We start from the raw sequence: 144179 nt of genomic DNA on the forward strand, positions 1-144179 counted from the left end.
ATTCCGGCCATTATCATGAGCCATCCTACCCTTGGCAGCCTCCTGTGCTCTCAAGATGCATTCAAGTTGCTAGAGCCATAGAGGGAAAAGTATTCTGACAAGTCAATGCACAAAAGTTCTATATGTAATCGCAGGAAAACACTTTTGGCCTTTGTTGCTAAAACATGTTTAATTCATACAAACTTACTCAAAGTTTCAGTACTGATTATTTTAAATGCAAGAACATGTTAATTTGCTTTCATGAGTTTATTCTCTCACTGCCCTAAATTTAAGACAAGGGTTTTGCTATCTTGGAATTAAGAATATTTCCAATAACCTTATTTTCAAGAATTTAATTTAACTTTTTGCTTAGTGCAATACATTTTTCAACAACTTTTTTGAGGAATACCAACTTTGCTAACTTTTCTTAAGTCTATAGTTAAGAAAAAAATGATAGTTAAGAAGAAATGTCTTATGAATGCTTTGTGAATCTGGGTCCCTTGACGTTTTCCACATTTTGCCTTATTCTACAATTGATGGAGAATTTTAAAAAATCCATCTCCACATAATACCCCCATAATGACAAAGCAAAACAGTTTTTTTTGTGCAAATTTATAACAAACTGAAATTTCACAATTACATCAGTATTCAAACCCTTTGCTATGAGATTTGAAATTGAGCTCGGGTGCATCCTGTTTCCATTGATCATCCTTGAGCTGTTTCTACAGTTGACAGTGCATGTCAGAGCAAAAACCAAGCCATGCTGTTCCTAGGCTGTCATTGTTAATAGGAATGTGTTCTTAACTGACTTGCCTAGTTAAAATAATGGTTAGATACAAAATAAATGGATGTCGAAGGAATTGTCCATAGGCCTCCGAGACAGGATTCGGCACAGATCTGGGGGAAGGGTACCAAAAAATGGCAATGGAGTAGAATGTCCTTTTTACAAGTAATCAGAACTGAGATTGCCAGTTCATCTACATAAAAATGATCCCGGGGAGGACCCGTACCATCTAAGCAAGGGGACTGGAATTGATAAAACTCGCAGTTTAACACACAAAATGAACCTCTTTCCCTAAAGTATGAAAGGGGAGGTTAACTTGGCCACAGACAATCGATATAAAATCGACTAAGTTTCAGTCATGAGATTTTTTTGTTGCTTTAACCAGAGTTAGGTACCGTCAATAAATTACACAATGTAAATGGGACAATATTTTCATGTTGCACACCTTTTAGTTGTCTAATTTTAATGCGTTCAATATTTATATATGCATTTTTACAATTTATAGTTGGTTTGAAGTTGTCATTGAAATTTAGAGCTACTGACATTTTACAATATTGTCCCATGTAATTGTGTAATTTTCTGATGGTTCTTAACCTAGCCCCATTGGGGAATATCGAATGCCACAACAAATTGACAATGGGCATTATGCGTCTATCATCGTCCTAAACGTGTATGCGTACACGCACTGCAGTGTTGTAGAATAATGGACCGTTGACTTTCATACTTTTTAAATTCTCAGCTCAAACAGTTTCTCTAACTTTCAACACATTCAAATTAGTAGAGGACGCATACCGGAATTGTGGGGAGGTGGCGTACAGTGTTTCAGAGCAGATGGGACATGGGATGCCGGACTATCGCGTTTCAGCGTCTGGACAAGGATTTGGGATCGGGTCGCGTACAGCAGCACTCAGAATTTATGATTTACTTGGATGCTGCCAGCTGTGGGCAGGTTTGAAATAAACCCAAGCCAATGGAAATTTATGGTATTCTTTATTCTGTGACGTTTTTTCTCTCTCCTAATCTCGCAAATCTCCGTTTTGGACAAGACTTTATGACCGAAATGATCCTATTTACACATTGTAGTCAATTTTGACACTAGAATACATGTTTGACTCATATCGAGGTTTATGTGTGGTGTTGTCCAAAACGGAGATTTGCGAAATTAGGAGGAAAAAAACTTTAATTTGGCCCCAGACAAACGATATAAGATCGACTAAGTTTCAGACATGAAATTTAGTGGTATTCGAAATAGTTGATGAATATTGAGGTTACAGTCGAGGAACATTGAGATAGAAATAGAATTTAAAACATAATTTGAGAGACATTTGTAGCACATTAAGTAAACATAATATTTTGACTAGTGACATCACAGTTGCTTGTTGTATAGTTGAATTGATGGCCATTACATTTGAAATCAATCTCAAATTAAACGAATTCAATTCGAAATGAATTTTGTATTCGCACAACACGATACTTATTGCGTGACCTCGTGATAAATCTCGTCAATAGCTCCGCCCCAAATAGGAAGTCGTGCACAACCATTGTTCAACCATTTGTTTTGCCAGGGAAAAGGTAAACGTGGAGGATACGAGTCGATTTAGATCAAGTCTAAATATTCACGTTTTCTCAACAAAGTTAAAGATTTACTAGCAAATGACAATGGAGAATGCTGCCCACCTCCAAAGTCAGCTAACCTCTCTCATGAACGCGGTAATGAGGGCAGCGGTCGTGGAAATAGTCAGACTTGTAGAGGGCAGTGCTGTGGCCCTTCGCGACGAGTTGTCCAAGAGTAAACGGGAGAACGAAGCACTGAAAGCCGAGAACGAGTCGAATAAAAATAAGATGCAAAATTTGGAAGCAAAACTAGCTGCGGAGCAGCGTTCTCTTGGTTGTCATGTAGCCGAAGCTGGTGGCGGTAAGGTAGTGTGTGTGGATAGTTGAAAGCTTTTTATTGTATTGATTTTGTTAACGTTACACGATTTCTTTCTGGGCAAATAAAAATGTCATGGTTTCTGTTTATGGTAATTATATAGATCAATTTGTCCAAACAAAGGAAGATGTTAAGGCTTGTGCAGAGAAGACTCGTGCAAGGCTGCAATCTCTGGAGCCAGCAGGCCAATCCCAGGTTAGTATATTGTATAAACACAGATGGAACAATAAACCAGATATTTCACCGGATATATATTCAATGCCAAATATGGTAAAGAGGAGTTACTGCATATGCGCTTCAGAATAGGCGTTCCCAAACGGAAACATGCTAGAACACGCCAATAGGATCCGGCTAGATTTTGTTCTGCCAACTATGAATAATTTGTTCCCATTGGATATGACAGGCTGTGGTCCGTCTTGTGTTAGTTATAAAACATCTTTGGTATAAACTCAGTTCCATGGTAACGGACTGATCCTTGGGAAGGCCCTATACCATTAAAGTTCACATTTTTAAATGGTAAGGTTAGGGTCTTGGTATATGCGTTCTGGCCAACAGCTTGCAGATACACTGCAGGTTGAGAGATTGAAGTTCCTTGGTGTCCACATCACCAACAAACTATCATGGTCCAAACACACCAAGACCGTCATGAAGAGGACATGACAAAGCCTTTTCCCCCTCGGGAAACCAACATTTTTTGGCATGGGTCCTCAGATCCTCAAAAAGTTCTACAGCTACACCATTGAGAGCATACTGAATGGTTGCATCACTGTCTGGTATGGCAACTGCTCAGCCTCCAACCGCAAGGCACTACAGAGGGTAGTGCGTACGGCCTAGTACATCATTGGGGCCAAGCTTCCTGCCATCCAGGACCTCTATACAAGGCGGTGTCAGAGGAAAGCCCTAAACATAAAAAAAAAAAAGATTCCAGCCACCCTAGTCAGACTGTTCTCTCTGCTACTGCACGGCAAACGGTACCGGGGCGCCAAGTCTAGGTCCAAAAGGCTTCTTAACAGCTTCTACCCCCTAGCCATAAGGCTAGGTTATATCAATATTTGGGCATAAAGGCATTTCAACCACCATTTCTCACGTAATTAATTTTACAGACATAAAAAGATCGTCAAGGTCGTCATGCGAGCCAGTTTCATCATAGCGCTTGATGGTTTTTGCGACTGCACTTTAAGAAACGTTCCAAGTTCTGAACTCTGTATTAACTGACCTTCATGTCTAAAAGTAATGATGGACTGTCGTTTCTCTTTGTTTGTCTGAGCTGTTCTTGCCATAATATGGACTTAGCCTTATTTGGTAAAATACCATCTTCTGTTATCATCAGAGTTGTATGCTTTATTTAACTCTGCAATCATTTCTTTTTAGTTTGACATATTTTAAAGTGAAATATCTCAGTCAATTATTGTGGAATTGCCTATAATTATATACTAACCTGTATATTCAGATGAGGTGTTCAATGCATGTACTATGTGTTATGTGCAGTTGTTTCCTAGTGGAAATCATGTGGGACGTCATTGTGTTTGATGCAGGCTACAGCTTTCAATAAAGGGGAAGGCCTAAAAGTTGTTGCCATGGAGAAGGATGGAATACAAGTACTTCGCATCAAGAAGGAAATGAATGAAGGCACAGAACATGACACACCATGTCCAATGACCGGTGAGTGCGACAGTAAATCATCATTGCCCAATAGGTATTGGAAATATGGATACATCACGACTCTGTTTGAGAATAGTGGATAATTATTTTTTCCTCCCCTAGACACACAATAAGTTCATTTGAAGATTAAGTTGTTTTTTACTGTAATGGCAACTGTAATTGCAGGTGAGCAGCCGTGTCCCAAAGTGGACATGGTGTATGGCAAGGAGTGGAGCCAAAGCCTGTGGCGAGATGGAAAAGAAATAGGAGACCGCAGCGACGGAACAGAGGAGAAAGAAACTCCAGGACCATCAATGACCCAGCATCAGGTCAGTCCCCTTCCCCCCTCAGAGGTTTTTTATCTGAATGAAGGCTTATGTAATACAAACGCACGTGATGTTGACATGGTTGCGATTATCAGGTTGATTGTGACCTATACACACACACACACACCAAGATGGAACTCGCACAGTGCTTCATTCCATGATTTGATTCTATTGAGCCATGTTGTGGTCATAAAATAGAAACGAATCAGACATTACGAAGGATGGGAAAGCGAACTAAAACACTGCATTCCAACAGTCAAACCAAACGATGCAAACGTTCTTCAAGAAGGAATCTTGTACCAGCTTTTCAAGTGCTTTGCGTCTCCCAAGGTCCTGCAGTAATAGGAAATGAACAAACTCAAATCCCCTCAAAAGACAATGGAGAACAATAAAATATAAACTCGAAGTTTATTAAATGTACAGAAATAGCCCTTTGTATCAACATGGGCCTCAGACTACCAGGCAGGCTACCAAGTCCCTTTAAGTGTTTATTTACATACAATTCGTCGTCTTCTTACAGAACGGAGGTTCCACTTCAGTGCAGTAAGCTGAGTCCATCCACTCCTATCTTCAAAGTCTTCTGTGATCCTGAACGAGACACGTATCCCGACTAATGACTTAAGAGGGAATTTCTGAATTCTGTTCTCCATGTCACTGACTGGTCATGACAGATAGATGGCAACGTTAAAGATCCTTGTCTTTATTTACTGGTTGGTCCACGGGACCTCCTATAAAACTGTCTCAAGGGGGGTGGACAGTAGTCGTGTGCCACGTCAAGATCCCCAGTGCACCGAACCCCCAACAATGTCCAGGTGAACATCCCCTTCCCACCATCAACTTCCAAGGGGTCTGCGACCACATGCCGCTTCATCAATATCTTCGCGGGGCTGCCTAGGTCTATGAGCGACTTGAAGGTGCTCAGGCATAGTCCCCTGTAGAAAAGTGCCCTGTACCCTCCCCCCAGATGTTTCCTCCTGGGCAACGGCGTGTACCCCTGTCTACAGGCGCCTGTGTGCCTCATCACACCATATCCAAAGTCTGATTAGAACCCGGAGCAAGATCAGTTTAACCAGAACCACGCCAAGGCTCTCTTCCCCCATCGAGAGGACCTTCGACATCATGAGAAAGTGCTGGCACATCTTCCGCCCCTCAAGCTCCACCCATTCTTCATCCCGAAAGTGCTTGCAATGTGCACTGTGCTGCATAACATCTGCCTCCGGTCCGGGGACGTGCTGGTGCCAGTAAAGATTGAGGACAGAAACGAGGTGACTCTGAAGGAGTGGCTAGTGTCAAATGAGACCAGCAGAAAGGCTGTTTGGCTTAACAGATTAAATGAATGGCCTCAGTGAATGATGGGCAAGGGACATCTGCACCGGCAAACATGGTGGCAGTGCAACAAAAATTGTCTTACAACATAGTGGTGATGGAAATTGATTACTTCAGGAGCCAATAAGCGGTGGTGGAACTGTCGCTGCCAACCGTTTCGTGAAACAATTTAGCAAAGTCACCTCTCCTATTCTAATGCTTGTATACAGTACCATGTATAAGATCCTCCACTTTATTTCAAATTATATATATAGTTTTTTATACTGTACATGTTTTTTTGGTGTGATTGTGGGACTGGTATTCTAACTATTAACTTGTTTTTTAATTTTTATTATTGTTATTACTGTATGGATAATAAAAGCATCCCCTGTGGTCTGCAGTGCAGCCCTGCATGTGGTATGCATTCAAGTCTTTGATAAAAGCCCTTTTCATTGTGTCACCTAAAGAGACATTTTACCATAGCGGAAAATACATGAAAAGTTCATTATGCCAGGCGTATTTCAACCACTAATGCATTGTATACCAGTGATGAAACGGACCAAACCATCCTTGTATTCTTATGTCTTTACTGAATGCTTTAACCTTGTGTGGTGTTCGGGTCTGTGGGACCCACTTTCAATGTTTACTCAAATGAAAAACCTGAGACTCATTTGCCTTGGCTCATTTTCTGTGAACAACTTGTAAAATAACATATTTTCATTGAGTGCACACTGTGCACTCCCCTACACATCTATATTAAATATGTGGTGTTTGGGTTCACGGGACCAGAGGGTAATAAAAGTGTGTTTGTAGGTGAGAGAAAAAAAAAGGTTTGCGATGTGCCTTCCTCCTCTCTGCGGGTGCTGTTTCAACAGCACGAAGAACCTGTTTGTCTTCCTTCCTGTCTCCCGCTTTTCTCGCACACTCTTTACCCTTTGTGGTGTGTGAAAGTACACAATGTCTTGCCTGGAACCTGCACAATGTTATTACAATACATTATTTCAATACGTTGTAAAAAATAAAAAAAATCCGTATTTTCCCACGCTCTTCCCCAGCCAGGTGCAAATTGGGGGAGGGACACAAATAAATAGCTTTCTGTGTGTGGCTTCTTACCACAATAATTAAGTATAGCAAAAATAATCTCTGCTCAGGGGGCCTTTTAGAAATACTTTTTTCAGAGAGAAGCTAGTCTTGAAGGCGTGTCTTCCTTCCACTTTGGAAGATTAAGAATTTTTCAAATATGAGGATCATGTCTCTGTCAATTTGGAGTCTGGCAGTGAGTTGGAAGAGGAGGGTGAGATTGACCCTCAACCAGCCTTAGGACCAGCCTGTCACCAACCAGCTCATCAGCGGTCTGCAGGAGGAGAAGTATAGATGACAAAATTCAAATTGAATGGTCTTCTTGACCAAGGAATGAGCCACCCCGCATGCCAATGTGGTAAGGATGCAACCAGAGCCGACGCAGATACTCATGTGCAGGACATAAAGTCTTCTAATGAACTGTTCATCCCAGACACCATCCAGATAATCATTCTGGACTGCGCTAATTTGGATGGAATGTGTGTTTTTGAAGAGGGATGGAAGGAGATGGACCAAACTCATTTACATGCATACTTTTGGGTTATTATCCTTACTGGTGTTTTCAGATTGAATGGTGAGTCCACAGAATCCCTATGGGAGGCAGAAACTGGCATATAACTTTTCTGTGCAACAATGTCTCTGGAAAACTTCCACATTATTTCCAGGATTATCCGCTTCTATAACCGAGACACCAGACCAGCTCTGCGGCAGAGAGACAAGCTAGCTGCAATCAGGTCAGTGTGGGACAAGTGGGTGGACAGCCTTCCACTGTTTTACAACCCTGTGCTCAACGTTACTGCTGATGAGCAGGTTACGCCATTTAGGGACCGTTGCCCCTTCGGGCAGTACATACAGTCTAAACTCGCAAAATATGTAATCAAGGTCTGGGCTGCCTGTGATGCTGCTTCATCATATGCATGGAACATCTAAGTGTATAAGGGGAAGCCAGATGGAGCCTGGCTTCCCAGAGGGACCAAGGGATGCAGGTTGTCCTGGACGTGACGCAGGGACTCCGTGGCCACATCACCTGCGATTAACTTTATTTTTTATTTTTTACTTCGCAAGCTGGGACAGGAGCTCCTCAAGAGGAAGCTGACAATGGTAGGAGGGATACGGAAAAACAAGCCAGAGCTCCCGCCTCAGCTGTTGAATACACAACAGGTCTATCAATTCTTGAGTACGCTGCATAGGGATGGGAGAATTTGTGCCCAGGAATATCAAACAGAAATCATAATGGATTATACAATGGCACAAAAGGAGGGGTGGACAATTTAAACAAGCTGGTGACTGGCTACCACATGCCGCTGCAAAAAGAAGCACCCTATGCTGGCCACTTGTGATATTCTTGGACATCTCAGCATACAACACTTATGTCATGTGGATGGCGTTGAACCCAGATTGGAACAGAGGGAAGCGCCAGAGAAGACGGCTCTTTCTCGAGGAGCTGGGCAAGACATTGGTCAGACCTCAGATCCAGAGGAGGCAACATCTCAAGGACCCCAGCTTCTGCAGCCATCGTGAGGAGGATTCAGGAGGATGATGCTGGTGCTGCATCCGCCTGACCCACGGAATCAACTACTCCAATACCGGAAGTAAGTTTGAGTGATGTTGGTGTGTGTGTGTGACTCTCCTACCTTGGCCTGCTGTAGCTATAATATGTGAGTGAGTGTGATGTTTAGTCAAATTCCTGAACTAAGTGTTTTCATCATTCTAGATTGCAACTGGTAGCAACAAGAAGAAGCGCTGCGACGTGTGTGGACCCAAGAAGGACAGGAAGACACAGTACACATGCGTCAAGTGCAAGAAATACATTTGCAGCACACACACAGTAAAACTCTGTCCCTCATGTGGTGTGTAGACCGGCCTTAATTTGTGTACCAATGAGGCTCATTTATCATTTCCATAAAATACTGTAAGTAAAATTTGTCCTTCCAATTTGTTCAGTTCAAAGCATTAAACATCGATAGTGATGAAAACCTTGTTTCGTTTATTTGTACAATATAACCTTTGATTTATTACACCCATATCTTGATTATAATAGATTTTTCTAATAGATTTTTTTTTCTTTTTTCGAGTAGAGCTTTTATTGATAAATGTGATCTAGCAGAGGTAAATGGCAAATACTAACCATGTATGCTCTCTATATTGCTTGTAATTAATATAAGTCAACGTTTTAAGTATTTGTATGGAAATTAAGGCTGTATTGTTTTAACCCAATAATGTTGTGGGTCCATCAGACCCAAGAACATTGGGTGAATAACAAAAAAAACATGAAACACCACACAACGTTTAATATGCTACTTGACTTTTTCCACATTTTGTTGTTACAGCCTGAATTTAAACTGGATTAAAGATGCAATATGCAAAAATCGCTACACCATTTCCTGGTTGCTAAAATTCTAATAGTTCGCCTTATTTCAGTTTGTGACAAAACAAGCAATACAGTGTTTTCAGACCTCTTGACTTTTTCCACAGTTTTGGGGTATTGCTTGATGAGGAAAAAACAATTTAATACATTTTAGAATAAGGCTGTAACGTAACAAACATTTTTGTTACGTTACAGCCTTATTCTAAAATGTATTAAATTGTTTTTTCCTCATCAAGCAATACCCCATAATGACAAAGAAAAAAGGTTTTTACATAAATATTCTGACCCATTCTCAGTACTTTGTTGAAGCACCTTTGGCAGCGATTAAGGTCAGGAGTCTTCTTGGGTATGACACTACAAGCTTGGCACATCTGTATTTGGGGAGTTTCTCCCATTCTTCTATGCAGATCCTCTCAAGATCTGTGAGGTTGGATGGGGAGCGTCACTGCACCGCTATTTTCAAGTCTCTCCAGAGATGTTCGATCAGATTCAAGTCCAGGCTCTGGATGGGCCACTCAAGGACATTGAGACTTGTCCCAAAGTCACTCCTGCATTGTCTTGGCTGTATGCTTAGGGTCATTGTCCTGTTGGAAGGTGAACTTTCGCCCCAGTCTACAGTTCTGAGCACTATGAAGCAGGTTTTCATCAAGAATCTCTCAGTACTCTGCTCCGTTCACCTTTCCCTCGATCCTGACTAGTCTTCCAGTCCCTGCTGCTGAAAAACATCCCCGCAGCATGATGCTGCCACCATCATCCTTCGTTGTAGGGATGTTGACAGGCTTCCTCCAGACGTGATGCTTATCATTCAGGCCAAAGAGTTCAATCTTCATTTCATCAGACCAGAGAATCTTGTTTCTCATGGTCTGAGAGTCCTATAGGTGCCTTTTGGCAAACTCCAAGTGGGCTGTCGTGCCTTTTACTGAGTGGTGTGCTGCAGAGATGGTTGTCCTTCTGGAAGGTTCTCCCATTTCTGCAGAGGAACTCTGGAGCACTGTCAGAGTGACCATCGGGTTCTTGGTCACCTCCCTTCTCCCCCGATTGCTCAGTTTGGCTGGGCAGCCAGCTCTAGAAAGTGTCTTGGTGGTTTCAAACTTCTTCCATTTAAGAATGATGGAGAGCACTGTTCTTGGGGACATTTAATGCTGCAGAACGTTTTTGGTACCTTTCCCCAGATCTGTGCCTCGACACAATCCTGTCTCGGATCTCTACGGACAATTTCTTAGACCTCATGGCTTGGTTTTTGCTCTGACATGCACCGTCAACTGTGGGACCTTTTGTAGACAGGGGTGTGCCTTTCTGAATCAGGTCCAATGAATTGAATTTACCACCGGTGGACTCCAAGTTGTAGAAACATCTCAAGGATGATCAATGGAAACCGGATGCACCGGAGCTCAATTTCGAGTCTCATAGCAAAGGTCTGAATACTTATGTAAGTAAGGTATCTCTTTTTTATTTGTAATAAATGTGCAAAAATGTCTAAACCTGTTTTCACTTTGTCATTATGGGGTATTGTGTGTAGATGGATGAGAAAAAAATAATATTTATTCCATTTTAGAATAAGGCTGTCACGTAACCAAATGTGGGGAAAAAAAGTCAAGGGTTCTGAATACTTTCCAAATGCACTGTATATAGTGTACAGAATCATTGCACCATCTAAACCGCTGTGATATTTTCAATAACCAAAAATATTGTATTTTCAGCTGTTTGAAGCTGGTGTACAAAACTGAAAAGTAAAAGACTCAAAAAGGAGATGGGAAGCATAGAAATATAACACACAACCCATATCTACTGCTTCTTAGACTTGCTTTCAATGAGAGACAGATCTTTAACTCACATTTCAATTTGATTGAGTCGCCTAAAATATTATATTGCAGCTTTAAATAGAGCTTGTTGGTCACTGGCCAACACAATAGCCCATAATGTCAAAGTGGAATTGTGTTTTTAGAACATTTTTGCAAATTATAAAAAAATTCCTTGTCATTCAACCCATTTGTTATGGCAATCCTAAATAAAATCAGTAGTTAACGTTTGCTTAAGTCACATAAGCTGCATGGATTCTGTGTGCAATAATAGTGTTTAACCTGATTTTTGAATTACTAGCCTCATCTCTTTACCCCACACACAATTATCTGTAAGGTCCCTCAGTTGAGCAGTGAATTTCAGACACTGATTCTAGCACAAAGACAAGGTAGGTTTTCCAATGCCTCGAAAGACGGGCACCTATTGGTAGATGGGATAAAATAATAAAGCAGACATTGAATATCCCTTTGAGCCTGGTGAAGTTATTAATTACACTTTGGATGGTGTATCAATACACCCAGTCACTACAAAGATACAGGCATCTTTCCTAACTCAGTTACTGAACCGGAAGGAAACCACTCAGGAATTTCACCATGAGGCCAATGGTGACTTAAACTGTTTTAATGGCTGTAATAGGAGAAAACTGAGGATGGATAAACAACATTGTAGTTACTCCACAATACTAACCTAAATGACAGTGAAAAGGAAGCCTATACAGAGTAAAAAATATTCCAAAACATGCATCCTGTTTGCAACAAGGCACTAAAGTAATACTGGAAAAAAGGTGGCAAAGCAATTAACTTTTTGTCCCGAGTGCAAAGTGTTATGTTGGGGGCAAATCCAATACAACACATTTCTAAGTACCACTCTCCATATTTTAAAGCATAGTGGTGGCTGCATCATGTTATAGGTATGCTTATAATCCGTTAAGGACTGGGGAGTTTTTCAGGATAAAAAATTATCAAAATGGAGCAAAAAATCTTAGAGGAAAACATTGTTTTTTTCTGCTTTCTACCAGCATTAGGAGATTAATTCACCTTTCAGCAGGACAATAACCTAAAACAAATTGCCAAATCTCTACACTGGAGTTGCTTACTAAGAAGACAGTGAATATTCCTGAGTGGCCGAGTTACAGTTTTGCCTGAAATCTACTTGAACATTTATGGCATGACCTGGAAATGGTTGTCTAGCAATGATCAACAACCAAATTGACTGCTTGAAGAATTTGTATTTTTTTGTGTCTACATTTTACACATTTTTCTCCACAATTACATGATGTCCAATTAATAGTTAAAGTCTTCTCCCATTGCTGCAACTCCCGTACGGATTCGGGAGAGGTGAAGGTCGAGAGCCATGAGCCCTCCAAAACACGACCCTGCCAAGCCGCATTGCTTCTTGACACACTGCTCGCTTAACCCGGAAGCCAGCCACGCCAATGTGTCGGAGAAAACACTGTACAGCTGGCGACCGAAGTCAGTCTGCAGGCGCTCAGCCCACCACAAGGAGTCACTAGAGAGCGATGGGACAAGGACATCCCAGCCGGCCAAACCCTCCCCTAACCCGGACGACGTTGGGCCAATTGTGCGCCGCCTCGTGGGTCTCCCGGTCGCGGCCGGCTGTGACAGCCCGTGATCGAACCCAAATCTGTAGTGACACCTCTAGCACTGCGATGCAGTGCCTTAGACTGCTGCGCGATTTGGGAAAGCTTCAATCAGTTTTTTTAAAGAATAATGGGCAAATGTTGCACAATCCAGGTGTGGAAAACTCTTAGAGACTTACCCAGAAAGACTCACAGCTGTAAATGCTGCCAAAGGTGCTTCTACAAAGTATTGAGTGTGTGAATACTTATGTAAATTTGTTATGGGATATTGTGTGTAGAGGGGTGAGAAAAACATTATTTAATCCATTTTGAAATAAGGCTGTGACACAACAAACATGTGGAATAAGTCTATGGGTATGAATACATTCCGACGGCACTGTATATTATTTTGACAACTGATCATTTTGATAATTAATTAAATATTCATTATTTGGACTTTTCACAGAAAAGGAGGATTGTCCATTATGCAGATGATTGGATTGAAGAGGACTGGATTAAAGAGGAGGGCGTACCAGTGGAAACAAATGAAAGTGTAAGTGTTTGGCGAGTAAACCATATTTAGTGTTGGTGAAATGGATGTTAAGTGGTCAATTAGTAGCACAACATTTACAGTCAAAAATAATATTATTTTACAATTGAAACATTGTTTATAATAAACAAATCATTGTTTATAATAAACAACCCGTTGTTTATAATAAACACATTGTTTTCCATGTTTTTGCAGATTGATAATTCAGTCATCCCATTCATGGCGGACAGTGATTTGTCAGAGTATGGAGACGGACTATCCACACTTTGCAGCCAAGCGAATTACATGGATGCCATGACAGAGAGCTTGAAAGGCAGATTAGGCTCTGTTAGGGATAAACAAACCACACGATTAAAAACGGGATTGTTGGGGAATACCAATGCCAAGAAGAAACAGAGAATAATTGAACTAGGCTGGATGGACTTCAATGAAAAGGGGAAAGAGTTCAAGCAAGTCAGGACAGTAAACGGTGGCGGTACAAGACACCTCTATGTTGACAAAAAGAAATCTGTTGAGGAAATCAAAGTAATGGCAGAGGAAATGTTTTTCCCAAATGGACTTTCAAAGAAAAACACACAACTGGAGGACTATCATCGAGAAATCAGATGGAGGTACTCTCAAGTAAACAATTCAAGCACTGTGGAAGAACTTTATGAGGAAACCAAAGTGGGATGTCTACGACTCTATCTTTGCACAAAGGCACACAGTGTCTGCGATTTTGGGGTTGTAGTCAGTGCCGCCTCTGCCTATACACAGAGTACGCGCTGCGCGTAGGGCCCCGCCTATACACAGTAAACGTTGCGCTTAGAACACCACCGATTGGTCTGACAATCAGGGCTCTGCCGCGTTCCACCCCAGATATCTATAGTTTAATCTGACGGATTTTGATGGGGGTATCTTTATCACGTTAGTTAGATTGCATCAAATAGACTCAACTGCCTAATTCTTGAGGACACAATTACCATATATTTTTGATTCATTAGATCATAATGTATATACAATAATTTAGCGTGGAAATGTTTACTCAATGTATTAAAACTGGGACTTGTTTTGTTTGTACCAATGGTCTCCAATGTAATTTTTTGCTGATGTGGAATTTGTTTATGATCCTTTCTTTAGTTAGGCGTCAGGTAGCCTAGTGGTTACAGCGTTGCGCCAGTAACCGAAGGTTTGCTGGATCGAAACCCAGAGCGGACAAGGTAAACATCTGTCGTTCTACCCCCGAGCAAGGCAGTTAACCCACTGTTCCCCTGGCGCAGAAGATGTGGAATGTCGATTAAGGCAGCCCCCCGCACCTCTGATTGGGCGATTGTGCTTGTGCTTTGCTGAAAAAAATACTACGCCCATTGTGAGATGGGTCAGATTGACCCGCACAGTTCAAACACTCCAGACAGTCAAAGAATCAAGTAAAAACAAGACAACTTTATTTTGTCTTCTCAGACCTTTCAGGAAGAAGAAATACAATACCAAAACTCTATATTTAATAACTATTTGTCAAACATATCTCACGAACAAGCATTTGTTTCCCCAAGTAGGTATTTGTTTTTGTATTTCCCAGTAACGATAACACTTAGGTGTCATTTGACCCTATTGTTCAAAAGTATCCCTTCACAGTCTTTCTCTCCGTGTGTTGAACACAATGTACCTGTGTGCTTGACAGTCTGCCTTGACTTCGTTGTGGTGACGGTGACCATTCTATAGCCCCATCTTTAGACTTTCATGTCCTCTCTTCTCTGGGTGATGGTTGTTGTATGCTCTCTCTCCTCATCTGATGTAGGTGATGGTATGGCGGACTCCTCCTCTGAATCCTCTTCACCAAAGAAAAAATGCACTATCTGGATCATCAACAGCGTTGTCCTCCATCTCTGAAACCTCTTCTCCTATTTGACTGTTACAGTCCAGAATTTGTGATAAGGCTTCATTGACTGAAAATCTTTCGGGGCTCATTTTTGACTGTCTGTGTCAGAGATCTGCTGCTCTCGCACTGAGAAGGAGAAGCTTTGGAAACTCATTTTCACCCAAACATAATCATACAAGTGCAACCAGAACCAGTTAAAGCAAAATACAGAGACACTTGTTTATTTTGGACACGTGCCAATATCGATACACATGAAAGCCTCCGGATCAAAATGACCCACAACATCATGTTTGTATACAGAATATGCATAGACATTCCACAACATACCAGTGTCCACGTTTTGAAGTTAGGCTCATGACCCTAAATGAGGAAAAGGTATTTCATTTCATGGAGAAAACAAACAGGTTAACTAGTATTTTAGACAACTCAAAAGTGGAAATGGGTCAAAATGACCCGCAACATCAAGACACATTTCAGTTGAATGCATATACAACTGACTAGGTATCCTCCTTTCCCTTGCCTCCTGTGTGAGAAGTTGAACACAACAGTTCATTGCAGCCCCCCCCGTTATCACTTCCTATTGCCGAAAAAAATTTGTAGTCCACGATCTACATTATGGGGAGGAGCATCTCAGCAATATGCGATGCTGTGTTTGATTCTGCCCGGATCGTGGCAAATGAAGGTTACGCTCTACGTGAGCCTCTTACTTCAGCGTAGCCGTTCTTAACGATTTGGCGCTCGGGCCACGTGGAGTGATAGATTTACCGTGTAACAATATTTAATTATGACCTTCATGTCGTCGCTTTGGTATTCACAACGACATCAGCTTTGCTTACCGTCGCGACAGTGAAAACATTGAGCTGACTACCACGTTTCTCGTCACTACAAGGTGAGTGGGCGCAATGTGAGTCTGGCCTCTTCCGCGGTTTGATACGGAAAGCGGGAATGAATTACCACAATTGTTTCAGGTTAATCGTAGCGATCAATTGTTTGGGAGTATAATCGTGTGAATTGGTTTTCGTCATTGTCTGTTAGGTGATGCGACAGACAAAGCCGCTCTTGTTCACCGGGCTTCTGGGATTTATAAAGGGGCCCCTTTTTGTAGTGTTGCTAGAATGTCACCTGCTACAACTGTCAAATGGGTTGTTTAGTGAAATTAGATTATTGGTATTTAATATGCTGAAGGGAAATATACATCACATTCCCCGACATATTTAGGCTGAGTACAAGTAACGTTACTCAAGTTTGCTCGTAATGCATATGCCCATGGAGGCATGCTGTAATTCACCGAAGTCTACGTCAAATTCTAAACCGTATTTTCAATTGAACTAGATGTATTTAATTCTATTGAAATTGCATATCTGTTGAAGAATGGCGCGACAGGTGCATTGCGGCGTGCTCTCAACAGTCAGCCAGTCAGCCTTTACAAACGGACTCTTTCACATCATACGCCATGACGGAGCGCTTGTTCAGGGCTTGGAAATCGTCACCAAAGGACACGCAGTTTTGAATATTCAATATTCATCATGGGCTTTTTGGACACCACATGGCCAAGACTGACGCAGTCGAGATTTACTCGTAATCCCCGATAAGAGATTCAGTAATAAACTGCGCGGCCTCTTCTGGAAATTCTGGGTGATCGATCAGACGGGTTTATTTTCTGTACTGGTGTCTGCCATATGATTTGGAAGTGAAAATCAACAGTTCTACTGAGAAGGGCTCTTTAATTATTTGTTACTTTTTTTTCTTATATCTTTTTTAAGGTATTTTTCTTAACTGCATTGTTGCTTAAGGGCTTGTAAGTAAGCATTTCACTGTAAGGTCTACCTACACCTGTTGTATTTGGCGCATGTGACAAATAACATTTGATTTGATAGGCTATATCTACATCTAGGATCTTAAAATGTTTCCCTGTATAGCCTAAGTAAATAATCAAATTAGCTTATTTGAGTAATAAAAAAATCACAATGGAAAGGATTTGAGAAAATTCCACATTTTGTTATCATGTTAGATATGAAAACAATGACAGAATAGATAAATCCTAATCTTTCTGTTTTGGTTATGACAGTAACAACTAGACCAGTTGGTGCTCAGAGACACTGATAAATCAGGGAGCTGCTCCACTTCCAATCTGGTCTACATGCTTGTGTGTGTGTGTGTGTGTGTGTGTGAGAGATGGAGAGAAGAAAGAGCAAGAGAGTATGTGTGTTGCCCATGAAAGTAATTTCACAATTACACAGTGCTATGACACATCTATGGCTTGGGAAAACCGGTAAAGATCTCTTTGTAGTCCTGCTGTTCAAGCGAGCCCATGTCCCCCAATAAATGCCGCTTTAATCTGATGGACAGCTATTCTGTATGCAAGACGGCCCATTCGGAGTCATGGAATTAAAAACCTAAAATGAATGTCATTTATCCTACTCTACCGTTAATAGGCTACTGTCTGTGTGGACTAGTCTGCTAGTGTGACTTCTAGTCTAGAGGAACAGCAAGGTGCTGAATTGGTGTCTGTGGCTGTGTGTAGGGCAGTGACCGAGCGTTCCCAGAAACAGCCCAGAGTCACCGCTACAAACACATTACTTACTTATTCAGGAGACAAAGGGTGTCCTGTTCATGAGGATCCTGAGTGCTGTGCTTCCCTCATCACAGAGCAGCAGCATACTTACAACCCCACTCTGGTGGCTCTGGGCCCTGTTTCTCAAAAGCTTCTTAAAGGAAAACTCGACCCCAAAAACTATATTTTGGTATTTGTTTAATTAGTCCATTGTTGATATAGTCCCAAAATATTTAGCATGTTAGCAATCAGGTTTTCAAGATGTGTAGATTCACAAATACAGAAATACAGCTGGTGTTATGCAAAACGCAGCATCATATGATGCAAAAAATGCATCATGCTGGCAGAGCAATGGGGACAAGGACATCCTGCCGGGCTGCGAGACAGACTGGGATCGAACCCAGGTCTGTAGTGACCCCTTAGACCGCTGCGCCACTCGAGTGGCCCAATGAATCGAAGTTTAATGCTAGTATTATTTTCTCCTTCATGGCATGAGGAGTGGTGGCTTGTGAAGCCAGATCTGTTTCTAAAATCAATATGGACAGCGGCCAGTGCTGAAAGTTGAGTAGGCACATTTTTACTAACGAGGGCTTTGTTGAAGCAATAAGACGGAATGCTTACCTGTTTGACAGACGCAATTATGTTTATCCATATATTTGTCGGTATAGCTATGTCCTCCAATACTGTCACCATGCACCCCTTAAATAGGCCACCTACCTCCTTTCTGCGTCAGACTCAGGCCTCATGTCTGGGGTGGGAAATGTACTTCTGAAAGTACCATGATTAGATATATAATTACATCTCAGAATGAATTCCTTGCAAACAGCGAGAGTTTTGTTGCAAACAAGACACACTGGTTTGGCAATGGAGAAATCTGGTAAGATGAATATAGGTAGACCTATTAATAGAGATTTTACCACTGAAATCAGATCTAATTATTATTGTCATTGAATTGATTATCTCACTAACCACGTGTTAAATGTGTAGTGCTATGAATTGGGCAGCGAGGTGATTTGCTAATAGTCTAATTATGTTCTGGCCCGCCGACTAGCTACAAGCTCAGGAACAAATTGGCTGAAGGCTAAACCCAGTTACCAACCCCCCTTGTATATTGAAGCAATAAGGCCCGAGTAGGTGTGGTATTAGGCCAATTTTCCACAGCTAAGGGCTGGTCTTGTGCAAGACGCAATGCGGAGTGTGGACCACAGCCCTTAGCCGTGGTATATTGGCGATCTATCACAAAACCCCGGGGTGCCTTATTGCTATTTTAAGCTAGTTACGAACGTAATTAGAATAATACAAATAACAGTTTTGTCAAACCCGTGGTATGATATCCTCTACGGGATTGGTGTCCCTATACCGGGATGGTTGATGCTAATGTGACTAAAGTGACTAAACTTTCCAGGACATAGACATGTCTTAAATGGGCAGAAATATTAAATTATGTGCAAATTTAAAAAAGGGTACGATTCTTAAGAGGATATATACCACGGCTGTCAGCCAATCAGCATTCAGAGCTCAAACCACCCGGTTTATAATGTAAATTTAATCACCCCCTTCACCATCATTCAAAAATGTGTGGATACACTGCTAAACCAAGAGAACCAGGAGTTCTTCAAGTTAAGTGAATCAGAGCTCAAACCACCCGGTTTATAATGTAAATTTAATCACCCCTTCACCATCATTTGTTAAACCAAGAGAACCAGGAGTTCTTCAAGTTAAGTGAAATTATGTTGTTGCTCGCCAGTTTGCTCTGAAGAAGAAACAATGATACAATGTAGCCTAACATCGCTTGCAAACTGCAAAGATTTGTTTCACTATAGAAGCACTGGTCATCTAAAAAAAATATTCCAGGTTGCTTCGAAGTATGTAAGGGCATATCGGAGGATCTCCTCTTTCCATAACAGTCACGCTTAGGTTTGCTATAAGATTGAAATCAGAAATTAATATACCCATGAAAAAACTACGAAATATCTCCACAATACCGTTTGACGTATATACAGTGCATTCGGAAATGATTCAGACTCCTTGACTTTTTCCCACATTTTGTTACGTTACAGCCGTATTCTAAATATATTAAATGAAGCTGTCCAGTGACGCCACAACTGGCATTTGATTTGCGAGCTCATCACGTGAGCTTAATGCGCTACAGAAACACCGCTAACCAAACATGTGCACTGAATTAAAGGGCAACTAGATTTGGTGTGGTTCAAGCATGGTTGTGAACACAGGAAATCCAATGTTGTTTTTCTATTATAAAGGTGTGAGACAGGGGGGGAAATCCGAAACTTGGGGGAAAAAAACTGAGAAAACTGAATTTTGGAGGGGGGGGGATTTTAAAAGACCTTTAAAATGGATTTTAAAAGACCTTCCAGTGTTTTTTGCTGTACATGACTGTGTCATCCTGCAGCACAGACTTTTGGGGAAAGTTGAGGACCGGTCCAATATTTGTTATGCACCCGAGAGGGAAGAGATTGGGCCACCCTAGAAATGTTTTAAAGGAATATAATATATACAACATAGCTGACACGATCCAAAGCGACTTAGTCATGCGCGCATACATTTGTACGTATGGGTGGTCCCGGGAATAGAACCCACTATCCTGACGTTGCAGTGCTCTACCAAGATGCATGACAAGGTTGTAAATACTTTGTGAAGCCTCAATTTAATATGATTTATAAAGCCTTTATTAAGCGGTGCTTATGTCACCCTTTATAAAACACAGGTTTATGTCATATTTGACATAGTGGGTTTCAACAAAGAAACCACTCATTTGCTCATGGCAAAGTGCTATAAATTGGAAGGGAAACAGAAGAAGGAGTGGAAAAGCAGATGAAAAGCAAGGAATTCAAGACAAAAATCAGCTAAAAACCTACTTGGCTTTGTGAGACGTATTATTTTGACAGTGTGAAAACATTAGTAGACCATTTATTGCTATGTTATAATCTTTTATCGTACTGTTCCAAGTGTTGAACTTGGAAGTGTGATGGGGAGAACTGCCGAGAAGAACATTGTCCAAGCCTTGTCATATATCTAAAAGTCCAGTATTTATTTTTTTATAGAACGCATATCACAAGGTTATCTAACCTTCAAGTACCAGTCCTCCTTACTTACACATTCTTTGCATTAAGTCATAATGCATTTATAATCCCTAACATCACCTGGCATGTGATTGTGTGCTCATAAATCAGCTAGATAGCTGGCTGATTCTGCCTTTTTTTATTTCCCTCCCAAAACCTGTTTGACAGCAGCCAATGCCAAGCTATGTGAATGTGGGAGTAACATTTTGGTGTTCTTTTTTGACAAATTCCATTAAACGTTCCCAAGGCCTGTTATTGCACGACTGCTGGCCACAGTGAAACCTTCGCCAAGTGTGACCTTGCCTGTCTATGACCTTCTGTGATTTGTCTTTAAAAAAAATGACAAGTCGCCTGAAACACTGAAAGGACAACTTTACTGAAATTACTCTTTCCTGCCACAGAATCAGGTTGCCCTGTTCTATTTTTGTTTCCAGAGCCCTCGGTATATAGGTGTTTTCTAGTGTCTTTCAGGCATTGTGGCGGCAGGTAGCCTAGCGGTTAGAGCGTTGGACTAATAACCGGAAGGTTGCAAGTTCAAACCCCTGAGCTGACAAGGTACAAATCTGTCGTTCTGCTCCTGAACAGGCAGTTAACCCCCTGTTCCTAGGCCGTCATTGAAAATAAGAATTTGTTCTTAACTGACTTGCCTGGTTAAATAAAGGTAAAAAAAAAATGTTGTAATATTAGTCTGTAATAAAGTTTTTTTTAAAATTTTTAAATGTTTTTTTAATACATATTCCCCAACCCATCAATTCTTAGCCTCTAGTCTGCGAAAATAAGTACACAAGAATCCTCAGTCTCCCAAGTTTCTGCTTAATCAGCTGATTAAATGGTCATGGGGCAGTGATTGTGTACGTGCTATTCTCTTGATCGTCTAAAGTTCCCCTTCTCGCTGGGTGATGAGGTTGAGCAGGTCTCTCTCACTCCTTCACAAGGTAGCGTTGTCCATGGCTTCACCCAGTTTCAACAGTTCTGCTTGACTGCTTGTTGTGTAGTTAGTTATGCTGAAATGACTTTGACCAGACAGATATAGGCCTACCTCCGGTCTATCACTAGAGGACTGGGTGATCTCGGTCTCCGAGGCTGACATGAGTAAGGTCTTGAATCCGGTCAACACTCACAAGGCTGCAGGGGCCGGACGGTATTCCAGGGCGCTTTCTCAGAACATGCGAAGATCAGTTGGCAGGCATATTCACTGTAATTTCACATCTAATCCCCACATGTCTTAAAATGGCTACCATCATTCCTGTTCCTAAGAACTCTAAGGCTTCATGCCACAATGACTACCTCCCTGTTGTACTCATATCTGTAATCATGAAGTGCTTTGAAAAACTGGTTATGGCACACATCAACTCTATCATCCCAGACACCCTAGACCCACCCACCTAGATAAGAGGAATACCAATGTAAGAGTCCTGTTCGTTGACTACAGCTAAGCGTTCAACAGCATTGTCCTCTCCTAGCTTGTCACCGAGGTTAGAACCCGGTGACTGACCACTTTTTATGTCACTGTACTTGTGCACGTGACATTAAAAACTTGAAACTACTACAGTGCCTAGTGGAAGTCGACACACCCCTTGCATATGGAACGCCGCTTTGGTCTTTACGTGTCAAATAACACCATTTGACGCGTTAAATAAACTTGTTGACCAATCAGGACCTGAATATGACGTCACATAATAATTGAACACGCTCATACATTTTTTTTCATAGTGTAATCAATGTGTAATAACTATCGGTCGTATTTCATATGCACAGCGATTCACCGATACGTATGCTATGATGCTGGTAAAGTTTTGTCTCGTGCACCTGACGCTGCCGCAGAAGCGCAGACATGCGCAGACACACCAAGCTCTGGACAGTGCTGGTCATAAAAAAGCTAGCTAGCTGATGGATACAAAGCAATGTTCTTACCTTATCATAGCAAAACGACCATCTAGTTCAGCAGCTACATCTAAAATACCCCTAATTTATAAGACAGTTCTTATTTGATTGATGGTGGGCGGATCCACCAGTGTGAAGGTAGTTACAATAAGGATTAGCCACAGTAGTGGAATTTGCGGTTTGCCTTCAAAATAAAAGTCTGTCATTGACAGTGACGCAAATGAATACAAATAGTGGAATTATGTCATAATTGAATATATCATGCTAAACGAGGTTGGAATGTCATAGAAATTCAACAAAATACAATTAGTTAATTTGATAAAAATCTGTAATCACTGTAAAATCTATTGTAATGACCTGACTAGCTCATAAATGAACAATTGTCCAGACAGAAGCTTGAGTTTGCGAATTGACGGTTTATTGAACCAACTTTACACAGGCTACTGTTTGGGCCGTAGCACACGCCAAATAGATAACCCACAATCCAACCGTGACCTTCTCTTGTGAAGCCCAGATGTAAGAGAGAGAGAACAAAGGCTGAACCTGGTCTTAACTTCCAATGCCCAACCCCCCCTCCACGCCACTCCGCCAACCACCAGGATGCCCGGCATCAGAACATTCCAGGCATTCCCGTGATTGGCAGATAGCAGGTTGATTGACATGTCGGACCCCGCGAACACGGGGTACTGGTCAGTACAACACAACCACCTCCTAGCCTAGCACATAACACACAGCTGTCTGTGCGGGTCGCTACACAGCCCCCCCACCACAAAGTCCCTCGTCCCCGAGGGAACAAACAAAGTCTCTGAAGCGACCCGGAGGTCTCCTTTGCCTGCGTGGCCGTGATGGTCGCAGAGTGCCCCTCTGGGAACCAGGGGATGAAGGCAGGGATATGGGGGACAAGGAAGCGGGAACGGGTAATACAGTCCGTGGTTCTGGGGAACCACGCGGTGACACAGGGGGAGACAGGGGGAGTGGGCTGTCTGGAGCCTTGTCTGCGGCACCTGAGGGTGGGTGCCTGGAGAATGTCATTGCCAGAGAGGGGAATTGTGGGGGTTCCTGGGGTTTGGGGAGAAGAGGCCCCTCTGTATGGGGCTAACCTGTCCCGGTGCAGTGCCACCTTTCTCCCCCTGGGAGGAAGCTGCACCCGGTACACAACCTCCCCTACCCTCTCCAGGACACTGCAGGGTCCCACCCAGTGACTGTCCAACTTGGGGCATCTGCCTTTTTTCCTTAGGGGCTGTAGACCCAGACCAGCTCCCCAGCCACAAAGTGCCTTCCCGGGTGTGCACGTCATAGTTCCTTTTCTGCCTCACACCTGCATTCACCAGCTGCTCTCTGGCGAAGGTGTGGGCTGTCTCCAGGCGGTCCTGGAGTCTCCGGGCATACTCCGGCCCCGGAGGAACATGAGGGCTATCCAGGGGCCGACCAAACGCCATCTCCGCAGGGGTGCGGATCTCTCCCCAGCATGAGGAGGGCAGGCGTGCAGGAGGTGGAGTCTTGGACAGCGGAGCGGCATGCCATGAGGACCATAGGCAGGTGCTTGTCCCAGTCACGCTGGTGTTTGGAAGAGACGATGGCCAGCTGCTGTCCAAGCGTTTTGTTGAAGCGCTCCACAAGGCCATCACTTTGAGGATGGAGAGGAGTAGTGCGGGTCTTGTGCATACCCAGCCTCTCACACATGGTGGCGAACACACGGGACTCAAAGTTTCTGCCTTGGTCGCTGTGGATGGACTCTGCAGCTCCAAACCTGCTGAACATCCCCGCTGTCAGGGCGTCGACGATGGTCTCTGCCTCCTGGTCAGGCAGAGCATAGGCCTCGGGCCATTTTGTGAAATAGTCCATGGCCGTGAGCACCCAGCGGTTTCCACTGTCTGTGGTGGGGAACGGCCCAACTACATCCACTCCCACCCTCTCCATGGGAGCCCCCACTGGGAACTGTTGGAGCTGAGCATGAGAGCGGCCTGGGGGCCCTTTCTCGCTGTGCAGTTGTCACAGCGGCGACAAAAGTCCTCCACATCCCTCTTGTGCTGCCCCCAGTAGAAGCCCTGACGGAGACGGCGCAGTGTTTTTGTGACCCCAAAGTGTCCAGTCCCCACCCCCCATGAGTACTCTGGAGCACAGCCTCCCGCAATGCTTTTGGGACCACCACCTGCCACCTCTCCTCTCCCGTAGCTGACTCCTTCCATGCCCACTGTAGCACGCCATCAGCCAGCCGCAGTCTCTCAAACTTCGACCACAACCCTTTGGTCGCGAGTGAGAGCGCTGTCACCTCTTCCCATGGTGGCCTCACGTGCGCCTCTACCCACTGTAGCACTGGCTGTAGGTCTGTGTCCCGTCCCTGCTGCTGCCGCCATTCAGCCACGTCGACAGTCTGCAGCTCACAGCAGACAGGCCCGCTCGCCCGACACACTGTGGCACAGACACCCTCCTCTGCCCGCAGCTCTCTCTCCCGTCCCTCTCTCCGTTCACAGTGGCGGCAGCCGTCTGCAGTACAGGGCCGACGGGACATGGCGTCGGCGTTGGAGTGGCGTGCCCCTGCCCTGTGCACCACCGTGAAGTCATACGGCTGAAGCTCCTCCAACCAGCGTGCCACCTGCCCCTCTGGCTCTCTGAAAGACATGAGCCACTGGAGAGCAGAGTGGTCAGTCCTTACAGTAAAGGGCAGACCACCCAGGTAGTACTTGAAGTGTTTGACGGAAGCCACAACAGCCAAGAGCTCCCGCCGGGTGACACAGTAGCGGCGCTCATGTTTGTCAAATGTTTTGCTGAAGTACGCCACCACTCTCTCCCCTCTGGCCCCACCTGGGCCAGCACCCCACCCATGCCCACATTGCTCGCGTCTGTGTCCAGGATAAAGGGCAAGGTGAGGTCAGGGGGCGAGCACGGGGCCTCGATCAGTGCACGTTTGAGGGTGTTGAACGCCTCCTCACACTCCACTGTCCAAGTGAAAGCCTTGTCCTTCGGCAGCAGGCGGTTCAGTGGAGCAGCAACGCTTGAGAAGCCCCGTACAAACCTCCTGTAGTACGAGGCCAGGCCCAGGAAGCTCTTCAGCTGACGCTGGTCGGTGGGGGTGGGCCAGTCTCTGACAGCCCCTACCTTGTCCTCCATGGTGCTGATCCCCCTTCCCCACTCGGTGGCCCAAGAAGGACACCTCTCTCCTCATGAAGTGGCACTTCTCGGGGTGGAGCTTCAGACCTGCGGCAGCCACCCTCTCCAGCACACGCCGTAGCGCCCCCAGGGCTGACTGGAAGGAGCTGCCATGGGCCAGGATGTCATCGAGGTATACCAGACACTGCTGTCGGGGATGCCATCCAGCACCCTGTCCATCAAACGCTCAAAAGTAGCTGGAGCGTTGCACAGGCCAAAGCACAGGACCTTGAACTGCCAGTGTCCTCTGTTAGTGGAGAACGCAGTTTTGGCTCTGGCCTCTGGGGAGAGGGGCACCTGCCAGTAGCCGCTGCGGAGGTCTAGTGAGGAGAACCAGGAGGACCCCCTAACCAGGTCCAGCGACTCATCGATACGTGGTATGGGGTATGAGTCCTTCCTGGTTACCTCATTCAGCCGCCTGTAGTCCGCACAGAACCTCAGCTTGCCCCCTTCTTCGGAACCATGACGACTGGCGCCGCCCAGGGGCTGTCTGAGGGCTCAATGAAGTCTGCCCGCTGCATCTCCAACACAGCCTTGTCTGCCGCCTCCTGGCGTGCCAGCGGGATATGGCGGGGACGCATCTTGATGGGTCGAGCATCACCTGTGTCGATCTCATGCTGCACCAGAAGAGTCTGACCCACCTCTTCCTCACTCAACGCAAAGCTGTCTCTGAATTCAAACAGCAACTGCCACAACCGTTCCTGCTGCTCAGGGTCAAGACCAACACAGTTCCTCCCCCATATCTCCCTCACTGCAGACAGTGTCCTCTCCTCTCCCATCTGGGGTAGCTGGGCTGGGGGGGTGCGGCCCGGGCTCACAGAGGGCTGTGTCATGGAGGTAGCTGGGGAATGTAACACACCGCCGTAGGTGACAGGGGGACTGGGGAAAAGTCACACACAGCTGTGGGGGAGGGGGCGCAGCCATGAGTCTCTGCTGCTTTAACTGTTGGAGTAAAGGGTTTGTTGGGTTGAGTGAATGTGACATTAGGGGGCCATGGTGACTTCCGTCCCTCCCTGGAAGCTCAGTGTGCCCCTATTTAGGTCTAACTGGCAGCCTGTGCTCCTAAGAAAGTCCAACCCCAGGATACAAGGGTCCTGCACAGCCGCCACCCACACAGGATGACGCACAGTCCTGCCCCCTACTGTCAGAGTCATTATTCCCTTCCCTTTCATGGGTGCCAGCTCACCTGTGACTGTGCGGAGCTGCACAGTTGTAGGCTCACACTGAGTCCAACCTGGCACAATATCTGGCCTCACCAGGGTTACTGTGGACCCAGTGTCCACCAGGGCGGAGCAGGGCACCCCCTCCACAGTGACAGGGACATGACAAAAGTCCCCAACACAGGTCCGGCCCACCACAACAACAGGCTCCCTCCGCTTGCCCTCGTCTGCTTCTGGGGGAAGTGGAGCCTTGCTTCCCCGTCTGTGCCGGTGGGCTCCTCCTGAAGATGATGGTGGTTGGGATAGAAAGCCAGGGGTCCGCACTACCCGGTCTATGCGGACCCCGAGCCGTTTCCCTGAGCTCTGGGGGACATGGGGCAATCTCGGCGCAGATGGCCTGGCTGGCCACAACCCCAGCAGACCCTGGGACCAGGGCTTGTGTTTCGTGCCGCCTGTAGCGACACAGCCCGAATGAGTTCTGTCATTTCGGCCACCCAAGCAGGCTTTTCCGGCTACGGGCTGCACAGCTCGCACAGAGGGTGTGTCTCCCTGCACCCCCACCAAAGCCCCAGCTGAAGCCCCAGCCCACACCAGCTCCCTCTCCAAAGCCATCTCCAAGGCTGTCTGCAATGACTCAGGATGAGCCAGCTGGGTCTGTATGCGCAGCTCCGTAGGGGAGAGCGCCTGTATGAACTGGTCCCGTGCTAGCTCGCTCTGCACGGAGGGGGGCATGTGAGCATATGCCCGCCGAGAGAGGCTCTCAATGTCATTAGCTAGCACCCGTAGAGGCTCTCCAGGCTGCCTGCGTCTATTCCTCAGTTCGGAGCGCAGTAGCCCGGGCTGTACACACTGTCCATAGCGCCTCCTCAGTGCTCCCACTAGAGCACCATAATCATGCCTGTCCTCGGGGCTAATCAATATCAAACAGGACAGAGCTTCATCCGTGAGGCATAAAGCCAACTGCAGTGCCCTTTCTTCATCCGACCACCCCTAAAATGAGCTAACAGTTCAAACTGAGCATGAAAAGCTTCCCAATCCGCCTTACCGGAATACTTCGGGGTCTTAACAGATACGGACGCAGCCGGGAACTGGGCGCCGCCATGTTTGTTTACATCCTGAGCCCCAGATTCCTCGTCACGCCGCGTCGACGTCGCCACTTCGGTCCGCCCACCAGAATCCGCGCGAAATACACTCGACGAAGCACTCATGCCCGCTTCAGCCACCATCACTCCAACGTCCTCCCTCAAGCGGCCTCTGCGCTCCGACGCCCTGGCGATCTCCTCAGACAGAACCCCGACGTCCATTCACACGCACCTCCTTGGCCATAATCGTCCCCTACCTCCACCTTCACTTTCGGATTCCTCGAAGCATTTTCAATCCCCGTTCTCACCTACGGTAGCTAGCCACATAAGTCAGCTAGCTAGCTGGCTAACTTGTATCAACGTTTTTACTTCTGACACCAATGTAATGACCTGACTAGCTCATAAATGAACAATTGTCCAGACAGAAGCTTGAGTTTGCGAATTGACGGTTTATTGAACCAACTTTACACAGGCTACTGTTTGGGCCGTAGCACACGCCAAATAGATAACCCACAATCCAACCGTGACCTTCTCTTGTGAAGCCCAGATGTAAGAGAGAGAGAACAAAGGCTGAACCTGGTCTTAACTTCCAATGCCCAACCCCCCCTCCACGCCACTCCGCCAACCACCAGGATGCCCGGCATCAGAACATTCCAGGCATTCCCGTGATTGGCAGATAGCAGGTTGATTGACATGTCGGACCCCGCGAACACCGGGTACTGGTCAGTACAACACAACCACCTCCTAGCCTAGCACATAACACACAGCTGTCTGTGCGGGTCGCTACACTATATTAGATTTTAGAATTGCATTGGGGGTGTACTTGTTTCACTGTACAGCCTTACGTATGGATTGTGGATCAATGACATGGGGTAACAGTCTACTCCGTGACAGCCAGAGAACATTAACGTTGTAGCTGTTATTGCGGGACTCTGAGACCACTGAATTGAGACATATTTATTGTACCAGTCAACCTACTATGTGTATTGAACACTATTCCAGAGGGAAAACAATACTGCGTGGATGTTTTGGAGTCTGAGAGTCTTGATCCCCCAACCGTAGGTAAGGCTGTACAGTGCAATATGATTGTCAGTACGTGCAATAGGCTGACTGGGGAGGTGATTTCCCTCATTCAAAGTCCCTGATAAGAGGATATTTGCATAAACTTTTCACAGTTGTGTTCAGTGGATGTCACCGAGTAGACTGATTCCCCATTTCATTGCTCCACATTACAACACTCCAACCTTGTTTAACATTATCTCGTCTAAATATGGCATGATTCCACCAATTTGTAACCTTCTGTGTCACTTTCAAAGAAGAACCTTTAGCATGAAGGCCAACCACAAATTCCACTATTGTGGCTCATCCTTATTGTGGCTAGAGAAAACACATAACCCGGTCCGGTCAAGCAGCCTCACTAGTCAGAGGAAGCCAACTGGTTGCTTATAACATAAGCTTTGGACAACAAATGCTAGCTAGTTATTTACATGAACTGAAGTTCAACAAAAGTGGCTACCTAGCTAATACTTACTCACATGGATTCCTAAATCATTGCTAAGAATATTGAAAATGACTGCAGTTTCTACTGGTCATTTTTTTCAGGCTGGTTGCATTGGTGCTAGCTAGGTACCAAGCTAAAGTTAGCTAGCTTCCGCAGAAGTTGCTAATAACATCTGTATCGAAGATATTTGCAAATGTTTTTTTAAATGTTTTTAAAAAATATCTTATTTCAAAGGCTCACACAGACCTTTTCCCATTTGGTTGAACAAATGATTAACAACGCGGTATTGTATACACATCGTTCGTGGCCGGTGTGTGCTTGTTTGCAGACAGTGCTACTGAATAGTAGTGGTGGAGCTTGGCTTGAACATGCAAATTCAGCACACACACCACTCCATAATAGAATTATGTTATTTGACGTGTGAAATTAAAAGCTTATTTGATGCGTTAAATAGTGTTATTTGAAGTGTATTGTTTTTGACACGCAAAGACCCAAACAACGTTCCATACTTGCAGTCTTCACATTTTCCTGCCTTTTAAATTAAATTTAAAAAAAAGGATTGGGTAAATTAGATTTTTTTCCCCCCCTACAAAATCTATAAAACGTACTACACATATTCAAAGTGTGTGAAAGTTAGAGAACATTTTCTAAATTAAAAATACATTTAAAAAATGTCTTGATTGTAGATGTTTTTACACCCCAGAGTAAATAGTTAGTGGATTTCCTTTGGCAGACTTTACAGCTGTGAATCATATTCTACCAATTTTGCATAACTCTTACGGCAACATACAGTGCCTTCGGAAAGTATTCATACCCTTTCACTTATTCCACATTTTGTTGTTGTTGCAGCCTGATTTCCAAATGGACGCATTTTTCCTCACTCATTACATACATTTTTCCTACACACAATACCCCCCAAAGCGAAAACATGTTCTTAGAAATTTTTGCTAATTTAATGAAAATGAAATATCTCATTTATATAAATATTAACACCCCTAAGTCAATATGTGTTTGAATCACTTTTGGCAGTGATGACAGCTGTGTCTTTCTGGGTAAGTCTTTAAGAGCTTTGCACACCTGGATTGTATAATATTTGCACATGATTATTTTTTACAATTCTTCAAGCTCTGTCAAGTTGGTTGTTGATCATTGCTAGACAGCCATTTTCAATTATTGACATTGCCACCTTTTTTTGCATTACTTTAGTGCCTTATTTGCAAACAGGATGCATGTTTTGAAACATTTGTATTCTGTACAGGCTTCCTTCTTTTCACTCTGTCTGTAATGGCTTTCCTCCTGGGAAGGAGAGGCGGACCAAAATGCAGCGTGGTTATAATTCATGGTTCTTTAATAAAGAAACTATACATGAATAAATTACAAAAACAAGAACCGTGAAAACCCGAAACAGTTCCGTGTTGTACAAACACTGACACAGGAGACAATCACCCACAAAACCCAACACCAAACAGGCTACCTAAATATGGTTCCAAATCAGAGACAATGACTAACACCTGCCTCTGATTGAGAACCATATCAGGCCCAAACACAGAAACAGACAAACTAGACATCCAACATAGAATGCCCACTCAGATTACACCCTGACCAAACAAAACATACAAAGCAAACTATGGTCAGGGTGTGACACTGTCATTTAGGTTAGTATTGTGGAGTAACTACAATATTGTTCCATCCTCAGTTTTCTCCTATCCCAGCCATTAAACTCTAACTGTTTGAAAGTCACCATTGGCCTTATGGTGAAATCACTGAGCGGTTTTCTTCCTCTCCTGCAACTGAGTTAGGAAGGATCATCTATTAACATTTGAACATCTTGGCCAGGTATTGTTATAATCTCCACCCTGCACAGCCAGAAGAGGACTGGCCACCCCTCATAGCCTGGTTCCTCTCTAGGTTTCTTCCTATGTTCTGGCCTTTCTAGGGAGTTTTTCCTAGCCACGCTGCTTCTACATCTGCATTGCTTGCTGTTTGGGGTTTTGGGCTGGTTTTCTGTACAGCACTTTGTGACATCAGCTGATGTAAGAAGGGATTTATAAGTACATTTGATTGATTGATGCCTGTATCCTTGTAGTGACTGGGTGTATTAATACACCATCCAAAGTGTGATAACGTCACCATGTTCAATGGGATAGTCAATGTCTGCTTTTAAAATTTTTACCCATCTACCAATAGGTGCCCTTTCATGCGGGCATTGGAAAACCTCCCTGATCTTTGTGGTTGAAACTGTGTATGAAATTGAGTGTTCGACTGAGTGACCTTACAGTGCTGTTGAAAAGTATTTGCGCCCTTTCTAATTTTCTCTATTTTTGCGTATGTTTTTATACTGAATGTTATCAGATCTTCAACCAAAACCTAATATTAGTTAAAGGGAACTTGAGTGAACAAATAACACAACAATTACATACTTTTTCCCCTTTATTTCATAAACAAAGCTATGCCACACCCAATGCCCCTGTGTGAAAAAGTAATTTCCCCCTTACACTCAATAACTGGTTGTGCCTCCTTTAGCCAGACGCTTCCTGTAGTTGTTGCTCAGTCTCTCACGTCACTGTGGAGGAATTTTGGCCCACTCATCCAGGCAGAATTGCTTTAACTCAGCAACATTTGTGGGTTTTCAAGCATGAACTGCTCGCTTCAAGTCCTGCCACAACATCTCAATTGGGATTAGGTCTGGACTTTGACTATTGCCATTCCAAAACTTAAAATGTGTTGCTTTTTAACAATTTTTGATTTTTGATTGTATGTTTTTTTTTTTTTCATTGTCTTGCTGCATGACCCAGCTGCGATTCAGCTTCAGCTCACAGACAGATGGCCTGACATTGTCCTGTAGAATTATCTGATACAGAGCAGAATTTATGGGTTCCTTTTATTGAGGCAAGTCATCCGGGACCTGAGGCAGCAAAGCATTCCCAAACCATCACACTGCCTCCACTATGCTTGACCGTTGGTGTGAGGTTCTTACTGTGGGAATGCAGTGTTTGGTTTTCACCAGACATAATGGGACCCATGTCGTCCAAAAAGTGGACTCAAGTTTTTCAAAAAAGCACCTGGATGATCATCAAGACTCTTGGAAGAGTTTCTATGGACACGTGTGTCAAAGGTATAACCATTTTCTGCAAATCTTGGCACTACCCACCCCACCATTTGGGAGAGGAGCGTTGCCTACACTTTCAAATGCTCCAAAATCCATCTGAGGAAAATGAGTACCTAGCCTAGTTGGACACTTCTTTGTGACACTTATCAATTTCAACCCTTTCAATGACTCCCAAAGCCTTATTAGACCAGAACACACAGCACAGTCTTTGTTTGTGAACTCGTTTTTATGGTGCTGTTTTTTTGTTATTGTTGGTTATTTGAAATAAATGTTTTAGGTTTACTTATTTTTGCCCCATTTTTAGTATTTTGCTCATCCTTATTTGTTAATAAATACATGTTTTATAGTGAATGGTTGGTGTTAATGGATGGTGTAAACACTAGATCAAATTAAAATACAATCTTTAAAATGAAAATACAATGTAAAAACTATATAGATATAGTATAGTCTTTTTTTAGCTTTGTCTTTTATATAACCACATGAATGAATTTATATACAATATTCTGCCCATATTAATGAATTTATATACAATAGTCTGCCCATATTAATGAATTTATATAGCCCAGGGGTTCCCAGACCTTTTCACTCAGGCACCCCCCTCTTCCAGCACTGGGGAACATCCCATGCCCCTCCCCTGCGTGCGAGGGCGCCACATCTATTTCTATGAGCACAATTATTCTTCATGACACAAACTGTTCACACCCCTCTTCTTGGTAGAGAATTTTGCAGGTTTTAAAGCTTATTTCCTGCAGTTCTACACATTATGTTATGCAACGATAATGTTGCAGTTTTTTAAAAGCAAACGGTCATGCACTTCTATTCACTTTGCCATGTCTAATGTGTATTCATGTGATATTTGAGTGAGTAATAAATTACAAATCTATAGGCTTAAAAAACCTACATACAAAAAATAAGTTGCTGACATGGGCTAGTTGATCTGGACATCTCTTTTTTTTTTCATTTAAAAAAAATGTTTTCCCTTTTTTCTCCCCAATTTCGTGGTATATAATTCGTAGCAGTCTTGTCTCATCGCTGCAACTCCCGTACGGACTCGGGAGAGGCGAATGTCGAGAGCCGTGCGTCCTCCGAAACACAACCCAACCAAGCCGCACTGCTTCTTGACACAATGCCCGTCCAACCAGGAAGCCAGCCACACCAATGTGTCGGAGGAAACACTGTACACCTGGCGACCTAGTACCCGCAAAACACCAGTCTCAACGTCAACAGTGAAGCGACGACTCCGGGATGCTGGCCTTCTAGGCAGAGTTCCTCTGTCCAGTGTCTGTGTTCTTTTGCCTATCTTAATCTTTTATTTGTATTAGCCAGTCTAGAGATATGAGACATTACTTTTTCTTGGTAACTCTGCCTCGAAGGCCAGCATCCCGGTGTCGCATCTTCACTGTTAACACTGAGACTGGTGTTTTGCGGGTACTATTTAATGAAGCTGCCAGTTGAGGACTTGTGACGCGTCTGTTTCTTAAACTAGACACTAATGGGTGCCAGCGTAGCCTAGTGGTTAGAGCGTTGGACTAGTAACCGAAAGGTTGCAAGATCTAATCCCCGAGCTGACAAGGTGAAGATCTGTCGTTCTGTCCCTGAACAAGGCAGTTAACCCACTGTTCCTAGGCCGCCATTGAAAATAAGAATTTGTTCTTAACTGACTTGCCTAGTAAAATAAAATGTACTTGTCCTCTTGCTCAGTTGTGCCCCGGGGCCTCACACTCCTCTTTCAATTCTGGCTAGAGCCAGTTTGCGCTGTTGTTCTATGAAGGGAGTAGTACACAGCGTTGTACGAGATCTTCAGTTTCTTGGCAATTTCTCACATTAGCCTTCATTTCTCAGAACAAGAATAGACTGACGAGTTTCAGAAGAAAGTTATTTGTTTCTGAACATTTTCAGCCTGTAATCGAACCCACAAATGCTGATGCTCCAGATACTCAACTAATCTATGTGTCTATGTTGGAGATGGGCGATATGGCCAAAAAATCCCTATCGTGATAAATTGTCTGAATTGATGCAATAACGATAAATTGAACGATAAGTTTATAACATTAAAGTGCTTGCAGATTGTTTTGAAATTATCATTTTAAACTACTACTACTAGTGTTATAGTTGAATGGGTGTAACAATCACTCATATTAGCAAACATATTTAATTTCCTACATCACATTTCTCTAGTATAGTATCGATGGCAACACCCACCCGTAGCACGCGCTCCAGCAGGTGTATCTCACTGATCATCCCTAAAGCCAACACCTAATTTGGCCACCTTTCGTTCCAGTTCTCTGCTGCCTGTGACTGGAACGAATTGCAAAAATCGCTGAAGTTGGAGACGTATCTCCCTCACCAACTTCAAACATCTGCTATTTGAGCAGCTAACCGATCGCTGCAGCTGTACATAGTCTATCGGTAAATAGCCCACCCAATTTACCTACCTCATCCCCATACTGTTTATATTTATTTACTTTTCTGCTCTTTTGCACACCAGTATCTCTACCTGTACATGACCATCTGATCATTTATCACTCCAGTGTTAATCGGCAAAATTGTAATTATTTGCCTACCTCCTCATGCCTTTTGCACACAATGTATATAGACTCTCTCTCTTTTTTTTCTACTGTGTTATTGACTTGTTAATTGTTTACTCCACGTGTAACTCGGTGTTGTCTGTTCCCACTGCTATGCTTTATCTTGGCCAGGTCGCAGTTGCAAATGAGAACTTGTTCTCAACTAGCCTACCTGGTTAAATAAAGGTGAAATAAAAATTAAAAATAAATAAAAAAGTAATGAATGATATCAGCAGAATGCTTGAGATAAGTGATCGGTACTGTCGGTTTATCTTCCGATCTCTGGTGTGCTTGTGTGTGCAGGCAGTTTGTGGAGACAGGGTGTTGTTGATGACTGAGGTCAGCTATGTCTAAGAGGGAAACAAAGGAAACCCAAAACATAAGAGCTTTCTGTCAAATGACAGCCCTTTTAAAATGTCAATCTTACCTCAACAACTGGGATATGTATATATAAAAAAAACAAGTCCCCCCCCCCACTTCAATTTATGGATTTCTGCATTGAAAAGCATATCTCTGTTTGAGGCTCACAGATATGGTTTCTCCCAGTCAGCACGGGTAGGGACTTGCCAACCCATTTCCTCACATCCACCCTGCCACTGTTCCACACAGACTAGTCAAAACAAGTTGGGTAGCCATGTTTTGCTCCCACAACAGAGCTCAATGGCAGACTCAGATGATACGTTTCAACTGACGGGATTGTCAATGGGGTACATCTTTCAAATAGAGTTACGTTCTTCGTACGGCGGACGCTGTAGGACCCCAAACAACTTTTGGATAGATTTTTGTAAACTACGCAGCTGTGCTACCTGGGCAATTTCTATTTGTGTTGGGTTGTAGTGTGGAGCCTATCAGTTTGTGTGTGTACAGAACCAAGTGTGTACACAGGGAGTGGACTCTTGCTTAATCTACAGTTATGTAGAACTGTCTGTTCCTATTGAAATCGATAGAGTGTGAAGTTGTTGAACTGGGAGAGGGGTCGGGTCTCTCTCTATCCAGCTAACAGCCTCACAGTACAGGCTACTATCAAGTGGCTCTTGGACGAGGCTTGGGCCGTATACCGGGATATTTGGAAAAAGCCACAGGAAGCTTTTTCAAAAACGTCAGTACCGTCAACTGTTTCTTTGAAGTGTTTCAATAAATGTGAATATTTGTAGCTACTTTAAGTTACCACCTGCAGTCAACTTGTGTAATACGCTAGGAGGTGAAGCAGATTGTGGTCTTCATTTCACGTGTCACATTATTTTACATTATGAAGCTTACCGTAGTTCACCAGAACAGTTGAGCCAGTCACGTGTTTGTAAGTAGTACAACGGGAGAAAGCTAATTGCTAGTTAGCTATTGTGCATTCGTTAAGTATTCAGACTGCTTCACTTTTTCACTTTTTGTTACGTTACAGCCTTATTCTAAAATGGATTAAATTGTCCCCCCCCCCCCCATTAATCGACACACAATACCCAATAATGACAAAGGGAAAAACTGTTTATTTGAAGAAAATAAAAAAATATAACTGAAATATCACATTTACATTAATTTAATCCATTTTAGAATAAGGCTGTAACATAACAAAATGTGGAAAAAGTTAAGGGGTCTGAATACTTTCTGAATGCACTGCAAGTAAGTGGCTGAATATACAAGGAGACATGGCATCGTGTGTATGTGTTTGTGTGTGTTTAGCTTTTTGCCTTGTTTGAGAAGTCAAAGCGTTTTGGATGAGTGATCTGTACAGCTGTTAACTTGATTTCCTGTGTTTTATTTTTCTCCTCCGTTCTCAGCCCGTCTGCTCCTCCCCCCTATTCTTAGAGCAGAGCAGGCAGGCCTGTTGCCCTAGCGATTCCACACACACAGCATATACACATACTGCTCCAGAACCAGCCCCGTTCTTCCTTTAGACAAGCATGCGTCAAAACGTTGTTCATTTGCACAATCTCGCTCGTTCACATTCGCTTGTAATGGTCCAAACTCAGCTACTACCTATACTTGTATTTATTTATTTAACTGGGCAAGTCAGTTAAGAACCAAGTCTTATTTACAATGACGGCCTAGTGGGTTAACTGCCTTGTTCAGGGGCAGAACGACATATTTTTACCTTGTCAGCTCGGGGATTCGATCTAGCAACCTTTCGGGTTATTGGCCCAACACTCTAACCACTAGACTACCTGCCACCCCCTGCCGTATAACTTTATGAGCTGGATTGCCTGATTTTGCGCTTGTTAGCATATTTAGCTAGCATCCTCTATTGAAATTCTCTATTAGTTGGTGACAATTTTGTTAGCATTCTGTTTATAGATGCCCAATGGGCTTTTTTGCGTTTTTAGAGCCCCCTTTATATACTAAGACTGTAATACCATAAATCCCGGGATGAGAGAAGGCCGGTATCACGATATGAAAATCTGAATCCTGCCCAACCCTATCTTGGACATATTGTCGTGTAGTGGGAATGGCTCCTACTCCTTGCCGCAATGTTCTAGAATGTGGAAAATGAACTGTATTTGTATTCTGTAAATAAAGTGCTTAGAGAGGATAGACAAATCTACACTTGGTCTTTATGTTGACTATGTTCCCCTTCCTTTTGCCCCTAGTTTAAACCGAACCCCATAGCACAGGATGAAGGACCGGACAGACGCCCCGCGTGATAGGTGAGTCGCTAGCGCCGCTTTCTCTTGCAAACTATAAGTATCTATTTCTTTCTCGTTTCTGCTCTCACTCTCAACCAGAGTCCTATTTTTACATTTTGAGTTTAAGTGAAATGCGCTCCAAGCAAAGCAGTGGTGCTGAAAAGGAACTTTGTACTGTTTTTAATCGATTTGATTTAATTTCTGAAGTACTTCAATAAAGTTCACTATTGTCGTATTTCAACCTGACTGGTTGCACTTTATTTCACGGTACATAAACTACCTGCTATTTTTAAAGAAATAACATGCTAAATACATACCAAAAACTTAAAAATGACATGCTTGTTTCTGATCTTTTCATATTTTCCTCCCGTTCCCAGGGGCTGGTTGGTGGGGATCACCTTCTTCATTCTGGGCCTCGGGACGCTGCTACCATGGAATTTCTTCATGACCGCCTCCATGGTAAACCCAACCTCACATGTCTTCATAACAACAGGTTCAGGGTCAGATAGTTATTCACCACCCTAAAGGCTACAGTCAGGATTTTGGGCAAGGTAGATCTGATCCTAGATCTGTAGCTTTGGGAAACGTTTGTATTAAAGTTTCCCAAAGCTACAGATCGAAGAGCAGATCTACTTTGGCTCGGGTTCAACAAGTGCAATACTGTATGTGTCATGCCAAAGTAGAGCATTGGCTTTCTTAAGGAATTAACTTGGAAAAGTCGTTTTTAAAAAGCAGCCTCTGAAAGTCAATGTTGTTTGTATTTGTTCTGTATGTGTATTGTACATAGAGGATTAGCTGAGTTGTTGGTATGTTCAAGTCAAGTATTTTGTCCGAGAGGGATTTAATGTGACTGGCCCCCTGTTGTTATGTAGTCTTGGTGTCCACTAAGTATCTGTATGTTGAAGTTAACCCCTTATGGTGTGGTTGGAGACCCCCTTAAGCTATAGAACATCACATGAGTATTCCACTTTGGAGCTGTGTGTGTGTGTGGCCTAGCCTCTAAGGCTAAGCTCGCTCTATGTTCAAATGTCAAACCCCACAACTCGTAGGGTTAGCTCATAGGGTTAGCTTTGATTCTTGGTATACAGTACATGTTTGTAGAATGACTAGACCTATTTGTATAGGAACAAGTGACGTGTGACCACTGATGTACCATTACTGTATGTACTTAGCCGATAGCAACTAACAACCATATCGATTGTTGATGTAAACTGGGTCATCTCTTGAGTCCTGTGTGGCTCAGTTGATCGGGCATCCCTGTAACGTAACAACATGTGGATAAAAGTGTTTGCAAAAAGACAATTTTTATCTCTTCTGTCAACAGTATTTCAATAGACGCCTCAACAAGACAGAATGGAGCAACGGCACGGTGGTGGTCCAGAAAGAGTACTACTTCAACAACTGGATGACTCTGCTGTCCCAGCTCCCCCTGCTGCTCTGCACTCTGCTCAACTCCTTCTTCTATCAGCGGTGAGACAGCACTTCTTCTCTCAGGTCTACATGTCCTCCAAATGCTAAACAAACACTTTTTTTTTTACTGCATACTTGGCTGACAATCTAGTGTGTGTGTGTGTGAACAACCCTTTTGTGTTGGCCATTTTATTCAACTGCAAATAGGTGCGAAAAAGCTAATATGCTTTGTGATAGAGTGGATTTTTAGGTTAGCCTCAGTTTAAAGTAACAAGTAAAAGTGTGTAATATTGCGTGAAGGTGGTGTGTTGCTGTCTAATCCAGTGAGATTGTGAACTAACCTTTTTTAAATTTGTGCGTAGGATATCAGAGATGGTGCGGATAGCGGGCAGCCTGGTCTTCATCCTCATCCTCTTCATCCTCACTGCCATCCTGGTCAAGGTCACTATGGAGGAGGACTGCTTCTTCTCTGTTACCATGGCGACCATCTGGTTCATCAACTGTGAGTAGGACGTGGTTGTCTGTGTGTATGTGGGGGGGGGGGGGGGTCATTGTGGTGTGTGTGTGTGTGGAAGAGAAACCATTTGTCACAAGATGTGTGTGATGGCATTAATATAGTGTGTATGAGTAAGGTTTGTGTGTGTGTGGGCAGGAGGGGATGGTATCATTAACTGTTTGTTGATGTGCGCTATATTATTAACCCTGTCTCTCTCTCTCTCTCTCTCTCTCTTTGTAGCGTTTGGAGCGGTGTTACAGGGCAGTCTGTTTGGCCTGGTGGGCTTGCTGCCTCAGAGGTACAGCGCTGTGTTTATGAGTGGCCAGGGGCTGGCCGGCACCTTCGCTGCTCTCGCCATGCTGGTCTCCATAGCCAGTGAGTCACACACACAAACCAATATATCAAATATACAAAGAAATACTTGGAAATAAACACTCACCGCTCACATCAGATATGCTCAGTGGCTGACTAGCAAATCATTCAAATGCGGCAAGTAGTCAAGTGAGTATGGTGTGGCCTTTGCAACTTCACTTGGAATTGACCTCTCCTTTTTCTTTCCTGTGTGTGTGACAGGTGACACAGACCTTGAGACGGCTGCGTTGGGTTACTTCATCACTCCTTGTGTAGGAACCCTGCTCACTCTCCTCAGCTACCTCCTCCTGCCTCGCCTGGTGAGTGGCTCAGCCCTACGAAGCCCCAGGACTGGAATGTAATAGATAGATATATATCACACGTTGGGCCTCAGAACAGACCCTGTATCCCTCGGGACTACAGCCAAGTTTTATTTTGTAACGTTGACGCAGGGAGACAGGAAACAGGTGCAGTTAGTGAGTTAAATGACAACAAAAATGGACCGATAACAAAAACCAAGAGCAGCGTCTGACATGGAAACACAAACATACTATCCGATGACTGATAACAAAAGAGTGCCATATAAAGGGTGAGTAATCAAGGGAGTAATGAAGTCCAGGTGTGACTGATAATGAGAAGCAGGTGTGCGTAATGACGGTTGCCAGGTGTGCGTAATGACGGTTGCCAGGTGTGCGTAATGGCAGTTGCCAGGACCTGTGGTTAGTAGACCGGCGACATCGAGCACCAGGGAGTGGGAGGGACATATCTAAAGAATCTGTGTCGCAGGTTGGGCTTGTAGCTGACCAGTACAGCATTACTATGTTTCATCGAAGGAATCCGTGTTCATGTTCGGCGAATGTTCTGTCTGTCTCATTTGGCCTCTGCTCCGGTCTCATCTAGGAGTTTGCCCGGTTCTACTTGGACAAGAGCAGGAGCTATGAGGTGGAGACCACAGACGAGCTGCTGAAAGGTGAGGTTGCTGAAAGCTGCTGAGAGGCCTATTCATTTTATGCTCCTATACAGCTCAATAACCATCCAGTACAGTGCGGCCTGTCACTGCTAGTATTCCCCTTTAAACTCAGGGGGGCTGTATGTATCAAGCATTTCAGAGTAGGAGTTTCGATCTAGCATCAGGTCCCCATGTCCATGAGGGTTATTGGCTGCCACCTGCCATCGAGATCCTGCACGACTCCAGGACAAGGAAGTGTGCAGGAAAGAGCTTTGCTGACCCCTTCCACCCCGGTCACCCCCTCCTCCAACAATTCCCCTCTGGCAGGCAGTTCAGATCACTCATGACCAAAACCTACCCACCACCTTAACAATTTCTTCCCGCGGGCTGTGGCCCTCACTAACTGTAGTAGTCTGGTGGGCACATGCCCCAGAAACTAGTGTAATGTATGGCGCTGCATCCCTCCCTCCCTCCCCCCAACACTGTCCATTACTCCCTCACACATTTACCTCTGCCTGTTGATTTATCAATGTGAGGTCAAGTTGACCGTTTTCCCTGGCATTTTCCCTGTTCTTCCTCACCTGGCAGAGAGGGACACGGAGCAGAACGGCAAGCTGAAGGGCAAGGCCAACGGCTCATTGGCCAATGGTGATGCCAGCGGCGAGGAGGTGGAGGTAGAGGAGGGCAGTCCCAAGCATAACTTCCTTCCCCTGGAGCAGGCTGAGGACAGGGATCGGAAGTCCACCGTCATGGAGGTGTTTAAAAAGGTAACGCTGACCTCTGTTATTACTCAGCTGTGTGTGTATATATATATATAAATAAACTCAGCAAAAAATAAATGTCCCCTTTTCAGAATCCTGTCTTTCAAATATAATTCTTAAAATCAAATTAACTTCACAGATCTTCATTGTAAAGGGTTTAAACACTGTTTCCCATGCTTGTTCAATGAACCATGAAAAATGAATGAACAGGCACCTGTGGAACGGTTGTTAAGACACTAACAGCTTACAGACGGTATGCAATTAAGGTCACAGTTATGAAAACTTAGGACACTAAAGGGGCCTTTCTACTGACTCTGGAAAAACACCCAAAAGAAAGATGCCCAGGGTCCCTGCTCATCTGCGTGAACGTGCCTTAGGCATGCTGCAAGTAGGCATGAGGACTGTAGATGTGGCCAGGGCAATAAATTGCAATGTCCGTACTGTGAGACGCCTAAGACAGCGCTACAGGAAGACAGGACGGACAGCTGATCGTCCTCGCAGTGGCAGACCACACATAACAACACCTGCACAGGAACGGTATATCCGAACATCACACCTGCGGGACAGGTACAGGATGGCAACAACAACTACCCGAGTTACATCAGGAACGCACAATCCCTCCATCAGTGCTCAGACTGTCCTCCATAATAGGCTGAGAGAGGCTGGACTGAGGGTTTGTAGGCCTGTTGTAAAGGCAGGTCCTCACCAGACATCACCGGCAAAAAACGTTGCCTATGGGCACAAACCCACCGTCGCTGCACCAGACAGGACTGGCAAAAAGTGCTCTTCACTGACGAGTCGTGGTTTTGTCTCACCAGGGGTGATGGTCGGATTCACGTTTATCGTTGAAGAAATGAGCGTTACACTGAGGCCTGTACTCTGGAGCGGGATCGATTTGGAGGTGGAGGGTCCGTCATGGTCTGGGGCGGTGTGTCACAGCATCATCGGACTGAGCTTGTTGTCATTGCAGGCAATCTCAATGCTATGTGTTACAAAGAAGACATCCTCCTCCCTCATGTGGTACCCTTCCTGCAGGCTCATCCTGACATGACCCTCCAGCATGACAATGCCACCAGCCATACTGCTCGTTCTGTGCGTGATTTCCTTTCAAGACAGGAATGTCAGTGTTCTGCCATGGCCATTGAGCACGTCTGGGACCTCTTGGATTAAAGGAGGGTGAGGGTTAGGGCCATTTCCCCCAGAAATGTCTGTGAACTTGCAGGTGTCTTGGTGGAAGAGTGGGGTAACATCTCACAGCAAGAACTGGCAAATCTGGTGCAGTCCATGAGGAGGAGATGCACTGGAGTACTTAATGCAGCTGGTGGCCACACCATATACTGACTGTTACTTTGATTTTGACCCCCCCTTTGTTCAGGGACACATTATTCCATTTCTGTTAGTCACATGTCTGTGGAACTTGTTCAGTTTGTCTCAGTTGATGAATCTTGTTATGTTCATACAAATGAACACATGTTAAGTTTGCTGAAAATAAACGCAGTTGACAGTGAGAGGACATTTAAACGCAGTTGACAGTGAGAGGACATTTATTTTTTTGCTGAGTTTATATAATTTTTTATATATGGCTCTGGTCTAGTTGCGGTCCAATTCCCTACCCTTTTCCCAAAGTGTACACTTGTTCACTCCCCTACATGCATTTGGAAGTAGTGTAAGCATGGACTAAAAATTTCCACCATATTTTTTACCTTGTCCCTGTCTCTCTTCAGATATGGGTGATGGCGTTCTGTGTGGTTTTTGTCTTCACCGTCACTCTCGCTGTGTTTCCTGCCATCACTGTGGACGTCAAAACCATATACCCTGGGAAATGGGGTATGTATACTCTCTTTGATAAATATGTTTCAAAAGGGTTCTTCGGCTGTCTCCATAAGAGAACCCTTTCTCGTTCGAGGTAGAACCCTTTTAGGTTCTATATTTCGCACCATTTTGTATACTGTATGCATGTCATGAGACTTAAAACCACCTATTAACCACCTCTTTCTCCCCATCAGAGTCCTATTTCATCTCTGTGTGTTGCTTCCTCATCTTCAACGTGTGTGACTGGATCGGTAGAACCGTCACCACCCTGTTCCAATGGGTAGGTTTCTGATTCATTTGATCTGTGTGGATTGTCATTTTATTACACACTTGATAGGATCACGATGGATTAGATTTCTGTAACATTTTTCCAAGCTTCTCAGGGTTTTTATAATCCTCTACAAATTGAAATTCTCTCACTTTCTACCCCTGCACGAAAGCTTCAGTTATTACTCGTATTACATTTCGTTGTTATTAATACTTTGTCTTACCAGTAACATTTCTCTCTGTGTTTGTTCCGCAGCCTCCCAAGGAGAGTCGTCTGTTCCCGGTGCTGGTGGTCTCCAGGGTGGTGTTTGTTCCCCTGCTGATGCTCTGTAACGTCCAGAGCCGCTCCTACCTCCCCGTTCTCTTCTCCCACGACGCTGCCTTCGCCTTCATCATGATACTCTTCTCCCTCTCCAGCGGCTACTGTGTCTGCCTGTCCATGTCCTACGCCCCACAGTGAGTAGAAGTAACACACACACGCACGGCGGCAGCTTACCCGGCAGGTAGCCTAGCGGTTAGGGCCGCTGGTTCAAGTCCCCGCGCAGACAAGGCGAGAGATCATGCCGATGTGCCCTTGAGCTAGGCACTTAACTAATTGCTCCAGGTGTGCCGTTCATAATGGTAAACCCTGGCTGTGACCCTACTCTCTAAGGGTGTCTCAGGGAGAGTGGGATATGCAAAAATAAAACATTTAAATCACACACTTGGTAACGTGTGAAATAGGACAAGCACACGTGACAGTCCACTGTCTTAACAATACGCCAGTTGTGCACATATTAGCTCCTTCAATCACATTTCCATGGCTTGTTTACACACAATCTCTCTCTCTGGAATGCCACTCTGTTGACTTATTCTAATTACTCTAATTAGCATAATAGCAAAGTTCCCGTCAAAATCCGTCTTTTTTTGCGTGGGCTGTGTCTCAATCCGCTGATGTCGGTCTTCCACATCCACGGTTGAAGGTGGCTGAGCTACAGCAGTGTTTGTCAGACTAGGAGTCATAGCGAAAATGGGTCTTCTCACGAAAACGTCTGTAGTGTCTGAACGGTTTGGCCTACAAACTAATATGCACAAAGCGAGCTCCATATAGAAATGGTTTGTCGAGATCGGTGTGGAAGAACTAGACTGGCCTGCACAGAGCCCTGATCTCAACCCCATCGAACGCCTTTGGGATGAATTGGAACGCAGGCTGCGAGCCAGTCCTAATCGCCCAACATCAGTGCTCGACCGACCTCACTAATGCTCTTGTGGCTGAATGGAAGAAAGTCCCAACAGCAATGCTCCAACATCAAGTGGAAAGCCTTCCCAGAAGAGTGGAGGATGTTACAGCAGGAAATGGGGCTACCAACTCTATATTAATGTCCATGATTTTGGAATGAAAACTTCGACAAGCAGATTTCCACATACTTTTGGTCATCTAGATATAAGAAAGATCAGGAATATACACCCTCTCTCAGATCTAGGACAGGCGCTTCAAAACAAACTCCTTTTTGATACATCTGTTTTGCCATGTAATGTTATTCAATGTGTTTCTAATCGCTAATAGCAGTAAGGCCAAATTCAATGTTTTATCAAATATTTTATTTAATTCAGCGATGTTTTTAAATGTTTTACTTTTTAGAAAGTTACAGTCTTGTCCCATCGGTGCAACTCCCGTACGGACTCGGGAGAGGCGATGGTTGAGAGCCAAACATCCTCCAAAACACGAGCCCGCCAAGTCTCATTGCTTCTTGACACACTGCTCGCTTAACCCAGAAGCCAGCCGCACTAATGTGTCGGAGTAAACACCGTTCAGCTGAACAAAGACATCCTGGCTGGCCAAACCCTCCCCTATCCCGGACGAAGCTCGGCCAATTGTGCGCCGCCTCATGGGTCTCCCACTCGCGGCTGGCTGTGACATAGCCTGGTGTCGAACCCGGGTCTGTATTGACACCATGACCATCTTAAAACAATTCCATATATTAGCTTAGTAGAAACCCAGCCCCCACACATACACACTCTTCTTCTGAAATGACATTTTCTATCTCAGGCCAACTTCTGTGTTTACTTCCTGTAAAAAGTAAAAAGTTTGGACACCTACTCATTCAAGGGTTTTTCTTTATTTTTCATATTTTCTACATTGTAGAATAATAGTGAAGACATCAAAATGATGAAATAACACAGATGGAATCATGTAGTAACCAAAAAAGTGTTAAACAAATCAAAATACATTTCATATTTGAGATTCTTCAAAGTAGCCACCGTTTGCCTTGATTTGCACACTCTTAGCATTCTCTCAACCAGCTTCATGAGGTAGTCACCTGGAATGCATTTCAATTAACAGATGTGCCTTTTTAAAAGTTAATTTGTGGAATTTCTTTCCTTAATACATTTGAGCCAATCAGTTGTGTTGTGACAAGGTAGGGGTGGTATTCAGAAGATAGGCCTATTTGGTAAAATACCAAGTCCATATCATGGCAAGAACAGCTAAGAAGGAGGAGGGACGTAAATCAGGCCTTCATGGTTGAATTGCAGCAAAGAAACCAGTACTAAAGGACACCAATAAGAAGAAGAGACTTGATTGGGCCAAGAAACACGAGCAATGGACATGGACCGGTGGAAATCTGTCCTTTGGTCTGATATGTCCAGATGTCTTTGTGAGACGCAGAGCAGGTGATCGGACGGATGATCTCTGCATGTATGGTGCAGCGATACGCCATCCCATCTGGTTTGCGCTTAGTGGGACTATCATTTGTTTTTCAACTGGACAATGACCAAACACCCCTCCAGGCTGTGTAAGGGCTATTTGACCAAGAAGGAGAGCGATGGCCTCCACAATCACCTGACCTAAACCTAATTGAGATGGTTTGGGATGAGTTGGACCTCAGAGCGAAGGAAAAGCAACCAACAAGTGCTCAGCATACGTGGGAACTACTTCAAGACGGTTGGAAAAGAGAATGCCAAGAGTTTGCAAAGCTGTCAAAGGCAAAGAGTGGCTACTTATCTCAAATATATGTGTTTAACACTTTTTTTGGTTACTACATGATTCCATATGTTATTTCATAGTTTGATGTCTTCACTATTATTGTACAATGTAGAAAATATGAAAAATTATATTTGCAAGAAAAACCCTTGAATGAGTAGTTGTCCAAACTTTGGACTGGTACTGTACATACAATCATCATATACGCTGCTGCTACTCTGTTTATCATATATCCTGATGCCTCTTCACCTTACCCATATACATATCTACCTCCATCACTCCAGTATCCCTGCCCATTGTAAATATGGTATTGGAACTGACCCTGTATATAGCTGACTTACTTTCTTGTGTTCTTATTTCTATTGTGTTTTTGTTCTACTTCACTTTATTAAATAGTACTACTGATACGGATTACTGCATTGTTGGGCAAGAAGGACATTTCCCTGTATCTGCATACTGTATCTATGTGTATACCGCCTGGCTCATCATCATATCTGTCAGTATGCATCATTGTCTATTTCTACATCTCTGTAACCCTTTCTCTCTGTCCTCCCAGGCTGGTGGCGTCCAAAGATGCAGAGACGGCTGGGGCCCTGATGACTTTCTTCCTGGGCCTGGGCCTCTCCATCGGGGCTGGCTTTTCTTTCCTGCTGCGTCTACTGGTCTAGACAGGCACACCAGAGGGACCACCACCATCCGTCACCAGTCCCTGTTTCGAACGACGGTCGCCTCCATGGCCATTCATAAATTGAGCGACCACTGCCACCAAATGCCATATTTTTTTAATACCTAGAAGGACCTAGGCTGGGAATAGAGAGCTGCCTGCATAAAAAGCCTGCATCAAAAAAATGAATTTAGTACTGACCACAATAGATATTATACAAGGGATTTGAGTATTATCTCTCCATCTGCCATACTATACTCACTGAAATAACTGAGAGAATGGCCTTAGGAGCCGGCTTTAAGGGAATAATGCGACATGAATGCTAGCTACCTACTTAACAAGTGGTTTACAGTGATAAGAAAGCATCACTGGTTGCCTCTCGGAATAATGGACACAGTCAGTGCCAGACCGCTCTAAACTTGGGTTGTTTTCGTTATTTTTGAGTTGGACCATTTTAAGGATTTCTTTTGTGTTTTTGTATAAAGTTATTTGTTTTCTTAGCTTTAGAGCTTTTTATGTAAGGCGTTAACTTGAGGCCAAGTACTGTAGCTGTGTGAGTGTTTGGAGAGCTAATGTATTGTTACATTAAGTAGTTCCATTATATTATAATCCTGTCTAGAAACGACAGAGCAAATCATACGGCTACCGGCTCTGAAGTTGATTTACTTATTCTTCTCAACGAAGCATTTTATTTGATTTAAAACGTATATTTCGGTTTTATTTACACATCAGAACAAAGTTACCACGTTACACAGAAAACATGGACATTAGTCTGTCGACATCAGCACATTCCTAACCTTTTAGCCCGTTGGAGTGGAGAGGAGCACCTATGGCGTGTTCAGTAGAGTGAAACAGATGTCATGTACAGATAAAAAAAACTATTCACCATTCCACGTTACAAGATTATCGTGTCTGCTCAATTATGTTACCTTTCGATCTGTGACTCATCGTTTCCCACCACCTGACCTAGGTGTCGCAGTCATCCGATTGGCCTATGTCTGACTCACTTCCTGTTTACGTGAGGATAATGGCCCAGTAGGACTGTTTTTTTTAGAAACAAAATATGTTTGATAGGACCACTCCAGCCCCCTGTTAGCCAAGCAGCTTCTGTTTTGATTTATTTTTACGAGGGTTATGGGAGACTAACCATATTCCTAACCCATTCCTGTCCTCTTGTTCTAAGGGTGGCGTTGAGTCTGACTTTAACACCATTCCGCTTGGCCAACCTACCGAGTCACTTTGTTTAAATAGAAGTTTTGCCTTAGATGTGGTGTACAAAGGCGTGCTGTTCCAGCTTTTTCAAAAAGGAAAGACCCAGGCTTCGTGCTTTGTCGTAAGCAGGGTGTGTTTGTCCCTATGTAATTAAATGTTTAACTTCTGACAATGACCACGAAAAAAGTGGCAGCTATTCTGTAGTGTTGATGAGGTGAATTGGTTGGATTTAAAGTAACGATTTTGTTTCGCTGTTGGTCATTTACTAGAGTAAACTATAGTGTTTGAAGTAGGATCACAAACTAGAATGGCTGCTAGCTGTCTTTGTTTGAGGCGTTGGCTCTGGGCAAGGTGTCTGTATCTGCCAATCTGTGAGCTTCATACTTCATAGAGTGTCACACAGACAGTGGGAGTACTAGCTAAACTGCATTACAGTAGGCCATTATAGGGCCTTACATTTGAAGACATTACCATAACACTAAATCACAATTCGAGACACAATTCTCTGGCGATTTTTCATTTCTTGAATGTGTCATGGCCAAGATGACTGACTTGGAGTTAGATTTTACATTTTTAAACTGCCAGTATAAAGAGTGCCATGAACACAAATGACAACAAATCACTTTATTTTCTAAAACTGGGCTTTCAAGCTATAGATTTTTAGGACTATAAATGTATTTATTTTTGCCCATTCCAATTTTCTTCTAGAAATGAACGCAATCATTAGAAACTTACAAACTATTGCATGAACCATTTTTTGTGTGTTTGCTCTTTTTTGGTTTCTAGACTTTCTCCATTACTCTTATTTTATTCTCCATAGTTTTATTGTTTAATGCTCTGGAACGTGTGACTTCTAAGTGTTGTTTTTTTAACCTTCCACTTTGGGCTGTGTCAAGGTGTAGTTTATACATGCGTAGTCTATGAGCAGAATTACTGTTTTACCTCAATTTGCAACAAAATCCGTAGTTTGAATGCCACCTTTTCTAGAAGCTGTTTCATTTTCCCTACATTTTCCCCCGCGTTGGGCCACCCTAGCAATTCGAGTTAGAGCCAATGAGCTTCAGCCCCTCGCCATTCGAGTGACAGCTAGCAAGATGCACACATAGCAGAGGGAGAGCCATGACGTGGGGCACATATCTGCACGTGACGTAGTACGCAATTTTCGGGAACTGCTTTTGGCTCATGAGCGCTACTTTCACAACTACTAGCTAAAAGGTATACAAAAGTACCGGAGAATCTCTTCATTCTGATTTGATCAAGGTGTATGAGTGAGTTTTCGGAATGGAGTGAACTAAGTCATAAATTAGGTACCTGTGCATAAAGTGTTGTTGAGTGAAACAGCCGTTTGGTTTCAAAAGGGCTGGACGAAGGGCTGATGTAGACAATGGCCCTGTTTGAATACACCCCAATTCTCCACCCTTCTCCCAAAGTGTGCACTTTCTTGCATTGGCGTTAACAGTAGTGGAAAATCCCTCCAACCAATGTTTTTAAATCCATGGCGAGGAGTGTGCAAGTGTACACTTCAGGAAAATGTTGGAGAATCGGAACCATTTACTATGACTTATTTCTGGCAGGAGTCAGGGGGTCATGACCTTGTCTGAATGATTTAACATGGGATTGTCGTCACAATGAGGTCGTATACTGTGGATCACAGTTGACAGCCTAGAGTTGCGTAATAACACATTACTTGAGTAGGAAATACTGAAACATAGCAAAGGCCAAGAGTCCGACATACTTTTGAATAACCTCTTCTTTAGGAAGCGAGATCAGATCGAGGGAATAGTGATTCAATTATTAGTTGTAGATAGTTAAAATAATACCTGTTGTAAAAGTACTTTAGGCACTAAGCCGTAACGTGGTTTTTGAGACCCCGGTTATGAGAAGAGAGTCTTCTCAGGAATATAAATGCCATTGTTACATACATGTTACTGTACAGTGTTTTAATACAATTTCAGCTTTTGTTTAATGGCGTCACAATCATGCCAATCAGGCTGTGGCTGTGAGCAGGGATTTGATCTGTCAGGATCATACTGTATGATTGGGCAACAAACATTTAACGTGCGCTACCACAGCGAAGGGAATCGTGGCTCTGTGTGTATATGCATGCATTGGCGTAGTTATTCTGTGTTGAGGAATTTGACTTGCTGTTGGGATAGTTTCTGATGACATTAAATTGATTGTTTTTATATTTTGGTTCATGTCTTTGTTCAGTACTTGAGTGGACATCGAAACACACAAGGATTAATGGATTCATGGAGTAGGTGTTCTATTTGCTTCTGCATGGAAGGCACTATCAATAAAAATATTTAAAAAACAGACCATGTAATAAGGTTTATTCCTCATTTTTTAAATTTATTTTTTATTGAAAACCCAGCAGTCGTCATTAACACCTGTTCTTACTGGATAGGAATGAAATGCTCAACTGGAGCTAGTAGCCGGTCATTCTGCTATAAGCCCAAAAACGCAAGAAGAAGAAAAAAAACACTTCTGCAAACAGAATGACTACTTCAAAAAAACAATTGTGGTTGGTTACACAGTTGCTAAAAAAAAGCCTTTGGCAGGAGAGCGGTGCATGACAAAAGTTCAGAGGGGAATTAAAATGAAAAACCGGTGGGGGTGTCGGGGGGCATAAAATCAAACTTTGCTTTGGGTTTAATCTACTTTCTCTGACAAGTGTTTCTCTCGTGGAAAGCGGATGAGAGACCGTCGCTAATCCACGACGTCCGCTCATCTCCTTCCTCGCGCCCACGTTCACCGTTTCTTTGGCGGGACGGCTGTGCGGGGCGGGGTGACGGGTCGGCCAGAGGTCATCCCTCCGTACTGATACTTGGCCTTCTTCTCAGACGGCTTCAGGATCTGCACAGTTGTAGTGGACAAGGACAGATACATGGATCATACACCTAAATCCCAATCAAAGGCGTATACCACCTGTATAATTGTACCTAATTCTTCTTTAATATGTTTGGTGAATCATTAAGAGCGTCTGCTAAATGACTTAAATGTAAATGTAATAGACACAATAAGAGACTAAACAGTATAATTATATCACACCTAAGGGTGTATCCGAGTGATAGTCGTGATATAGTCACAATATAGAATGGACAAGAGGCTTATTGCTTAAACGGTGTACAAACTTCACTGTGTGGAATGATACATTTTAGGGACTTATGAGAATGTTCGTAGTCGGTGTCTCTGATTTTACATCCACACCAATCGTACTCCATACAGACGGAAACCAGCTGCGGTTGTCAGTGGTGCCAATGACACTGCTTTTACCTGGAAGGAGCACATCAGGGTCTCGTCAACGCTCATCATGCCGCCGGCGTTGTCAAACTCTCCACAGTAGTTAGGAGCTGAGAACAGAGTCACCAGCTGCCGCTTGGCAAAGAACTCATATCCATCCTCCACCACCTGGTGGAGACACAGTCAGCACATCAGAGGACCCGCAGTATCACAGTCAAGCTAGTCAATGTATTTTACAGAGTTAAGTTGTAGTATTGCAAGTGAGGTGTATAATACTTTTCATGTGCTGCTGTCTGTGTGTATGTCAGTGTAAGAGTGCTTTATCTAAGAGTGAAGGTAGTGAAAAAAATGTTTTTTTAAGAAGTGGCTTATAAGCCTGGCGGTAGGAGCGTTGGGCCAGTAAAGGTTGCTGGATCGAATCCCCGAGCTGACAAGGTAGAAATCTGTCGTTCTGCCCCTGAGCAAGGAAGTTAACCAACGGTTCCCCGGACACAGAAGACGTGGAATGTCAATTAAGGCAGCCCCCCACACCTCTCTGATTCAGAAGGGTTGAGTTAAATGCGGAAGACACATTTCAGTTGTACAACTGACTAGGTATACCCCTTTCCTTTATGGGAAAGATAGAGAGTTGGAAAGGTAGAATAGGAAGGTCACTGGCCATGTAGTACATTATGATTATGAACTAGCTTAGTCTAGAACCTACACTAGACTAAACTATAGGCTACCCACTGGGCATACATGGATAATTGGGTCATATTTGGTTGAGACGTTAATGAGTTTATAACCTATATTCACCCACTCAAAAAGACAGCCAAATATTAGTTGAATTTGCACAACCAAATTCCAATGGAAAAATTAGGTCAGATTTTTGGTTCAGTTCAGTTGTCACCCGAATGATGTATGCTGTGCTTTCAACCATTTAAAAGCACAGCAAAGTTCAAATGGGAATACAATGTCAGATATTTTTGATAACAGATTAATGTGTTATCACTGTGGTTCATCTAATAGAAGAACCAAATGACCTGGATTGCAGTTGAGATTACATTAAAAGTACATGGTACAGGGCCTCCCGAGTGGCGCAGCAGTCTAAGGCACTGCCCTGCAGTGCTTGAGGCGTCACTACAGACCCGGGTTTGATTCCAGGCTGTGTCGCGACCGGGAGACCCATGAGGTGGCGCACAATTAGCCCAGCGTCGCCCGGTTAGGGGAGGGTTTGGCCGGTGTCCTTGTCCCATCGTGCTCTAGTGACTCCTTGTGGCGGGCCGGGCACATGCACGCTGACTTTTGACATTGGTGCAGCTGGCTTCCGGGTTAAGCGAGCAGTGCGGCTTGACAGAGTCGCGTTTCGGAGGCTCTCGACCTTCGCCTCTCCTGAGTCCATACGGGACTCACCAAATTAGTTTTAAAGAAAGTCAAAAAAATGTAAATTATACCTGGTACAAGTAATCAATGCTGTTAAAGATTCTGCGCAGACTATTACAGCAATTGTGAAGTTCTCTACAGACCTGTGACAACCTATGCATGCTACCTTGAACACACACGCTTTATATGATTACAGAAGAAGACCTTTATAGTTACAGTCACCTTAAAATATGGCCATGGATGTGTTACTCGTTTTAAGGTTGAACGTTACAAACGTTTGTAAAAGACCCTTAACTTTAGTCTATTTACGGTGCTACAATGTAATACTGAATTGTGTTTGGTTGACAATATAACCCAATATCAACATTTAAAGGAGATGTATCTACTGCTGGGATACTTCCATCTGACAATTCCATTCTTTTAACATTCATTTTTGTTGAGATGGAGATGTGAATCCAACATATCAATGATTAATTTGAAAACCAATTGGAATTAACGCCAGACTAATTCAGTGGCACGGATGGAAGTGTCCAAGCAGAAGATACATCGCCTTCAAATGTTGATGTTTGGTTTGCGTTGGCTCTAAATATCATTACATTTGAAATCAAACCAGAGCTTGAAAGCCTAGGCCTTTTGGATGGTCTATTTTTAGTTGCATCCTTGGTTTAATTGAAACCATGGCTGTTGATGACTTTGCAGATGCTATACAGGCCTAAATAGCATCACTGATGATCAAAGTGATAAAGTATGGTCACATTTAATTTGCTCTGTTAAATATACCCTTTGAAATGACTTTGATAGCAACTGTGAATCTATTTCGTTTTAAAGTGGAGATCTCTCAACAATCATTCTCACGAACAGCACATTGGTAATAATCGGTGTCAAATATCATAGATAATCAAGGCTGGGCTTGGTTAAAACCCTGGATGGGAGACTGTAGAGATATCAATTCTTTAGTAGGAGGTGCTGACCCAGCCTATTGTTTTTCGTTTTTGGATATAACATTGAAGTCGTGGATATAACATTGAAGATCTGACATTGTTTTAAAGGTACAAACTCAACATATTTTATACAAGGTTTGTCTCTGTTGACATTTGTTTACCATGGTGACATAATCGTGTGGTTGAAATGTTACCGTCAAAACAACAGTTTACGTGGACTACTTTTTTTCAAATACAATTTATGTTCCACGTAGATTCCGCGTCACAATGCGTTGACTGATTCTGTTGAAACAATGTTGACTCAACCAGTTTGTGCCCAGTGGGTAGTGTATTTTTTCCCTATCAGAATGACAGGTCACTTCAGTTGTACCTGGTGGGCTCTGCAGATGAGGTCCAGATCGTGACGGTTGAGGAACTTGCTGACCACATCAGCCCCAAATGTGAACGAGACCCCGCGGTCGTTCTCCCCCCAACCCTGAACGTCTTTGTCTGGGTCCGACCACAGCAGGTCACACAGCAACCCTGGAACACACACACACACAGCAGGATCTGAGACGTGAACAATGGCTTTGGTGGTTCACATCGTGACCATATAAGGAGATGTGTTCTAGAAAGTTCTGTGATGTACTTCTCTTTAAAAATGAACCAGACAGTCAGGTTTTCTGTGACTTATACAGTGAGTATCAACCTTATTTAGATATAATTATACATAGGTCTACTGTATAACAATAGGTTTATCCTGGACACATGAACAGTCTTTTAAATCATTTTTAAATAACCCACATGGTAATGTCAAAAGTCAATTGGTTTTGAGAATCAGAAAATCTTTAAAGAATTAGCTACATTGTACAGTACAATAATCTGGGAACACACTGTGGGCAATTCAATCAAATTTTGCTTAGGAAATACTGACCACTACTGTCCGCTAAAGGAAATAGCACTTGTTTTTGTAATGTTGGAGAGGTGTGTGTATATAAATAGATATATATGTGTGTGTGTGTGTGTGTGTGGACCTACCCGTGTCAGGAACGTCTGTGGGTCTCATGATGCGACGGATCTGCTCCATAGACTGCAAGTCTGGAGAGAGGCCTGGTAGGAGACAGAGGAGCACAGAGACAATAGCACTCAGTCACAGTAATCAAAAACACATCCATTTAAAATCCACACACTTTCAAGGTCACTTTTCCTGCCAGAACCAGCCCGTTGTAGGATACCGCTCGACACGGAGCCTTTAACTATTTTTTTTGCACCTCGTTATAGTCATGACTCATGTCCAATGTCCTGCTTGCATTGTTATTCCATTGTACACATGTTGAAAACATGCGTAGTATGTAATAATTATTGTAATGCACAAAATAATGATGTGACTGATTTGTTCTATAGGGTGTTCATTTGACTGACAGGAGAAAAGGTTTGCTACATCAACTTTCATATTCATTTGCTGAGCAAGACGATGACCGTTTAACAGCCAAGTCACAGACAGGGAGTTTGAGTGGCAGCTCCTCCAGCAGTGCTGTACCTCCATGGCAACAGAAGATCTTCTCATCCACGATGGCAGCGATGGGAAGGCAGTTGAAGCAGTCAGTAAATGTCTTCCACAGCTTTATGTTGAATCTGCGCTTACCTGGAGAAACAGTGAGACAAGAAAAAAAAACAGACTTTGTAACATCAGGGATCTTGTAATTCCAGCAATTTTACTCTTGTGACAGAGGCCGCCCTGTGTTGAATGGCTGCATTTGTTTTTCCAAATAAGCATTCATTAATGTGCGTGTCGCGGTGGGGGTATTTGGCTCAATTACTTGTATGAAACCAAAACAATTGCACTAGGCAGTGTATTGAAGTGTATGTGTGTGCAGAGCGTGTGTGCAAGCAGGCGTGCTACTCACACTCGTCGTAGAAGCCGTAGATGCGGTTGATGGAGGCACACTCGTGGTTGCCCCTGAGGAGGAAGAAGTTCTCGGGGTATTTGATCTTGTAGGCCAGCAGTAGACAGATGGTCTCCAGGGACTGCTTCCCTCGGTCCACGTAGTCTCCCAGGAACAGGTAGTTGGCCTCGGGCGGGAAGCCCCCGTACTCGAAGAGCCGCAGCAGGTCTGTGTACTGGCCGTGGATGTCACCTGAGAGCGGGAGGAGGTGGGAGAGAAAGGAGGAGCGTAACTACCCTAGCCTAGCTATCCACAGTCAGGGCAATTCATGAATGACAGGTGCAGAACTGGACATGGAGGGGAAACGATGTGTGTTCGAGATGCACAGATTCTGCGCAGACCAACAGATCTTCAAAATCCCCGGAGAGGCTTTTACTCAATGCGCTCGACAGAGACCCGATAATAATGTCATTGTATGGCGCTATAATAATCACACTCAACGTGATGAGGTTAAAAAGTGGAGGGGAGATGTAGTGGGGATTCATCATATTTGTCATCATCATCATCATCACCTACCACAGATCTTGAGGGGAGCCTCCAGTTCCAGGAGGATGGGCTGGCTGAGGAAGATCTCTCTGGACTTGATGCAGAGGCCCCTCACCTCAGCCTCTGACATCTGCACAATCTTCCCAGGGCGACATCCCCGCACTGACACAGAGACCGACAGAGACAGTTAGATTTGATGGCAAAGGGGTACTGGAACTTAAAAGACACATTTCACTCCAATTTTCTTTTTTAAATGTAAAAAACTGTCAGATGTTTTCAGACCTGAAAATGTAGAGTGGGGTCAAGATTAAACCCCATCCCACGGCATCAGTTGTGGTTTAAATCTTGACATTAGAATCCTTCAGAGGTCTGAAAACGTCTGACAGACTTTGATTTGAAAGTGTAATGTCCCTTTAAGAACTGCATGTCGTCTGTCGTGACACTTCCATCTGTCTGCCAGGTGCAACAGACCTACATTCTATACGTGACGGTGTTCTTTTTTGGCTTCTCAGTAGTCAGCGTGATAGTGCAGTACTACCGAGGCCTGCCTGAAGTGATGACTGAAGGGGGGTGGAGTGGAGGGGGGGTGGGACTAATCCAGTTCAGGCACAACACTCTACTAAGCAGGTACCGCCTACTACCCCCGAGCACGCACCCCGAATTCCTTTTGACTTACTTTTCACGTTTTTAAAATCTGTGTTTTTATAACCACAACAGGAACACATGGCGAGTCAGTCCGGCCCAGTGTCCCGAGGGTGAGGTTTTCATGAAAAAGCCAAAAAGGGTAAATATGAGGGCCTGGGTTGTGTCAACACAGCGGTCCAGATAGACTGACAGTCTATTTGACCTCACAACGCCAGCCATTCAGAATAATTTGGGCAGGGCTGGGGCTGTGTACAGTAAGTGCCTTTTCTCACACTATGGCAGGTACAGGTAGACCTACTCCTACTGTAACAGTAAAACAGTGCTGGCTGTGGTTGTTGTTGTTGTTATTTTACATGACATGAAGTGCATTTGGAAAATATTCAGACCCCTTGACTTTTTCCACATTTTGTTACGTTCCAGCCTTATTCTAAAATGGATTAAATCGCCCCACCCCCGATTAATCTACACACAATACCCCATAATGACAAAGAGATGTTTGCAAATTTATAAAAAATAAAAACCAGAAATAACACATTTACATAAGTATTCAGACACTTTACTCAGTACTTTGTTGAAGCACATTTGGCAGCGATTACAGCATCGAGTCTTCCTGGGTATGACGCTACAAACTTGGCACACCTGTATTTGGGGAGTTTCTCCCATTTTTCTCTGGACAATGACCTAAAATACATCTCCAGACTGTAAGGGCTATTTGACCAAGAAGGAGAGTGCTGGAATGCTGCATGAGATAACCTGGCCTCCACAATCACCCGACCTCAACCCAATTGAGATGGTTTGGGATGAGTTGGACCGCAGAGTGAAGGAAAAGCAGCCAACAAGTGCTCAGCATATGTGGGAACTCCTTCAAGACTGTTGGAAAAGCATTCCAGGTGAAGCTGGTTGAGAGAATGCAAAGAGTGTGCAAAGCTCTCATCAAGGCAAAGGGTGGCTACTTTGAAGAATCTCAAATATAAAATATGTTTTGATTTGTTTAACACTATTTTGGTTACTACATGATTCCATATGTGTTAATTCATAGTTTTAATGTCTTCACTATTATTCTACAATGTAGAAAATAGAAAAAATATAGAAAAACCCTTGAATGAGTAGGTGTGTCCAAACTTTTGACTGGTACTGTATGTAAATAAGATATTCCTGTTTTAATAAATGTGTAAACATTTCAAAAAACCAGTTTTTGCTTTGTCATTATGGGGTATTGTGTGTAGATTTGATTAGGATTTAGATTTGATTTAATCAATTTTAGAATAAGGCTGTAACGTAAACATTTTTTTTTAGAAAAAAGGTCAAGGGGTCTGAATACTTCCCGAATGCACTGTAATTGGGTCACATTCATTTATGTCGACACAGGTGTCCCTAAAGTATTCCAAATGAAAAAGTCAATTGTAAACAATTAGGCACAATTCATCCTAGATTTTTAGCAAACTAGGTTTCTTCAGTTATAACTAAGAGAAAGGGTTTTCACAGCATGCATTTGGGAGGGGAAAAAAAGCACAAAATATTCAGTCTGTTTAAAAAATAGCACATTGCAGATGTAGATGGCAGATTCCCAAAGTCATGCACAATGGATTAGTTGCCATATCCCTAAGCATGTATACCATTTAGCAGTTTCATTGCTGCCCATTTAATGACAGACTACAGTTCCGGCATGAGCCAGAGAACCAGAGATTCCTAGAAGTGACTGAGCCACTGCCTAGCACCCGACCCATAGCACAGGGGTAAATCCATTTGATTTGAATGGAACCTTCCAAACATATTTGAACTGCACAGAAAGCGATAAAATGGTTGAGATTGAGATCACTTAAAAGCTTACAAACAGGGTTGTCAAACTATTTTATCATTGATTTAATTAAAGATAAAACCATGTAATTTTTTAAACCTTTAAATGCTAATGATCTAAAAACGTGTAGCTTAGACCCTATTTTACATCAGCTGAGGTTTCTGTGTTGTGCCCGCCAACGGTTGAGACAAAAAATGCTCTTCAATACAGGGTGGGTGTCATGTTTTGGCTGACAAATGTGCTAAAAGGGGAATAAAATTACAATTTCAACTTTCGATGGTTGGATGTCCGCACATCGGAGAATATCTGTTTTAAATTACACTGTCAATCCTCCATAGGAAACCTATTGAAATAATAGAAATATAGATACTAGAATGGACACAACCATTTAAGTTGACGTTTGAGGGTGGGAGTACCGGTGGCCATCTTTGTGGTAGCAATTAGAAGTTCAAAATCGATTAAAATGTAAATGGTGTACCAACGAAATTGCAGTGGTCTGATGGGATATGACCATTCTGTGATTTATATTTCTATGATTGAATTGACACCCACCCTATATTCAAGAGCATTTTGTGTCTCAACCGATAGCAGGCACAACACAGAAACCTGAGGTAAAGTCGGGTCTAAACTACAACAACATTAAAACAGAGTTTACGCATTTAGATAATTGAAGTTAAAAGTCGTTTTTTTTAAAGGCATCATTTATCAAATAGTTTGACAACGCTGTTTTGTAAGCTTTTAAATGATATCAAACTCAATGGCTTATCTTTTCCAGTGATAAAGGACACAAACGTCTCAGTATGTTGGGGTATTCAAAATGGGTCAACTTTATGTTTTGGCATTCAGGTCCAAAACTCATTTTCTGACCACTTTTTCCACGGGCAAACATATGAAACGTTTTGTTTAAATCAAAAGGGATGCTGTCAAAAAGTGAAAATTCAATTCAAATGGATTGACCCACTGTCGCCTGGTACTTTGTGTGACCCGGCTATTTCTGCATTGAGACCTTAAATCAAGCTGTGTAAACATTCCCTCTTCTCCTCCAAACCCACAGGAGAACGTTATCTAAAAATATATCATATTTCTAGTATCCCTAAGAGAGTCCTATACAATGAGGCCAGGAGGCAGAACTAAGTGGACCTAGCCTTCCTATTGAACAGTCTGCCCTCCTAGTTGGTGATTTAGACGGGGGTCTCTATCAGAAAATATAGTCACATTCAGGAATATAAACAACACCGTCTGACTTCCAACACACACACACACACACACACACACACACACACACACTCTCCAGTGAGGATAAAACCTGTGGAGGATGGGGTCAGAGGGTGTGTGCATGTCTCTGTGTGTGTTGTCCTCAGACCCTCCACACACCTCCTCCACCTCAGACCAGTGGTGAGGTGTTTGCAGAGAAGCGACTGGGAGTCCCAACATATGAGAGGAGAGAATCAACACAGACTCCACAGCCGGGCCACCACCGCACTGCAACACTGGACCGCAGTGGATGGCCTTACATGTAATGGAAAGGTCTATATGACAGACATGCACATTCGCAGCCGAAGCTACAGGGCAATTCCACGATAACGGAATTACACGTTGACTCAGATTTCTCACTTTCAAAATGTCTGCCACAAAAGGATTACACTAATTTGTACCGTCAATTGGACACAAGGTCTGAATCAGAGAGGTGTGGGGGACTGCCACATTGGTAATCCGGGAGCTGTTGTTGAGGGCAGAACGACAGAAACAGATGTCTATGACTGGCTCAGATTTGGCCCGGCCAGGGCAGACTGACCGAATTTCAACTACTTTTCAGAGTCCATGGACATCCGCTGTGGGTCAGTGGTCAGTGGGTGAGGTTGCTCGTCACAGTAAATGGAAAGGCGGTACATTTTTAGAAAGTTGCTACCTTCCACAGAGGGTTCTACATGGAACCCAAAGAGGTTCTACCTGGAACCCAAAATGGTTCTAGCTGGAATCCTACGGCACGTGTCAAACTCATTCCACGGAGGGTCGAGTGTCTGCGAGTTTTCCCTCCTCCCTTGGACTTGATTGATGAATTAAGGTCACTGATTAGTAAGGAACTCCCCTCACCTGGTTGTCCAGGTCTGAAAAACTAAAAACCAGCAGACACTAGGCCCTCCATGGAATGAGTTTGACGCCCCTGTCCAATGGGGACATCCGAGAAATCCTTTTGGAACCATTTTTTCTACTTGTGTAGAGTGTGGGTGGTAGGTGTCAGCAAGAGCCGGGAGAGGTGACATTAACTGGAGAGAAATAGGAGAGAGAGAGAGAGAGAGAGAGAGAGAGAGAGCGGCAGAGAGAGAGAGAGAGAGGGAGAGAGAGAGAGAGAGGGAGAGGGAAAGTGAGAAGGAGGAGTTGTCCTGACTGTTTTCGCAGTCTTGCTTTAACAACAGAAAGAGGGTAAAAAAAACAGTCATGAGCTGAACATAACAGTGTGCCAGTGGAAGGGAGGACAGTTGCAGGTGACACAACTGTAGTTTGTGACTACTATAATTTCCCATTGTTGCCAGTTCAATTGCAGTAATTTCGTTACTGATTTGGTAACAGAACTGAGTTTTAATCACTTAATAATGAATCAATGGAATTACAAGGCAATGTTTCTTCAACTTACAGAAGGAAAATCATTTATACAAAACTAAATATAAATGTTGATATTGGTTTGCAAGGGTTTTATGTCAACATGATTGTGTTTGGATGTATTTCTAATACCAGTAGATGTTGTCTAAGACCACTTTTCCATCTGGTTGACCAGAAATTAAAGCTTTTGCTTATTCCCAAATTTTAGAATGGGAAATGGTTGACAAATGTATCTATGCCTTCATTTCGCCCCAAAATATAGACTCTTAGCTTTCATTAGACACCTAATTTGACATGCTCCTATGAACTTCACATGTTGGTGCTCATGGGTCATTTTAGATGGAAATGCCACACACAAACACAAAGATGTGCGCGCACACACATGTCCACATCATTGTAAAACGCATAAAGGTGTACACACACACACACACACACACACACACACACAGAAAAAGACGTGTGCACTGACACGTACACTGCTGCCTGCCAGCCACAGTCTTGTGACCTTGACTTCAGCTGCAACCACTGGCGGATTCGCGGGAGGTATCAACCCACTGATCCTGCCCCTTTTCTCTGCACTGCAGCGTTTCGACGGCGAGGGGCGGTACCACAGGCAGTCACCATGGCAACACACCAGGGAGGTCATCTGCGAGGCAAGTTGTTGATGAGCGTTGGGTTGCTAGCTGAAGGCAGAGCCGATTGGCAGACACAGAGCCTCCACCACTCCACCTACCCCATGGTGTGAATACTAATGTGGCATGTCATGGCCACTGACTGACGTGGCGAGCAGACTAGAACAGCACACCCTGGGTCCTGGATGTTTATGAATAGGCGGCACCACTTGTTCGCTTGTGCCGAGTCAAAATGAGCCAGAGCCCGATAGAATAAGCTGTAATTTTGACAAATGTGCTCGACTTGAAAAGACATTGAAGTTGCGTCGTGGATTGCTATTGCTTTGCATGAGAGGTTGGTACGGGTTGCAAGTTAGGTTTTCCTTTGGTTTTGTTTGAAAAGGAAATCTCTTGCTCCAACATCCAATTCATCACTCCTAATTTGGCCATGTTCTGACAGTGTGTGTGTGTGTGTGTGTATGTGTGTGTGTACAGACTGCAAAGGGGGGTAAGAGGAGAATAGGGGTACAGAGCCTGACCTTTCGTAAGCCAGTACAAAATGTCCTTTCCAGTGCCCTGCAATCTTCCCTCTGCCAGATCAGATCACTGCTATGCAGCTCTCTCATCCAGACCCTCTCCTTCTATCCTCTCCTCTTCTTTCCCCCTTTCTCCCGCTCTCATCTTATGGTTCTTCTAAAAGCTGTGGAATCCTGCCCAGCTAGCGCATAACGTTCTGAGAACCATATGTTTCTTAGAGCTTGGTGAGAGCATGGTTGTCCTACGGTTATTTTGCATACAACCTTCCCACATCTTTCTGGGGATGGTGCAGGACAGTTGTTTGGCTTTGGAACGTTCTCAGCACATTTAAGGATCTTGACAAAAGAATGTAATTTTGGGGGTATTTCATTACTTTAACACATTTCCTAAAAGCTAAAATATGGTTACATTTAATAACATTTTTGGAACGTTTTCCAACTGGTTTGACATTCAGAGAACATTAACGAACAACGTTCATCTGTGGGGATTTCAGTATTTCATAACATTTCTTACAGGCTTCCTCATGGTTTTATTTAAAATCATGTACTCAGAACATTAAGAAAACGTTCCATAAAAAACACAAGAAAACATTAGCAACGTTCAAAGAACGTTCTAAGAATGTTATTTAAAAACATTTAATTCTCAGCGTCAACAACTCTCTCTCTCTACCCTCTATTTTGTTAAGTGTGTTCAGGTGTGTTGGCCACGCCCACTAATTGGCCACACCTGATCTTAATGAGTGTGTGTTTCCTTTGAAATGGGGTCTGTTTGAATAGACTAAAATGAACAGCTTTGTATGAGTAAAAAAAGCACACATGGTGTGCTAGCTCCATCTTGGTGGTGCAGTGGACTAAATTCATGGATAGAGAACAAAATATCATAGATTCAAACCGACGCCGTGCCACAATAAAAATAAATGTGTTCGCATTAATGTCTAAGCAAATGAATTTCCATGTGTCCTGTGTTTGAAGTTCCAAACAGTTAACCCAAACTAAGCCAGCAGTGTTATTAAAAGTTGTATTGAAACATTCAGTTAAAGTTAAATTACTCAAAAACCTCCAAATAACCTATAATTTCTGTTCTCAGAACGTTAATAAAAACTCCAAGGAAAACTCAGGGAACCATAGTAAAACATTCTCAGAATCTCCCTGCAACCTAAAAATGTACGTTTCTAGAACAGGCAAAATTCTCACTACCGTTCTCAGAACAGTCTGTTTTACCGGTCAGGAAACTCATGGCTTCGTTCCCAGAACCAATGGGAAACCAAACACGTACATTCCCACAACTTCCAAGAAAGCAAATGTGCTAGCTGGGTGGTCCTTCCACCCCCTCCCTTCTATCATGTATCTGTCTGTGAACTGTGTGTGACTTCACAGGACAGTCTGGCCCTGCCCCTGCCCTGAGATACACAACATTCCCCATGACCTGTGCACGCACACACACACACACACACACACACACACACACCCCAGCTAGCGCATAACATTCTGAGAATCATGTTTCTTAGAGCTTGGTAAGAACGTGGTTGCCCTATGCTTATATTGTACACAATCTTCCCACAACTTTCTGGGAATGATGCAGGATAGAAACAACAATCTTCTGTGGGAATTTCAGTACTTCAGCATAACGTTTCCTACAAGTTTCCTCAAAGCACAGACACACCACACATCACACAACAGAACACCTCCCGAGGGCTAGGTTGTCTTGTCTGGGCGAGTCAGTCACGTTCCTACACTACACCCTGATGCAACAAACCCAACCAGAGAGAGAAGGTTGTGCCACAAAGCGATCCCTGGTAGATGATGAGCCTGAAAGGAAGGTGTGGAGAGGGAAACTAAAGCAGAGTGCTTAGAGCAGAGAGCGACAGAGGCGAGCTGCGTTCATTTGAGAGCACTGGTATTCAGAGACAGGGCTGAAGGAGTCAGAGAAACATTTTTTCATTACTTTTCACCTGTTATTGTTGGCTTGTGTTTTTAGTGTTTGGACAACGGTCAACATTTTCACATTTAGCAAAGTAATGAAAGGCTGTCTAGTTGGGTAAAATATAACATTAGGGATGTATCTTTAAAAAAGGGTGGTTTTATGCAATTCAACAACATTTGGAACATGGGAGACTTAATACAAATTTGTGTGTGTGTGTGTGTGGGGGGGTTGTAATTTCAGTTTGTGTACGTTTTTGGTTGTATTCTAGATAACACGAAGATGGTCTTGTGGCTAGTTATAGGGCAACTTGCAGCCCACTTAGCCGTCATCTTTTTCACTTCCTTGCCTGTGTTCTATTTAGGAGTCAGGTGGGTTGAGAAGTTTTCCATTCATTGAAGAGAGCAAGGCTCCGTTAATGTTGGCATAGAAGGAGAGAGAAACAGATTCAGACCGTGCTTCTCCCAGCATTACCATATATGGGTGCTGTTTCGTAGGAGAGGAAGTAGGAAGTAATCTCTCAGGACAAATGAGGACAGAGAGAGAGAGAGAGCACTTCAAAAGTCTTCAGCCACCACCAACTGATGCTAAGTGCACTAGCTAGCCACTCAGGGCTGTAGCCAGGGTCAGGGTTTTAGTGAGGTCTGGAGAACAGCAAAAAGAAGCTAAAATGACATCAGCCATTATCACATTAGCTTCTGTAGCTTCAATCACGTTCGTCGATCTACAAACACATAGCAGCCATAGCATGTTAGCTATACAGTTAGCCGCTACACATGAACTCTGGGATTAAAAGCTACAGTTTAATACGTACAGAGGGACCTGTTAACAGAACAAGTACTTTATAAACAAAAAGGTAAATAAATACATTTGCTTTTACATCACTTTTTGTTGTTGCAGTTCTTACAACTCATGTCCTGCAACTCTACACATTTTGCCATGACTTATGCCAAGTTGCAGTAATATAATATCTAAGTGAGAGTGACTAAGAAAATCAATGGGGTAAGTCAGGGCCCCTGGGCCTGGTTGGTAATTCGGCCATGATTACTACAAGTTAAGATTCCTAAATTAGTCTAGTTAGTCTAGCCAGCTATCTAAAAAAAAATCATGTTTACTGACATGGGCTAATTGAGTGACTGTCAGTGAGTGACATAAGAGGAAAACTCCTGACGCACCACCAAGTTTCTAAATTTCACCTTGTGTATTCTACTCTTCCACCTCGCAACAGTAAGTTGAGACCCCGACTGAGTTCCCAAATTGTATTTGATTTCCTTCAAATAAATGACCGAGGTCCGGACCTCGGTGTCCTCATAGGTACTGTAACTACGGCCCTGTAGCCACTAGCTAGACAACAATCTGACAAGAACAACAACAAGTCACACCACTAGCAGCCATGACGACTGAGGCCCATAACAATACATCCCCTGTCAGCTGCAGTCGGCCAATCACAACGTCAGCCCATTCACTATGTGTCAGAAAGGGCGACTCAGACTGATGTCACACTGACATACCACACTGAATGGGAATGCTTTTTAGTGTGGTTTTAACAGATACATTTTAACAGTGTATTGTCAGATGAAATATATTTGCTTTTTCTACATCCAATCCAGCTAGAAATATTCAAACTCCAATCAAGGCTTAAAGGTCTCCACAAAAACATCGCAGTCTCTTCACACGAGTGAACAACAACTACGGTAATAAACTCTGTGACCTTTCGCCAGTCTCCATCTCCATTCTACTTTGTTGTTGCCATGCATCTCGCTTTCTCCCATCGGGCAACAGGCCAGGCTGGCTCAGCTGCCCCCCCCCCATCCCTCCTCCGTCCTCCTCTCCCACACACAGGGGATGGAAACCAGTGACCCCACAGTGGACACGCAGTGGCTCGAATCTGGGTCCGAGAACAGGAGGGAATGTCAAGCAGAAATCCCAACTGCTTTTCCATGGCATTTCAGAAATGTTTTTCTCCTTAGTTTTTCTTCAGAGTGCTTTTTTGTTCTTTGTGAAGTGTCGTGGTGAATGGCCGTCATTGTGGAGCGAGAGAAAGTAAGAAGGGGAGGGAGACATGGAGAAAGAGAAAATAGAGAGAGAGAGAGTGAGGGAGAGAGAAAAAGATCAAGTGATGGATGGAGAGAGAGAGAGAGAGAGAGAGAGAGAGAGAGAGAGAGAGAAAGCACACGAGAGAGAGAGAGAGAGAGAGAGAAAGCACACGAGAGAGAGAGAGAGAGAGAGAGAGAGAGAAAGCACACGAGAGAGAGAGAGAGAGAGAGAGAGAGAGAGAGAAAGCACACGAGAGAGAGAGAGAGAGATTAGAGAATGAGAACAGTTTATCTGAAAAGCTCTCGAGCTGAAAAGCCTCCACGAGTCCAATGCTGTGCCATGGCTGGTGCCAGGGGGAGACGCTCCGCACTGCCCGCCACCGGGCCACACACACAGGCACCACCATTGTTGTTTCCATAACAGTGGAGCGCCACCCTCACTGTCATTGCTCGACATCCATCCATCCTCTACCCCTTCACAGAGAGCACCATCATACCCATCAACAACAACAACAACAACACCTTAGAAATCATAGCTATACAACGTACACTGTACTGTGCTCAGTTCAGGAACGGATTTGGACACATCCCAATATGTGGTCCATGAGCATAATTTATTGTGCGTACATTTTCGTGTAAATCTTCCGTTGACATCATCTCAAGATTACAAGTAAGTAAAGATCTCAAGTAGGTTTCGGTCCAGAGTGACACAAACAGCATGGCTTGCGTCTCAAACGGCACCCTATGGGCCCTGGTCCAAAGTACTGCACTATCTAGGGAATAGGGTGTCATTTTGGACACAACCCCATAGCTGCACTGCGCCCCCACAGTGAAGGCTCTATCAACTCAACTCAGTTCACTTCATGATTAGGAAGAAAAAAAGCCCACCTGATGCCCCGTAAACAAGAATAACAGAACATGACTCCAGCTCTAACTGCAGGTCGCCATGCTCATGTACGGCCGAATGGTGTTGTTTGTGCCCTATAAAAAGGGCCACGGGCCACCTGTGATGGCAACGAGACAGAGAGGCTGTTGTTGGGATGTTGTTGGTAAGCTAGGGCATGTGGGCATACAGAGAGAGAGAGAGAGAGAGAGAGAGGGGAGAGAGATGCAGTGGAATAGTTAGTGCTGGCTCCCTTGCATATTACACACATACTTATAAAGCTAATGAGAAGAAGGGAGGGGGGGATGCAAAAATGAAACAAACATTAAAAAAACACTAGTTGAAAATGAATGGTGATATAGGAAACTGATAGTATAGACAACTGGTATAGGAAACTGATAGTATAGACAACTGGTATATGAAACTGATAGTATAGGCAACTGATAGTAGAGACAACTGATAGTATAGACAACTGGTATAGGAAACTGATAGTATAGACAACTGATAGTATAGACAACTGATAGTACAGTGGGGCAAAAAAGTATTTAGTCAGTCACCAATTGTGCAAGTTCTCCCACTTAAAAAGATGAGAAAGGCCTATAATTTTCATCATACTTACACTTCAACTATGACAGACAAAATGGAGAAAAGAAAATCCAGAAAATCACATTGTAGGATTTTTAATGAATTTATTTGCAAATTAAAATGACAAAAGCTAGGCACTAAATAACACAGATAGAGTGTGACAAGAAAACATATTGTATATGTACGGTATGGAGAATGAGAGAGACCCCCTGAGAGATAGAGAGTCCACCTATCAGGAGACCGTACTATATAGCCAGAGGCCAGTGGCTTAGGGACAGACAGACAGTAAAGCAGACGGAACAAATGTCAAACAACCTCGGTTCTTGGGTGTGTGGCCGTGACATCAAAGACCACAGGCATGGGACTGATGTAAACAGTTCATCACACACACACACACACACACACACACACACACACACACACACACACACACACACACACACACAGCAACGTAGCTTATTTTAAAGTATCGTTACATTACTCCTTCCACATGATACGGCCAGAAGGCTTTCTCTAGTCATACAACAGGAGGGAGGGCAGACTATACTCTTATCACTAGATCTGTTAGCCAGCTATGCAGTAGAAACACAGGCTCCCCCTGTTCCTGCCTATTGCACATCACCGTCAATAAACCACAACGTGTTCTCTGTCTGTCTGTCTGTCTGTCTGTCTGTCTGTCTGTCTGGGTGTCTGTGTGTGAGAGAGACACAGAGATAGGTAGAAGTGGGTACATGTGAGAGAGAGAGATAGATAGAAGTGGGTCTGTGTGTGTGTGTGTGAGAGAGAGAGAGAGAGTGAGTGAGTGAGTGAGTGAGTGAGTGAGTGAGTGAGTGAGTGAGTGAGAGAGAGAGAGAGAGAGAGAAGTGGGTATATGTGAGAGAGAGAGAGAGAGAGAGAGAAAAAAGTGGGTATATGTGAGAGAGAGAGAGAAAAAAAAGTGGGTATATGTGAGAGAGAGAGAGAGAGAGAGAGAGAGAGAGAGAGAGAGAGAAGTGGGTATATGTGAGAGAGAGAGAGAGAGAGAGAGAGAGAGAGAGAGAAAAAAGTGGGTATATGTGAGAGAGAGAGAGAGAGAGTCTTCGAAAGCCAAGTTAACAAGCAGATCACTGACCGTTTCCAAGCTGGTCACGGGTGCACCTCAGCCACGCTCAAGGTACTACAATATCATAACCGCCATCGATAAAAGACAGTACTGTGCAGCCGTCTTCATCGACCTGGCCAAGGCTTCCGACTCACATTCTTATCGGCAGACTCAACATCCTTGGTTTCTTAAATGACTGCCTCGCCTGGTTCACCAACTACTTCTCAGATAGAGTTCAGGGTGTCAAATCGAAGGGCCTGTTGTCCGGACCTCTGGCAGTCTCTGGGGGTACCACAGGGTTCAATTCTCGGGCCGACTCTTTTCTCTGTATATATCAACGATGTCGCTCTTGCTGCGGGTGATTCCCTGATCCACCTCTACGCAGAAGACACCATTCTGTATACATCTGGCCCTTCTTTGGACACTGTGTTAACAAATGCCATACAACACTCCTTCCGTGGCCGATCGCTCCCTGCACCCGCCCGCCAGACTAGCATTACTACTCTGGACGGTTCTGACTTAGAATATGTGGACAACTACAAATACCTAGGTGTCTGGCTAGACTATAAACTCTCATTCCAGACTCAACATCAAGCATCTCCAAAATTAAATCTAGAGTCGGCTTCCTATTTCACAACAAAGTCTCTTTCACTCACGCTGCCAAACATAACCTCGTGAAACTGACCATCCTACCAATCCTCGACTTCGGTGATTTCATTTATTAAATTGCTTCCAACATTCTACTCAGCAAATTGGATGAAGTCTATCACAGTGCCATCCGTTTTGTCACCAAAGCCCCATACTCTACCCACCACAGCGACTTGTATGATCTCGTTGGCTGGCCCTCGCTACATAATCGTCGCCAGACCCACTGGCTCCAGGTCATCTATAAGTCTTTTCTCGGTAAAGCTCCGCCTTATCTCAGCTCACTGGTCACCATAGCACCCACACATGGCACGCGCTCCAGCAGGTATATCTCACTGGTCACCCCCAAAGCCAACACCTTTGGCCGCCTTTCCTTCCAGTTCTCTGCTGCCAATGACTGGAACGAAATGCAAAAATCGCTGAAGTTGGAAACTTATATCTCCCTCACTAACTTTAAGCATCAGCTATCTGAGCAGCTTACCGATCACTGCAGCTGCACACAGCCCATCTGTAAATAGCCCATCCAATCTACCTACCTCGTACCCATATATTTTAGATTTACTTTTTCGCTCTTTTGCACACCAGTATTTCTACTTGCACATCATCATCTGCACATCTATCACTCCAGTGTTAATTTGCTAAATTGTAATTTACTTCGCTATTATGGCCTATTTATTGCCTTACCTCCTCACACAATTTGCACACACTGTGAATAGACTTTTTCTATTGTGTTATTGACTGTACGTTTCTTTATTCCATGTGTAACTCTGTGTTGTTGTTTGTGTCGCACTGCTTTGGTTTATCTTGGTCAGGTCGCAGGGTTAAATGAGAACTTGTTCTCAACTGGCCTACCTGGTTAAATAAAGGTGAAATAAATTGAAAAAGAGAGAGAGAGAGAGAGAGAGAGAGAGAGAGAAGTGGGTATGTGTGTGTGTGTGTGTGTGTGTGTGTGTGTGTGTGTGTGTGTGTGAGAGAAGTGGGTATATGTGCGTGAGAGAGAGAGAAATAGAAGTGGGTATATGTGAGAGAGAGATAGATAGAAGTGAGTATATGTGAGAGAGAGATAGATAGAAGTGAGTATATGTGAGAGAGAGATAGATAGAAGTGAGTATATGTGAGAGAGATAGATAGAAGTGAGTATATGTGAGAGAGAGATAGATAGACGTGGGTATATGTGAGAGAGATAGATAGAAGTGGGTATATGTGAGAGAGAGAGAGATAGAAGTGGGTATATGTGAGAGAGAGAGAGATAGAAGTGTGTATATGTGAGAGAGAGAGATAGAAGTGTGTATATGTGAGAGAGAGATAGATAGAAGTGTGTATATGTGAGAGAGAGATAGATAGAAGTGTGTATATGTGAGAGAGAGATAGATAGAAGTGTGTATATGTGAGAGAGAGATAGATAGAAGTGTGTATATGTGAGAGAGAGACATGGAGATAAAGAAGAAAGAGAGCAACAGATGTGAACCATAAGAGGCCATTTCCACAACTGTGCAGTATGCTGCTGCCGTGTGTTTGTGTCACCAGAAGGAGTGTGTGGGTAATTCCTCAGAAGGGGGACAGCTGCGTCTGTTGACATTTAATGGTGGATCCGACAGGGGTCGGGTGGAGGGGAGCTGAATGGCACTAGGGCTCACCGTTAAAGAGGTCAGGCAACGATTTGAAGGAGTAACCCGGAACCTCCAACCCTGGGATGTGTTCATTAGGTGTGTGTGTGTGTGTGTGTGTGTGTGTGTGTGTGTGTGTGTGTGATGAGGGTCTATCCGTGGCCCGACTTCTTGATTGTGCGCCTATTAAAAAGGGGTACTCTGCTATTGGTACATACATTTTAAGACGTTTAAATGAATGATAAATACCTGTTGATTCTTGAAGAATAGTACTTATAAATGCCTCGTGACCGGAGTTCAAAATATTATACTCCATCATAACCCAAAGTATGAACTGGTTTGAAAACAATGTAATTGTAAACAAACACTGTATAGCCTCAAAACGTGGTTGAAACTGTCGTAACCGGCCGCGACCGGGAGGTCCGTGGGGCGACGCTCAATTGGCCTAGCGTCGTCTGGGTTAGGGAGGGTTTGGCCGGTAGGGATGTCCTTGTCTCATCGCGCACCAGCGACTCCTGTGGCGGGCCGGGCGCAGTGCACGGTAACCGAGGTTGCCAGGTGCACGGTGTTTCGTCCGACACTTCCGGGTTGGATGCGCGCTGTGTTAAGAAGCAGTGCGGCTTGGTTGGGTTGTGTATCGGAGGACACATGACTTTCAACATACGTCTCTCCCGAGCCCGTACGGGAGTTGTAGCGATGAGACAAGGTAGTAGCTACTAAACAATTGGATACCACGAAATTGGGGAGAAAAGGGGTAAAATTCAAACAAAAACAACAAAAAAAGTGGTTGAAACTATCATTTTGACATCATGTACAGTATGGTCAGTCCTTGGATCCATAGCTCTGTCTATGAATTTAAGAGTGGTTACATTTCTCCAGACCCATCCTTCAGCTGTTTACCAAAACAGTGGTAGGGTGATCGGTTTTGACACTTTAACTACAGATTGCACCTTTAAGGGTTGACGTTCAGTGTTTTTCCTGCCAACAGGATAGAAAGTGGGCTAGCAGTAGTGCATGGAGCTAGCTCACCGAATTCTCCTCCTGCTAGGTCTCTGGTAGGACACATATACACACATACACCTAGAAGCCTTCAGGAACAGATCAGGCAAATTTCCCCATCTGAGTTTCCTCGGTGCTACGGAGCGCTTGGCCAAAAATGCAGCCTACCTCTGGCTCAGTCTCTGGGCACAACTGGCTCTGTTCTGAAGACATCCATCCTCTCCACTACTGGCTCTCTCTCTGTTTGTCCAGCGACTACATTCCACTACGTGTGTGTGTGTGTGTGTGTGTGTGTGTGTGTGTGTGTGTGTGTCCGTCTGCTGGTCTGTGTGTGTGTGTATTCAACGTTTGTACATCAGTACTTCGGTCCATATACAGGTTTACAAAACACACGGGAAGAGCAGTATCTTTGACGGCCGTTCCTAAGAGCACATAGCCACACCTTTCTGGAAATATCTTATTTAGCCTTGCTTCAGTGAGGCATCATCCCCAACTAACTCTGCTCATAACACTGGCTATGGGCACAAAAGGCTTTCTTTGAAAGATAAAAAGGGTCTGGGTCAGGAGAACTTAAGAGTATTTTTTATTGATGCAGTAGATTTAAGGTTAAAACTCGAATGCTGTGTCGCATTAATAACACAACATATTTTCTTTTGCCATGTTTACCAGATCAGCTTCTTAACTTTAGGAAAGAACTGCCAAAATGTAGCCTTCTGCACAAGCAGGGACTTTCCAAATGGCTGAGACCTAAAGTCTGTGTAGTTACGGTGTACCTTACAGTGTGAAAAGTGCCTACTCGTGAACAGAGAAGCCTGTCCATCGCTCTGTGGCTTGTACAAAATAATTGGCATGCAGGAAGGGGAACACAGCCCTCCGTAAATTCTTTATGATGACTACACATAAGGTCATTTCCCAGCTTCCTTAGTGACATAATACTAGGCATCGGACTCAGAGCACAGTTGAAGTCGGAAGTTTACATACACTTAGGTTTTGAACCACTCTCCAAATTTCTTGTTAACAAACTAGAGTTTTGGCAAGTCGGTCAGGACATCTACCTTGTGCATGACACAAGTAATATTTCCAACAATTGTTAACAGACAGATTATTTAATTTAATCACAAATCCAGTGGGTTAGAAACGTACATACACTAAGTTGACTGTGCCTTTAAAAAGCTTGGAAAATTTCAGAAAATTATGTCATGGCTTTAGAAGCTTCTGATAGGCTAATTGACATCATTTGAGTCAATTGGAGGTATATATATATTTCAAAGCCTACCGTCAAACTCAGTGCTTGACATCATGGGAAATCAAAAGAAATCAGCTAAGACCTCAGAAAAAAAATTGTAGACCTCCACAAGTCTGGTTCATCCTTGGGAGCAATTTCCAAACGCCCGAAGGTACCACGTTCATCTGTACAAACAACAGTACGCAAGTATAAACACCATGGGACCACGCAGCCGTCATACCGCTCAGGAAGGAGACGCGTTCTGTCTCCTAGTAATGAACGTACTTTGGTGCGAAAAGTGCAAATCAATCCCAGAACAACAGCAAAGGACCTTGTGAAGATGCTGGAGGAAACAGGTACAAAAGTATCTATATCCACAGTAAAACGAGTCCTATATCGACATAACCTGAAAGGCCACTCAGCAAGGAAGAAGTCACTGCTCCAAAACCACCATAAAAAAGCCAGACTACGGTTTGCAACTGCACATGGGGACAAGGATCATACGTTTTGGAGAAATGTCCTCTGGTCTGATGAAACAGAAATAGAACTGTTTGGCCATAATGACCATCGTTATGTTCAGAGGAAAAAGGGGGAGGCTCGCAAGCCAAAGAACACCATCCCAACCGTGAAGCACGGGGGTGGCAGCATCATGTTGTGGGGGTGCTTTGCTGCAGGAGGGACTGGTGCACTTCACAAACTAGATGGCATCATGATGAAAGAAAATTATGTGGATATATTGAAGCAACATCTCAAGACATCAGTCAGGAAGTTAATGCTTGTTCGCAAATGGGTCTTCCAAAAGGACAATGACCCCAAGCATACTTCCAAAGTTGTGGCAAAATGGCCTAAGGACAACAAAGTCAAGGTATTGGAGTGGCCAGCACAAAGCCCTGACCTCAATCCTATAGAAATCTTTTGGGCAGAACTGAAAAAGGTTTGAGCAAGGAGGCCCACAAACCTGACTCAGTTACTGTCAGGAGGAATGGGCCAAAATTCACCCAACTTATTGTGGAAAGCTTGTGGAAGGCTAACCGAAACGTTTGACCCAAGTTAAACAATTTTCTACCTCTTACCATATGTGAGTAGCAGTTGTGTAAAGTACTTAAGTAAAAATACTTTAAAGTACCAAATAAGCATTTTGGGGGGGGGGGTATCTGTACTTTACAATTCATATTTTTGACAACTTTTACTTTACTACATTCCTAAAGAAAATGATGTACTTCTTACTTAATACGGTTTCCCTGACACCGAAAAGTACTCGTTACATTTTGAATGTTTAGCGGACAGGAAAATTGCCTAATTCACACGCTTATCAAGAGAACATCCCTGCTGCCTCTGATACGGCAGACTCACTAAACACGTGCTGTGTTGGAGCATGCAAAGCAAAAAATACATCAAAGAAAATGATTTATACTTTTGATACTTAAGTATATTTAAAACCCAATACTTTTATACTTTTACTCAAGTAGTATTTTACTGGGTGACTTTTACATGAGTCATTTTCTATAAAAGATATCTTTACTTTTACTTAAGTATGACAATTGGGTACTTTTTCCACCACTGACTCTGTGTGTATATATATATATATATATATATATATATATATATAAATAAATGAGAGAGAGAGAGAGATAGAATTGTTGACTCAATACTCAGTTTGTTTTCCTAAAATAGAGTATATCCTTTCATTCAACCTGACACTAACTATCAAATATATACAGTATAGTCAAAAGTTTGGACACACCTATTCATTCAAGGGTTTTTCTTGATTTTATACTATTTTCTATAATAGTGAAGTCATCAAAACTAGGAAATAACACATATGGAATCATGTAGTAACCAAAAAAAGTGTTAAACAAATCCAAATATATTGTAGATTTTGTATTCTTCAAAGTAGCCACCCTTTGCCTTGATGACAGCTTTGCACACTCTTGATATTCTCTCAGCCAGCTTCATGAGGTAGTCACCTGGAATGATTTCAATTAACAGGTGTGCCTTGTTAAAAGTACATTTGTGGAATTTCTTTCCTTCTTAATGTATTTGAGCCAATCAGTCGTGTTGTGACAAGGTAGGGTTGGTAAACAGATGATTGGCCTATTTGGTAAAATACCTAGTCCATATTATGTGAAGAAAAGCTCAAATAAGCAAAGAGAAAACGACAGTCCATCATTACTTTAAGACATGAGGGTCAGTAAATCCGGAAAATTTCAAGAACTTTTAAAGTTTCTTCAAGTGCAGTCACAAAAACCATCAAGTGCTATGATGAAACTGGCTCTCATGATTATTGTCACAGGAAAGGGAGATCCAGAGTTCCCTCTGCTGCAGAGGATAAGTGCATTAGAGTTAACTGCACCTCAAATAAATGCACCTCAAATAAATTCTTCACAGAGTTCAAGTAACAGACACATCTCAACATCAACTGTTCAGAGGAGACTGCGTGAATCAGGCTTTCATGGTCGAAATGCTGCAAAGAAACCACTACTAAAGGATACCAATAAGAAGAAGGGACTTGCTTGGGCCAAGAAACACGAGCAATGGGCTTTAGATCGGTGGAAATCTGTCCTTTAGTCTGATGTGTCCAAATGTCTTTGTGAGACGCAGAGCAGGTGAACGGATGATCTCCGCATGTGTGGTTCCCACCGTGAAGCATGGAAGAGGAGGTGTGATGGTGCTTTGCTGGTGACACTGTCAGTGATTTAGAATTCAAGGCACACTTAACCAGCATGGCTACCACAGCATTCTGCAGCAATACGCCTTCCCATCTGGTTTGCGCTTAGTGGAGTATAATTTGTTTTTAAACAGGACAATGACCCAACACACCTCCTGGCTGTGTAAGGGCTATTTGACCAAGAAGGAGAGTGATGGAATGCTGCAACAGATGACCTGGCCTCTACAATCAAACAACCTCAAACCAATTGAGATGGTTTGGGATGAGTTGGACCGCAGAGTGAAGGAAAAGCAGCCAACTGCTCAGCATTAGTGGGAACTCCTTCAAGACTGTTGAAGCATTCCAGGTGAAGCTGGTTGAGAGAATGCCAAGAGTAAAATAGAAAATGACTCAAGTAAAAGTCATCCAGTAAAAAGTTTTAAAGTATTTTGTTTAAAATATACATAAGTATTGAAAGTAAATGTAATTGCTAAATATACTTAAATATTGAAAGTAAAAGTATAAATAATTTCTAATTCCTTATATTATGCAAACCAGACTGCCCCATTTTCTATTACATATATATTTTTTACATTTACAGGTGGCCAGGGACTTTATCTTGATAAGTGCGTGAATTTGACCATTTATCTGTCCTGATAAGCATTAAAAAAATGTACGAGTGCTTTTGGGTGTCAAGGAAAATGTATGGAGTAAAAAGTATATTTTCTTGAGGAATGTAGAAAAGTAAAAGTAGTCCAAAATATAAATAGTAAAGTACAGATACCCCCAAATACTACTCAAGTAGTACTTTCAAATATTTTTTCTTAAGTACTTTGCACAACTGCAGAAAGAGGGGGTGTTAAACGTATAGGTGTGCCTGTGTTTCTGATAAGTGCCGGATAGTCCTATACAACTCCGGGCTCTCCTTCCCTCGAACCAGGGCCTCCTGTTGTAAACTAACCACTACAAGGACAGGGTTTCAGACCGCAACGCAATGGCCAGCGCCTTGTTTTTAAATGTAAAATAAAGAATGTAAAGGCTTTGATAAACTCACCCTCTAATAGCCGGGCGATCAGCGAGTCGACGTCCAACTCCCCCTCCGCCATTTCTACAGTGGGTGCTGCTGACAGACAGGGCTCTCTCCACTGCTAACTGCTGCCACAGACCCTGGCAGGCACCGCCTGAACACCGGCGCCGACTCACAGCCGCGGAATGCATGCTCCCGGGTCTCTCCGCCCGAATTTTTATTTGTACTGGGAGGAAATCAAATGTATGGTATAAGCTTATATAATAGAACAGGTTCAAGATAATAACACCGTTCCAATATGAACACGTAGGCTAATCATAATAGATTGTCTAGTGTATGTTTTATAGGTCAATAACAATGCAGTCATATCCTAATAATAGTATGGAATGAAGTCCGAAATGCCCAAAGCCCATGCGCAATATTCAGTAAGGTAGGCTGTAGGAAATTGCAATAAGCGATTTCTTCATTCATGGTTTGCTTATGTCAGTGCTTGATTACGGATGGAAGAGGTCGGTCCATTAGACTCGCATATGTTAACTGGAATTCACAAATTACATTTACGCTATAAAGAGCTCTGATTATTCACTGTTAAGGGTTCATACACATTTTGACAGATGGAATGTCATGACTTCTCCATGACTTTTAACATTTCCATGTCCAATAATTAATGGCGTCTCCATGTAGCCTATAAATGAAAAAGTAACGATATGCCCTTGATCAAGGCATAATAAATAATAATAATAAATGCACTCTTATGTTATTCTTGATTAAAGCAGAAACCTAACAATGAAATACATCTCACAGGGTAGCCTAGATTTGTAAATCACTTCAAAATCAATGGTGAATTTCATTGATATAAATACTGTCAATCTTATAGACTGGCCGGTTTTTATTCCTCCTGGAGTTGAGTTGACTTTCTGAGTGAGCTAGTAGAGACTGGAGAGAGTGTGATGGGTCAGCTCGCGCTTCTTAACTTGGCTTTTGGCGCTCCCTCTTGGTCTTTTGGCGCATGATCCAAGAGCTCACGAGGATACATGCGCACACTGGTGACTTTCCCCTTTAGACTCGCTTGAAGACAGTACCAATGTATGTTCTATAAAGAACATATACAGGTACTTGTACTTTAGCACGACCCACACTACATGTAGGTAAAATAAGGACTTTACCTTTATTTTTGTATAGTATAGTGATAGCACATGCCTGTAGGTCTACTGGCCCAGTTGTATATACCAAACCACTGTATTCTGCCTTGCTGACCTAGTCTCTGACGTCTCTACTCAGCTTCAACATATTAACAGGCCTTCAATATAGGCAAAAATAATAAAATAGAATATAATATATGGGTTTATGAATAGAATAGAATGTAACATACAACTAATACAGCTGTAAATTGCACTACAACTCGTTGAATAAGGACTTCAGCCACCTGAGCCACAGCATATTCACTCCGCCAACATCCAGAAGGAGGAGACATTTACATTTACATTTAAGTAATTTAGCAGACGCTCTTATCCAGAGCGACTTACAAATTGGTGCGTTCACCTTAAGACATCCAGTGGAACAGCCACTTTAAAATAGTGCATCTAAATCTTTCAAGGGGGGTGAGAAGGATTACTTTATCCTATCCTAGGTATTCCTGAAAGAGGTGGGGTTTCAGGTGTCTCCGGAAGGTGGTGATTGACTCCGCTGTCCTGGCGTCGTGAGGGAGTTTGTTCCACCATTGGGGGGCCAGAGCAGCGAACAGTTTTGACTGGGCTGCGCGGGAACTGTACTTCCTCAGTGGTAGGGAGGCGAGCAGGCCAGAGGTGGATGAACGCAGTGCCCTTGTTTGGGTGTAGGGCCTGATCAGAGCCTGGAGGTACTGAGGTGCCGTTCCCCTCACAGCTCCGTAGGCAAGCACCATGGTCTTGTAGCGGATGCGAGCTTCAACTGGAAGCCAGTGGAGAGAGCGGAGGAGCGGGGTGACGTGAGAGAACTTGGGAAGGTTGAACACCAGACGGGCTGCGGCGTTCTGGATGAGTTGTAGGGGTTTAATGGCACAGGCAGGGAGCCCAGCCAACAGCGAGTTGCAGTAATCCAGACGGGAGATGACAAGTGCCTGGATTAGGACCTGCGCCGCTTCCTGTGTGAGGCAGGGTCGTACTCTGCGGATGTTGTAGAGCATGAACCTACAAGAACGGGCCACCGCCTTGATGTTAGTTGAGAACGACAGGGTGTTGTCCAGGATCACGCCAAGGTTCTTAGCGCTCTGGGAGGAGGACACAATGGAGTTGTCAACCGTGATGGCGAGATCATGGAACGGGCAGTCCTTCCCCTGGAGGAAGAGCAGCTCCTTCTTGCCGAGGTTCAGCTTGAGGTGGTGATCCGTCATCCACACTGATATGTCTGCCAGACATGCAGAGATGCGATTCGCCACCTGGTCATCAGAAGGGGGAAAGGAGAAGATTAATTGTGTGTCGTCTGCAAAGCAATGATAGGAGAGACCATGTGAGGTTATGACAGAGCCAAGTGACTTGGTGTATAGCGAGAATAGGAGAGGGCCTAGAACAGAGCCCTGGGGGACGCCAGTGGTGAGAGCGCGTGGTGAGGAGACAGATTCTCGCCACGCCACCTGGTAGGAGCGACCTGTCAGGTAGGACGCAATCCAAGCGTGGGCCGCGCCGGAGATGCCCAACTCGGAGAGGGTGGAGAGGAGGATCTGATGGTTCACAGTATCGAAGGCAGCCGATAGGTCTAGAAGGATGAGAGCAGAGGAGAGAGAGTTAGCTTTAGCTAACTACAGTAACTACGGTACAGGTCCATCAAAGCTGGGACCTGGAGTCTGATAAACAGCTTCAATCTCCAGGCAATCACTGTCAAACAGTCATCACCAGCTAACCTCCGGCCTGTCCTGAACTTTAGACACTGTCACTAGCCGATTACCACTTGATACTCTACCCTGCACCTTTGAGACTGCATTCGGGAAGTATTCAGACCCCTTCCCCTTTTCCACATTTTGTTACGTTACAGCCTTATTCTAAAATTGATTAAATAAAAAATTGTGCTCATCAATCTACACACCATACCCCATAATGAAAAACAGAAATACCTTATTTACATAAGTATTCAGACCCTTTGCTATGAGACTCAAAATTGAGTTCAGGCGCATCCTGTTTCCATTGATCATCCTTGAGATGTTTCTACAACTTAATTGGAGTCCACCTGTGGAAAATTCAATTGATTGGACATGATTTGAAAAGACCCACACCTGTTTATATACGGTCCTACAGTTGACAGTGCCAGTCAGAGCAAAAACCAAGCCATGAGGTCAAAGGAATTGCCTGTAGAGCCCCGAGACAAGATTGTGTCGAGGCACAGATCTGGCTTAGGGTACCAAAACATTTCTGCATCATTGAAGGTCCCCAAGAACACAGTGGCCTTCATCATTCTTAAATGGAAGAAGTTTAGAGCTGGCCGCCCGCCCAAACAGAGCAATCGGGGGAGAAGGGCCTTGGTCAGGGAGGTGACCAAGAACCCGATGGTCACTCTGAAAGATCTCCAGAGATCCTCTGTGGAGGTGAAACTTTCAGAAGGACAATTATCTCTGCAGCACTCCACCAATCAGGCCTTTATGGTACAGTGGCCAAACAGAAGCCACTCCTCAGTAAAAGGCACATGACAGCCCACTTATAGTTTGCCAAAAGGCACCTAAAGGACTCTCAGATCATGATAAACAAGATTCTCTAGTCTGATGAAACCAAGATTGAACTCTCTAGCCTGAATGCCAAGCGTCACGTCTGGAGGAAACCTGCCACCATCCCAACGGTGAAACATGGTGGTGGCAGCATCATGCTGTGGGGATGTTTTTCAGTGGCAGGGACTGGAAGACTAGTCAGGATTGAGAGAAAGATAAACGGAGCAAAGTACAGTGATCCTTGATGAAAACCTGCTCTAAAGCGCTCAGAACCTCAGACTGGGGCGAAGGTTCACCTTCCAACAGGACAATGACCCTAAACACACAACCAAGACAACGCAGGATTGGCTTCGGGACAAGTCTCTGAATGTCCTTGCCAGAGGACATTCAGAGCCAGAGCCCGGACTTGAACCAGATAGAACATCTCTGGGGGGAAGAAAACGATTTAATACATTTTAGAATAAGGCTGTAAAGTAACAAAATGTGGGAAAATGAAAGGGGTTTGAATAGTTTACAAATGCACTGTACATAAAGACTCATTGAACACTGGTCACTTGAATAATGTTTCCATATGCATATACTGCATTTTAGTTGTGGCTCATCCTATGTAACTACTGCTGTACACACCTTTTCTATTCACACATGCTACTGTCCATATTGTCTATACACACCATTCACATACATACAGTGGCTTGCGAAAGTATTCACCCCCTTGACATTTTTCCTATTTTGTTGTTTTACAACCTGGAATTAAAATGTATTTTTGGGGGGCGGGGGGTTGTATTATTTACACAACATGCTTACCACATTGAAGATGCAAAATATTTTTTTTATTGTGAAACAAACAAGAAATAAGACAAAAAAACAGAAAACCTGAGCGTGCATAACTATTCACCCCCCCAAAGCCAATACTTTATAGAGCCGCCTTTTGCAGTAATTACAGCTGCAAGTCTCTTGGGGTATGTCTCTATAAGCTAGGCACATCGAGCCGCTGAGATTTTCGCTCATTCTTCATGGCAAAACTGCTGCAGATCCTTCGAGTTGGATGGGTTCCGCTGTAGTACAGCAATCTTCAAGTCATACCACAGATTCTCAATTGGATTGAGGTCTGGGCTTTGACTAGGCCATTCCAAAACATTTAAATGTTTCCCCTTAAACTACTCGCGTGTTGCTTTAGCAGTATGCTTAGTGTCATTGTCCTGCTGGAAGATAAACCTCCGTCCCAGTCTCAAATCTCTGGAAGACTGAAACAGGTTTCCCTTAAGAATTTCCCTGATTTTAGTGCCATCCATCATTCCTTCAATTCTGACCAGTTTCCCAGTTCCTGCAGATGAAAAACAATATTTTTCCCCCCACCTTTATTTAACCAGGTAGGCCAGTTGAGAACAAGTTCTCATTTACAACTGTGACCTGGCCAAGATAAAGCAAAGCAGTGCGACAAAAAACAACAACACAGAGTTACACATGGGATAAACAAAAGTACAGTCAATAACACTATGGAAAAATCTATATACTGTGTGTGCAAATGGAGTAATGAGGTAAGGCAATAAATAGGCCATAATAGCAAAGTAATTACAATTTAGCAAATTAACACTGGAGTGATATATGTGCAGATGATGATGTGCAAGTAGAAATACTGGTGTGCAAAAGAGCAAAAAAGTAAATAAAAACAATATGGGGATGAGGTAGGTAGTTGGATGGGCCATTGACAGATGGGCTATTTACAGATGGGCTATGTACAGCTGCAGCGATCGGTAAGTTGCTCAGATAGCTGATGCTTAAAAGTTAGTGAGGGAGATATGTCTCCAACTTCAGCAATTTTTGCAATTCGTTCCACATGCCTTTTGGCGAACACCAAACGGGTTTGCTTATTCTTTTTCTTATTTCTGGCCACTCTTCTGTAAAGCCCAGCTCTGTGGAGTGTACGGCTTAGTGGTCCTATGGACAGATACTCCAATCTCCGCTGTGGAGCTTTGCAGCTCCTTCAGGGTTATCTTTGGTCTCTTTGTTGCCTCTGTGATTAATACCCTCCTTGCCTGGTCAGTGGGTTTTGGTGTGCGGCCCTCTCTTGGCAGGTTTGTTGTGGTGCCATATTCTTTCCATTTTTTTATTATGGATTTAATAGTGCTCCGTGGGATGTTCAAAGTTTCTGATATTTTATTATAACCCAACCCTGATCTGTACTTCTCCACAACTTTGTCCCTGACCTGTTTGGAGAGCTCCTTGGTCTTCATGGTGACATTTGGTGGTGCCCCTTGCTCAGTATTGTTACAGACTCTGGGGCCTTTCAGAACAGGTGTATACATACTGAGATCATGTGACAGATCATGTGACTCTTAGATTGCACACAGGTGGACTTTATTTAACTAATTGTGTGACTTCTGAAGGTAATTGGTTGAACCAGATCTTATTTAGGGGCTTCATAGCGAAGGGGGTGAATACATATGCACACACCACTTTTCAGTTTTTTTATTTTTAGATTTTTTTTAAACAAGTACTTTTTTTCATTTCACTTCACCAATTTCACCAGTCCATTACATGAAATCCAAATAAATATCCATTTAAATGACAGGTTGTAATGCAACAAATTAGGATTTTTTTAAGTTACACTGTTTATACACACTGCGTATTTATTAATACAGGGCCCACTGGATTCATGACATAGCTTACTCCTATATATCTACTGCTGTACATATCAATTCTCAGTAGGCCTATATCTTCTGTAAATAGATTCGGAGCATATACAGTACCAGTCCAAAGCTTAGACACACCTACTCTTTCAAGGGTTGTTCTTTATTTTGACTACTTTCTATATTGTAGAATAATAGTGAAGACATCCAAACTATGAAATAACACATATGGATTCATAGAGTAACCAAAAAAGGTGTTAAACAAATCTAAATATATTTGAGATTCTTCAAAGTAGTCACCCTTTGCCTTGATGACAGCTTTGCACACTCTTGGCATTCTCTCAACCAGCTTCGCCTGGACTGCTTTTCCAACAGTCTTGGAGGAGTTCCGACATATGCTGAGCAGTTGATGGCTGCTTTTTACTTCATTTTCCGGTCCAACTCATCCCAAACCATCTCAATTGGGTTGAGGTTGTTTGATTGTGGAGGCCAGGTCATCTGATGCAGCACTCCATCACTCTCCTTCTTGGTAAAATAGCCCTTACACAGACTGGAGCTGTGTTGGGTCATTGTCCTGTTTAAAAACAAATGATATTCCCACTAAGCACAAATCAGATGGGATGGCGTATTGCTACAGAATGCTGTGGAAGACATGCTGGTTAAGTGTGCCTTGAATTCTAAATAAATCACAGACAGTGTCACCAGCAAAGCATCCCACACCATCACACCTCCTCGTCCATGTTTCCCGGTGGGAACCACACATGCGGAGATCATCCGTTCACCTACTCTGCGTCTCACAAAGACGCGGCGGTTAGAACCAAAAATCTCACATTTGGACTCATCAGACCAAAGGACAGATTTCCTCCAGTCTAATGTTCAGCGCTCGTGTTTGTTTGCCCAAGCAAGTCTCTTCTTCTCTTCTTATTGATGTCCATGAAGGCCTGATTCACGCAGTCTCCTCTGAACAGTTGATGTTGAGATGTGTCTGTTACTTGAACTCTGTGAAGAATTAATTTGGGCTGCAATTTCTGAGGTGCAGTTAACTCTATTGAACTTATCATCTGCAGCAGAGGTAACTCAGTCTTTTCTGTGGCGGTCCTCATGAGAGCCAGTATAATCATAGCGCTTCATGGTTTTTGAGACTGTACTTGAAGAAACTTTGAAAGTTCTTGATATTTTCCGGGATGGACTGACCTTCATGTCTTAAAGTAATGATGGACTGTCGTTTCTTTTTGCTTATTTGAGCTGTTCTTGCCATAATATGGACTTGATCTTTTGCCAAATAGGGCTATCTTCTGTACACCACCCCTACCTTGTCACAACACAACTGATTGGCTCAAACACATTAAGAAGGAAAGAAATTCCACAAATGAACTTTTAACAAGGCACACCTGTTAACTATTTATATTTTTGACAACTTTTACTTCACTACATCTCTAAAGAAAATAATGTTATTTTTACTCCATACATTTTCCCTGACACCCAAAAGTACTCGTTACATTTTAAATGCTTAGCAGGACAGAAAATGGTCCAATTCATACACTTATCATTAGAACATCCCTGGTCATCCCTGCTGACTCTGATCTGGAGGAATCACTAAACACAAATGCTTTGTTTATAAATTATGTCTGAGTGTTGGAGTGTGCCTCTGGCTGTCCATACATTAAAAAAGAAAGAAATTGTGCTGTCTGGTTTGCTTAATATAAGGATTTTTAAAAATATTTGTACTTTTACTTTCGATACTTAAGTATATTTTAGCAATTCTATTTACTTTTGATATTTAAGTATATTTAAAATCAAATACTTTTAGACTTTTACTCAAGCAGTATTTTACTGAGTGACTTTCACATTTTATATTAAGGTATCTTTACCTTTCCTCAAGTATGACAATTGGGTACTTTTTGGTTAATTGGATTCATTCAAGATTTCATGTTTAATAAAAAAAACAGAATATGATTATTTGTGTAGGCTACTTGTTTGGCATTGTACTATATAGTTTTAAAGCAGCAATAAGCAGTAAAACAAATGAAAGCGTTTCCCTTCCTCTGTTACGGTAGAAAGCTGGGGGGATGGGGCTGAAGAAATTAGAGCATTTTCAAATTCATAGACAGAGCGATGGATGCAACTGACCATCCATGATGTCAACATTTTGTTTATCCATGTTTTGTGGCTATAGTGTTTAAAGTTGACTGTGTTTAGAAGGAAAACAAGCTTATATTTGGGGTTACGATGGGGTTTGGAGAGTTGAACTAAGCTCACGAGGCAAGTTATATTTTCAAGAATCGATGGGTACATATAATGAATTAGAAATCCAAAAATGGATGTAGCAACTACAGATTGCCCCTTTAACATAGGCCCGACGTCATTTGGGTATTTCCGCACCATTTGAGGAGGAGGTGGTAAGTTGCATTGGAGTCTCGAAGTTGGGGGTGGCGAGAGGGAGGCGAAAGAACAAGCTGTCAAGAGAAGGTGACACGGTGTTTAAGGGACAAACAACCTATAGGGAAAAGGCTATTCGATTAATCACGGTGGCCGACGTTGGAAATGGATGGTAAGTTTGTTTACAAACTGATCCGCAAGGTAAATGCATGTTGGAGTGTCGTGGGAAACTTAGCAATTTGTTTTGCGCACAAGGGTGAAGCCCGCATACTATTGGTGTTGTACTACGTCAGGAAGAGTCAATACAAAATAATGGAGATAATTGGCGCTGACTTGCCAGCACTGTACTAGGAAGTAGATAGGCCTACGTCTATTAGGCTATAGCTCTAGAATTGCACATCATATATAGTAGAACTATGTTCATTATGGATGATTTAAAAAAAGTATTATCCAAACATTAGAGTAGAACGGCAGTCAAGCGCCTATGTGATTCTCCAAGATTTTTGACTTTCGCCGCAAGGTAATATTTAACTCGTAGGCCTATGAAAATATATACAATTTTGACACTTAATTGATCAGGGGACGCCGTTGTACCCGAGATTACGTCGTAAAATAAATGATGAACGTATGCTAGCTGTGGGTAAACGTTTGCAATGTAACGTTATGAAATGATCCTACACGTCATCAATGGTTTGTGCTTATATATAGGTTAATAGCTTGTTAATAAAGCCACGCAACAATATGACATTACGAAAAGTTACGTTGTAGACTTGAAGGTCGACAATCAACAAACATGGAAGGCATCCCTTTCTTTTAGAGAGTGGCCATTTCAAAGAAAAGTCATCTGCGAAACAGTGGTGGGTGGGGCTATGAACAAGCGCCACAAATCAAGTTTCCAGTCTTTTTCTATGAACCAGGACAGTCTTTTAATATTAACTAGGAGAGTCTTTTTCTATGAACTAGGAGAGTATTTTTCTATTAACTAGGACAGTCTTTTTCTATGAACCAGGACAGTCTTTTAATATGAACTAGGAGAGTCTTTTTCTATGAACTAGGAGTCTTTTTCTATGAACTAGGACAGTCTTTTTCTATGAACCAGGACAGTCTTTTAATATGAACTAGGAGAGTCTTTTTCTATGAACTAGGAGTCTTTTTCTATGAACCAGGACAGTCTTTTTCTATGAACCAGGACAGTCTTTTTCTATGAACCAGGAGAGTCTTTTAATATGAACTAGGACAGTCCTTCTGTGAACCAGGACAGTCTTTTTCTATGAACCAGGACAGTCTTTTAATATGAACTAGGACAGTCTTTTTCTATGAACCAGGACAGTCTTTTTCTATGAACCAGGACAGTCTTTTTCTATGAACCAGGACAGTCTTTTTCTATGAACCAGGACAGTCTTTTTCCATGAACCAGGACAGTCTTTTTCTATGAGCCAGGACTGTCTTTTTCCATGAACCAGGACAGTCTTTTTCCATGAACCAGGACAGTGCCTTTAGTGAAGATGTGTTAAATTGGACACCGACTGCTCACAGACACAATAGGAGCAATGTAATTTGAGACCTTTTATTGTCCCTGTCTAAATACGTTTCTTTATTCATTCGCCGTACACTTTCAGGGCAATCCTGGCAGGTCAAACATGAGCGATTATGCCTTGTCTGCTATTGTGTTTAAGATCAAACTCCAGTGTTTTCAATGCAAACCTATTGACTACTGCTAGTTAACACCCTTCTGCATATGGAGGAGATTAATCTCTATTGCAGATCTGTGCTGAACTGTTGTGATCTTCAATGGCACCAGTTCTTGTGGGCCTTTACTTACCAGAGAGTAGTTGAGGGAAATTATAGGTTGTGGATTTTGATTGATCATCCTTTCTTACTGATTTCTTTCTTATAGTAAATGTTTGTCAATTCCTCCCATCTCCTTAGGAATTTATGGATGGGAACAGCCCCCTTTGAACCAAGGTAACGAGATTTCTATCACTCTGTGTAACTGTTTCCTGTTCATGTTGATGGGTGACAATCAGTGAGTCAACTTTTTGGCTTCTCCCTCATGAATGTATTGACTTGGATCTTCAGCTGTGCTTTAAAACACATACAAACATGATGAATCACAGCTGTTGCGAAAGCTCAACACTGCTTTAGGTACATTACATTGTGATAGTTTAGAGGTGCACTAGGACCTTCATTACATTGGGCTCCCCCCCTCCCACTCTCTATCTATATATATATATATCTATCTATCTATCTCTATCTCTCTATATATATATATGTGTGTATGTATATGTATATATATATGTATATATATATATATATATATATATGTGTGTGTGTATATATATATATATATATATCTGTCTCTCTCTCTCTGTGTGTGCAGGTAATCCCTTCATTGAGATCATTGAACAGCCCAAGCAGAGGGGCATGAGGTTCAGGTACAAGTGTGAGGGGCGCTCTGCGGGAAGCACCCCGGGAGAGAAGAGCAATGACACCACCAAGACACACCCCGCCATTAAGGTGAGGGCGCCTTTTAATCACACAGATAATCAACCTGTCATTTTCTAATGATTCCATGCCATTGTTTACTCTGTAGCTTAATGGATTCATTCCGAGACCTTAAAGGGATACTTCGGAATTTTGGCAATGAGCCCCTTTATCTACTTCACCAGTTCAGATTAACTCGTGGGTACCATTTGTATGTCTCTGTATCCAGTATGAAGGAAGTTAGAGGTCGATTTCTCGAGCCAATGCTAACAAGTGCAATGACGAAGTCTATCGGTAGTGGATACCCATAGACTTCCAGTCATTGCGCTAGATAGCAATTGTGCTAGCACTAGCTAGCAACTTCCTTCAAACTGTACTCAGAGACATAAAAATGCTATCCACAAGTTCATCTGACTCTAGGAAGTAGATGAAGGGCATCATTGCCAAAATCTCGATGTATCCCTTTAATAATTGTAGCTAAGTCACCATATATTCTGAGATGGTCGATGGCTCAACTATTAATCAAAGTAAGATTTGTTATACAAACGAGCCGTTTTGTCTAGTTATAACCATGGTATAGCAGTCTAATCAGTACTACATTATGCTTTACGACACTTGATTTATAGAGATTTGAAGGTGATAAGGAAGTGGTGGAGATTCTAAGGTGAGTGATGATACTCATCCTGCTAACCTGGCTGGTCCCATGCAGGTGCACAACTACAATGGCCCCCTGCGTGTCCGCGTCTCCTTGGTGACCAAGAACCCACCTCACAAGCCCCACCCCCACGAACTGGTGGGGAAAGACTGCAAACATGGTTACTATGAGGCAGACCTGCAGGAGAGACGAGTGCACAGGTTAGATGGAGGGTCCCTGTGTGTGTGTTCGGGGCTTGAGGGTGGGTGTGAGGGCAGGTCTGTGAAAATTACTAGACAGGTGTGGATATGTGTGTACCTGTGTGTGTGTGTGTGTGGGCAGATTTGTTAGTGGGTGGGGGTGTGATGAAATACAAAGAAACATAATATTTGTTTTGTGCAGAGTGTACCTGCCAACATCTTGATAGAGGACATATACTTGGATGACAAAAGGGTACCAGTTAATGATTTATAAAACCATTCAGGATAAGTTGTTTCACATAGTCTTGATTTGTAAAGGCCAGAAGCAGAGGATGGTTGAAGAAGCACCCTCTTGTGTGTCGATATCTACAGTATCTCACTTTCACACACGTTCACTCTGACTCCTTGTCTTACTGTCTGCTCTCAGTTTTCAGAACCTGGGCATTCAGTGTGTGAAGAAAAAGGATGTGGCCGAGGCAGTTTCCTGTAGGCTGCAGACCCAAAACAACCCCTTCAACAGTGAGTGTACACACACACATTTGTTTTACTATCCTTGTGGGTACCGAACAATTGATTCCCTTTCAAAATGATATTTTCTCTAACTCCTGACCCCTACGCTTAAAATAGCCTTTTTCCTTGTGGGGACTGGCGAAATGTCCCCACTTGTCTGAATTGTCCTTATTTTACTGTCCTTGTGAGTACTTTTGGTCCCCATAAGGATAGGTAAACCAAAAACACACACACACCGTACGTGACAATCCACTGTCATAACATTATACCAGTTATATAATTCATTCCTCCAATCTAATTTTCATGTTTGTTTACCTTGGTTAATTCCAATAATATCATGTGAGTAGGAATTTATTTTTCCTTTTGTCTGCAGTTCCAGAGGCGAACATGTGGGAGGAGTTTGACCTAAATGCAGTGAGGCTGTGTTTCCAGGCCTCGATCACTCTGCCTACCGGGGAACTCTGCCCTCTGGAGCCCGTGGTGTCCCAGCCCATCTACGACAACAGTGAGTCTGCTACACACACCAAACGCTCACCAAGTACACACTGACTCCCTCGTCTGTCACTGTTCTGTCCTGTGTGTTCCTGTTTTATTGTGTACATACAAGCAGTAACCCAGAGGGAGCAAAATCACACAAAAAGAGGAGAAAAAAACGAAAGAATAAATACAAGAATCACGGTAAACGCAAAACAAATTGCGTACATATATATTCACATTTGGGCTGTCAAACGTTTCAAATAAGCGAGTTAATGGCACGAGTAAATTGCGATGGATCACAGTTTTTGAATTTGCCCAAATTTGGCGCTAAATAGGCAAACGATGCGTTGATTGTAAGTGTCGGAAACACAGAAGGATCTACATCAGAACATTTGAACATTTTCCCCATTAACAACACAGAAGTCACGGGAACATTCAGCTATTGATGCTCCCAATGTTTTAAGTCGGCCTGCTCCCTCATCAATGCCCTTGTTGTTTAACACTTGCACACACACACTTTTCTTTCCTTTACACACACCTTTTAAGTACTGTTAAAGCTTCAGGCCTTCTAAATGGGTGTGACTATAGGGGGAAAAAAAAGACCTGGCTTTATGGATACAAAGAGCTTTTAAACTTGTCTGACAATGTTAGGAAAACACTAACCATCTAGTGTTCAGGTAACTTTACACACATAGGCCTACGTGCTCTTCCCTTCCTCCCACACCCTCTCTCACTTACTCCCACTCTCACACACATCCTCTCTGACACACACACACACACACAATCATACACACCCCACAATTTTGGCAGGTGATCTTACTAATATACAAATGTTGTTGTACATTAACCCAAAGCCTGCACAGTACAACGTTCGGTTCAAACCAGCTTTTGAGAGTGTTCCACCCCCCCCCCCCCCCCTTCTTCACAGCTGTTGAAACTGCTCAAATTACATTTCTTGAAAAGAAATGTGGACATTTGGGTTATAACCACAGAGCATGAGAGCGGGACATCATTTTCCTAAGAACTCAACAACATATTTCCAAAGAACTTCCAACAGTTAAACAGTGCCAAAACATACGTTTCACGTTTGACTCGGTGTCAGTTTCACTCATTTATGAAGCCCCTTCACACTCCATCTCTATCGTTTCTGTCTCACAGGAGCACCCAACACAGCAGAACTGAAGATCTGTCGAGTGAACAGAAACTCTGGAAGCTGCATAGGGGGGGATGAGATCTTCTTACTTTGTGACAAAGTGCAAAAAGGTTTCTGTCACACACACACACGCTTCTATTTTTGTTGGCATTAATGAGTTGAGCCTTTTAGTTTCTTTAACCTTACGCCAACGGCTTTGTTCATGTATGCCTTTTTTGTTGTTGTAGTTCCTCTTTGCCAGACACAGATTTGAAAGTATTGTGTGTATATAAGCCCACTGGTAACCACTTGTTTAATTGGTCAAACTTAACCTAGTTCATTGGTTCTATATCCTTCCTGTATGACATAAAAAGGGGGCCAATGAAAGAATGTTGTTACAGAATGTTACCAAGTCAGTTAGACTGGCTGGGGGAATTGATTCTAAGCCGGTCTCTCACATCTCACTGTCCCACCCCTCCTCCTTCCCATCCCCTCTCCCACCCCATTCTTTCTCCCCTCCACAGAGGACATCGAGGTGCGGTTCTTCCAGGGCTCGTGGGAGGGGAAGGGCACCTTCTCCCAGGCGGACGTACACAGGCAGGTGGCCATTGTGTTCTGCACCCCGCCCTACTGCGACACCAACCTGACCGAGCCAATCCGAGTGAAGATGCAGCTCCGCAGGCCCTCGGATCGTGAGGTCAGCGAGCCAATGGACTTCCAGTTCCTGCCCTCCGACCCAGGTCACTTCCCTTTCCGTTGCGATGGCGATCCACTTTGTTTTCTATGGCATAACTCCTGTGGCCTGTGTGGTTGTCATGCAAAACATTTTACCCAGGCTAACTCTAGAATCTTTCACTGTACAGATGAATATAGACTGATGGAGAAGAGAAAACGGACAGAGGGAATGTTACAGAATCTGAAGCTGGGGTCCCTGATGTCGGGTAAGTGTCTAAAATGATCCATGTCGCTGAACTAGACAGCTGTGTCCTCTGATGGTTTTAGTGTGTGATGGTGTATGTTTGAATTCCAGGGACCATGCCAGCAGAGACGAGGCCGTTCAACATTGCCAGGAGAACAGTCACCGCCAAGCCAGCAGCTAGCCAGCCTGGTAAACCATACTATTTATTTAGCTGTTTATTATTAATGGGTGCGTTAATACGGTAAAGGGTGTTGTTCTATATGTAACATTCTATATGTTATTAAAAGTTTACATAGATACTACTGTTAAGGGACCCTACGTTTATTTGTACATTTGGCAGTATACAGAATTGAGTAAGGGACAGTGGCATTGACTGTGTTTCTCTTGCAGTGATGAACCCAGTGGCGCCCCCTAGTGCCTTCTCTGTGAAGCCCCAGCCCTACTACAACGGCCCCCAGCCAGGCAAGTTGTTTCAAACCCAGCCCAAAGCAGAAGCCTCCTCCACCGCAGCCGAGACCTGGAAGTTCCTCAACAGCCTGACTCTGGACTCCCAGCCCAAAGCCACCCCCGTGGCCAGCTTCACCACCAACCCCCAGGCCTCTGCAGCCACAGCCGCCTCCTCCCAGGCCTTTCCCACTGTAAACCTGTTGGACTTCAACGGATTCGCTTTCCACAACTTTGCTTGTCCCCAGGAGCCGGTGAGTGCAGCCCCTACACCAGAGCCCACCTCTACCTTCGGGGTCCAAGGCTCCCAGTTCAAGGTGGATGAGGAGCTACCCGAATTCCCCAGCTTTTCTGAGGCACAAGCGCCAGGGACTCTAGATAGTATAAACATTGAAGAATTCCAGGCTATGCTGGGCCAGAGTTGTCTGGCTGGAGAAGGGCCAAAGAGCAGTGAGGCGTCAGCCCCTCAGGCACCCTGCCACTTACCCTCCACCAACACTGTGGCCAACAACGCGGCCCAGAACCAAGCAGACCCAGCCAACCACCACACCGGCTGTGGCGGCAGCACCTGGATGAACTACCCCAACAGCATTGTCAGCCTGCTCCAGAACGAGGGCATGATGGACAGTTCCCCCGGCAACGCCAGCCAGCCGGCCGCCCTTGACGACCTGGACGTCTTAAGCTCCATGGACGAAGACCGTCTCATGTCCATCCTGAACAGTGGCAACCAATACAGTTTTGTGCCCGGACATCAGACCTAAGAGACAACCGTGTGATTTGACTGACATGTTTACTGACATAATCCCCCTGGTAGACTACTGTGCCCTTGAGACCCTGGGCCCGGTTGCATAAAACAACTTAAGTTAATTTCCCCCTTGTATTTTCCTGTAACTTTAAGTCAGTTGCACAAGATGCGTGAATTTTCCCTGTTTTAAATTAAGTACAAAAGTTAAGGGTGTCCACGAGGTCCCTTAACTGCCTCATTATGTATGGTTGTCAATGGAAACAGCATGTATAGAGGTGAATGTTGATTTTCATCTGCTCTGGTTACAAAAGGAAAACGTCAACCAGCTAGCTACTTAGCTAAACAATGGAAGGTGCACGATCCATGGCTACAAAGCTAGCTGGCTAGTTAGCTACAGCTACAGTGGGGCAAAAAAGTATTTAGTCAGCCACCAATTGTGCAAGTTCTCCCACTTAAAAGGATTTTAGGATTTTGTAGGATTTTTAATGAATTTATTTGCAAATTAGGGTGGAAAATAAGTATTTGGTCAATAACAAAAGTTTATCTCAATAGTTTGTTATATACCCTTTGTTGGCAATGACAGAGGTCAAACGTTTTCTGTAAGTCTTCACAAGGTTTTCACACACTGTTGCTGGTATTTTGGCCCATTTCTCCATGCAGATCTCCTCTAGAGCAGTGATGTTTTGGGGCTGTTGCTGGGCAACACGGACTTTCAACTCCCTCCAAAGATTTTCTATGGGGTTGAGATCTGGAGACTGGCCAGGCCACTCCAGGACCTTGAAATGCTTCTTACGAAGCCACTCCTTTGTTGCCGGGGCGGTGTGTTTGGGATCATTGTCATGCTGAAAGACCAAGCCACGTTTCATCTTCAATGCCCTTGCTGATGGAAGGAGGTTTTCACTCAAAATCTCACGATACATGGCCCCATTCATTCTTTCCTTTACACAGATCAGTCGTCCTTGTCCCTTTGCAGAAAAACAGACCCAAAGCATGATGTTTCCACCCCCATGCTTCACAGTAGGTATGGTGTTCTTTGGATGCAACTCAGCATTCTTTGTCCTCCAAACACGACGAGTTTAGTTTTTACCAAAACGTTATATTTTGGTTTCATCTGACCATATGACATTCTCCCAATCTTCTTCTGGATCATCCAAATGCTCTCTAGCAAACTTCAGACGGGCCTGGACATGTACTGGCTTAAGCAGGGGGACACGTCTGGCACTGCAGGATTTGAGTCCCTGGCGGCGTAGGGTGTTACTGATGGTAGGCTTTGTTACTTTGGTCCCAGCTCTCTGCAGGTCATTCACTAGGTTTCCCCTGTGTGGTTCTGGGATTTTTGCTCACCGTTCTTGTGATCATATTGACCCCACGGGGTGAGTCTTGCGTGGCGCCCCAGATCGAGGGAGATTATCAGTGGTCTTGTAAGTCTTCCATTTCCTAATAATTGCTCCCACAGTTGATTTCTTCAAACCAAGCTGCTTACCTATTGCAGATTCAGTCTTCCCAGCCTGGTGCAGGTCTACAATTTTGTTTCTGGTGTCCTTTGACATCTCTTTGGTCTTGGCCATAGTGGAGTTTGGAGTGTGACTGTTTGAGGTTGTGGACAGGTGTCTTTTATACTGATAACAAGTTCAAACAGGTGTCATTAATACAGGTAACGAGTGGAGGACAGAGGAGCCTCTTAAAGAAGAAGTTACAGGTCTGTGAGAGCCAGAAATCTTGCTTGTTTGTAGGTGACCAAATACTTATTTTCCACCATAATTTGCAAATAAATTCATAAAAAATCCTACAATGTGATTTCCTGGATTTTTGTCTCTCATTTTGTCTGTCATAGTTGAAGTGTACCCATGATGAAAATTACAGGCCTCTCTCATCTTTTTAAGTGGGAGAACTTGCACAATTGGTGGCTGACTAAATACTTTTTTGCCCCACTGTACTCTGTAAGCTAGCTTGACGCACGAGAAAATAATATGAACAAGTTGAGAAAAAAAGTAACTACAAGGAAGTGGTTTATTATCTGAAGCAATTTGGTTATCCTGTGTTGATTGTAGAAGTTCTATTTTGCCATCTCACAAAATGAAAGCGATCTCTTTGAGATGTTTAGTCAGTGAATCAGGCCATCTCCATGGTAACCAGATAATCCTTCCTCTATACGTGCCTTCAAACTACCCTAAAACACCTTAAGTATGCCCTTAACTAAGGAAATATTTGAGGGGCTCTATGCAACGCCCTTAACCAATTCCCTTAGGTAAGGGGAAATTAGTCCAAAGGGTAAACCCTTACGGGAAACACTTAAGATTTATGCAACTGGCCCAGCTCCCTTCCAACCCAACTTCCCTTTGTACCTTTTGTGCTATTCTAAAGGGCTTCAAAGGACAGTCATTTGAAGGCTGGCAAATAGAAGAGTCTGAAAGTGATGCTTTCTGCTCTCTTCCCTATGTGGATTGTGGACATGCTTATTAGGACAGCTGCAGAACCCTGCCTGTACACAATTGACAGAGGGAAGGGAGAGCTACAGGGAAGTAGCCCTTTTTGTATCTGCCAGTATGTGAGCAATTGCAACGCCCGAGGATGAGCTGAATCGTCCCTTTTTGTCACCCCTAAAGATACACCCCCACTGGGTTGTGTATAAGCCCAGGCTTGTTTCTGATCTCCAAAGGCAGTGGCATTTCCTTCTGGTCCCAAACGAGCTTCAGGGTTTCTAAATGACTCCACTTCAAATCATTCAGTTAAGAGAATAGGACGAAATCAAATCAAACGTGAAATGTTTAATTTGATTTAGTCCTGTTCGTCCTCTAAATAGCATTACATTTGAAATCAAACCAGAGCTTGAAAGCCTAGGCCTTTTTGGATGGTCTATTTTTAGTTGAATTGATGTGTTGAATTCCAACCAGGGCTGTTGATGACTTTGCAGATGCTATACAGGCCTAAATAGCATCACTGATGATCAAAGCGATAAAGTATGGTCACATTTAATTTGCTCTGTTAAACCTACTCTTTGGAATGACGTATAGCAACTGTGAATCTATTTAGTTTTAAAGTGGAGATCTCTCAGCAATCATTCTCACGATAGCACATTGGTGATAGTCTGTGTCAAACATGGTTAAAACCCTGGATGGGAGACCAAAGGGTAGCTTTGATGGATCAATTCTCTAGTAGGAGGTGCTGCCCAGCCTGTTGTTTTTACTTCAACATTTTATACAAGGTTTGTTGTATATGTTGAAATTTGATGACATAATCCTGTGGTTGAAATGTTGATTCAACCAGTTTGTGCCCTGTGGGTATTGGCTAAATATTCGAGGTGAGGAGAAATTGCTGAGCCAACAGACCAGGAGTTGAACCTGCCAACCAATCAATTGATCACAAAATGTGACCATTATTCTATTATGGGGAGTAGGGTGAGTTTAGCATTTTCCCCACTTACCTTTGAGTGGGTATACTAAAGTAGTGGAATATCACCATAAAGCAAGATTGCAATTTCAATGTACATAAGCCTTAGGTGATGATATACACGGAGTATACAAAACATTAGGAACACCTTCCTAATATTGAGTTGCACCCCCCTTACCCTCGGAAACAGCCTCAATTCGTCAGGGCATGGACCCCACAAGGTGTCAAGCGTTCCACAGGGATGCTGGCCCATGTTGATTCCAATGCTTCCCACAGTCGTGTCAAGTTGGCTGGATGTCCTTTGGGTGGTGGACCATTCTTGATACACACTGGAAAGTGTTGAGCGTGGAAAAACCTGCAGCATGGCATTTCTTGACAAAAAAAAAACGGTATGCCTGGCACCATACCACATTCAAAGGCGCTTACATTTTGTCTTGCCCATTCAAGGCTTAAAAATCCTTCTTTACCCTGTCTCCTACCCTTCATCTACACTGATTTTGAAGTGGATTTAACAGGTGGCATCAATATGGGATCATAGCTTTCACCTGATTTGTCTTATGTCATGGAAAGAGCCAGTGTTCTTAATGTTTTGTATACTCTGTGTACGTGACCTATAGTACTCACCTTGATGACGGGATATCTTAACGTTATGTACAGCTTTACCATGTCAACATCTGCAAGTATAACTTGTCATTTTAGGTTAAAATGTTCAATACATCTTTGGAACAGGAAGGATATTGCTGTTTATAAATTTAGAATGTATTAGATGCATTGTTAATATATCAGTTAAAAATAAGACTCTTTCCATATCATGTTAATAGTTTTGAGTCAGTATCTCAATATATTTCTGTCCATCACTATGTCAATTATGCTTATTCTCAGTGCAGTTTTCATTATTACATTTTGCTGTATGGTATATGAACATCAGTGGCAGTTTATTTTACATGGTCAATTAGCATGTTTAAACCATAACCTTGTACTTATTCAGTGCTGCTTTAATGAAAAATGTCATATTTTGTACAAGTATAAAGTACCAGTCAAAAGTTTGGACACAACTACCCAATCCAGGGTTTTACTTTATTTTTTAAAACTATTTTCTACATTGTAGAATAGTAGTGGAGACGTCAAAAGCATGAAATAACAGATATGGAATCATGTAGTAACCAAAATATTGTTTAAACAAATCAGAATTTAAAGAAAAAAGAGATTTCAAAGTAGCCACCGTTTGCCTTGATGATACACTTATTTTAAGCTATTTGGCAACTGTTGTAATTAACTGAGTGCAAAATATGTTGACGCCAAACATTAAAGGAAATACATTTTCACGTATAGGCCGGGAGTCAGGATGTAGGTGCAGAAGGTGACTTTAATAATGATAAATGCAGATAAACATAAGCATACAGAACATGAATCAAAACAAACAAATACTGCCTGATGACTGAGGCTACTGAGGGCTAAATAAAGGGAAGGTAATCAAATCTATTTTATATAGCCCTTCTTACATCAGCTGATATTTCAAAGGGCTGTACAGAAACCCAGACTCAAACCCCAAACAGCAAGCAATGCAGGTGTAGAAGCATCATCAAGGTGATGACGTAGCAAGAGAGTACAGCGGCATCTGGTAAGACGAGGGGCGGCAGACTGTATTTTTGTATATAACAACTGGTGCATGATATCTAAGGAAGTCTGAAGGTTTTGCTCGCCTGACGTAGATTATCTCATGATAGTGTGGTCTACAGTTTATCTACCTAGAGAGTTTTCATCTGTATTTTTCGTAGCTGTCTACAATACCGCCTCAGACTGGCACTAAGACCGCACTCAATGAGCTGTGTTCCGCCTTAAGCAAAGAGGAAAACGCACACCCAGAGGTGTCGCTCCTGGTGGCTGGGGGACTTTAATGCAGGGAAACTTAAATCAGTTTTACCAAATTTCTATCAGCAGGTTAAATGTGCAACCAGAGGGGAAAAAACTCTGGACCACCTTTACTCCACACACAGAGATGCATACAAAGCTCTCCCTCGCCCTCCATTTGGTAAATCTGACCATAATTTTATCCTCCTGATTCCTGCTTACAAGCAAAAATTAAAACTCAAAGCACCAGTGAGTCGATCAATAAAAAAGTGGTCAGATGAAGCAGATGCTAAACCACAAGACTGTTTTGCGAGCACAGACTGGAATATGTTCCGGGATTCCTCCGATGGCATTGAGGAGTACACCACATCAGTCATTGGCTTCACCAATAAGTGCATCAATGATGTCGTCCTCACAGTGACCATACATACATACCCCAACCAGAAGCCATGGATTACAGGCAACATCCGCACTGAGCTAAAGGCTAGTGTTGCCGATTTCAAGGAGCGAGACTCTAACCCTGAAGCTTATAAGAAATCCCGCTATGTATTCTGACGAACCATCAAACAGGCAAAGCGTCAATACAGGACTGAGATCAAATTGTACTACACCGGCTCTGACGCTCGTCGTATGTGGCAGGGCTTGCAAACCATTACAGACTACAAAGGGAAGCACAGCCAAGAGCTGCACAGTGACACGTGCCTACCAGACGAGCTAAACTACTTCTATGCTTGGTTCGAGGCAAATAACACTGAAACATGCATGAGAGCATCAGCTGTTCTGGAAGACAGTGATCACGCTCTTCGCATCCGATGTGAGTAAGACCTTTAAATAGGTCAACATTCACAAGGCCACAGGGCCAGACGGAATACCAGGACCTGTACTGCGAGCATGCGCTGACCAACTGGCAAGTGTCTTCACTGACATTTTCAACCTCTCCCAGTCCGAGTCTGTAATACCAACATGTTTTAAGCAATCCACCATAGTCCCTGTGCCCAAGAACACTAAGTTAACCTGCCTAAATGACTACCGACCTGTAGCACTCTGTAGCCATGAAATGCTTTGAAAGGCTGGTCATGGCTCACATCAACACCATTATCCCAGAAACCCTAGACCCACTCCAATTTCCATACCGCACCAACAGATCCACAGATGATGCCATCTCCATTGCACTCCACACTGCCCTTTCACACCTGGACAAAAGGAACACAGAATGATATTCAAGAATGATATTCATTGACTACAGCTCAGTGTTCAACACCATAGTGCCCTCAAAGCTCATCACTAAGCTAAGGACCCTGGGACTAATCACCTCCCTCTGCAATTGGATCCTGGACTTCCTGATGGGTGGTAAGGGTAGGTAACAACATATCCTCCACGCTGATCTTCAACATAGGGGCCCCTCAAGGGTGCATGCTCAGCCCCCTCCTATACTCCCTGTTCACTCATGACTGCACAGCCAGGCACGACTCCAACACCATCATTAAGTTTGCTGATGACACAACAGTGGTAGGCCTTATCAACAACGAGACTATAGGGAGGAGGTGTGTGGTGCAAGGACAGCAACCCATCCCTCAACGTGATCAAGACAAAGGAGATGATTGTGAACTACAGGAAAAGGAGGACCGAGCACGCCCCCATTCTCATCCACAGGGCTGTAGTGGAGCAGGTTGAGAGCTTCAAGTTCCTTGGCGTTCACATTACCAACAAACCAACATGGTCCAAGCACACCAAGACAGTCGTGAAGAGGGTATGACAAAACCTCCCCCCCCAGGAGACTGAAAATATTTTAGCTTGGGTCATCAGATCCTCAAAAGGTTTTACAGCTGCACCATCGAGAGCATCCTGAAGGGTTGCATCACTGCCTGGGATGGCAACTGCTCTGCCTCCGACCGCAAGGCACTACAGAGGGTAGTGCATACGGCCCAGGACATCACTGGAGCCAAGCTTCCTGCCATCCAGGACCTCTATACCAGGCGGTGTCAGAGTAAGGCCCTAAAAATTGCCAAAGATTCCAGCCACGCTAGTCATAGGCTGTTCTCTCTGCTACCGCACGGCAAGCGGTACCGGAGTGCCAAGTCTGGGTCCAAGAGACTCCTAAATAGCTTCTACCCCCAAGTCATAAGACTCCTGAACAGCTAATCAAATGGCTACATAGACTATTTGCATTGCCATTATTCCATTAAAAATAAGCCGTTTTGAGCTACAATAGTCATTTACAACATTAACAATGTCTACACTGTATTTCTGATACAATTTATGTTATTTTAATGGACAAAAAAATAGCTTTTCTTTCAAAAACAAGGACATTTCTAAATGACCCCAAACTTTTGAACGGTAGTGTATATATATTTTTTCACACTTATTTATTTAGTGTTATTTACATGTACACTGTTCCAAATGGTCAGAAGATAATAATAATAATGTAATCTAATAGCAACTGTTTGGCACACATAATGCTTGCTCCTATACCCTCCGTTTTCTTGATCTCAAGTAGTCCACAACTAAGTCAAATGCCACAGATCTGACTTCCCCTTTTCCTCCTGAGCAACCAGTAAACATTTGCCCATTTCGAGTTTCTTTTTCACGTCCTCCACATACATTTTGCTGTTATGTTTTACTCTATTCAGAGTTTGTTATAACACATGTATTGATGTGATTATGATAGGCTATAGTTCAGGCCCTATTGGTCACATGCATGCGATGCTTACATGTTTCACGTAAAGAGAGCCAAGATTGAGGTAATAGAGAATGTTTTCCCGAGACAAATTAGGGAGTTCGGTAACAGAACTTTTCAGTCACAAACAAGTAAGAAACAAAATGGCTGAAATGATGTTGAAGCTTCAGCACGAACAGCACAATAAACACTTACTGTGCTGTGTTCGCTTTTTGCTGCAGTAGGGAGGAGAGTGAAACAATGTTTCACTGTCATTTTCTTTAACACAGTGTGATTATTGGGATCTTTCTTGAGTCATTTTTGTGTCTTAATTATTTCATTAAACAGTATGCTAAAGCATCAGACAAGCTCAGTGCATATGTAGTTGATTTAATTCAAACACATAGATTGTCTATATATAGAAAAATACGTTTAAACATTTCGCCCAATCAATTGGTCGAGAGAGCAGGACAACTGTTGGCCAAGATTTTTTTAGTCGGGGACAGCTCTACGCTACAGCATACAATGACATTCTAGATGATTCTGTGCTCCCAACTTTGTGGCAACCGTTTGGGGAAGTCCCTTTCCTGTTTCAGCATCCCAATGCTCCATGCACAAAGCGAGAAAATACAGAATGTATTACATTTTTTATGGATTTTTCTCCCCAATTTCGGGACGTCCAATTGGTAGTTACAGTTCTGTCCCATCGCTGCAACTCCCATATGCACTTGGGAGAAGCGAAGGTCGAGAGCCATGCGTCCTCCGAAACACGACCCTGCCAAGCCGCACTGCTTCTTGACACACTGCTCGCTTAACCCAGAAGCCAGCCGCACCAATGTGTCGGAGGAAACGCCGTACAACTGGCGACCGTGTCAGCGTGCATGCGCCCAGCCCTCCACAGAAGTCGCTGTAGTGACGTCTCAAGCACTGTAGTGCCTTAGACCGCTGCGCCACTCTGGAGGCCCCATACAGAAATGGTTTGTTGAGATTGGTGTGGAAGAACTTGACTGGCCTGCACAGAGCCCTGACCTTAACTTCATCGAACACCTTTGGGATGAATTGGAACACAGACTGCAAGCCAGGCCTAATTGCCCAACATCCGTGCTCGACCTCACTAATGCTCTTGTAGTTGAATGGAAGCAAGTCCACACAGCAATGTTCCAACATCTAGTGGAAATCTTCCCAGAAGAGTAGAGGCTGTTATAGCAGCAAAGGTGGGACCAACTCCATATTAATGCCCATGATTTTGAAATTAGATGTTCGACGAGCAGTACTTTTGGTCATGTAGTGTACTTTGGGGAATTAATGAATGACCCCAAGTCAGAAATACACTCGTGTACAATGGCCTAACTCATGGCATGTGTCCAACTGTCCATAAAACAAGCACTTAAATGGTAATTTATTGAAATTACTGGACATCTTACAGACAGGCTAGTTTTTACTCCTTCTGGATTGAAACATTTTATTCATCTTGGAGTTGAGAGGGTCAGCTCCTGCTACTAAACTTGGTTTTTGGTGCTCCCCTCTGGCCATTTTGTGCGCTGGATGATCCAAGCGCACACTGTAGGAAATGTGCACACTGGTGGCTTTTACCCTTTACCTCTCTTTAAAAAAGTACCAATATATGTTCTATATATAGCATACGTGTACAACAAACTACATATATAAGGAATGTACCCTTTTTATGGGGCAAATTGTTTCAAGAACATAATTATAAGAAGACATGCCTGTAGGCCCACTGGCCGAGTTGTGTAGGTTACCAAGCCATTGAGTTCTACTTTTCTTGATCTATTCTCCATCTACTCAGTGTGAGCATATCAACAGAATATATTCGATTGGGCCTACAATTGAATAGAAATAGGCTTACTGTAGGTATCATACCTTGTACATTTTATGCGCAACATATCGGCAACAAAGACGCATTTGAATTGCACTATACAACTCAGTTGATGCTTTCCCATGCAGTGACTGTGTTTTAACTTTGAATACCTGGCTGCTACCACACCAATACATTTCTGTTCGTTCTTTGGGCATTTCCGCACTATTTGAGGGGGTGGTGGCAAATTGCATTGGAGACGCAGCAGAAGCTGTGCGAGGGACGTAAAAAGAGCAATATGTCAACCTTGCTGTGTTCAAGGTCCAAGAACCTATAGAGAAAAGACTATTTGAATAATCACCGTGGCCGAAGATGGTTTCGGAAATGGATGGTAGGTTTGTTTACACTGATCCTCAGAGGTAATGCATTTTGGAGTCCCATGTGAAGCAACGTGTTTGTGCACAAGGGGCAAAGCTAGCCTCCCGTCGCTGAAGGCGACATCCCATACCCCGAAGGTAAACCAGAGGGATGGTAGTGGTAAACTGTTGTCGCGATAACATCGACCCTTTTCTGTTATTGCAAACATTGCCGCATGAGGGCGATGCGCGCAAATTGGCGGCAGAACAAGGGGGCGTTCTTATATGTTTATGAGCGCGTTTCACATTACATTTGGATTTTAAACTCGTATGAATGTCCTGCTTAATATAATATGTGTCATCATCGCAAATCAACTGCATTATACTTTTAAAAAAACACTTAAACTCCAACCAGTAAAATGGCTAGCTTTTGCTACAGCCTATATCAATGAGCGTTAGCATTCTAGCTGCATCCAAAATAGTTATTTAGCAAAAATCACAACCAAATATAATCCATTAAAAAAAAGGCCCCGGGCCTATGGTTTCTTAATCTGGCCCTGGTTATGGTAAAACAGCTGAGAACTTGGCCCCAAAATTAAAAGTGCACTATGCAGAAATCGCTAATTTCAGTTTTTGTGACAAAACAAGCTAGTATAGTGTACATAACCATATAAACTGCTGTGAAATATATTTTCCATAACCAAACACATTGTATTTTGAGCTGTTTGAAGCTGGTGTACAAAACCGAAAGTAAAAGATGCAAAAACTAAATTTAAGAAAAGGAAGCATAGAAATTGTGCGCATAGAACAGATCTACCACTTCTTAGACTTGCTTTTAATGAGAATGATATACCTATAACTCGGACCTATAACTCATATTTCACTGTGAATTTGGTCGGGTCGCCCAAAAAGTTAGATATTGCAGCTTTAAGTCATGCAAATCAATGCATATTTGATATAGATGTAGCTGTATGTACCATGCCTAAATGTTTACAATTTATGTCATGACTCATTTAAAAAATCATTCTACGACGACATGGGTTTTGTGCTTGCTTATAACCTAGGTTAATAACATGTTAGTACAGCTGCGCAACATACAGATACGCAACAGTGTGACTTCAAAGACAGTCGACCAGCTGGACACTTTGTAGCCAAATTGGTGCGACACACATGCACGTCACACAATAATGTGCTCCTCAGCTACAAAAGTTTGTAGCAGTACACTCAGCAATGTGATGTAGATGCAGAGATGTGCCCTGGCTACCACACTGTAACCAGGGCCGGATTAAGAAATTATAGGCCCACTGAGCCTCTGTAACCCGAAGGTTAGCATTGCAAACAAGTACATGTAAAATCCCATAGAGAATGCTAACTAAATGCTAATGATCTAAATGCTAATGATCTGACCTAAACTATTTGCATTACAGACATCCCGGCTCATAAATGTATACAAGTAACTAAAAAATGCTACTTACCGTTTGCTGCATGCACAAAACAAATATTAGACAGCAAAGCTCTTGATCCAGGAGGGGATTCTCTGCTGATACCAAGTGAAGCTTTATTTTGGAAGAAGCTAACCACTTAGCTAGAGAGCTGACTAGCTACTAAATTAGCAAACCGAAGGCACAACTTCAGAGCATTTAGCACATTTTAGAAAGTTGACATAATAGTTATACTTTATCTAACTGGCAAACATTTAGCTGTGAATTCCATACTGTAACTAGATCACCTGGCGTGTGCTTCACAACAGTGAGTGACTCACAAGGTTCCTTGTGCTTGTAAACAAACACCATGTAACTGGGGACTACCGGTAAACTTCATAATGCAAAATTATGTGACAGGGGAAATGAAGAACGCTGTATTGCACAAGTTGACTGCAGGTGTTAATGTAAAAAGGAGCTACAAATATTCAAATGTATAAAAAAACTTTAAAGAAATAGTTTCAATGGTATTGACAAACCATCCAGTGACTGTTTTCCAATCCTCCGGTTTTTGTGGTTGTTGAAACTATTGATCCTATGTGGGCTAAATGATCCTCTCTGATGTATTTTGAACATATAGCAAGCAGGCTCTTGTCTTGTTTTTTTGTCTCTTGGGTCCTGTACGGGCTTGGGCCCTGTATGGGCTTGGGCCCCTGTAAGTTCCTGCATTAAACCGGACCCTGGCTCAAACAGCAGTGAGGCAAACCCGTGCACATGCGCAGATACTACGTGTGACTGTCAAATCAAAGGCGTGCATATCACTCATCTCAATATCTGCAGTGCTGCTCGTGGCATTGTCATTTTGCTGAATCTACCTTGCTTTCGCTTTGAAGAGACTGTTTTGGTAACAGTGGGCATGAGCACCCACTTTCACATTTGAACCTCTTTGTCAATATATCCTAATTGTTCAAATGTATTGCCAATTGGTTCCTGCACTCTTTACATTGGCTTACACAGGAAATAATGGGAGTCTAAAATATAATTATTACACACTTTTATTAGGCGTTGAACATCATTGACAAAGGTGACTGCAATCATCAAAGGTGACTTTCAATCATGAAAGCTTTTTAAAATATTTAATGTCATGTAATAACATTCAAGTCGATGCTCAAACACCATGCATATTGAATCTTTTTCACCCAGTGGTGTCCTTCAAGTGCTCTGATCTGCAGTTGAAGCGGAATTGACCATAGACTATCAAGGAAGGAGCATAGTTTCCTGTCTGGTGTTTGGCCTAAGCTGGGTGTGTTAAAACATGGAAGGCATCCCTTTCCTTTAGAGATGGGCCATTTAAAACAAAAGGGATCCACTCCAAATTTGAAAGAGAGGGGCATGGGACTATGAACAATCAAAACAAAACAACTTTCCAATCTTTTTCCATGTACCAGGACAATGGTTTTACTGTAGATTAGCCACGTTTTTCTAAACTCCTCGATGTACATCACATCAATGGAGTTGACTGAACCTCCGACCTCATCGAGTCACTGTCAGTCGACATTTGTAAAAATGTACATTCTTAAACCCTTATTGTGTCTGTGTTTGTCCCGTGTAGCTGTGTACCTTTCTTTGTTTGCTGAAATACATACATTTTAATTCAACTTTTGTCAAATACAACCACCGACTGTTTCCTCGGCTACACGGGACAAACATATAACCCTTATTGTGCCTAAGAATGTACACTTTTACAAATGTCGACTCGATGTAGTCGGAGGTACACTCCGCCCAGAGTTGTCGCAACCCAACACCCCCAACATGTACATACAGTGCATTCGGAAAGTATTCAGACCCCTTCTGTTTTCCCACATTTTTCTACGTGACAGCTACGTGATGTTTGACGACGAGCAGATGTCCACACACTTTTGGTGTATTTGTTTATGGTTGAGCAAAAACTTTCAAGATTTCGGTTGATCCTCCTTACTGACCTATTTTCGATTCATCCATACATTTCTATGTCTCTATAGAAATATATGGATGGGAACAGCCCCCTTTGAACCAAGGTAAGGAGATTTCTATCACTCTGTGTGTGTTGGGCACGCGTGTGGGCATGTGTCTGCATGTGAGGGGAGGTCTGTGAGTGGGTGTGTGTGTGTGTGTGTATGGATGTGTGATGACATACAAAGTAACACAATGTTTGTTTGATGCAGTGTGCACCTGCCAACATCTTGATAGAGGACATAGACGACATCTGTGGGAAGGCGTGGATGTGTGTGAGGACGTGTGTGTAGTCTTGGTTTGTAAAGGCCAGAAGCAGAGGATCGTTGAATAAGCACCCTCTTGTGTGTCGATATCTACAGTGTCTCACTTTCACACACGTTCACTCTGACTTACTGTCTTACTGTCTGCTCTCAGTTTTCAGAACCTGGGCATTCAGTGTGTGAAGAAAAAGGATGTGGACGAGGTAGTTTCCTGTAGGCTGCAGACACAAAAACAACCCCTTCAACAGTGAGTACATGCAAACGCACACTCCGTACGTGGCAGTCCACTGTCATAACATTATGCCAGTTACATAAAGTAATTGACTCCTCCAATCTCATTTTCATGCTTTGATTACCTGTTTGCTTATCATGTTTTGTCCTCCATTGACCGTAACTTAAAGGATACAGCCAGTGCCATATAGCCAATTTCAGATGCCACACCCATTGGCTTTGTCTGACTGTGTTGTGTTTTGGCTGCAGTTCCTGAGGCGAACGTGTGGGAGGAGTTTGACCTAAATGCAGTGAGGCTGTGTTTCCAGGCCTCGATCACTCTGCCTACCGGGGAACTCTGACCTCTGGAGCCTGCGGTGTCCCAGCCCATCTACGACAACAGTGAGTCCGCCATACACACAGATACACGCCCACATGTATGTATACACGGGCGTGCACGTACATACACATGTGAATGCACACACACACACACCCAATACATTATCTTGATACACGCTCTCCCCAAACACTCACCAAAAACACTCTCCCCAAACACTCACTAAGTACAGACTGGCTCCTTCCTCTGTCACCATGCTGTTTCACTGTGGGGCAATTCCACGATAACGAAATTGCTCCGAAACTGCGATTCTTCACTTAAAATGTATGCCAAACAAAAACGACTGATTTAAAAGTTGAACAAACCGTTACAGCTCTGTACACAAGGACTACTTTTAACAATTTCCACTGAACATTTTTCAAAAACACATTTACTGGAAGAACTGTGCAGATGCAAAGTTTGGTAACAACATTTCAGTAAAATCTCCCTTCGTTCACTGTCACGTATGCTCCCTCGCCGGCCTTCAGGTCACCAGGCTGCTCGTTATGGCGCACACCTGTCACCATCGGTACACTCCTCTTCAGACTCACCTGGACTTCATCACTGCCCTGATTACATTCCCTATATATGTCACTCCCTTTGGTTCCTTCCCCAGGCGTTATTGTTTCTGTTCCAGTGTCATGTCGGTGCGTTGTTTGTGTTTCTTGTTTTGTATTTAGTTGCGTTTATTTACTAAAACACTCACTTCCTGAACTTGCTTCCTGACTCTCAGCGCACTCGTTACAACAGCGTTTTACAAAAACTCTAAAATATCTGCTTCGAATGAAGATTCAAAGATGTCTGCAGAAGGAATGACATGGCACCTTGAGTTTGAAAAAAACCCGATTCTGGTTATTGAACCACAGTAAGTGAAGTGGATTTACACCCGATAACAGAATTCCATCATGGGTCCCTGATCTGTACTACACAGACATGCATAATTATGGATATGAATATCATTCTCTTAATGGTGATATATCCTAAATGGGTGCACAAATGTAGAAACATGCAATATCCTCCGCTGCATATTTTGGTATTATTCAACACGCTGGCTGTTATTTTAATGAGCTCCTCCACCAAACAAGACAACATTTTGTTCGACAGGACTGAATTTGAGCCAATCATAGACGTCTATGTTTCAGATATTGGGACATCAAAGTACAGCACAGTAGAGCTCAGTAGAGTACAGAACAGTAGAGTATAGTTCAGTACCAGCACTGGGGTAACTATAGTTTTAGCTATGATTTGTGAAAAGTAACTATTTTCCAGAGGGAACAAATAGTTACTTTCGAGATGACTACAACTATTCTTAAAAAAAAAAGAAATTTAAATACGGATCTGAGAAAGCAACTGCTTTTCAGAAACTATTGGATTGGCTGCCTTCAAGTAACGGCAGGGCTGCATCTGAAACGGCATATTGAAGAATACAGTTGAATGAATAGAGCACACACAATCTCCGATACTATTCCAATCAATCTGACAGTCATATTTGAACTGCACAATACATTTCTATCTGAACATTTTGTAAATGTCCATTCTCCTGAATGTCCATTGCCCCATGTGTACATACTCTGGTCAAACCAATTAACCAATGATATTTTCTACAGATAAGTATACATAAGTTGTGACGCTCAACTACTGAATGACCCTGTCAACGTGCCACTGAAAAGGTTGAAAGCTGCAATTAATTGTACGATACCTGAAAATACTGCAGAGTATTTCAAAGCCGTTTGCAGACATTGCAAACAGCAAGTCGGATGCTTAAAACAACTTCAAACCTCTTTGTCCATCTGAGGGTAAGTGTTCTTGTTTCAAACAAACACTATAGCGTATTAAAAGGGATAGTTTACTCAGAATACAAAACTAACATGATTTTCCACTTCCCTTGGCTGTCGTTGATTCAAGAAGGCACTTTTGGGATATTTAATTTCCTTTCAACACTTAATAGCTATATTTGTTATTGTTAGTATTCTCAGTAACATTAACAGTACTGCTCTTTTGCCTGTAATAAAACTGCAATTACTTTTGGAGCAACATTTTATTAGCACATTGTTACATAATACGTTGGCAATTTCATTTTAATTGCCTAGCAATGAGCAGAGTTTTTGTAACTACTTTTGTAACCACTGAATAGTGACTTCCTTATTCCACTTATGTAATAACTTCATTATTATGAAATTATAGAAGTCCTATGTAGCGGCAATGTTGCTATTGTAATAATCACAAAGTTACTACAAATACAGTGCATTCGGAAAGTATAAAAAACACATTTTGCAACTGTAGAAAAAACTGAAATATGACCTTTACATAAGTATTCAGACCGTTTACTCAGTACTTTGTTGAAGCATCTTTGGCAGCGATTACGGCCTCGAGTCTTCTTGGGTAGGATGCTACAAGCTTGGCACACCTGTATTTTTGGGAGTTTCTCCCATTCCTCTTTGCAGATCTTCTCAACCTCTGTCAGGTTGGATGGGAGCATTCCTGCATAGCTATTTTCAGGTCTCGATTGGGTTCAAGTCCGGGCTCTGGCTGGGCCACTCAAGGACATTCAGAGACTTGTCCCGATGCCACTCCTGCGTTGTCTGGGCTGTGTGCTTAGGGTCATTGTCCTGTTGGAAGATGAACCTTCGCGTCAGTCTGAGGTCCTGAGTACTCTGAAGCAGGTTTTCATCAAGGATCTCTCTGTACTTTGCTCCGTTCATCTTTGCCTCGATCCTGACTAGTCTCCCAGTCCCTGCTCGGAAAAACATCCCCAGAGCATGATGCTGCCACCACCATGCTTCACCGTAGCGATGGTGCCAGGTTTCCTCCAGACGTAACGCTTGACATTCAGGCCAAAGAGTTCAATATTTGTTTCATCAGACCAGAGAATCTTGTTTCTCATGGTCTGAGAGTCTTTAGGTGCCTTTTGGCAAACTTCAAGCGGGCTGTCATGTGCCTTTTACTGAGGAGTGGTTTCCGTCTGGCCACTCTACCATAAAGGCCTGATTGGTGGAGTGCTGCAGAGATGGTTGTCCTTCTGGAAAGTTCTCCCATCTCCACAGAGGAACTATGAAGCTCTGTCAGAGTGACCATTGGTCACCTCCCTGACAAAGGCCTTTCTCCCCCGATGGCTCAGTTTGAGCTGGCGGCCAGCTCTATGAAGAGTCTTGGTGGTTTCAAACTTCTTATATTTAAGAATGATGGAGGCCAGTCTTAGGGACCTACAATGCTGCAGAAATGTTTTGGTACCCTTCCCCAGATCTATGCCTCTACACAATCCTGTCTTGGAGCTCTACAGACAGTTCCTTCGAACTCATTACATTTACATTTAAGTCATTTAGCAGACGCTCTTATCCAGAGCGACTTACAAATTGGTGCATTCACCTTATGACATCCAGTGGAACAGTAGTGCATCTAAATCTTTTAGGGGGGTGAGAGGGATTACTTTATCCTATCCTAGGTATTCCTTAAAGAGGTGGGGTTTCAGGTGTCTCCGGAAGGTGGTGATTGACTCCGCTGTCCTGGCGTCGTGAGGGAGTTTGTTCCACCATTGGGGGGCCAGAGCAGCGAACAGTTTTGACTGGGCTGAGCGGGAACTGTACTTCCTCAGTGGTAGGGAGGCGAGCAGGCCAGAGGTGGATGAACGCAGTGCCCTTGTTTGGGTGTAGGGCCTGATCAGAGCCTGGAGGTACTGAGGTGCCGTTCCCCTCACAGCTCCGTAGGCAAGCACCATGGTCTTGTAGCGGATGCGAGCTTCAACTGGAAGCCAGTGGAGAGAGCGGAGGAGCGGGGTGACGTGAGAGAACTTGGGAAGGTTGAACACCAGACGGGCTGCGGCGTTCTGGATGAGTTGTAGGGGTTTAATGGCACAGGCAGGGAGCCCAGCCAACAGCGAGTTGCAGTAATCCAGACGGGATTAAATTTCACAGAACTTTGAGTGTGCATAATAACTAATGAATTCACAACACCTGTTAAATAGAACCGTGTGGCTATCGGCAACGTTCTGGATGACATGAAATTTTGTGTCAATTTAAAACTTGCACAAAATAGTTAATCCAGAGATTCTTACCTTTGCCCTTCGATTCTGCAGTCTCATCCAGATCACCCTGGCATTTTGTAGTTGTTTATGATAGCCACATTAGCATTTGGGGGGGGGGGGGGGGGGGTAAATATAGGCGAATATAGAGAGATTTACACAGTTATCAAAACATCTCGCTAGGGTAAGCCTACACAAAACACAGCCTTTGTTTGAAGTGTTTCTAAAATCCCCTATGGGAAAATTAACGGTAGAAAAACAATTGCAACCATTTCCCTGTTTGACCGCTAGGTTTTATGGGTATTATGAAAGGGAAATGGGGATACCTAGTCAGTTGTCCAACTGAATGTATTCAACTGAAATGTGTCACTCTATTTACACATCTTTGAGATCTGAAAACATCGGACAAACATTTTCTGGTGAACTATCATTTTAAGAGGACTGCAGTGCAGATTAAAGGTGGTCTTTCTATAAGAATGCTGGTTTCATTGTATTTTCTTTCTGCATTCCAGACCCCAGTAATTGTAACAAAATGGACGCCTGAAACAACGACAGAATTTACAGAAACCTCATACAGGTGACTATTTATTGCTGATAACATTGTTACATTTGATTCAGAGGATGTTTTTGAATTATTGTAAGGGTGATTTTTATCCTGTGACCCCCAGGCTCTAGTGCTCCGATGTAGGTCTGTTCCAGTGCCGTTTGACAGGGCAGGTGTTTCTCATGGAGGGGGAGGTGCTGTACAAGGCTGTCCAATGGGACGAGAATCTCCTGCATTCTACAGGCCGGACTCATGCAGGAGCCCTGTTCAGACCCTCAGGGGTCTGTCCGTCAGCTACACCTCCCACACTGTGACATTCCCTCTGGTGAGTTACACACCACTCGAACTATCATAAAAAAAAAAATCAATACAATGGCTAAATGACACCCAGTGTTTTGTTGATATATCTGTTTTGCAGGAGATGGTCTTGGTTCCCTGTCTGTGGCCCATGTGACTGGTGACAGTGTGGAGGTTTTATCGCCGCTGAGGGTGACTGACACACACACCAGCAACCTCTCCTTATGGGGCCTTGTCAGAAAGTACATACGGGAAGCTCTGCTCTCGATCAAGGGGCAGGTGTTGCCTTTCCGATCACTCCAATCAGTTATCAATGTGATCGTCCTGCCATCATGTGCCACTTGAACAGGTAAAAAAAAAATCCCTTCTGATGATTGGGTAACTGTTTTTCTACCACAGGCAGCCAGGTGTGCATTGAGTTTTCAGTGTGAGTACGCTCGTTGATAAGCACTTCTTATTCTGTTGCAGGTTGAATCGGCAACAGACAGGGAACACTTACGTACAGCTCTGTTTGGGCTGCATTCTCACTCGAGGGGAAACATACAGTCGGAAGACTGAAGAGGATAACCGCCAAGGTAGACTCTGACAGGTGTTGCATGCTATTAATGTCACATCTTGATCAGAGTAACAGCTGTACGCTGATGCTACATACTGGATATTCCATGACAATAATTACCTCATGTTAAGTGCACTTTTCTAAATGGTAACTCATTCTGTAAGGTGCGTTAGATATGCATGCGCAGCTATGGAAGATAGTCAAGTTCAAATCAGCTGCATCTATTACCCGCCTCTATGTAGTCTCTATAGACAGACGGGTTGCCTCACACGATGTACCAATGTTCCAACATCCACGTCTGTACAAGTAGCTGTGTTAATAGGGACAGAGAGGAGGGGTCGGAAATGGGATGTGCGTTATCGCCTTATCTGGTGACGTCAACGTTGTATCTGCTTGTTGCCCTAGCTTTAAACATCCCCGCCAGACACAAAGTACTAGCTAGCTAGCGAGATGGAGAACGCAGAGGTTATTTTTAATGAGTGAAAGTGTCAAGTTTGCGTCATCTACCTTCACTAAAACCACTGCTAAGGTTTTTCCTGCAAACTTTGGTTTTGAATCTCAATGTTCTGGCATGTCTGCTTTCAGGGTACGGAAAGAGTTAGATTTTTCAGGCTTGGCCCTCCTACCCAAACTCGTGATTTTGGTGGGAGAGTTGTCTGTCTAAAGAGGATCCTCCCCTTTCAAAATGTCTAAGAGAATCAGACACCCTGGGATTTCCAAGACTGGTCACTGAGCAAAATTACATCAAATTAGTATTATGACATTGTATGCAGTAGGCTAGATGTTAGCAAGAGAGCTTCTTAAATTGATGGCAGGTTTTTCTAAATGATCTCACAAACTAAATCAATAAGCATTTGTCTTATGATCTAGACGAGCGGGGGACTGATTCCAAGTTCAAGACGTTCCAATGCTGCAGGTTTTCGTGTAGCACGTGCCCAGAACGAATTATGGACATTTACAAAATGTGAAAAGGCATTCTGTGGGGTGGGGAAAATAGGATGCTAAGCTGCTGCCGTTATGTCATTTGATCTAGTTGACATTATTTTGCTCTATAGTTTGTATCTCAATTGCAGAATGTACTGCAGAAAATACAAGGTGGTGAATAATCCACGAACCATTTCACTTTTCCCCCCCATCATGTTCTATACGACTGCCACTACGGTCCAAACTACCATCCAACCTTTTCAGGTGTTGCTGGATGCAGATACAAAGGGTATGGAGCTAATAAGGCTTCTGAAAAGAGGGCTTGATAGAGAGGTGTGGACGAAGGTGTGGACCGGGCTTGTGTGTCTGCCAGGTAAAACCTTGAAGTTAGTCTGTCAACAAGGTGTATCCAAATCTGATTCATGCCACTGTTTACCAGGTACTCCCTCTGCCCCAGGTCTATATCCAACCTCGTTTAGAGGGGAAGGATGAAACCCAGCAGGGTTACAGACTTCAAGGACTGACCTCTTGTATTTGAGAAGGGAGTCCGTAAATCCATCCAACCACCATTCCCACACAGGTGAATATGTATTACACACAGGTGAATATGTCTTCATTTTTCTCCGACTCACAGGTTCTGTGTTAGTGGGAAGGCCTCAGGCTGAGACTAGTCAGACGGGTTCGACAGAGAGGCTGCGTTCTGTGAGGACAGAATTTGTCAATCGGGTGTCAGGACCTGTGCTCGACAGTTTATTGGACAGGCTTCTGCAATGGGAAGTTCTCAATGAACTTGAAATGGAGACAGTGAAGGTGATTCCCGAGAGAGCAAAGAAGGACCGGGAAGTCATAGCCATGGTGCTGAGGACATGAGCTGCTTCATGTTTGCTAATGAAAACCCATCTGATTGAACTGGACCCCTTGTTATGCGCAATGCTTGGTGTCCGCTGAAACATCATTGTAGTACGAGGCATTGATGAGCATGACCAATGATGTCTGTGTTCAATAAAACATTTGGTCTGCATTTATTGATTCTTTTGGAATTAGGGTGTAAGGCTTATCGTTTTTTTAAAAAAAAATCATTCAGCATACATGTAACCGCAATAGACATCGTCTTGAGCACTCTTTGATAAGCAAACCATGTTTAATGTCAGGTTCACGTGCTTACTCTAACACTTTTCCTACAGTTATTCAAATACACCATGTAACATGAACTAGTGCCAGTACCGTGCAGTCACATATTCTATATGACATGATAATTACCTCCATGATCATGAGTAATGATGTAATTGATGCTTCAACCATAATAGCTAATCATTTTCACTGTGAACATTCAACGCCATATGTATTTGGACAGTGAAGTCAAAATGTTACATTTAGCTGTATACTCCAGCATTTTGTATGGCTTACGGCCATTCAAAATGACAATCGGAATTGTATATTACTGACTGCGGGTTATACTAAAGTAGTGGAATATTACCATATACTGTAAAGCAAGACAAGAATACATTGTCATTTCAGGTGATATACGTGATAAAGACAGTACTTACCTTGGTGACAGATATCTTAATGTTATGTACAGTTTTACCAAGTATAACTTGTCATTTTAATTTTCAATACATCTTTGGAACAGGAAGGATATTGTTGTTTCTAAATGTAGCAGACTCATTCTTACATCATGTTAGAAGTGTCAGGAATCAAGGTAAGACCCAGATGCAGACTGTCGAAGTAACACTGTTTATTGGAGCAAACAGGGGCAGGCAAAGACAGGTCAAGGCAGGCAGGGGTCGATAATCCAGGGTATGGCAAAGGTACAGGACAGGGACAGGCAGAGAAGTCAGGCGGGCAGGTACAGGGTCAGGACAGGCAATAGTCAAAAACCAGAAGAACAAGAAAAACAAGAGACTGGGGAAAAACCAGGAGTTGACAGGAAAACCGCTGGTAAACTTGACAAACAAGATGAACCGGCAACAAACAGAACACAGGTATAAATACACAGGGGATAATTGGGAAGATGGGCGACACCTGGTGGGGAGTGGAGACAAGGACAAGTGAACATCACACAAAATCACAAGGACAGGTGAAACAGATCGGGCCGTGACAAGTAGTTTGGAGTCAGTATCTAACATTTCTGTGTATCTAAAATCACTATTTCAGTTATGCTCATTCACAGTGTGGTGTGCTTTTAGACCAGTGTGATATTATTTCACTTCAGCTGCAGTTAATTTCCCATAATAAATGTAGACGTTTAAAACCTAACTGGGTTGTTCCACGAAATGTGTGTCTTTTACGTCCCTTTGATATTTTAAGTAGAAATTGTGTGCAAATAATGGATTTTAAAAGCCTGTTATTTAAAATGAAGTGCCCTTTAACCTATTTAATCCGTGACCGTAAAAAAAACATTTTCAGTTATAAGGCTCTAAAAATGTTACTGAATGATCTATCAATGCATTTCCAGCAAATATTGAAATAATAAAGGGTCTCAATGAATGAAGTGCAGTGTCACATTTTTAGTGTAAATTGTCACATGACCAGAGTTGTTTACTTCCTGGTTGCACCATGACAGAGAATGGCTGCATCAAAGTTCCCAAACAAAAGGTTAGTAAAGTTAAAATAAAGTTAGGACAAATAGTTTTGGTACACATCGTCTTTAAGGTGTCTAGTTTTGATATATGCATTTGCCATTACTCAAATTTGTTCAGTGTGATCATAGAATGTGTAAACGTGTTGACGGCAACAATAGTGACCGGCGGGATAACACAGCGCATCTAGGTATACACATACATAGTTATTGTTTTACCTAACTTTCTACTCTGTTCTTTCTTTTTAGTTTCACTTTGAGTCAAGTTCTGGATATGTTGGATCTAGGTGACTGCCAAGACAAGGTGTGCAACATTGCAGTTATCCCTCAAAATGAGAACGATGCTGTCCTGAGTGATTGTGATAGCGATGGGTCAGATATGGACTATGGACAGGCCATTTGCCAGCCAGACTGTTGAATGCATATGCGGAACATATGCAAACAGATCATGACAGGAACAACGTTATCAGTGATGATGACCTACCCCCCCTCCCCAATCCACAATCTTTCCCACCCCCCTCCATTGTTGGTAATGAAGAGCCAAGGGCCTCTACAAGCCATAGGGGTCAGCCAGAAGAGCCAAGGGAAAAGCTGCAGGTGGTCAAAAATAAACGATCGAAGAGACCTGGCATTGATGTGATTCCAAAACACATAGTGTACAGGCCAAATATGCAAAAGTTTGGCACAAAACCACTGAGCCACGGAAGGAGGTCTTTACTGGCTGCTACTGTTGAAGATCAGGCAAGATATGACAAAGCTTCTCACTGGCCAATCAACACGATGCACCGGTTCCAGAGAAGTCGTCACTGTGACAAACACACTACCTATGCATGTGAGAAATGGAAAGTGCCACTGCACATTGAGTGCTTCAAGATATACCATGGACCGAATAGAAAAGGAGATAACGGGTGAGGAGAAGCAGTACAATGGACTCTAGGAAGAAAAGCACTCATTGTCTCGTATAAGCATTCATTGGCCAGTGGCGCTTTTGAAATACAATTTTATATATATATATTTTGTTCAATGTAGGCCTCTACTTGAATGCATATTCTACAGGCTACCTCTGTCCTAAATGTTACCTTTATGTTCAGTGGGAATGAATCACATGACTGCTATACAGTTGTTAGTGAATGTTGCACTAAAATGTCACAATGACAATGTTACAATGAATATTGCACTAAAGTACAAGTTCAACTGTTACAATAAAGTTACAATATTAAGGTTTCAGTACATGTTGCACTAAAGTAACAATGTTGAAATACGTTGATGGTTGTTGTCTTTTTGTCTTTGCTCTCAGTATTCATATCGTGTTATATAAGGGTTTTTGATGTGTAAAATAGTCACACTAGAATGTGACGGGGCATTCTGGTGGCAATGCTGGGGACAGCCAGTGACAGAGTTTTAAATGTGTTAATAACTGGGTTGGGATTTATAAGAACTTTGATAACTACATATGAGAAATATGTTAATTCAGTATACGTAACATTATCCCACCGGTCACAATTGTGACCGACCATAAAACACACCTTTTCACCTAAAAATAATGATTGATTACCTCAAAGGCATCAGTCCCTTCCTGGAGAGCACCCTGTGGTTCAGTGCCAGTTCCTTCACAATCTGGAAGGTGACATGTCTCCCGCTGTCCAACAGGCTCTCCCAGCTCTCCTGTAGTCCAGTGATGTCCTCAGTGGCAGGACAGGGGTCCAGGCCCAACACAGAAATCCAGTTAGTTTGAGTGGGAAACGTTTTAAAACCCTGTTCACAAGAACTGCCTTGCAGTCAGTCATTCCCCAGCATGCATGCAAGGAGTTCATGCAACCAAAGATAGAAGCTGTTATGCCCTAGCTTTTTTTGCCAGCCAGCTAGCTCGACATTGGCATGACAATTATGTCGTTTAGAACTTGCGTGGTATTTATATTGTACACTGAACAAAAATATAAACGCAACGTGCAACACTTTCAAAGATTTTACTGAGTTACAGTTCATATAAGGAAATCAGTCATTTGAAATAAATAAATGAGGCCATAATCTAGGCCCCCATGTGTGGGCCTGGGAGGGTACAGGCCTACCACTTGAGAGCCAGGCCGACCCACTGTTAAGCCAGGCCCAGCCAATCAGAATGAGCTTTTCCCCACTAAAGGAATTTATTACAGACAGAAATACTCCTCAGCACCGCCTCAGACTATCCTGCAGGTGAAGAAGCCGGATATGTAGGTCCTGGGCTGGCGTGGTTAGACTTGGTCTGCGGTTGTGAGGTCGGTTAGACTTACTGCCAAATTCTCTAAAAACGACATTGGATGGCGGCTTATTGTAGAGAAATGAACATTAAATTATCTGAAAACAGCTCTGGTGGATATTCCTGCAGTCAGCATTCCAACTACATGCTACCTCAACTTGAGATATCTGTGGCATTGTGTTCTTTGACAAAACTGCACATTTTAGAGTGGCCGTTTATTGCCCCAAGCACAAGGTTCACCTGTGTAATGATTATGCCGTTTAATCCGCTTCTTGATATAACACACCTGTCAGGTGGGTGGATTATCTAGACAAAGGAGAAAGTGTCACAGTGATGTAAACAAATGTGTGCACAACATTTGAGAGAAATAAACTATCCCTTACAAAAAAAGACAGTAACTAGTGTGCAGTAACTGCAGTCGATTGTGTTATTTTGAACGCAGCATTTGTAGCATCCTGCAGTTATACTGCATTCTAACTAGAGTTACCCTACAGTGTAATGCAGTTATACTACAATCTTTTTTCGTAAGGGTTTTGTGTGTATGGGCCATTTCTGGGATCCTTTATTTCAGCTCATGAGATATGGGACCAACATTTTACATGTTGCGTTTATATTTTTGTTCAGTATACATGCATGAACATAGAACAACTTATAATTGCTATAATAATGAAATGTTTTCCTTTGCCGAGAGGTTTTATATGCCAGCTAACAAGTCTAGGGGGTAGCTGGCCGCGTAGCTATGTTTCTGCTCAAGCCTCCATCACGATTTAAATGTCGCTCACAAAACTTTATTGAAACACCCCGTATGCAAAATAGCTTAGCTTAGCTATAGTAGCTTGGCTAACGTTATCTAGTAGGAAACGAGCAAAGTAAAAGTTGGGTGATGGGCTTTTAACTGTTTGTCACGTTGAGCCTGCAATGTTGGATTTTATCTCAACGCGACAGTACTTTGATAATGCAACAATCTGTGTTTGTTTGTTATTTCACACTCGAGTACTGTCTATTTGACCAGAGTGCAGGCTAGAAGAATCCGACGGAACGTGAGACCCTGCGGAACATCTCGAGAAGGCTACGCGCTAGGCTAGCTAGCTAGCTACCTACCCATTTGGGTGCGGGTTGGAGGGACATATAATAACAAAATATCGAAGATTGTTTTAAGTTAAACAGTTCATAAAATAATGCCCAGCAAAAAGAAGAAATACAATGCGAGATTCCCCCCGGTAAGTAGTTAAGCTTTGCTTGCTAAGCTGATAGCTAACTAACTTGATGATCTAAATCTGTGGAATGCTAGCTAGCTTGCTAACTTAGATCAACAGTGCACCCATTAATATGATTTGTTTTAGGTATGTTGCTAGCTAGTTAGCAGGCAAGAAGATAAAGCTAGTTAGCTGGATAACTTTGCAGTTAACAATGCGTATCTACAACTCTAGCTATCTAACTAATGGTAACGTTAGCTACCTAAGCTAGCCAGCCAGCCACTTGGGAGGGTGGCTATTAAAAAGGCATTGCTAGTTTAGTTTGTTCATTGTTGTTATTAAGTTTTCCAGCTGTACTAACTGATAGACGAGATTTAGTTATTGACCTAAACAAGTATTAGTTAGCTTGTTAGCTAGGCCTGCTAGGGGGTTGTATCATTCAGAATAAGTGAGACATGATCGGGAAAATTGGAGGATGTGGCTAGCGTTGTAAATGCTTGCCAGATACTAGCATAAGTTGTCAACAAACCAGTCCGCCTAGGAATGTCATGATACACTACATGACCAAAGGTATGTGGACACCTGCTCGTCAAACATCTAATTCCAAAATCATGGTCATTAAAATGGAGTTGCCCCCCCTCCTTCCCCCCTTTTCTGCCATAACAGCCTCCGCTCTTCTTGGAAGGCTTTCCGCTAGATGTTGTAATATTGCTGTGGGGACTTGCTTTCATTCAGCCACGAGGATTAGTGAGGCTGGGCGATTAGGCCTGGCTCGCAGTCGGCGTTCCAATTCATCCCAAAGATGTTCAATGGGGTTGAGGTCAGGGCTCTGCAGGCCAGTCAAGTTCTTCCACACCGATCAACAAACCATTTCTGTATGGACCTCGCTTTGTGCACGGGGGCATTGTCATGCTGAAACAGTTGCCACAAAGTTGGAAGCACAGAATCGTCTAGAATGTCATTTTATGCTGTAGCGCTAAGATATCCCTTCACTGGAACTAAGGCTGCGTAGTCCGAACCATGAAAAACAGCCCCAGACCATTATTCCTCCTCTACCAAACTTTACAGTTAGCACTATGCATTGGGGCAGGTAACGTTCTCCTGGCGTCCTCCAAACCCAAATTTGTCCGTCGGACTGCAAGCTGTTGAAGCGTGATTCATCACTCCAGAGAACGTGTTTCCACTGCTCCAGAGTCCAATGGCGGTGAGCTTTACACCACCAGCCAACTCTTGGCATTGCGCATGGTGATCTTAGGCTTGTGTGCAGTTGCTTGGCCATGGAAACTCATTTCATGAAGCTCCCGACTAACACTTCTTGTGCTGACGTTGCTTCCAGAGGCCATTTGGAACTCTGTAGTGACAAATTTTACCCGCTAGAGCACTCAATGGCTCTTTCTGTGAGATTGTGTGGCCTACCACTTCGCGGCTGAGCCGTTGTTGCTCCTAGACGTTTTCAATTCACAATAACCGCACTTACAGTTGACTGGAGCAGCTCTAGCACGCCAGAAATTTGATACGTGGACTTGTTGGAAAGGTGGCTGAAATAGCCAAATCCATTAATTAGAAGGGGTGTCCACATACTTTTATATATATATATAATGTACCTGCTGCCACTACTGTCAAATCTTGCTGAGCGAGGTAGCTAGATGTCTTTATTGTTGACCACCTCCCTGACTTCACATGTGAGATGAGCCAAAACAGACGAGGCAGAAGCCAAGAAGGTGCACGGTGGTCTCTAGCTTGGTAGGACAAAAGGTAGCAACAGCATCAAAATAAATAGGCCTATGGATTATATAATCGTCACCATAACAAACAACTATCTCCCAGTGCGGGTGTGTGATCTTTAGCTACCTATCGAGGTCATCACTTCTGCGCAGTACCTAAATCCTCAGATGCAAACGGATGGGAATAGACCTAGTTGAAAGTTATTTCGGGCATTTCTGTTGATAGCCTAGTTTATTTGTTATCTAAATATGGTCAATGTGCTGGGCATGTGTGGTTGGTTGATCAATTAGTAACTTGGCAATTATGCAGATACTCTAATGGTCGTAATCTTCAATGTGCTCTCTCACTGACCTCTTCCCATTTTGATTACAGGCCAGGATTAAGAAGATTATGCAGACTGATGAAGAGATAGGCAAAGTGGCTGCCGCCGTTCCTGTCATCATATGTATCCGTTCTTCTCACCTGAACGCTTCATCTGTATTTCATTGCAAGTTCACATGAACTGCATTTCAAAACGTGTATTTTATTGCCAATGACAATATGGAGATTATAGGGTTAATTGTTTGTTGTGCAGTTTGAATGAAAAGTCATATGACTCAACTGTTTTGACTTTTGAGGGGTCGTGTGCCTGGTAAGAGTCTAGCAATCACTCTTGAGTCGTTGCGAAATGTATAACTGTTCAGTTATTGAAGCCCAAATAAACCACTTTGGTCCTGTGTGGCTAGTGTCTACCTCCCCTTAACTCAACCACCAGCACGAGCTCTGGAGCTGTTCCTGGAGTCTCTCCTGACGAAAGCCTGTCAAGTCACCCAGTCCCGGAACGCAAAAACAATGACGACGTCACACTTGTAAGTCATGTATTCAGTTATCGGTGTTGGTCATAAGTTCAGTAGGGCTACAGATTGTAATGTTCAGCGTTCTTGTCTATCGGTGCTTTTTTGAAGCGATGGGGACGGTATTGTCTTTTTAAACAGTGTGTGTGTGTCTTGGTAGAAAACAGTGCATTGAGCTGGAGCAGCAGTTTGACTTCCTGAAGGACCTGGTAGCGGCAGTGCCTGACATGCAGGGCGAGGGAGAGGACAACCACGCAGAGGGAGGGGAAAAGGTTGCACGCAGGTAACGGACCCCGAACGATACTAACTGTTGACTTTGATAGGATATTACTGATGGTCTACTAAAGCTTTGTGTGTCGTTGAATGTGTGAATTATGCAATCTTGACTTTGTACTTGGTTTCCTCCAGAGGTCGAAAGCCGGGGTCAGGCCGCAAGAACGGAGGAGTTGGCTGCAAGGGCAAGGACAAGAAGCTATCAGGCACAGAGTCAGAGCAAGAGGTGGGTGTTGGCCTTAAATTTAGCAGCCACAAAGCATAATCTTAGCTTAGATAACAGTAACGTTTTATAGAGGGCAATGTTAGTTAGTTTGGCTTGGTGGCCAATTGAAGTTATCAGGTGTAATTGGGGGGATGTGAGGATAGAAGTTTATTTAGCTTTTCGTTGCCATGGGAACAGGATGACTCCGATGACAGCGAGACAGACGAGGATGAGGAAGACGGGTCTCAGTCAAGCACAAACCTGCAGCCACAGTCCCGATTCCACAGGTAATGGACATGGACAGGCGCGCACACACAGTTAACCACCACGCAACTGTACTCTTTGCTAATGTGCTTTCCTGGGTCGTATTCGGGCATTAACTTTCCATTTCACACAGTTTCAAAACATTTTCTTAACTGAACATGACCCTTTTGTGTGCGGGTACTATTACTAAAGGTGTTGTCCCCCTCTTCTGCCCTGTGCCACAGCCCAGACACCATGCCACCCCAGTACCTCCACATGGGCACCGCACAAGGGGGCCTGGCCATGCCCCTGGGCTCCTTTGCCCCCACCCCTCGCTGATGGGCACCGCACCCCCGCCTCCCCCCTCCATGCCGCACAAAGATGAAGACGATGATGATGAAGACTATGACTCTTAGCTCCCCCCCGCTCTTTTTACCTTTAATTTTCTCTTAAGTTCTTCTCTTCTGTGGCTGCATTGAGAAAGAGGTGAGTCTGGGTAGATGCTCACATGCGGCCCATTGTTAAGGAAAAGCCTCCAACAACTGGCAGTAAGGTGTGTAGACATGACAGCTGGCACCACTGAAGACGAGTAATCGGTTGTATATTGTGTTTAAATATTTGTTATTTTATTGTGGAGGAAAAAAGATGAACCAGGTTGTTTTATAAAGACAGGTGGTTGTTCTATTTGGAGTAAAAATGTCAGTTGATGTTCTGAAAGGCCCCCAGCCCAAGTACCGGTTTGATTAAGTCCCCCATTGTAGTTTGCACTTTGGTTATTCTCTCATCTCTGTTTTCTGCATACGTCATTGGTGTTCAACAGACATATCACTCCAGCTCCATGTCCACTTCTTCAACGTCTGCTCTGGTTCAGTTGAGATGATCCAACTGTAATGCCTGTGCAGCCTACGTAGCCTCATAGAATACTGTACACACAGACACCTTCTCGAGATGAAGTCAGAGCAGCGGTCGGTCGTATTTTGAAAGGGATCAGCACTTTCCTATAGCAAAGGGAGATGAGATGATTGTCTGTGAGGATTCTGAATTTGGCAGAGCGGTTAGATCTTGGTCTTGCTTTCGGAGTTGGCCATTATTGTACGTGGCTATTCCAATTGTTAGGGTGTGGGTAAGGAGATGTGTTTTACTGTAGGTTATGAATTCTTCTCAATGTGACTTGAGTTGAGGATTTTCCCCTTTTTTAATGCAACTTTTTATGACGATAATTGATCCTCCTGAAGACCTTGGCCATTAGCTTACGTCAACCATATTCACATGTCATTATGCTAATGATTACAACTCCAATTGGTTGTTTTTGTTGATTTGAAATACGAGTGACAAGTCACTGCTTTTGAGGTAAAATATGTTGTGTTGTACCCCCCCCCCCCCCTCCAACTATCTCCTTCTTGAAGACAGATATTTCTGTGCTGGCTATTCTTATCTGAAATGTACTGTGATGCTCCTCCTGGACCATAACATTGTTTTTAATGTTGTTAAACCGCTCACCTTTTCGCCTATAATTTGTTTTCAAAAATATATCGTCCCCCCACTTGGAATAAAATTCTCCTTTGTATTGTATTTTTTTCTTCTCTCTTTTTACATTGTTTTAATGTACACATTGAAATGCAGAGAAGGATAGGGCTCCCGTTTCAGTGTCTCTTGATATGAAATGTTTAAAGGTAGGCCGTTGAACTTGACGCTGTATGTAAAATTTTAACATTATTTTATTTTGTATGGGTGAAATAAAGTTCAGATTTCAATAAAACACTGCCCAACTATTTTTTTTTCTTTTACATTAAACGGCATGAGATATATTACCAAGCGTATCTGTGATATTACAAGCCACAATGCCATCAGCTATTTGTTGTTGAGTCCATTGAAACTGGCAATGAACTTCATTCCATTGGCACCTACGTGAAACATTGCACAAGGCTTCACCTTACGACTACACAGGAGTGTATAACACATTGTTTGAGTTCAACCCAAACCCATCCTACATTCTCTGGACTTCCCATTCCCATATGGAAAATCTGTACATTTCTCTCTAAGCCGCCTTCATGTCTCCTCCAAATACTTCCTGTCTCAGACTCCAGGTATAGAATAGAAATGGCCGACCATGCATTAGTACTCCTACGAAGTGTGTATAAACGTTTAACAATGGATGTTTGTCACCGCAGCTGATGTGATATGTGTTTTCCCCTGTCAAGGCCATGTTGTTATCAACAGAGTCGGCAAGGTGATTGAAGTGCAAGCCAGCACAGGTCTGTTCTGTGGGAGAGATTCCCATGGAGGGAAGATTTGATTCGATTAGAAACACTGAACAAAGAAAATACTCTTTCTGAAAAGGCAGTTCATTTTTCGTTCTCCGTGTGCACTGTGAACCCCCCTCTGAGTTTGGTTTCATATTGTAAATGTAACAGCAGGCCTGGCTCGGCCACCAGGCCACAAAAACAACTGCCTTCTTCCTGCACAAGTGATGAGTCAGCGCTGGGTAGCAGGGGGTGGGGGTGTTTGGCCGGGGTTATGGGAGGGGATTTACTTTCGGAGCGGCGGAGCAACAAAGGCCTGCCATGGGGCAGGGGAACCATCAAAGGCCTCAGAAGGAAGCACACTGTTTCCACACAGCAATACAGGGCAAAGGTGCCCTAGGTGGCAAAGTTTCAGGTTTCGTCTGTCTCAGACCCAAATAGCGTGACATGTTTTATGTTTATTCAATAGATGCACCTCTTCAGAGAAACAGCTACACTAAAGTGTTTTATGTACACTTTTGCATATTACACCATGCATAATCAACCTCATTAGTATTGGAGACTATGTAACCTATTATAGGCCTTATTAACTGAATTATATTTATATCTCAACATTTGCACGTTGGACCACTAACTTGCCAAATACGAGTGTATTTATTTCTCACACAGATATTCCAGTGAACCTCAAATATAGAAAACGGGGAATTAGTCCGCATATTACTGCTGCCTCCACCAGAACGCGAGTTGCGTTGTTTCTGTCACCTGGGGCGTATTCATTCCGCCGATTCTGTTGTAAAACATTTCTTCAATGTAAGCAAACGAAAATAAATGGGGAGTGACCTAACTGAATTTGTCCAAAGTAAAACTCTGGGTTTAGTTGCAGAACGGAAGCACTGTTTGGACTAATGGAGAGTTCGTTTTGCATGGTCCCGTGCCCCGGGTGAGTGGAGATAATATTGAAGGACCAATGGAAAGGTCAAAAATCTACTGACTCCGCCCAGGGGCACCGGACCATGAAACACGAAATCGCCCAATGATTAAACCCCTGACGCTTTCTTTTCCTGCTGGGAAAAAAGTGACTAAACCACACCCTCTTCTCTGACTGTAGGCACAGACGTAGAGTGGTTCGAGAACGGGACGACGGCTAAAGGAAGTGGGGGACATGATAACAATAATGCATCTATCATGACGCTTTTTGGACATCGGTAATAACAACGAGCTTGTCGGAGCTTGGCACTAAAGTGTCGTTACGCACGAAGGACAATACATGATTTGTTTCCGGTGTGCGGTTCTCTTTAAAAAAAAAAAGTAGACTCAGAAGCAGGATCGTGCAGTTCTTCCTGTTGCAAACTCGGTGGATATAAAGTTCTTATGGAATATACCGACTTGTACAATTGAGACATTGTATATCACCACCGGGCGAAATATGCATACAGTTGGGCAAACGGATGTGAGATTTGTTGACAGAACGCATAGAAGTTTCGTCCAGATACCGTTGGTCGTGCTGTGGGTTTAGGGCGAGTTGGTCAGCTTTGAAATTTGCGGTAAAGCATGGGGTTCGCCTGACTGAACGCTCCTTTCCTGCTATTCTTCTCGTCTTTTCAGCGCTTCCTGCTTATGACGGCCACGGCACTTAATGGCTAAAAATACAGACAGCTCTAAATGGAACACTAAATGGAGTTGAGCTCTTTTGTTGAGGTTATTATTGTCCAATGTTCTGGATATTTTACAACCACCTGATGCTAATTTTAGTGACTGATCCATCCAGTTCTCTGCACAGTCTTGGTTTTGTTATAATGGAATAAGTTCCCCTTTATTTCAAATTCCAATCTCAGCACATACTCATTGGTTAATATGTGACTGTGTGGTATAATAATAGAGTAATTAAGTGAACTATGTGCTCAAACCACACATTGAAACAGCACATAAGTTAAGTATCAACTTGCTTTATGGAGACAATTCTGCCATTTTACAAATTGGAACACTTTGGCAGAACTGGTCACATCCATGGCCTTTGTTTGATCGTTGCCAGCTCCAATGGAAACATAAGCAGTCCATGTCGAGTCGTATGAGAGGCGCTTTTTATCCTGTTATCTTTGAACACTGTTGTGTTCCTGTTGGCCAGGCCTTTGAACGCTTTTCACGGGTCCCTGATGAACCAACTAGACACAGAGGAACGGGAGAGTGGCGCAATAAAGTACTCTATTGTGCTTTATTTTGGAAAATCTAACCCGGTGTCTGAGCATTTGCTCATTGCGGCTCCATGGAGCCGCTGAAGACCATTTTTACCCGCGGCCCACTGTCGAACTGGAAAGGTTTGGATCAATCGCAAAAAGGGAACTTCACCAATACTGTGTGGACGGCTTTATTCGACTATGAAGCGTCCGGTAAAGACGAGCTCACCCTCCACAAAGGTGACCTGGTGGAAGTCCTGTCGCTGGACTCTGAGATATCCGGTGACGAGGGCTGGTGGGCGGGCAAGGTCAACAACAAAGTGGGCATCTTCCCCTCAAACTACGTGTCCTTCAAGCCCCCTTCATATGGGAAACTGCAGGGCACTGGGGTCGGGGAGCTTGGGCCAGCCGTGGTGGGGGAGTTCGAACCCGAGGCTGTGGATTTCAGGGAGCTGAGCCTCGAGGAGGTCATTGGGGTCGGAGGCTTCGGCAAGGTGTATCGCGGTACGTGGAGAGGTGGGCTGGTGGCCGTGAAGGCGGCCCGCCAGGACCCGGACGAGGACATCAGCGTGACGGCCCAGAACGTGCGTCAGGAGGCCCGGCTGTTTGCCATGCTCACTCACCCCAACATCATCGCCCTCAAAGGGGTTTGCTTACGGGAACCCAACTTGTGCCTCATCATGGAGTACGCATCCGGTGGTGCACTGAGCCGAGCATTGGCCGGGCAGCGCATCCCGCCCCACGTCCTGGTCAACTGGGCGGTGCAGATCGCCAGGGGCATGCTCTACCTGCACACGGAGGCCATTGTTCCTGTCATCCACCGTGACCTTAAGTCTAACAACAGTAAGTCCCTGCACTAGGCCCGTCTATGTCCAGAGCCTTTTAAAAAAAATGTTTTACACGATGCACAGTGGTTAGAACATTGTTATAGACAACACCTAGTGAGACCCAGAACATCATATCCAGGTGGCATTTCCTTAGCTCCATGACAAACTATCAAGTTCAGTTTCACCTGGACACTTGGCTCTGAGTGAAATGCTGGTTTGCTACCTATTTGCTGGGGATCTTGGCCTACAGGACTCAGGCAGGGGATTGTCAGGACATGTGCACTGCAGGCTAGGGTATATGTTGTATCACCACAAGATACACCACACCGTTTGCCTTTGACAAAGCTCAACCCCCCCCCACACTACAATATTGACTTTAATAGCTCACAATTTACAAGTACAAACATCCCACCTTTTAGACAAATGCAATTTTTCAACCACACACTAATGCTACACACACACACACACACACACACACACACACACATCACAACTTCTGCTACCAGACTTATTATACTGCTCAATTTATACACTTGTCCCCCAATACACGTGCAAATATTGGACTACATTTTGTGCCTTCCTGTTTTATACTTGCTCAAATGTATTATTCTATTCTACTGCCATTTTACTTTAGGTTCATATCATCATTTCTTATTGTTGTTTCATTGTCGAGAAGGAACCTGAACGTAAGCGTTTCGTTGGACGATTTATACCGTACTTATCCCGTACATGTGACTCATTTAAAGTTTCAACTTGATTGTGAAAGTCTAGTGAGCATTTCTCGATAACGAGACCAGCTGCTTCGCGAGCAAAAGGTCAAGAATTCTAGTGGATGCATTTCAAGTCCGTCACAATTCACCCTTTGGACTTGTGGGAATAACAGTGATATAGGTGTTTTGGACTCTGGCCACGTAGACCTATACCATGGACCTTATACCACATCAAATAGATGTAGTGAAGGTGATAAAGAGAGAATTCAACTCTCTCAATCCATAACAAACGGTTGTTGGAACTGTCAGGCTGAGTGTGTCTAAGTGACATTGATAGTCAAAACACAAGGCCACCTGAATTGACACACCGAGGCAAAACCATTATTATACCTTTTGACAAGTCCAATAATCCGTGTCAGAGGCTCGGCAATGTTCAGGGTTTGTAATTGTTCAGCGTCCCCTCTTTTAGTTTGTTCAAATCACCAAATAATCCCTCTGAACAGCCATGTTACCTTACGCAAAATATCAAGGTTATTTTTTTTTTAGTTTGACTAGAGACCGGCACCACTTCTTAGAATATGGGCCTTGGTAGGTCTGCGTTAGTAGTTTTATACCCAGTTTCAAGGTTTTCGGTCACACCTATCCCTAGTTAGGCCAAAGTATCACTGTTTTCAGTACATATTCATTGATTCTCACAATGCACAATCCTTTCACTTGTTCCACTGCACCTTTCCTCTCTCAACCCCCGACTTGCTTCATGACCCAGGACAATTACTTTTTCACTTTAATATGTCTGCCAAACAAAGACCATTCATTTCAATGTTTAACCAACCATACAACTCTATGCACAGGGACTACTTTGAAACATTTCCCAAAAAACACATTTTAGTAGAAGAACTGTGCAGATTAAACTTTGGGTAACGGAATTTCGATAAACTCTTCCTCAGGTTTTTATGCGACCACGTTTTCCAAAAACTCTTAAATATCCACTCCGAATTAAGATTGAAAGATGTCTGCAGAAATAATGGAGACTGACAATGGCACCTTGAGTTTGAAGAAATCTCTAATTATTGAACTCCAGTAAGTGAGTTGGATTTACGCCCAGTAACAGAATTTCATCATGGGTCTCTTGCCTGAACTAAACAGAAATGGTTAAAAATGTCATTCTCCTCATGTTTCACAAGTTTTGACATCACAGCACAGAACAGCAGAGTACAGTAGAGTACAATGCAGCACATCAGAGAGTACAGTACAATGTACTGTACGATACTCTACTTTTCTGTACTGTACTACTGTAGTGTACTGTACCCTACTGTGCTCTACTCACTGTACTGTGCTTTGCTAACCAAACTTGTGAAATATAAATATAAGTATCTATGACGGGGTCCAGATTTGGTCCGGTCCGTCTGTGGACATTATTAACATCAAGGCCAGGGTGGACTGACCAAATGTCATCTACTTTTCAACATCCATGGACCTCTGGCGTCGGTCCGTGCTCAGTGGTTGAGGATGCTGGTTACAGTCAATGGAAAGAGAGGGGACTCATTGGTAGGTGTCAGTGAGAGGTTGGGAGAGGTGACATTAAACTGGAGAGTGAGAGAGCGGGAGGGAGGAGTTTAATACTCTTTGTTTGACCACCAGACAACAAAGCAAAATAAAACCGTTATGAGCTGAACATAACAGTATGCCAGTGGAAGAGAGACCAGTAGCAGGTGACACAACTGTAGTTTGTGCCAGTGGAAGAGAGACCAGTAGCAGGTGACCCAACTGTAGTTTGTGCCAGTGGAAGAGAGACCAGTAGCAGGTGACCCAACTGTAGTTTGTGCCAGTGGAAGAGAGACCAGTAGCAGGTGACCCAACTGTAGTTTGTGCCAGTGGAAGAGAGACCAGTAGCAGGTGACCCAACTGTAGTTTGTGCCAGTGGAAGAGAGACCAGTAGCAGGTGACCCAACTGTAGTTTGTGCCAGTGGAAGAGAGACCAGTAGCAGGTGACCCAACTGTAGTTTGTGCCAGTGGAAGAGAGACCAGTAGCAGGTGACCCAACTGTAGTTTGTGCCAGTGGAAGAGAGACCAGTAGCAGGTGACCCAACTGTAGTTTGTGACTATGGTGATTTCCCAATGGTTACCAATTCATTTGTGGTATTTCTGTTACTGAATTATGAGTTTAAGTCTCTCAATTCATATACAAATTTGATATCAGTAAAATCACTAACTTATTGGTAGGTCTCCCATTACTTGTTACTTATTTACACTTTCATTATTCTCCATGAAGGAGAGAAATTTGAAAATATATTAAGGCTATGTAGGTATTTGGGAAAGGAATTAAGGCAATCTTTCTTAAACTTACTGAAGGTAAACAATTTCTCAAACTAAATATAAATGTTGATTTTAGTTTGCAAGAGTCATCACATCAATATTATTGTGTTTTGATGTATTTCTGATAGCTTTTTAAGACTATTTCTGGTAGATGTTTTGTATGACCCATTTTCCATCTGTTTATCCAGAAATCAAAGCCTTTACTTTGAGCACATTTTTTAAGATGGAAAATGTATCTACACCTTAATTTCCCCAAAATATAGACTCTCTTAGCTTTCATTTGACACCAAATGTGATACGCTCCTATGAACTAACAATTGTTAGTGCTCATGTGTCCTTTTTTTAGAGGGAAATGCCCCCACACTGTTCAGACTGAGCAGACATCAACGAAACCCACTGGACTGGAAAACACCCATGTTGTGTAAAGAAAAGCTTTTTAAATGCAGGGTTTATAGGCTATATGGAGCGGCACATCCAACACAGTCCCTCTCTACCTCCTACCTTTGTTTTTTTTATTTAATTCTCTGAAGCTTTGTCCCAGGCCTGCCTTTACTTGTCTCGATCCTGCTGTTTGGGGAAGGAGATGTCTGTGTTTTAGAGAGAGAGAGCGAGAGATCTTCCTTCGGTGTTTCACCAGTCACTTTTTAAAGTGTACGGGTGAACCAAGGAAAGTATCAAGGAAAGGTGCACACTATTCAAGTTGGCGCCATTGAAAATGCAATGAGGTTGGAGCTTCTAAAATTGGACACAAGCCACTGACACACAGCGAGGCCTTACATTCAATAAGACAGTAAGTGAAAGGAGAAAGGTTGTCAAGTTCTACACGTTGCTCCGGTTTTGTGATGAAACAAACGTACATCTGTCCTGTGAAGTCCACAAAGCAAACGATGCATCCAAACCGATACTTTTGGTCATGTAGTGCATGTGGACAACTGCTCTTCGAACATCTCATTCCAAAATCATGGGCATTAATATGGAGTTGGTCCCTCCCCTTTGCTGCTATAACAGCCTCCACTCTTCTGGGAAGGCTTTCCACTAGATGCTGGAACATTGCTGCGGGGTCTTGCTTCCAGTCAGCTACGAGCATTCGTGAGGTTTGGCACGGATGTTGGGCGATTAGGCCTGGCTCGCAGTTGGCGTTCCAATTCATCCCAAAGATGTTCGATGGGGTTGAGGTCAGGGCTCTGTGCAGGCAAGTCAAGTTCTTCCACACCGATCTTAACAAACCATTTCTGTATGGACCTCGCTCTGCGCACGGGGCATTGTCATGCTGAAACAGGAAAGGGCCTTCCCCGAACTGTATCCACAAAGTTGGAAGCACAGAATCGTCTAGAATGTCATAGTATGCTGTTGCATTAACATTTCCCTTCACTAGAACTAAAGGGCCTAGCCCGAACAATGAAAAACAGCCAAAGACCATTATTCTTCCTACCACCAAACTTTACAGTTGGCACTATGCATTGGGGCAGGTAGCATTCTGCTGGCATCCTCCAAACCCAGATTCGGCCGTCGGACTGCCAGATGGTGATGCGTGATTCATCACTCCAGAGAACACAATTCCACTGCTTCAGAGTCCAATGGCGGCGAGCTTTACACCACTTCAGCTGATGCTTGGCATTGTGCAGCTGCTCAGCCATGGAAACCCATTTCATGATGCTCCCAATGAACAGTTCTTGTGCCGACGTTGCTTCCAGAGGCTGTTTGGAACTCAGTAGGGATAGACAATTTTTACTAGCTTCATTACTCTGCGATCCCGTTCTAAGAGCTTGTGTGGCCTACCACTTTGTGGCTAAGCCGTTGTTGCTCCTAGACGTTTGCACTTCACAATAACAGAACTTACAGTTGATGGGGACAGCTCTAACAGGCAGACATTTTACAAACTGACTTGTAAAGGTGGCATCCTATGATGATGCCACGTTGAATGTCACTGTGCTCTTCAGTAAGGGCATTCTACTGCCACTGTTTGTCTATGGAGATTGCATGGCGGTGTGCTCGATTTTATACCCGTCAGCAGCTGGTGTGGCTGAAATAGCCGAATCCACTAATTTGATGGAGTGCCCACGTGCTTTTGGGTGTATTTATAGTGTATATCACCTGTAGAATGGTCAAACAAGTTCAAGTTTAGTGTTACTGCAAGTCAGCACAAAGACAACAGACACTGCCTCCAGTATTCCAGCACCATTTCAATTTAGTATTCCAGCATAAAATCAACAAGACTATATACAAACTTAAATATACCAAAAACAATTTAGTCCAATCAATGTTGCTAAATATCATGCTTCTGTCCATGGTACTGATTTGTGGTGTGTGCGCAAGTTAGACAAGACATGTTGACTCACCCTACTTGTAGACTGGTTGAAGGCCAATGCCATCCTCTCATGTTGGCAAAATGTTGATGGCTCTCATTGTTAGTTTTAGTTGTCATAGTCTGCCTAGCTAATATGCTTGCTAGCCTGACTTCCTGGCATGGGCAACAATGAACCACTAAGTTAACCTAGCTAACTTTAGCATACTTGGATACAGATTGAACTTCCATCGTCTCAGGCCAGTGGCACAACTAATAAATGAATCGCCATCAAAATCATTGGCCTGTACAGAGAATGAAGTCAAAACCAGAAGTCAAAATCCCCATCTCCATCCATGGTTTAGGAAAGGGACAATTCAGAAAGTTAGCTACTACAGGACATCAACTCAAGCAGACCAGAATCTGACACGTTTTTTTTCTGAAAATTGCGTTTTTCCTAGGAAGTGATTTTTAATTGGTCTGAAACAAAATCCAAACTGGCCACCAGGACAACCCACAGTTGCACTAAGCTCAACGCTGATTGGTTAATTATTTTATAGTTGTTCTTTTATCAAGGGAGGCCAAATGCTTGTTGGCATCAGTCAATCAAACGCTACGGCGGCAACATGTTATACTCTTTTGGTCCAGACGGGTCCAGACATCCTGAGAAGAGGGGCGCTGTTTCCCTCGCTCGGGTTATTTCTCAGCTGAGATTCAGCCACTTGCGAATTGACAGATGATGAAAACACAAAGAGACGAAAAATACATTTTGATATTTTTTTTTTTTGTCAAATATTTGGGGAAGCCCGGCTTCCCTTGGCTTCCACGAATACACGCCACTGGTCCTGACACACGCATTTTGTGATTTCACATGTTTTTGAGAAACTTACCCCAAACAGAAAGTCACTTCCTCATCCCTGTTGTGTAGTCTGGGGGGTCTGACAAAATGTAATCTAACGTTGCAGATACATTTTGGAATTCGCACAATTTCATGTGTAGAACATCTGAAGACCTGCATCACTATACTGATCGCGTTGCCGTTTCTAAAATGATGCATTTGTTTTTTTTTTTGGGGGGGGGGCCCATACTACAAGGATATGGAAGGGATTTGCTGTTTTGGGGTAAGTTTCTCAAAAACGTGAAATCACAAACCGTGTCTGGATGCTTTAACAGGCCATTTACATCAAAAAATAGAGATTTGGTTGTAAAGAAAATGTAAATGTGTCCATTTTAAGGGTGAAATACACTTTCTATAGGTGTAGAGATTTTAAAAGATAAAAGCCTGCAGCTTTGTTACAAATCAGTGAAGCTGATTGTACTTACTGCGTGAATGGAAGATGCTGATTGAACAGGATCATTGAAGAAGGTGCACACAGAGGAAGGTCTTGGATGCAGGCCAGAGGCCAGAACTGGACTTCTGTTGAAAGTAAATACAGAGGAAGGTCTTGGATGCAGGCCAGAGGCCAGAACTGGACTTCTGTTGAAAGTAAATACAGAGGAAGGCCTTGGATGCAGGCCAGAGGCCAGAACTGGACTTCTGTTGAAAGTAAATACAGAGGAAGGTACAGCCTCTTCCTCTCGCATTCCCAGTACTAGCACACACACACACACACACACATACCTTGGGACCCCTTATCAGTCAGTCATTGACACCACGGCCCTCAGATACACACAATCAGTCATAAACACATTGGCTCACGCACATTATATTTACACCCACTATAAATATACACTATAGTTTGAAATCACATGGGAAATTACACACTAAGCATTGGTGGAGTCAAACTAAATTTAATGGCCCTTTAAAAAAATTGTTTTTAAAGAAGAACTACGGTTTAAGTACATCTTGGAACAACAAGTATTTTTTTTCTTTTCTTCCCAGAGTGGATAAGTATCTGATATACTGGTGGTATATGGATGTGTTTTTGTTCAGGGTCCTTAGCGCCGCAACGCAGCACACTGAAAACATCCCTTGTGTTGCTCTGCCCTCCCAGACACACACTGGCAGCCTCTCGCTACTTACACACTCGTTCTCACACACATCAACATTCCCAAATTCACCGAGGAGAATTACGAGGGCAGTTTGGACATTTAGCCCGTAGTGGCGGCATGTGAGGTATTCAGGCCAGGATGTAGAGACATTTTGAACTTGATAAACTCCTGAATTGCAACCCGTATTTCTATAACTCTGGCATGTTGACTTTCATCATCTGTAGCAGGGGCTGCTGCGGCAATAGAGTAGCTTTGCCAGTCGAGTCTATTGTCAGAGACAAACAATACTAGGCTAAAGTGTGCTGATCTAGGATCAGGTCCCCCTGTCCTTGTGATCATATTCACAATGATCTAGGAAAGCAAAACTGATTCTAGATCAGTACTCCTCCTCTGAGATGCTGTATGAATACAGGCCCTGATATGGACATTTTGAAAGTAAATCCAAGAGGTATTGTATGTAAATTAAATGGTTAGATACCAATGGGGCTTGACCGTTATGGCCAGTTAGTCACTTTTTGTTAAGTGGTAGCTTTACTTTGTAGTTTACTGGGTAAATAGGTCATGGGATGAGTAGGAGGAGATGGTACTCGTAAAGTCAAATCAATAACTCATCTGCATATTCAAACCGAAAGCAAACTATATTCTGTTTTGTGAAGGAACTGGAATGAGATCCTGGTATTGGAGATAGAAACAGGTTGGATGCTAAATGTAGCCACAAATTGATTGAATAAATAACCTTGCTGTAGGTCAATTCCCGTCTTCTATTTTCAATCAATCCGTAATAAAAAATAAAGTAGAACACAAAGTTGATAGCCGTTCTTGTTTGTCGCCGTTGGATGAAACGACAACATTCCAACCCCCAATCTACAGTAGCAAACGCAGCCGACAGACCGTGGCAAGGAAATACTCCCCCGGCCTCAATAGGAACAAACCTGTCCTTTTATCCTTTTCACTGACTGCTTCAATACCAGTGTGTTGCTGCCTAACAGGAATCACCTGTGATTGTGTGGCAGTGCCAGGTTCTGTGGAGGCTGTCAGGGCAGGGCTCAGCTGCTTTCCCATTGGAACAGTGTCTGGCGGACTGTGATAAGAGTGCAGTAGGCCCAGGAGGGGTGAGGGTAGCTGGCCTCCCCTCTAGCTCTGTGTTCCCTTCTCTTTATTTTGGAAAGGCCGGGCAAGCTGCATCCTGAGATCCCAGGGTCTGATTGGCATAGGGAGGGAGGGGGGCAGGTAGGAGCTGGCACGGGATTCCCATACACACACTGTTGGCTTGGATACACGCATGCATGGATATACACACACATGCACGGACAGTATGTGTGTACACACACACACACACACACACACACACAAACAACTAATAGTTCCAGAATAATATGCTGTGTGGAACAGAGAGCCGGAGGATGAGGGCCTGGACAACACAACTCCAGTGAATGAGAGGAGTGAGGGACCAAACGAGACACTAAGGTCACACCACAGAAGATGTGGAGAGAGAGTTCCAAAACCCAGGGAATCAGGGAGAGGTCTTTTCCAGGCTTCCAGCTAGTTCTCTCACTGGCTTGGTTTGGCATCTTTTCTAAAGTGAGCCGATGGAGAATTCTTACCATTGGTTGATATTTGGCCAGAACGATTTGACTAATTGTCCTGTTGTTATGCTTCTCTGTACATCCTGTATGCTTCTCTGTACCTGAGCATTTGTATGTGTGCATGCAGCTGTTGTACCAGAGTCGAGCAGTGGAGGCTGCTGAGGGGAGGACGGCTCATAAAGATGGCTGGAACGGCACAAACGTAGTGGCATCAAACGCATTGAAAACACGTTTGATAACACTCCACTTATTCCAATCCAGCCATTAACCACGAGCCCGTCCTACCCAATTAAGGTGGCACCAACCGGTGGAGTCGAGGTATGCTTATCATACCGCTACATTTTCCGTTCTGCGCGATTGTGCAAACATTAGTGAACATTTCTTGTCAATCAAACCTTGATAAGCTAGCTTAACTAGCTAGATCAATGCACGACACGGGACCATCACATTGTACTATGTTGCATAAAGGGGACCGTCTTTAAAAAAAAAAGTAGGAAGTAACTGCCCACTTATACACCAGCCACCTCTGACCCGACCTCCTGAGGTTGACCGCGGATTGACTCCCAGGGTCTGAGTTTCCTAGGATACCAGAGAGGCCGGCGCGAAAGGGCCGACTCCGCCGCAAAATCTGTCAGCGCGAGAATAAAGCACGAAGCAGCCCAAGTTAGTATTTTTCTGTATGGAGGTCAACGAGAGAGTCAAATTAAGTCAACATTAACATTGTATTGCTCATTTGCTCAAGTGAGGCTTATTTGATCAAATAGAGGTTTTGTAATATTTAGGTTGTTACAAATATCCTGATATAAGTGGACGCACGTGGCATCCTGGCAACTTTGAGTAAAAAAATAAAATAAAAATATATATATATTGGAGTTGTGCCTGTTGTTCACATGCCCTCGCATGAACTAGAATGTTCTGCCTCCTGCCTGCCTTCCGCCTTTGCTGACATGTATTCCCATTGTTAGAGCAGACTGTCCAAAATCTAGATCGTCTTTGAGGAGGCTGAGCTAATGGAGGTTAAACTTCAACGACTGATGTTAGTGTTGTCAGCTTCCCTGCTTCTTGTGAAGAGAGAGAGAGAGACTTGTAGCTATGTTGTACCACTGTTGTTTTGTATAGGTGAATTTAGCTTTTACGTACTTTAGCTGCCAAGAGGAAAATACTCAATGACTAGACTTGGTGTATGTTATGAAGAACCCATTGACAGAGCAATCCCTTAATGTGCCCTTCTTAAGAGGAGGCCTAGGGTCTGAGGAGAACTTGTCTTTTATAATGCCAAGTAACTAAATGCCCTGTTAATACCACATCAACTCTAATATGTTTCAGGTTAATCACGAGTTGTGTTCTCTTGCAAGTTGCTGTTTTGCTGCTTTTCGTCCATATCTCTCTGTGTCTCTCTCTCTCTTTCGGTTTCTCTCTCTCTCTCCATCTCCCTCTATCACTATGTCAGTGTTAGAGGTTGCCAGACTGTCTGTCAGCCTATGGCTCTGTCCCTCAGGGGACAAAGCTCCCGTTCTTCGTGGGGAAAGCCCCCTCCCCTGTCGGAATTCTCCCTCGCCTACAGGCAGAGAGCAGAGCCGGCCCAAACACACAGGAGGGGAGGGCAGAGAGAGATGAAATCGAATAAAATTGTATTGGTTGCGTACACACATTTTTGCAGATGTTATTGCAGGTGCAGTTTCTATTTCCAAACCGTGCAGTAATACCTAACAATACACACAAATCTCCAAAACATTAAGACATATCAGAATGAGCCATGTCCGAGTCCAGAATAGAAATATATCTATATATTGGCTTGAATAGACAGTATATGAATAGAAAAGATGTGTACAGCAGTAGTTCTATAGGATGAGGCTTGACTAGAATACATATGAAGTGGGTATAACAGCATGTGAACGTTATTAAAAAGTGACCAGTGTTTAATGACTATGTACATAGGGCAGCGGTCTCTAAGGTGTAGGTTAGAGCAATGGTTCCCAAACACACACACACACACACACACACACCGACCATAACATCAGCCAACAGCCATGATCATATAGGGAACTCGGTGCAGCTTTCAACTTACTCTTAAAAGTTGTAAAAATAAATTGGGTAGTGCATCATCACTTTTCCTCTTCTCATGCCAGTCCTTTTCTATAGACAGCATTTTATAACTTGTCAGTAATGTCCAGATCAGCTAGGGTTCAAGGTTTTACATTTTTACCTTTTTTTTAGGCCATATTGTTGTAATTTTTGTTGTCACTCAAATATCACATCAATACACATTTGACATGGCAACGTGCATAGAATTGCTCTAAAATGTGCTTTAAAAGTGCAACATTTTCTTTGCACCCCATGACAGAATGTGTAAAATTGCAGGAAATAAGCTTTAAAACCTGCTAAATTCTCTCTACCAAGAAGTGTGAACAGTTTGTGTGATGAACCATGCTTGTGCCCATAGAAATAGATGTGGCGCGCCCGCACGCAGGGGAGGGGCACGAGATGTTTCCCAATGCTGGAAGAGGGGGGTGCCTGAGTGAAAAAGTTTGGGAACCCCTGGGCTAGAGTTCCGGCTAGTAACAGTAACTAAGGTTCTCACCCTCTCCATCGATGGGGGTGTGCTCTCTGCTGTCTCCTGAAGTCCACGATCAGCTCCTTGTTTTGTTGAGGGAGAGGTTATTTTCCTGGCACCACTTTGCCAGGGTCCTCCCCTCCTCCTGTAGGCTGTCTCGTTGTTGGTAATCAGGCCTACCATTGTTAAGTCGTCAGGAAACTTGATGATTTGAGTTGGAGACTTGCGTGGCCACGCAGGAGGGGCTGAGCACGCACCCTTGTGTTGCGGTAGGGTTAACATGTTTAAATATATTACATCAGCGCCAAAGAACGAGAGCTCACAGTCCTCGTGGTGCGGCAATGGCCCGAGTCGGTGTTTTCCTCAAAGGTGTTAACTTGTCCCGGAGCGAGGCGTCTGTGTCCGAGCCGCTGAATTGCGACTCCACCTTGTCCTTGTACTATCGTGTTGCCTCTTTAATGACTTTACAGAGGAAATATCTGGTCTGTAGACGTCCATGTTCCCACTTACCCTGCCGTGCTTAAATGTAGTAGTTCGCACATTCAGTTTTGAGAGCGAGGGAGATATGGAAGCAGAGAAAGAGAGTGTAGTGAAGTGATGTGGTAAGAAGAGAGAGAGAGAGCTGAACAGTAGTTTGGTGCAACTGGCCACTTTTTATGAATTACAGGTCAATGTCATGCTACTAATGAATTGAGTCAAGCTGGCAACACAGGTGAGCTTCTTATGTGTGCGTCCTGCCAACAGAGATTTAGGATTTCATGATACCCCCGGCCCTTATTCCGTTACCCCTTTTCCTTTCGAGATATGCCCGCTGAACACCCAAAATCTGTGTGCAACTCGCTACACTTCTTGGATCGACGTGCCTCTGAAGAATGCAAACGTGTGTTCTCTCATAAGCTGCTGTGGAAATGAAATGGGGCCACAGCCCTTCCTTGGTGGTGCGTGAAGTGCATGTCAGTGTCAGTCTCATCCACACTCTCTTGAGATGTCAATAGCCCGAGTGCCCCTAAATAAGAGAACACAATATTTTTCTTCCCACATACAAATATGCAATAGACAGTTGAGCTTCCTTTCCATATAGATATTCTGTTGTAGATAGGCTTGGCTGGTTTACATGTCTAGGGTCATTTCAGTGACTACCTACTCTCTTTCTTTCTCTCTCTCTGAACAACAAACAATACTAAACAGAGTCCCGTTGCCATGGGGATGTAGCTGCCGTGTTGCAGGCGTCTTTGTTTGGTTGCCCTGTCTGTGTCAGGAGGTTGTCTGGGGCTGGGCAGGCTAGCAGGGACCAACTCTAGTGCCACATGTCCTTGTTCACCTTATTCCCAATCAGTGACCAGTTAACTGTTACTATAACCTTACATAGGCCTGCAGACAGGACAAGTCGCGTATTGCACCCACACTGCTTGCGCGCGCCAACAAGAGTCTGCGATGCCAAGGACTAAAATAGAAGTCATTCCTATTTCTGACGCAGATCGCACTGAAAAATGTATTTTGCGTCGCTCGCGCATGCGACGTGTCTGGTCTGGTCAGCATGTTAGACTTCTAGTCTGGTACATCGGTTTAGTGAAACCCGAGATATGTCATGCCGTGGATGTCCATTTTTTTTTTACATGTTTTTATTTATTTAACCAGGTAGGCTAGTTGAGAACAAGTTCTCATTTACAACTGCGACCTGGCCAAGAGAAAGCATAGCAGTGCGACACAAACAATAACAGAGTTACACATGGAATAAACAAGCGTACAGTCAATAACACAATAGAAAAAAGAAAGTCCATATACACTGTGCAAATGGCGTGAGGAGGTAAGGCAATAAATAGGCCATAATAGTGAAGTAATTACAATTCAGCAGATTAACACGAGTGATAAATGAGCAGATGATGATGTGGAAGTAGAGATACTGGTGTGCAAAAGAGCAGAAAAGTAAATAAAAACAATATGGGGATGAGGTAGGTAGATTGGGTGGGCTATTTACAGATGGACTATGTACAGCTGCAGCGATTGGTTAGCTGCTCAGATAGCTGATGTTTAAAGTTAGTGAGGGAGACATAAGTCTCCAGCTTCAGCGATGAGTTATTTTGAAAAACATAAAATAAAATGCAATTCGTTCCAGTCACTGGCAGCAGAGAACAGGAAGGAAAGGCTGCCAAATAAGGTGTTGGCTTTGGGGGTGACCAGTGAGATATACCTACTGGAGCATGTGCTACGGGTGGGTGTTGTTATCGTGACCAGTGAGCTGAGATAAGGCGGAGCTTTACAATGGTTACATACTGGACCAGTTCACTGTTTGTGGTTCCAGCAGCCAGTGATATTGAGGGGAGAATGGTGTGGTCATGTGTTGGTAGGGGCCAAAGGGTGTCTTAATTGAGGATGTACTCTGCCTCAACACAGGAAATGGAGGAAGAATATTGAGCGTTCTGATGCTGCTAAAACGCTGTCTGTGTCTGTACGTCTCGATAATTTTTCTTTTTAGTTACTGCAAGTTATTCAAGCCGCCACAGGTCACAACCCTGGCAGACACTCGACTCGGTCAGTTTATTGTCGATAACAACCAACCCTCTCTCATCGGCGCGACCGATTTGATTCACTCACCCATATATCCCACATTCCTCTCCAGCTGTCTCAATCAGTTGCCGGAAGCCAAATGACCCCTGTTAACCCCTGTTTCTAAAAATAGGATTCGGCTTAATCTGCCTCGTAAAGCACGACGGTGAAATGGATCCTCTGTTTCGAGGAAGGGCCAGAGCCCTTTGGTCCAATTGGCGTCACTTCCTGGAGGTTAGGTCACAAGAGCAGACCGAGAGGAAATGGAGGTTATTGCCCAGAGCTTGGCTGTGTCCCAAATGCCACCCTATTGCCTATACCTATGACCATGGCCCATTGGGCTCTGGTCAAAAGTAGTACATTATGTAAGAAATAGGTTGCTATTTGGGACGTAAGCTTGTTTTGAAATGTGCTCAACACTAGTTGACTGACAAACTAGTTAGGTTTCATTGAACAGAGTACAATAGATTAGTGTGGTAAGTATTTATCCCATCGAGGGGCTGTATACTAAAGGAAAACAACAACAACAAGAGGATGGAATGAATGGAGACTTGTTTTATTGTTGTTTACATTTCTGCTACAAGGAGGACGAGCCAATGAAAAGTCGATCGATCCAGTTTGGTTTGGTTTTTAATTTAGTCGCCTGATAACTACTAAGACCATGGGTTTAGTTTATGAAGAACAGGAAGTCCATGGAAGTTTTTCTGACGCACATAAATGACAAAGAAAAAAACGGTTGATTCTCCAGAAAGACAATACAGAGATGCAAAGGGACGGAGGGCATTTGTCTGGTTCTCATCCCACAATCTCATGCCATGGATCTGTGGCGCGTCTGTTCACATTGAACACAGCTCCCATACCTGTGTCTGTGCTTTTAGATACGCCAATGGTATCTCTGTGTACGTATGTTTAATTGACACTGTGGGTGTGTTCCTATGGTATCTCTGTGTACCGTATGTATGTTTTAATTGACACTGTGGGTGTGTTCCTATGGTATCTCTGTGTACAGTATGTATGTTTTAATTGACACTGTGGGTGTGTTCCTATGGTATCTCTGTGTACGTATGTTTAATTGACACTGTGGGTGTGTTCCTATGGTATCTCTGTGTACAGTATGTATGTTTTAATTGACACTGTGGGTGTGTTCCCATGTGTGAACATGTGTCCACT

The 144179-nt window shown here is 43.4% G+C and overlaps 6 protein-coding genes and 1 long non-coding RNA gene across 18 annotated transcripts in view; 6 read left to right on the plus strand and 1 right to left on the minus strand.

Annotated features, from left to right (window-relative positions):
* The first annotated feature begins 2263 nt into the window (after positions 1 to 2263).
* On the plus strand, positions 2264 to 14401 carry LOC115138156 (uncharacterized). Of its 4 annotated transcripts, XR_010465333.1 has the most exons (8): positions 2273 to 2678; positions 2797 to 2888; positions 4229 to 4355; positions 4521 to 4663; positions 5181 to 8637; positions 8760 to 8957; positions 13259 to 13345; positions 13538 to 14401. XR_010465333.1 is itself a non-coding variant. In XM_065025514.1 (6 exons), exons 1-6 carry the CDS (start codon positions 2417 to 2419, stop codon positions 14114 to 14116), a joined length of 1290 nt encoding a protein of 429 aa, XP_064881586.1. In that variant the 5' UTR covers positions 2264 to 2416; the 3' UTR covers positions 14117 to 14401. The 4 variants fall into 4 exon arrangements, 2 of the variants coding, with proteins under 2 accessions (XP_064881586.1, XP_064881587.1); XR_003864896.2 differs by lacking the exon at positions 5181 to 8637 and having other exon boundaries at positions 2271 to 2678; XM_065025514.1 differs by lacking the exons at positions 5181 to 8637; positions 8760 to 8957 and having other exon boundaries at positions 2264 to 2678.
* A 1436-nt stretch (positions 14402 to 15837) lies between these two features.
* On the plus strand, positions 15838 to 51102 carry LOC115138157 (equilibrative nucleoside transporter 2-like). 2 transcript variants are annotated; one of them, XM_029674686.2, is made up of 13 exons: positions 15838 to 16089; positions 37867 to 37923; positions 38280 to 38361; positions 39227 to 39372; positions 39675 to 39814; positions 40049 to 40183; positions 40382 to 40479; positions 41060 to 41129; positions 41697 to 41875; positions 43594 to 43696; positions 43876 to 43961; positions 44205 to 44404; positions 47467 to 51102. In XM_029674686.2, the coding sequence occupies exons 2-13, from the start codon at positions 37892 to 37894 to the stop codon at positions 47576 to 47578; spliced, it is 1383 nt and encodes a 460-aa protein (XP_029530546.1). In that variant the 5' UTR covers positions 15838 to 16089; positions 37867 to 37891; the 3' UTR covers positions 47579 to 51102. The 2 variants fall into 2 exon arrangements, with proteins under 2 accessions (XP_029530546.1, XP_029530547.1); XM_029674687.2 differs by lacking the exon at positions 15838 to 16089 and adding an exon at positions 35902 to 36386.
* Positions 51103 to 51112: 10 nt separating this feature from the next.
* Positions 51113 to 77744, minus strand: LOC115138158 (serine/threonine-protein phosphatase PP1-beta catalytic subunit-like). The gene is made up of 8 exons (XM_029674688.2): positions 77618 to 77744; positions 56774 to 56905; positions 56219 to 56449; positions 55852 to 55956; positions 55350 to 55421; positions 54703 to 54854; positions 52063 to 52197; positions 51113 to 51642 (listed from the first exon to the last, which is right to left on the minus strand). Exons 1-8 carry the CDS (start codon positions 77667 to 77669, stop codon positions 51538 to 51540), a joined length of 984 nt encoding a protein of 327 aa, XP_029530548.1. The 5' UTR covers positions 77670 to 77744; the 3' UTR covers positions 51113 to 51537.
* Positions 77745 to 86307: 8563 nt separating this feature from the next.
* LOC115138159 (transcription factor p65-like) lies at positions 86308 to 98265 on the plus strand. Its single transcript, XM_029674689.2, has 11 exons — positions 86308 to 86444; positions 88202 to 88237; positions 88653 to 88789; positions 89466 to 89611; positions 90018 to 90109; positions 90474 to 90605; positions 91736 to 91840; positions 92234 to 92449; positions 92573 to 92650; positions 92740 to 92817; positions 93019 to 98265. The coding sequence occupies exons 1-11, from the start codon at positions 86438 to 86440 to the stop codon at positions 93831 to 93833; spliced, it is 1842 nt and encodes a 613-aa protein (XP_029530549.1). The 5' UTR covers positions 86308 to 86437; the 3' UTR covers positions 93834 to 98265.
* A 5495-nt stretch (positions 98266 to 103760) lies between these two features.
* On the plus strand, positions 103761 to 118327 carry LOC115138160 (uncharacterized). 7 transcript variants are annotated; one of them, XR_010465337.1, is made up of 11 exons: positions 103761 to 103921; positions 107329 to 107364; positions 107717 to 107809; positions 108043 to 108174; positions 109756 to 109944; positions 112679 to 112743; positions 112835 to 113035; positions 113129 to 113356; positions 113476 to 113582; positions 115122 to 117082; positions 117315 to 118327. It is a non-coding gene; the product is annotated as an uncharacterized LOC115138160 (long non-coding RNA). The 7 variants fall into 7 exon arrangements; XR_010465338.1 differs by lacking the exon at positions 107329 to 107364 and adding an exon at positions 114752 to 114860 and having other exon boundaries at positions 114945 to 117082; XR_010465339.1 differs by lacking the exon at positions 107329 to 107364 and adding an exon at positions 114752 to 114860.
* Positions 118328 to 120115: 1788 nt separating this feature from the next.
* Positions 120116 to 125535, plus strand: LOC115138162 (dr1-associated corepressor-like). Its single transcript, XM_029674691.2, has 7 exons — positions 120116 to 120521; positions 122595 to 122667; positions 122977 to 123070; positions 123216 to 123338; positions 123464 to 123554; positions 123732 to 123820; positions 124022 to 125535. The coding sequence occupies exons 1-7, from the start codon at positions 120480 to 120482 to the stop codon at positions 124113 to 124115; spliced, it is 606 nt and encodes a 201-aa protein (XP_029530551.2). The 5' UTR covers positions 120116 to 120479; the 3' UTR covers positions 124116 to 125535.
* Positions 125536 to 127110: 1575 nt separating this feature from the next.
* LOC115138163 (mitogen-activated protein kinase kinase kinase 11) overlaps positions 127111 to 144179 on the plus strand; it is a 50446-nt gene continuing 33377 nt past the window's right edge. The window contains exon 1 of one of the 2 annotated variants that reach the window (XM_065025516.1): positions 127111 to 129036. In XM_065025516.1, coding sequence (XP_064881588.1) covers positions 128283 to 129036 — 754 coding nt within the window. In that variant the 5' untranslated portion in view covers positions 127111 to 128282. The remainder of the gene's footprint in view (positions 129037 to 144179) is intronic. The other variant, XM_029674692.2, reaches the window with a different exon arrangement.

Source organism: Oncorhynchus nerka, linkage group LG12 (genome assembly GCF_034236695.1).
Source record: "Oncorhynchus nerka isolate Pitt River linkage group LG12, Oner_Uvic_2.0, whole genome shotgun sequence".
Taxonomy (NCBI): Eukaryota; Metazoa; Chordata; class Actinopteri; order Salmoniformes; family Salmonidae; genus Oncorhynchus; species Oncorhynchus nerka.

Bases quoted from the DNA above. Each gene is read 5' to 3' on its own strand.
- LOC115138162 (XM_029674691.2), top strand. From the start codon at position 120,480: ATGCCCAGCAAAAAGAAGAAATACAATGCGAGATTCCCCCCG. The intron at 120,522-122,594 runs GTAAGTAGTTAA...TTTTGATTACAG, and splicing joins ACAATGCGAGATTCCCCCCG to GCCAGGATTAAGAAGATTAT. The intron at 123,071-123,215 runs GTAAGTCATGTA...GTGTCTTGGTAG, and splicing joins ACAATGACGACGTCACACTT to AAAACAGTGCATTGAGCTGG.
- LOC115138156 (XM_065025514.1), top strand. From the start codon at position 2,417: ATGACAATGGAGAATGCTGCCCACCTCCAAAGTCAGCTAACCTCTCTC. The intron at 2,679-2,796 runs GTAAGGTAGTGT...GTAATTATATAG, and splicing joins TGTAGCCGAAGCTGGTGGCG to ATCAATTTGTCCAAACAAAG. The intron at 4,356-4,520 runs GTGAGTGCGACA...CTGTAATTGCAG, and splicing joins CACACCATGTCCAATGACCG to GTGAGCAGCCGTGTCCCAAA.
- LOC115138159 (XM_029674689.2), top strand. The intron at 88,238-88,652 runs GTAACGAGATTT...CTGTGTGTGCAG, and splicing joins ACAGCCCCCTTTGAACCAAG to GTAATCCCTTCATTGAGATC. The intron at 90,606-91,735 runs GTGAGTCTGCTA...TCTGTCTCACAG, and splicing joins CCAGCCCATCTACGACAACA to GAGCACCCAACACAGCAGAA.
- LOC115138157 (XM_029674686.2), top strand. From the start codon at position 37,892: ATGAAGGACCGGACAGACGCCCCGCGTGATAG. The intron at 39,373-39,674 runs GTGAGACAGCAC...ATTTGTGCGTAG, and splicing joins AACTCCTTCTTCTATCAGCG to GATATCAGAGATGGTGCGGA. The intron at 41,876-43,593 runs GTAACGCTGACC...GTCTCTCTTCAG, and splicing joins TCATGGAGGTGTTTAAAAAG to ATATGGGTGATGGCGTTCTG.
- LOC115138158 (XM_029674688.2), bottom strand. From the start codon at position 77,669: ATGGCGGAGGGGGAGTTGGACGTCGACTCGCTGATCGCCCGGCTATTA. The intron at 55,422-55,851 runs GTACAGCACTGC...GTCTCCTACCAG, and splicing joins GATCTTCTGTTGCCATGGAG to GCCTCTCTCCAGACTTGCAG. The intron at 51,643-52,062 runs GTAAAAGCAGTG...ACAACTGTGCAG, and splicing joins CCCTGATGTGCTCCTTCCAG to ATCCTGAAGCCGTCTGAGAA.